The sequence below is a fragment of the Durio zibethinus genome, chromosome 1, assembly GCF_047325235.1.
Source record: "Durio zibethinus cultivar Kanyao isolate XHJ-2024 chromosome 1, ASM4732523v1, whole genome shotgun sequence".
In the NCBI taxonomy this organism is placed as follows: Eukaryota; Viridiplantae; Streptophyta; class Magnoliopsida; order Malvales; family Malvaceae; genus Durio; species Durio zibethinus.
The window spans coordinates 2886902-3030823 of record NC_143162.1 but is presented as its reverse complement, the minus strand read 5'-3'; the positions used below and the strand labels follow the sequence as shown (position 1 = coordinate 3030823).

General features: G+C 30.8%; 15 protein-coding genes across 23 annotated transcripts; 6 read left to right on the top strand and 9 right to left on the bottom strand.

The window, feature by feature from the left end:
* Window positions 1–10255: 10255 nt before the first annotated feature.
* LOC111310946 (exocyst complex component EXO70A1-like) lies at window positions 10256–14790 on the bottom strand. Its single transcript, XM_022910321.2, has 11 exons — window positions 14469–14790; window positions 14250–14345; window positions 13708–13913; window positions 13369–13611; window positions 12586–12724; window positions 12295–12507; window positions 11691–11896; window positions 11112–11315; window positions 10933–11032; window positions 10605–10858; window positions 10256–10485 (listed from the first exon to the last, which is right to left on the bottom strand). Exons 1-11 carry the CDS (start codon window positions 14625–14627, stop codon window positions 10368–10370), a joined length of 1938 nt encoding a protein of 645 aa, XP_022766056.2. The 5' UTR covers window positions 14628–14790; the 3' UTR covers window positions 10256–10367.
* A 1989-nt stretch (window positions 14791–16779) lies between these two features.
* On the bottom strand, window positions 16780–19050 carry LOC111310945 (uncharacterized). The gene is made up of 4 exons (XM_022910317.2): window positions 18612–19050; window positions 18382–18522; window positions 18026–18245; window positions 16780–17284 (listed from the first exon to the last, which is right to left on the bottom strand). Exons 1-4 carry the CDS (start codon window positions 18828–18830, stop codon window positions 17145–17147), a joined length of 720 nt encoding a protein of 239 aa, XP_022766052.1. The 5' UTR covers window positions 18831–19050; the 3' UTR covers window positions 16780–17144.
* Window positions 19051–22565: 3515 nt separating this feature from the next.
* LOC149520271 (uncharacterized) lies at window positions 22566–23704 on the bottom strand. The gene has a single exon (XM_089758812.1). The coding sequence runs from the start codon at window positions 23702–23704 to the stop codon at window positions 23030–23032; it is 675 nt and encodes a 224-aa protein (XP_089614938.1). The 3' UTR covers window positions 22566–23029.
* Window positions 23705–23910: 206 nt separating this feature from the next.
* On the top strand, window positions 23911–26722 carry LOC111311662 (nudix hydrolase 27, chloroplastic-like). Its single transcript, XM_022911238.2, has 6 exons — window positions 23911–24267; window positions 24356–24406; window positions 25206–25298; window positions 25412–25506; window positions 26090–26204; window positions 26296–26722. Exons 1-6 carry the CDS (start codon window positions 23920–23922, stop codon window positions 26425–26427), a joined length of 834 nt encoding a protein of 277 aa, XP_022766973.1. The 5' UTR covers window positions 23911–23919; the 3' UTR covers window positions 26428–26722.
* On the bottom strand, window positions 26690–30041 carry CTF7 (protein). The gene is made up of 6 exons (XM_022911237.2): window positions 29745–30041; window positions 29389–29653; window positions 29088–29183; window positions 28900–28968; window positions 28259–28596; window positions 26690–26950 (listed from the first exon to the last, which is right to left on the bottom strand). The coding sequence occupies exons 1-6, from the start codon at window positions 29909–29911 to the stop codon at window positions 26803–26805; spliced, it is 1083 nt and encodes a 360-aa protein (XP_022766972.1). The 5' UTR covers window positions 29912–30041; the 3' UTR covers window positions 26690–26802.
* A 438-nt stretch (window positions 30042–30479) lies between these two features.
* LOC111311659 (ARM repeat superfamily protein) lies at window positions 30480–40325 on the bottom strand. 2 transcript variants are annotated; one of them, XM_022911231.2, is made up of 22 exons: window positions 40169–40319; window positions 40010–40070; window positions 39849–39921; window positions 39521–39643; window positions 39138–39307; window positions 38361–38510; window positions 37833–37967; window positions 37554–37614; window positions 36775–37073; window positions 36015–36146; window positions 35133–35252; window positions 34882–34968; window positions 34620–34742; window positions 34340–34457; window positions 34127–34252; window positions 33529–33663; window positions 32987–33138; window positions 32671–32811; window positions 32228–32385; window positions 32086–32128; window positions 31331–31448; window positions 30480–30946 (listed from the first exon to the last, which is right to left on the bottom strand). In XM_022911231.2, exons 2-21 carry the CDS (start codon window positions 40064–40066, stop codon window positions 31353–31355), a joined length of 2499 nt encoding a protein of 832 aa, XP_022766966.2. In that variant the 5' UTR covers window positions 40067–40070; window positions 40169–40319; the 3' UTR covers window positions 30480–30946; window positions 31331–31352. The 2 variants fall into 2 exon arrangements, with proteins under 2 accessions (XP_022766966.2, XP_022766965.2); XM_022911230.2 differs by having other exon boundaries at window positions 32086–32385; window positions 40169–40325.
* A 234-nt stretch (window positions 40326–40559) lies between these two features.
* On the top strand, window positions 40560–44252 carry LOC111311660 (mediator of RNA polymerase II transcription subunit). The gene is made up of 7 exons (XM_022911236.2): window positions 40560–40955; window positions 41051–41216; window positions 42034–42496; window positions 43361–43420; window positions 43531–43599; window positions 43688–43731; window positions 43819–44252. Exons 1-7 carry the CDS (start codon window positions 40643–40645, stop codon window positions 43997–43999), a joined length of 1296 nt encoding a protein of 431 aa, XP_022766971.1. The 5' UTR covers window positions 40560–40642; the 3' UTR covers window positions 44000–44252.
* A 2347-nt stretch (window positions 44253–46599) lies between these two features.
* LOC111311657 (receptor protein kinase TMK1-like) lies at window positions 46600–50750 on the bottom strand. Its single transcript, XM_022911229.2, has 3 exons — window positions 50684–50750; window positions 48006–50450; window positions 46600–47357 (listed from the first exon to the last, which is right to left on the bottom strand). The coding sequence occupies exons 2-3, from the start codon at window positions 50347–50349 to the stop codon at window positions 46849–46851; spliced, it is 2853 nt and encodes a 950-aa protein (XP_022766964.2). The 5' UTR covers window positions 50350–50450; window positions 50684–50750; the 3' UTR covers window positions 46600–46848.
* Window positions 50751–63026: 12276 nt separating this feature from the next.
* Window positions 63027–65465, top strand: LOC111311655 (uncharacterized). Its single transcript, XM_022911227.2, is given in 10 exon segments — window positions 63027–63124; window positions 63229–63348; window positions 63449–63516; window positions 64261–64369; window positions 64442–64510; window positions 64641–64698; window positions 64852–65087; window positions 65172–65186; window positions 65188–65223; window positions 65336–65465. Coding segments are annotated over 10 exon segments (732 nt in total). The 5' UTR covers window positions 63027–63121; the 3' UTR covers window positions 65354–65465.
* A 350-nt stretch (window positions 65466–65815) lies between these two features.
* On the bottom strand, window positions 65816–68197 carry LOC111311656 (NC domain-containing protein-like protein). Its single transcript, XM_022911228.2, has 3 exons — window positions 67921–68197; window positions 67704–67777; window positions 65816–66758 (listed from the first exon to the last, which is right to left on the bottom strand). Exons 1-3 carry the CDS (start codon window positions 67938–67940, stop codon window positions 66082–66084), a joined length of 771 nt encoding a protein of 256 aa, XP_022766963.1. The 5' UTR covers window positions 67941–68197; the 3' UTR covers window positions 65816–66081.
* Window positions 68198–76951: 8754 nt separating this feature from the next.
* LOC111311654 (digalactosyldiacylglycerol synthase 1, chloroplastic-like) lies at window positions 76952–83968 on the top strand. 2 transcript variants are annotated; one of them, XM_022911225.2, is made up of 7 exons: window positions 76952–77654; window positions 79283–79315; window positions 80655–80742; window positions 81600–82084; window positions 82172–82438; window positions 82592–82941; window positions 83135–83968. In XM_022911225.2, exons 1-7 carry the CDS (start codon window positions 77046–77048, stop codon window positions 83664–83666), a joined length of 2364 nt encoding a protein of 787 aa, XP_022766960.1. In that variant the 5' UTR covers window positions 76952–77045; the 3' UTR covers window positions 83667–83968. The 2 variants fall into 2 exon arrangements, with proteins under 2 accessions (XP_022766960.1, XP_089614905.1); XM_089758779.1 differs by lacking the exon at window positions 80655–80742 and having other exon boundaries at window positions 79283–79385.
* Window positions 83969–87365: 3397 nt separating this feature from the next.
* LOC111310944 (aluminum-activated malate transporter 8-like) lies at window positions 87366–92131 on the bottom strand. The gene is given in 7 exon segments (XM_022910316.2): window positions 87366–89467; window positions 89470–89578; window positions 89738–89881; window positions 90038–90162; window positions 90458–90730; window positions 90845–90985; window positions 91084–92131. Coding segments are annotated over 7 exon segments (1476 nt in total). The 5' UTR covers window positions 91370–92131; the 3' UTR covers window positions 87366–89069.
* A 26718-nt stretch (window positions 92132–118849) lies between these two features.
* On the top strand, window positions 118850–123479 carry LOC111311652 (BEL1-like homeodomain protein 1). 6 transcript variants are annotated; one of them, XM_022911217.2, is made up of 8 exons: window positions 118850–119152; window positions 119371–119489; window positions 119649–119696; window positions 120018–120201; window positions 120314–121133; window positions 121701–122074; window positions 122189–122249; window positions 122345–123479. In XM_022911217.2, the coding sequence occupies exons 5-8, from the start codon at window positions 120378–120380 to the stop codon at window positions 123155–123157; spliced, it is 2004 nt and encodes a 667-aa protein (XP_022766952.1). In that variant the 5' UTR covers window positions 118850–119152; window positions 119371–119489; window positions 119649–119696; window positions 120018–120201; window positions 120314–120377; the 3' UTR covers window positions 123158–123479. The 6 variants fall into 6 exon arrangements, with proteins under 6 accessions (XP_022766952.1, XP_089614889.1, XP_022766950.1 ...); XM_089758763.1 differs by lacking the exon at window positions 120018–120201; XM_022911215.2 differs by lacking the exon at window positions 118850–119152 and having other exon boundaries at window positions 119334–119489.
* Window positions 123480–124348: 869 nt separating this feature from the next.
* LOC111311653 (BTB/POZ domain-containing protein) lies at window positions 124349–127426 on the bottom strand. 2 transcript variants are annotated; one of them, XM_022911222.2, is made up of 3 exons: window positions 127315–127426; window positions 126341–126416; window positions 124349–125951 (listed from the first exon to the last, which is right to left on the bottom strand). In XM_022911222.2, exon 3 carries the CDS (start codon window positions 125940–125942, stop codon window positions 124644–124646), a length of 1299 nt encoding a protein of 432 aa, XP_022766957.2. In that variant the 5' UTR covers window positions 125943–125951; window positions 126341–126416; window positions 127315–127426; the 3' UTR covers window positions 124349–124643. The 2 variants fall into 2 exon arrangements, with proteins under 2 accessions (XP_022766957.2, XP_022766958.2); XM_022911223.2 differs by having other exon boundaries at window positions 126341–126396; window positions 127315–127421.
* Window positions 127427–136353: 8927 nt separating this feature from the next.
* On the top strand, window positions 136354–138044 carry LOC111310943 (E3 ubiquitin-protein ligase PUB24-like). Its single transcript, XM_022910315.2, has one exon. It carries the CDS (start codon window positions 136789–136791, stop codon window positions 138013–138015), a length of 1227 nt encoding a protein of 408 aa, XP_022766050.2. The 5' UTR covers window positions 136354–136788; the 3' UTR covers window positions 138016–138044.
* The last annotated feature ends 5878 nt before the right edge of the window (window positions 138045–143922 follow it).

Here is a 143922-nt window from a genome sequence, read left to right as displayed (position 1 = left end):
TTTTAATTTTTATATATTATTATTTTTATTATTTTTGGTATTTTATTTATTTATTTATGCATGATAAATTTTTAAATTTATTAGAATAATTATTTGATTATTTTTTATTGATAATAAAATGAAATAAAATAGGATAATAACTAAATAAAAATAAAAAAATTTTAAAATGCTAAATAATAATAATAATAATAATAAGACTCTAAATGGATAATAATAAGAATAGATTTTTTTTATTTTTTCTGCCTAAATGCTGGAGGGAATAAAAATATACCCCAAAAAATATAATTTCACTTTGGGAATTATATTATCAAAATATAATAATAATAAGATGAATAAATAAATAATAATAGATAATAATAATAATAATAATAAATCTTCATTAAAATATATATAAAGTATAATATTCTTAAAATTCATAAAAATTGAACTTGCTCCGAAAGTCTGTCTAGATGTTAAAAATTTTTAGATATGTTCGCGTTTTAAGATTTCAAACCTTAACACCCTAAACCCTAAAACCGAAATCTCAAATCTTAAAATAAAAAACCACTAACCCTAAACCCTAAAATCGAAATCCTAAATCTGAAACTCAAAAACCTAACCCTAAAATCCAAAATGTCAAACCTTAAAATTCAAAAACCTCAAAATTCAAATCCAAAAATCCCAAATTTGGTACACAAGTCCGAATCATCGCCAAAAAAAATCGTTCAAACTTCAAAACCCCTAAAACCCCAAAACTATTTTGAAAATCCTAAGGACACATGTGAAAATCTCATGTGAAGTAATTTGTTCTTGAATGTCGCCTAAATGATGGGGTATTTAGAAAACTTTATTTCATTAAGTTTTTTCACACAAGCTCTTAATTCGCATTAATAACGAGATTATTAAATAAAAAGTATTAATAAAATGGGATCTTAAATATGAATAGTTACACATAAGCTCTGCCTAAATGTTGGAGAGTCGGGGTGATCTTATTATACTTAAAAATCCAACTTTACAATTGCATTTCATCTTACATAATATTCATTGACATACATACATCATTATGTTATTCGTGTTGTATCTCTCTGTCCTTAACATTTATTTGCTAATTGACAATAACGTTATTTATTTTTTCATATAGAACTTTTTTTTTACAAAAAAAAAAACATATTTTAAAATTTTGATATTATAAAATAAAAAAATAATAATCCGAAGGAAATAATTTTTGGTACTCTGCCTAAATGTTAGAGAGTCACTAACAATTATCTTCTATAAAAATTATTATTTCATTTTAAGGATTGTTGTATTAAACCTTATGTGAAAAGAGTTATTTTAAATTTTACCTGGATGTTAGAGGATTTTAAGATAATTCTTTAACTTAAAGATTTTCTCAATATTTATAAATAAAAAAAATTTTAAAAAAATATTTTTTTAAATGAAGGGGAATTAGTATTAAGTTTCCAGTCAAAACCATTTTATCCAACATCGAAAATAGCTCATGATTAAATGATACCAATTTATGGGTTTTATGGAGGTGTTAATCCTTCTCTATACGTAACCAACTTCCAAACCCAACGTGATTTTCATATATCGAAATTTATCTTTTTGACAAACTTTAAACTCGTTTTTAGAGTTTTATTAAAAATATAAACTTTTGGGTGGCCAATCACACCCTAAAAAAAATTGGTGGCGAGTTCTCCCATTTATTTCAATTTTTAAATTCCTTTATGTCCGACGATCTCAAAACTGTTACGACACTTTAAACTTATTAGTGTAGTATTATCTCATATATAATGAATATCTAATTTTTTATAATTTTATACTCAAATCAGATCTTTTCATTTACTACTAATTGATTTTAAATTAAATATTTAATATGATATCAGAGTCATAATTTTTTTTTATTATAATTTTAAAATCTATTAATAGACTTTTTTTTTTATATGTTATGAAACTTATTAATATAATATTGTTTCATATTTAATAAATATTTAAATTTTTATAATTTTATATTTAAATTAAATTTTTTATTTATTATCAATTAATTGTAAATTAAATCTTTGACGAAACCCCTATTTTTAATTAAACTATCATTCTTGAAGAATGGGCTTGATTCAGCACCTCAAAACAAAGCTAATGAAATGACGGCAGAAATTGGGTAAAGAGAGCTAAATAGTATTTCTAAATGAGAACGGGAGCTCAAAGAAATATTTTAGTGAGTTTGAGTAGTGTAGCATAAGACGTGAAAATTTTGAACGTTGTCCCAATCTGCTTTCCCCTTCTTATCGGTTCTTTGGATATTCAAATTTAAAAAATTTTGTTATTCTGCATTGATTATCCGGACAGATCATCATTCATCACGAACCTTACATTCTACAATCATGACAATTTTATTTTAACAAAAAAATTAAAACAATTTTAACGAAAGTGAAACCTTGTATTGCTAAAACTCGTACATCTTAACTCTCCCATGTGAGGGAGCCTGCCCCAGGAATGAGATGTGCATGTGCCTCATTATATTAGTTGGATAGGGACAAATATTGAACCAAAATACAAATAAATGAATATAACAAAAGTAGATTTTTTAATATGTTTAATATTCATAATTAGACATTTGCGTGGACAAACTACTAACTTACTTCATCCATATTATTCCACTTAGATAATAGTAATAGGAAAAAAAAACCATATATTTATTATTATGCATTGATTAATGATTACTGAAGGTCGCAATCCCTCGAAGGGCCCAAGGTCGACCCAGTCCTGTTATGACTCCTAGGCTCAAACCTTATTGGGTCACAATAGAGCTTCAATTTGCGCTATCTATAGCTATTCTCATCTTTCTCAAACTCATTCCGGGCATTGACCTGAGCCCCAAATTTTACGTACCCACAAGCCCGTGTCGCTTATTATGCCCCTCACCCACCTCTTCGCCAATGTACGCATTCGCCAACTCAAACTGGAACAGTATGATCGTCTCCTCTAGTCCCCGTAGGAGAAATGGTGGTACTTGAGCCACGTCGAGTGGCGGTTTTGACCCACCACCGTACAGTACTGCGGCATGGAATTGGTCGTAAGAGACGGAGTGTTTGGCGTTACGGTTAATAACACGAAGACAAATGAGGCAGGTGGCGGTTCGGGTGGAGCTTGTGAAAATGAGTTTGGAGAAGGAAGCTGAGTCGATTAGGAAACGAAGTACATTAGGTTCCCATTTAAACCAAAACGAAATTGAGAGGAACATAAATATGATGAACAAGATTATAACTGTAGCCAAAACGATCAGCTCCCCGAGTTACACGTGTGATGATTGTACAAATTCAGATTCAGAATCAGAACCAAAGCCCAGGCATTTTCTGACAGCGGCTCTGAAAGAGTCGCAGGTGATTGTTTTGTTTTGGAACTGAATTGAAGTAACTCCCATGTTTGTGTTTTTCTTAGCGTACAATTGAAGTAGACGCGAGTCAAAGAGCAATAAAAATTGAAGCTGAAGGAAATGGTGAGTTTTAGTACACGTGGCAGATGTACGTTGCTTTTTTCCAAAGACATTATGGTACTTATCATAGTTCTGATTATATTAACCAAAAAATATTATACCATGGATGAAATTTACATGGATATCTTCACCAGTTTTTTTTTTTTTTTGGTTATTATTATTAGTATTGTTTTGTAAATGTCTATTTTCTATGAATTATCCCATTCTTCTTTGTTAATTTTTTGGTAAAAAAATTTGCACAAAAATTTTCATTGATTTATTTACATGAGAATTGTTAATTTCTAGGGTTTATTGAGAGACGGCAAATTTAAATTAAGTCTTTTTTTTTGTTTTTTTTTACAGATTCTAAGTTTAAGAATTGAATTCAACTATGCCGATAATTATGTTTCTTTTGTTAAATATTTTTTACTTTTTTATTGCAAAAAGATCATTAATAGAGTAGAAAAGTAAAATAAAAGATGAATAGAAAATCAAATGAAAAATAAAAATAAATATAGTCTACTCGTTTCAAAATATTTGTCATTTTTTAATTTTTATAGAGTTAAAAAAAAAGTTTTGATTTTAATGTATTTAATGTTAAATTTTAAATTTTTTATAAAATTAAAATTTTATTATTTTTAATATCAAAAAGTTAACATAATTTTAAAATATAAAAAAGAATTTTAAATATTCAAAAAAAGAAATATGATATAATTTTGAGATATTCCAAAAAAAAAAAAAAAGATGGATAAAAAAAATGGAATAGAGGGAATATATAAAAAAAAAAGTGATACCATACGAAATATTTTAAATTTTAGAAAACCAATTCAATTTTACTATTTGAATGACTTAGATTTAAATTCAAGTTTGAATATGAAAATATGAAAAATGAAAATCAATTTTCTAAAATTTGGCAAATCAATTGAATATTTTTCAGGTACAAATTCAAATCTTTTAGATTTAAACTATATGCTATTATATAATAGATATTAATTAATTAGAATTTAAGTTTGAAAATTCAGATTGAAATCATTTCCCTTCAATTCATGAACAAAAATGAATTATTGGATTGTTTTGGTTAATAAATAATAATTTTTTTTTTTTTTACCAAAGGTATATATGATAGTTGATAACAGATATTGAATTCTAAATCATAAACTTCCACTATAGAAATGTAATTAACAATTACAATTCGGTCTTAGGAAAATATAAAATGACTTTATTTTAAAAACATATATAGAGAAATTAACTCTAGAAAATACTTTTCATAGAAATTATATATACTATATAAAAATTACTCTCATACATTAAATTATTTCAATCATACTACAAAATTTTAAATACTACTTAAAATACAAAAAGGTAATGTCATATATCGGGATGATTAGTACTCATATTGAATACATAAGAAATTAAGCATATTGTTGCACCCATAATTATCATATATAATCAGATTGGACCGACCGATCAGACTCGTTTATTCAATGATTTGATGATTTTTTTTAATTAATTTTTATTGTATTTATACTTTCATGCGCAACAAAAGATTATTTTTTTCATTCATAAACATAAATTTCACCATACAATAAATTCATGCAAAATTATTTCAAGAAGATCAAATTAATATCATTGACTATTCTAAATAAAAGGATATGTAAGTAAATGTCTATTGCTACTGATTAAAAATTTTTTTGCCACGGGAACTGATTAGTTAATTAATTAATTAAGGTGATATTATAGGAAAAGAATTTGTAATTAGTTTATTTTCTTTTTGAATTACCCAATAATGTATTAAATGAAAAACTTTTCAAACAATAATATTCTTTTTTTAAATGAATAATATTCTAAATATCCTTAACCAATGCATGTTGAGTGTTAACATTGTTAAGCCTACCTATAACAAAATACTTATAATTTAACCAAACAAAATGCTAATTAAACATAACAAAAAATTCTGATTATGTCAAAGTTTTCATGACATAAATAATTTGTCTATATAAGTTTCAAATGCAATTTCTGTACTTCTCTAGACCCCCTCCCAATCAACCCCTATTTTGCATTTCTTTTCCTACATATATTTCTAGTTTTTCCACAACAACCAAACAAAAACATTATTTGAGGGGGGAAATGGTAGTATGTTACTATATCTAAAAATTTAAATGAAATTTAAGATTTAATCTAATTAATTCATATAAAAATATTTTATCTGTATTTTAAAAATAATATATAATAAGTTTAAGTTCAAAGAACAAAAGTTCAAATAATAATAAAAAAAAAATCTACGAGAACAAATTCCAGAATTTCTAATTTGAATTCCACCTCAAGATTATGATCAATTCATTTTTTGTAATCCCCAAAAAAAATCAACCAATTAAGCATGAAAATATATATAAAAGAGAATGAACAGATTTAATTAGGCATAAACCTCGCAATCGTCGCGTTTTTCAGGTGCCAAAGCTCCATTCCCTGAAACACCCACGAAATTAACCTTCAAATCATCGCATAAAACTTTGAGCACCAAACTCCGCGTCCACCACGACCCACTTTTAAACGTCGCCCACACCCGAAATCTCAAGGCAAAAGTCACCGACCCCGTGGCTCGATCTTTGCCCATTTCTTGTGCAACCCAAATCGGCACAGCGTTTTGAGCTGAACCATTTGCGGAGATGACAGCATGTATTGTCATATTGGTCTGGGTCTGCATGAAAGCTGGGTTAAGCCAAGAAGAACCAAGGGAATCTTCTTCGTTGTAAAAGATGGCACCCACGATTTTATCGAAGTAAAGTCTTAACTTATGGTTGGGGTTTTCGACTGTAAGATTTGTATCCCATGTTGCCGTGAAAGGATTGGATGATGTACTGAAATTGGAAACAGACATGTTATCTACCTGGAAAACTGGGACTTGTGGACGTAAAATTGCCCAAGTGATTAGGCTTGAGATGCAGGAAAGGAGAATCAAAAGAATCACAGCTGCAACAATTCCACGAACAAACCCTGAACAAGGATCATGTGGGCCCGATGCATAAACCTGATTGTAATAAGGGGCTGCCTGGTGTTGTGCGTAAGGGTATTGGTTATAACCATGAGGAGGTGGAGGACAGCCGCCAGGATATGGGGCATTGGGATACATCATATGTGGAGGGTATCCCATCGCAGGCAGATAACCTTGTGCAGGCGATTGGTGGTTGTTAGGTGGTTGTGATGGCGGTTGTGGTGGTGCTGGTGGTGTTGATTGGTGATTGTTATATGTATCTGACGACGGAGATGAATGATAATCTGATTGATCTCGTTGGTTTTGATGATCATCAGATTGCGAAGCCATTTTTTTTCTCTCTCAAGATTTTTTTAAGGGAGAAAGAGAGAGAAGATTGAGGTGGAATCAAGGAAATGAAAAAAATATTTTGTTAATAATAAGAGAGGGAGAGGGGGTGTGGTAAAACGCATGGGGAAGGGATATATGATATGATCAGTCCATTGTTTTAGGTTTTGAGCAAAAATAGACAAAAATGGAAATTGGATGGATTTGTCTATATCCATGGTTTTGGCATTCATTTTTCATTACTTGTTAAAAACAGCATTTTTGCCATGCAATTTTCTAAGAAAAAATAATAATAAAAAAAAACAGCATTTTTACCAAGCACTTGTATGTGAAAAATTGAAAATCGGTATTGTCCTTGTAGCGAACATGAAAAAAAATGACAATATATAAATTACTCAATATCATCTGTTAATAAAATATTAACATTGAATTTTTAATTTAAATTATTAAAATTTAATTTGATATAATAAAAAAAAAACCTTATTTTAAGAAAATTTTCAAAATTATAAGGATTTATAAATATGTGTCTTGAATTCTCGTCTAATGTATTAACAAGGATGCATGTAGACACATTCCATTTTCCAAAAAGAAAATAATTTCTTTCCAACTTTGTACATCAACAATAAATCAAACAATGAAAAGCTAAAAACAAAATGAAAAGGGCATATTTAATGGAAAACAGGGTGAAATTGTATATCACTATAATATTTTCTTGCAGGTTCCATCAAATATTCTTCCAGACCCCCATTTTATTCGCAAACTTAGGTTTAGACCCTCACATATCATAGTCAAAATGGAATTCCAGAAAATTGCCCTGATTGATACTTTGAAATGATTCTTTTTTTCACGGAACACCGAGCAACCCCATTTTTCAAATCCTTTAAACTATGTTTAAGAACTTTGTTATGACATATAAATCCTTCGATCTACCGTTAGACATGAATTAAAAGAGTTATTATTAATTTTTTTTGTTAAGGTATAATTAATCATATGATCGAATCTAATTCATGAGATCAATTTAAATTCGAGAGTATGGTTACACATGAAAAATGATATAACACCCTCACAGTATCCATCTCAAATATGTTACTAATTTGATATCAAATTATCCAAGCTTTAAACATATTTATATTTTACCAAAATATTTAATATTAAAAATTAGTCTTAAAATTGTTTCAATAGTTTGATAGTAATTTAAGATAACTTTATCACATCAAGAGTATCCATGAAAATTAGAGTCCTACTCTAAAGAGATTCTGTTGTCAGATTTATTAGAGTATTTTATTAGTAAAGTCTTCCAATAATTTTGTAGAACTTATTTTAAAGCAGATCTCCCAACATTTTGATAAAATTTTTTTGTAAAAAGCTTTATAAAAAATTTTGATAATTTTATTAGGTCTTTCAATAGTTTGATAAGACTTAATTTATAAAGCAATCATCCAATAATTTAAAGGATAAGAATTATTTTTTATTTTTATACTTTTATTTATTTTTTAAAAAATTGATTTATAAAATTTCTCAATAGTTTAGTGAATTTCATAACCTATTTGAAAAGATTTTTTTTTTTGTTTCTTTGTTTTTCAAACTTATTTGAAAAGACTTTTTTAATTCTTTTTTTTTTATCGTTTTCAAGAAAAAAAACTTTTTTGTTTTTTTATTGAGTAAATAAATAAATAACCAATAAAAAATTAAAAATTAAAAATAAAACAAAACTTAAAATATGAAAATAAATAAAAACAAAAAAATAATATAAAAATAAAATAGAAAAACTTTGCGATTGAATGGAGTCAGAGTACGGGGTTGGTGCGCGGATCATCGTAAAGATCTTGGCTTGTCCAAAACAACACATTTTTGGGTCACTATATAAATCATTTTTTAGCATTTTATCTCAAAAGCACCTCGCTCTCTCTCTTTCTAGACTGAAAAATTCTAACTTCCCTTTAAAAATACCCGAAGAATATATAGAAAACTTCAATCGAAATTTGAAAAGCCCACTGATTTTTGAAAAAGTCGTCAAAAAATTCAACCAAAAATTGAAAAACCTACTGATTTTTGAAAAAGTTACTGGAATCCCATAGTAAAATTCAAACCTTACAAAAAAATTCAATCTAAAAATTCATCCCAAACCCAAAATTTTTCAAAAAAATCTAGAATTTTCAAATTCTTTCAAAATTTGTCCAGATTTCTCCAAAAATTCTCCAAAATCCTAATTCTAACCCTAAAAACCTAAATCAAAGCTCAAAGACTTCAAATCAAACCCCGAAAATCCATATCCAAAAGTTTCAGAACAAAAAATCTCCAATAACCAAAATTCACCCTTAAAAAATTTTCAAAGTTTTCCTTTTACCCTCCAGGTAATTGTGTTTGTTCTTTTGATTCTTGGTTTAATTTATAGGTATTCTTAGGAGAATTTTTAAAAAACGAATAAAATCAATCAAGTTAAAATCTTGAGATTGGATTTTGCCCTAACTAGATTTTAGGTCTAGGTTCTTTTATGGATTAAATCCCAAAATCCTGTGACTTGGTTTTGTATTAAAACCGTTGTAGATTGAATTTCATTGATTTAGTCAATTCAAATTTTTAATTTTTTTGATCAATCACCGGTTATTAAAGAAAGAAGAAAAATAATAATAATATAAATATAATGTACTGTAGTACACTATATAATAATAATAATAGTAATGTAATATAGTAATATAATATAATATAATATAATAACAAAATAATAACAATCATACAAATTTTGATTCACTCTAAACACGTATGGATGTCTACAAACTTTATGTCTTGTTACAGCAGGCTCACCTTCCAATCCGATGCTTGGAAAATCCATCCTGGCAAGTTGGTGATGCAATTATATTATGCAAATAAAACCGACAATCAAAGCAAACATTGGAGAGATGACATCGAGTATGATTATGTAGGTTCATCATGAATGTTGATGAGCCTTGAAAAGATAAGAAAAAAATTGCAATTACACCAAAAATCTCGAAATTTTAGATTGATCTGGTTCTGAATAATAATAACAATAATAATAAAATACTGATGAGTTTCGAGTAAAATATTTAGGTGGGACTTCAACTCAGATCCGTAGTGCAATGACTAATTAAGGTTTTATTGGAATCGGTGATGAGTTAAAAAGACAAAACGATAAATTCTTAATGGTGGAAATTTCTTCAACCATCTATCAAAATGAAGCTTAAGTAATATTAAAATTTGGCCATCCACTATATTTTGATTATAAGAAAAAGAGTAATATTTTTTAAGAAGTGGATATTGTTTTTGAATTTTTTTTTTACAAAATAAAAAAAAATACAAATACCCTTAATTTTATTTTGATTTGTAAGTATCAAATTCAGTTATTCGCTTTATAAATAGTATAAATTACTTTCGAAAAATTGGAAAAGAGTTAGAAAAAGTATCATGTTTCACTCGGGAGGAAAGCCACAACTGATGACATTGAGAATAAAGCAAGCCATATGCTGATAAAAATGCATAACCTGGCCTATTATTTTACCTCATCATCGTACAGTGAATAGTTGAAAACTCCGTATCTAAATTTTTGAGCCACAAATAATTACAGTTCCTCACAAACATCTACAACTTTTGTTCGTTCCATGTCTTACCCTCAAAGAATTCACTTAGCATTCGCTCAAGGTCCTCTGGCTTGTATCTAATGTACTTCCCAGGGTTTTTCCCATTGTCGATCATCGGCCTGTTCATTGGGGAAAGCAAAAGAAACCCAAAAAAAAAACAGAATTATGTTAGATGAGATGGAGGACATGAATGAGGACAAAGAGAAGAAGAGAAGGCCAAAAGCATAAGAGAACATGCCCAAAACGTTTAATGAAAGATCTATAGGCGGGCAAGAGAACTTCAGCAACAGCTAGCCGCAAGGACTCGCGTAATTCACTGTCTGGAACGTTCCATTGGGATTGCCTCATATGAAGATCCTCAAACTGGACATTGAAAGTCTTGTACCTGTCTTTCACCATTGCTCTTGAAACTCCACTGCCTGTGTCACCTCCCAGTAGACCACCTCCACCACCTGTTGGAGAAGCACCCTGAATGGTGAGACACTGAAGGATCTGCAGAACTAAAACAGAGCCACTTAGCATGTTATGTTAGCCTTATGACTGCACAGTTAGTCAGGAAACAGAACCTTTGCCCAAGAAATCCTCTTATACTGATTTGCATGCTGCTGAACAATCCGTCGGTGAATTTGAACCCAATCATCTCCCAACAAATCTGTGGCTTCTGACCTGTAAATAAATATTAAAAAGACATAAAAGCGTGTATCGTGAATCATCACCAACAAAACAAGGTAAACATAAAACACACCTTCGCACGGATCTCACTATGTAGTGAATGTTGTTCATCAGAAATAGTTGTGTCAATGCAGGGTCCTTATATTGCTTGGATTTCCCATCAAGGTTAGTCTGTAAAGCTTGCATGATCCTTGTAGTTACAGTAGTCAACTGAACATCAGCATCGACCGCACCATCATCAAACTCTTGAAAAAGTTGCTTCAGTGTTGATTGGTAGCTGCACAATTCAACAGCCATAATCAGATGCATAACGTTCAAACAGTGTCCTTTTTTTTTATGTTGATGGAGAGAGGTCATTCCCAACACATGCCAAGGAAATTTGAAAAGAAAGCGAAGGCAACGACAGGACATGGAAGGAAACCACTGATACATGGTGAACTCGAGATCACGAACAATTTGGTACGACTATCAATATAAGATATTAGATATGCCACATTAAACGTAGCAAGTGCATTGCAATCAGTGAATCAAAGTGATTGGCTATCCAAAAATTACTTGGGACAATTTGAAGTGGCATAATATAATAAGGCTACAACAATACTAACTAAAAACTAGTTGCAGATAAAAGTGGAAATATACAAGTACAACTTACTCAAATAGAAACTTCACATAATTTATCACATAGCTAGTCAAAGGATGGACGGTTCCATCTAGAACAGCGGTTTTTGTGGCATCTTTCTCAACTGCTTCCTCAAAATCGACAAAGGTCTCTTGTGCTGTCTGGGCTAGCCGCTTTGTCAAGCTCTGAGCAGATTCCCGCATTTCAATGCAAGATTTACTTCCAAACAGAAATTCAATCTGTTAACATGCCCCCAGAGGGAGATTTAGAAGGGAAGAAAAAAAATTTTAACGTAGAAGTCATGTAAATCAATTTGCATTTGTCCGTATAATGCATGTTGCAATTTTATGAAGGTGCACAGCTAAGTGAGCCAATTACAGCAATGCTAGTTAATCACTACAAAAATATTTTGTTTTGCACAGTGATTTTATGTCATCTTAATGGATATTGATACTGGCCTTTAATTACATAAATGCAAGTTCATCCCAATGTTTTAAATCATTTTAATGCAGAACTAATCCAACCCTTTTTCAAACTCATGAGTTCCAATTTATGCGTGACTTGATAACAACCCATTAGAATATACAGCATCTATGAAAAGAAGTAACGGTTACACTACTAGAAAAATTAGTGATACCTCTGACTGTAGTTCTCTCATTATATCATACATATCCAACAGAACAAATAATTTTTCAGGTGATCTCTTGCTTTTGGCAATAGCCTCTCCAAAACTAAGGAGTACGGCTACACTGTTTGCAGTGACTTCAGCAAAACATTGATCCCTAAGAGAATCAATACCGTCAAGTATTTGATCACAGATTTTCTTTTCCCCAGCGAAGAGCAACTTGACCTGTGTCAAGTATTATGATAAGGTTAGAAAAAGACCTAGAACATTATCAATGAAGCTGAATTTCACACAAATCCTTACAGCAATACGCATGTAATGTATCCAATTCCCAATCTTAGCCTCCAAAACCTCCCACTGCATCTTTTGGACATCATCTTTACTAAGTCTCTCTACCCCCAATTTCCAGAGGCTCTGTTCCAAGACCGAAGCACGAGTATCCCTGGCATTTTGAAATATTATACCATTGGCATCAATTATTCAAGATTCTAGAGCTCCAAAAGTGATATCCAAACAAAGATCAAAGTTTTTTTCAACCAAAAAAGAATTTCCATCTATGCAGTAGTCTAATAAGTAATTTATGTCAAAAGGTAATTTGTGATGCCAAGTTCTGCACTGAAATTTTACATAAATTTGTGCAAAGTTAAACCGGTGGAGATATCTGTTACTCAGATGTCTTGAAAAATCCCACCATCTGTGTTTGAAACAGATCTATAAGACTACCCGGACTATATTTGAGATCTGCACCAAATGATCAGAAAAATATGAGTTATGCTGAGCAACAAAATGTTATCTTTTCAACTTCATTGCTTTCGTGATGTATCATTACTTAGCCAGTTGTCAGAATGAAAAGGTCCATGGACTGTATTAAATACACAAATCTGAGATTTTACACTTTGCCTACTTCAAGACTGTGCTTTTCCAAGGATAGATAGGAAAAGCAGCGAAAAGTTAATTAGATAATTCTTCAGAGATTCCTCATTACACATGAATTACAAAACCAAACACTCATGAAGTTCAAAAGTTATGATCACTAAGAAGAGAAAAATAAACATCTTAGTATCTGATCAAGGAAAAAGGTGTCACCTGTAGAGCCTGAACAGCTGTTGCTGGTGGCCAGCTTGAACCATTTGTTGGGCTAAATCATGCAGCAAAGGTAGAACCCTGGGGGGAATAAGAGTTGGAGGTGTGAAAACAGCAATTTCTAAGTTCTTTTGGTTCTCAGAATGATTCTTGCTACCAAGTTCACCTTGCCTCCCAGGTGAAGTTGCTGATGGTCGTAGGGAGTTTGGTAAGCCATCAAAAAGGCGATCAGGTTCCACCGGCTTGCTGAAATTCAAACAACATGTAGAACTTTTTTAACATTTGCAATTCTAAAAGAATCATCCAGCAAATTATCATAATTCAGAAACTTTTAAAACCAACCTGTAATTTGCTAATAGCTTTCTAAACTCATCTTCTAATTTCGATAAAGCTTTTGCGAGTAAGTTATTGGCATGGTTAAGTATACCATCACTACTCTTAAAACTTTTATGGTTGGTGAAAAACTGAATATTGCTTCTCAGCTGATCAATTGCTTCTAGATAGCTCTCAAGGTCCTCATGTGGCTCTCTCAGAATCTTTGCTTCCGCCTAAATAATACATACATCAGTAGAAACATTAGCACTAACAATCCAAATGGCATCAAATTTCCACATTCATATGATATTATTGAGAGAATAGTAACAAAAGTTCCAAATCAGCTTATGTTTGGCTGATGGAAAGTACAAAATTAGAGATCACATTTTTAAATTTAATCATAATTTCGATTAATTAAGTAATGAAGTATCTTCCTTTATCAAATAAAACATTATCTCTGTTGGAAGCACCAAATGGATAGAATAAACAAATAATTAGGCTTTACTTATTCAAATACATTTTAATTAAACTATCGTAAATGAGCGACAAAAACAGAGAAAAAGAAAAACCTTGCGCATCAGATCAAATTGTGCCAAAATGGTTTCAGCTGCTTTCAATGTCTTATCAATATTCTCATGCGCTATCCTGATCGAATGCGTTCGCATCTTAGGAAAGCCAAAAAATATAACCAAAAAAAAAATAAATATTCAAAGCCAAAACCATAACAATTCTCTCAATCAAACAAAAAGAAAGAAATTCATGACATTGACAAAAAATTAAGAAGAGACCTGAGTAGGGCGCATGGCGGTCTCCAGAGCGGAGAGTCGGTGATCGAAGGAACCAAGAATGGAGACCATGCTTTCCGTTATGGTTTGGCTCTTCTGCAACGACTCTCTTACAAGCGCTGCTCTGTCCCTCAGTGCCTCCAATGCCTGCGGCACCTCCATTTTCCTCTCACTATGGCGAACTAGAGTGCTTCTCTGGTGGAGCCTCACTTGAATTCAGACGTAATCCTTAATTTTGAAACGATTTTTTTAAAATCTTTTTAATCGAAATATTTGATTTGAGCGGGAGTTGCCTTGTTGCTTTTTTTCGGTTTTTCTGTCTCTCGTTAGTTCGACGACAAAAAATGGAGTGGTTATGAAGGAAAGTGGGGTCAGATGGTGGGTCCGGTCCGGATTTTTTTAATTATATTTTTCAATACTTTTATGCCACATCACCAAAATTTTGCCCAAAACTGAAATGAAGGGTTAGTCTATTTGCCGAGGAAAAAAGAATGGTAATTATATTGTAGGTGGAGGGCGTGATGAAACTAATTAATTTACTTCCATTAAGGTTTTCAAGGGGATTTAGGTGCGGTTGTTAAGAAATGTTTTTTAAGTTTGTTTTTCACAAGAAAGAACCTTCTTCTTTTATTCTTTTTATTTTTATTTTTTTGCAATATGATATTCACTTTAATAATCTAATCAGTGCATTTATGATTTTATTTTTTAAATATTTAACACAAAAATCGAATCTTAATAAAATAATAAAATCTCTGGACAACGAATCTCCTTTATACGTATTTTCATTAACACTGTATAACAATTTCTTTCCATTCCTTTAATCGAATGTGTATAAAAAACCTTTTTAGAAGATCGGTTTTCTAAATCAATTTCTTAAATTTAAATAATTTAGGAAATTTTTTTTTAAAAAAAAGGGAAAAAAACACTTGCATAAGGGTCAAAAGATATTAAAATTTGATGAAAAAAAATAAGGATAATGTCATCAATCCTTGAACTATAAATACGATATTTAAATTTTAAAAATTTTTAATATAATTTTTAAATTATAAATTTATTAATTAATATGATATTTTAAAAGAAATTTGTCAGTTACTTATCATCATTTGAAATTAATTACACTAAAAATGAGTGATAACATATTTTTAATTCAACTAATATATTAAATATTTTTAATATTCAAATATTATATTAAATATTTTATTATAATAAAAAATTATTGATGACATTAATTCAAAAAGTATCGATAATATGGATGTATAGAATGATAATACCATCAAAGATATAGTCAATTTTCAAATTATTTTCATAACATTCATTGAAACAAATAGTTTTACAAGCACAATTAACTAATTATCAATGTATTTTTATAATTTAAGAAAAATTAGAATTCAAATTTTTAAATAAAAAATATATTTACATATCACTGAGTCAGGTGTTGGGAGAATTATCCATGGATTTTAGCAACTCATGAACATGGATCAAATTATCCATGGATTTACTGAGATTACGTTTCAGCAAAGTTCTATTAAAAAAATTATTGTTTTTGGGTGGGAAATGGAAAATGAAATCTAGTATATTTTTCTTTAATTCGGTTTGTTTGGAATCTTTGGATAGGGCGAAGGAGATGGTCTGATAGAGTGAAACCAGCAGGGCCAGAGCCGAAGACCCAGAAGCCTAAAAAGGATAAGAGCTTTGGTTTATAGGCCCTACTACTCCTAGGTCTGCAGTGGGCCTTGCTATTTGTTGCTGACAAAAGAAGGAATGTTTGGGACCATCGGATAGTTGCATGCTTAGCTTAGCTCCTTGGCAAGGTTTGAATGTCGATGCCAATCTAAAAACAGAAACCTGCAATGTTTCTTTTAGAATGTCTCAGTCTGCATTTTCGTACAGACACTAAGCCTCCATCGACCCCACTCATTCATATAGAACTTACCATTAATAATTTGACAATTTCATTCATAATGATCTTACAACTCAAACTATACAATTAAACCTTTTTGATTCATGGTAGAAATCTGGAAATGTTTCTCTAATATAAATTCAGCAAAAGTTGGTTTCAGCAGTCGGGAGTAACGGGTTGATGGCCCAAATAAAACCCTTTTCAACCACAAGTCCACAACCCTTTGACCAAAACAATTTGAAAATGCTTGAAATAGTAATTTAAAGAATTTAACTGAGATGCCTAAAACAATCAAGAAAAGATGGAGCCATGGCTCTGCAAAAGGAAGCCATTAATGCTTACTGCTTTGTCTTCATCAAACAATGGAAAGCCCAAAGCACAAAGGGCAAAAGTGCTTTTGAGATATTCTGGCAGAACAAAGGCAATAAATACCAATAGAAAAAAAAAATGCAAACAAATAAAATTGTCTTTTTCAGGGAGCTTTAATTATTCTGCTAGTACTACTACTGTTATTAATAGGGCATAAAATACAAAATGATGGCAAAATGCAAGTCAATTCACCATACAGACTTCAAAACACATTATTTATCTCTCTACAAAGCTAAAAAGGGGCTAGACCTAGTATTTTCTACGAAGCTTGTTATCTTTTCTTCCTACACTACACAAAACCCATAAGTTTATTTCACTTTATATCTTCTCCTCCAATCTCCTAGAGCTTTATTATTCTACCATTATCATATTGTCATGGCAAACCACTAGCACGCATGAGTGAAGAGAGGTCAGTAAGTCCAGTCCCTAGGCAACCCCATCTCTGGAGGAAGATGATAGTAGCAATCCTCCTGCTTCCCAACACCAACCCCTTTCATGGAATTCATCTGTCTACTGACTTGAATTTCCTGTGCTTGTCTACTTCTCAGACCTGCCAAAAGAGAAAAAAACAAACATGTGATCTTCTTTGATTGCCAAGTAAATCAAAATAAACTACCGCTTAGAAATGTTATAGCAAAAGAAAGCTTTCTCTTAGCAGCTACATCTAGCAAGGAGATTAATAAAGTTATAATGTAGTACTAAACTCTTGGGAGTTTCTCTCACCAAACAATAATAAATGTTTGTGCCCAATGGAATTCATTTTTTTGCATGAAAACTAAAGATAGATTCATTCTGTTTTCTTCATTTCATATAAACATTTCTATCAAAGTACAGAAATGATCTATTGTATCGCATCACCCTTTCCCTTGGTTTTGAACAGTCTAATTTGTCCAAACTGTAACAAAAATGAAACACAGACCACATTTCTTCAACAATAATCCTTTCTTTCATGCTAAAATATCTCATACAAGCAAGAAGATGAGATAAACCTTGACTAGCAAAGAAATGGCACAAATCATAAACATCAAAACCCAATTTTAGCCCAAATTCATTTTTTTTATCTGTCAAAAAAAATTATGCAACAATGAACAAACACTGCACCAGCTGTCCAGCAAACACTGCAGAAAGCCCCATGCCTCAATGCCGAAAAAAATAAGAAAACATTAATACAGAAACGTGAAAACCAAGTAACACTATTCAACTACAATGCCAAAATCACTAATTCATTAACACTAAAAAGACCCAGAAAATCATTTTTTCAGCATGATAAAAGGAAAAAATAGAAACATACTTCGTTTCCTTTTGGAATCAGAAGTAGTGGTATTCTGGCTATTGTTAACAATGCGGGGATGAAAAACTCCAGTGCCTCCAGATTCTCTCACCAAACCACCACCTAACCCAAACTTACTAGCATTAAAACCATTTGCTTCAAATTGCAAAACCCGGTTTTGAACAAGCCGATTCTGTTGCCTTTGCAGAACCCTAGCCCTTGCTTCAGCGTAGCTCTCAACCTACAAAAATAAATAATAAACGACAACCCATTATTTAGTCTTAATAACATCCCATCATCACTGTAAAAAATGTCAAAAGCACTGAAAAGACCGTTCATGACTGATAAAAACACCAAACCTAAAGCCTTTTTCGTACCTGGGCTTGAGTTGGTTTCAACAGCTCATAAACCCGTTTAGTATCGCCAAGAAATGCACGGGTTCTGAAACCGTATAAGCTTTGCCCCACTTCAAAACCAGTGCCATTCATCGAACCGTAACGAACCGGTTCTTTAAGCCGCTGCAAAGTGGGAGTAATAAAGAACACAACATGGTTACCGCGCACAAAGCCATGCAAACCAAGAAGAAGTAAAGGATAAAGCAAAGAACCTCAAAGTTAGTAGCTTTGGGAAGTTTCTGCTGATATGTAGGAAGAGAAAGAGCCGCATAACGAGGAGCCAAGTCGTCCATGGAAGAGAAAGGAAGATGGTGATTTTGGTGAAGGTGGGGTTTGAGTTTGGCAGGGACTTCGTTGAGGAAAATATCAGAAGGGAGCCAAAGTTCACCATCATCTAAATTTGGAGGGAAGTTAGAAAACTCGTTCGCCATTGTTTTGGCTTTGGTTCTGCGATCACAAGAAGAAGAAGAAGGAAGGAAGGAAGGAAGGAAGGGAAGGGAAGGGATTTCAAGGGTCTGGGATTTTCTTTTGCCTTTTGGGTTTCTAGGAAGAAGAGAAGAATATTGGGAGGTCGGAGGGGGGAAGGCTCTGCTTTCAAAATGGCGTTACAGGTTCTCCATTCTCTTCTTTAAAAAGGAGAGAGAAAGGTTGGTGGAGAAAGGGCATGTTTGTTAGGCCTTGTTTGGTTCCTTTGAAGTAAAAAATATTGCACTTATCATCCTAAATTTTTACTATTTAATTAATTTTGACTTTTTTTTAAATAATTTAAATATGACTTCCGTCACTATAATTTTAAACGACACATTTTCTTTTAATTTCAAAATTTTTAGTTTCATTAAAAGATTATTTCGTTTAATCCATCGGCAATTATACTTAAATAGTATCTAAGTGTCTTAAATTAGATTAATGGACTTTTTTTGTATACAAATTGAAATTTTGATGAACAATGTGATTTTTTAAATTATGAAAATCAACTAAGATGTTTGGATTAAATTTTAAGACAATAAATGCAATTTACTCAAAAATAAAATTAAGCAAAAATTAATAAGAAAGCAAAGTTTTTTAGCATGAAGTGAGTGGAAGAAGCAAAATGTTCATTTCTTTCTTTTATGAGATCGTACATGAAATTATACAACTAATATTATCAATAACTTTTTAATTGCATGATTAAAAGAGAAATTATATTATATTATAAAGTATGAATTTGAGTTCAAACAATATAAATCCACTCCTAATTAAAAACAAAATAGTCTTTCTATTCTTTCGTCTTTTACTTAAACAAACATTAAATGAGTCATTCAAGTCTATCACTTTATTTGGCTTGGCTTAGTTGGCTACTACAACAAATGTATTTATCATTTTATCTTATGGTATAAAATTGGGTTTTTTCTATTTGAATTGTTTTGAAAACTCACAAGGCATAACATCAAACATTATATAACCTAAGCAATAAATATATAAATAATTACAAATTAATTAACTAACTTGAATTGTTAAAGGTGAAGTTTTAATTTAAAACAATGATTAAATAAATAAGTAAAATTCAAAATCAAATAATAAATAAATCTATTAAAAAGAGCCAAACAGGGAATTAAGTTGCTATTTGGTTAAATCAACCGAACAGAGGTCACGTGAGTCACGTGACCAGTCGGCACACGCCTATATACCCTACAGAGAGTCAGGGCCGTGTTGATCGGCTCGCCCTCTCCAATCACTTCTCTGTCCTTTTTATCTATATCTTACCCCACTCCCTCTCCCAACAAACGTGTTTCACTCCCCCACTGTTAACGAAAGATAGGTCCATACTAACACGTGGTTTACTTAGCAAAGCGAGTACGGGATTCATTATACTCAGAGGCATGCGAGCGAAAATCGTGGAAAGGCTGAACCAACGGATGCTGATCTGCATTACACTTTATACATATAATATCAGTCCGTCATTTTCAGTTACATGTTCGATCCACTGTTCACTGGGGACAGGTGTGAGTTACGGTGCGAGTGATTCCATTTCTGCTAGCAGTGAAAGGTGGGGCCTTTTCACGGAAATGGAAATTACATGGCTCAAACTTGAGAAACGTAAGCTTCAGGCTTCAGAGGCTTTTGGGCTTTTCGGCCATTCTTTTGGGCTTGAGTTTCACGCTGGATTTCAAGAAATTTTCAAATATATATATATATATATAAATTAATAAGTTCTCGTGTAGAAAAAGATATTTTTCACATTGGAAATAATAAAAAGAAATAGCTACAAAAAATTTATTATGAATTACAAATGCATTTTTATCCATTTAAAGATAAGTAAAAGTATAATTATAATCAATGAAAATTTTAAACTTAATATTTAACTTAATTAATTTATATATTATCAAATAATATCAAACAAATCAAAATTTAAATTTCAATATCTATAATCATTTTATTTTTTAAATTACGATATTTTTTATACCAAAAATAAATTTTACCTACCTAAGTACTAAGTATCGCCAAATTCACATTTATATTATATAATTAATAAGAAATTTTAAAAATTTAAAACTAAAATATAAATAATAACAGTGAGCTTTGATTTATTTTAAAAAAATTTCAACTTTTAAATTTATTTATTGATTATATAACAATTTATAAATGATAATATTGTATAAATTTTACATACTATTCGAATATAATTTTTTTAATATAATAATGAATACTTTATGGAAGTATATATGAAAAGAAAATTGATTATTTGACTTTGGAGTTGGCAAAAGACCCTAAAATTATTGGTTACTAAAGGTTTAGGTTATATTTAATTCACTTATATGTTACCGATCTAAATCTTATTAAACACAAAATTTTAAAAATTTAATCAATATACATATTATTTGAATTAATATTCAATTGATTATAAATATGATTGCTTTTTACTAACTAAAATCTACTTTTTTGGGATAATTTAAATTATACTTCAAATATCAATATTGATATCAATGTATTAATGGTAAATTAATAATAATAGTATAATTTCTGTACATCAAGCCAATCTTGCGCCTAAAATTTTATGCAACTTGACTCTTAAAAACTTATAAAAATAACTAGAAAAAAATTACAAATATATAAGAAGAAAATTTTAAAATTTAACTAAATGATTAAAGTATCGTACAAAATAACTCTTTGTGATTTTTTTTTGGTTATATAAAAAAAGTAAAATTTTAATAAAAGTAAGGAGAAAAAAAAGAAATTTGACTCGAAATTAGGCTTTTAATGTCTTATCAAATGCCTTTAATCACTATACCAAATGCTTAGAGACATTGTTGGGGATATTTTGATGTTGAAAATTTTTTAGTGTAAGATGGATATGAATCTTGGGGAACTTAGAAAAGGCAATACTAGGGAATTCAAACTTTTGTCTTGTATCATTGATGTAAGAAGAAATGTTAATGATATAATAAAAAGTTTAATATGATATATAAATTTAAAAAAATTTTAATTTAATATTTTATGTATAAATTTAGTAATTAATTTAATACTTGAAAAATTATTTATACATTATTTGTCATATTTGATACTAATTATATTAAAAGTAATTATTATAATAATTAAAAAAAAATCATAATTTAAATATTATATTAAAAAATATTAAATTTAAATATTATATTAATGATTTTGTTATAATTCATGAATCATTTATAATGAGAATAAAAGATTGTTATGAAAAATGTTTTTTTCATTTTGTTTTTATAATGATTGGATATAGAAACAATCAAGTTTGCACTCTGCATAATCAAACGCTGATGGAAATGCTATAAATTTTTCTTTTTACTATTAAGCACTTTGTTTCATAAATTCTATCATAGTTTGATTTTTGATGATCATATATTTTCAATTTTGACTATTTTATTTTAATACACTACTAATTAAAATGTAAAAAAAAAATTCTTACAAAAAAATTCCCGTTAACCGAATATTTATAAATACCAATTAAGGTTTCTAACTATATAGAATATATGTTTTTATTCCGGTTACAGATAACTAGAGGAACCCATTATGGTTTATAATTAAATAGAATATAATCTTATTATGTTTAGACGTAAGTAAATAAATAACGAATAATTTAATAAATTATTAAGATAAAAAATACACAAAATTAGAATGATTAGAAAAATATGATAGAATAAAAAAAAGAATCAAAATGATATAAAATAAAATCAGACATTATTTTATGAAACAGATGAAGTATTAAATACTATTTCCACGGGAACACAAACTTTTTAACTTTCCAATTTTCCATCCCTAAAACAAAAATTAATACAATAATAATAGAAAAGGATAAGACCAAGAAATCAGCGGTTCTCATCCTGATCAAGAAAAAATCCAAGCTCTTTTAAGCCTTCCAATTTATATTCCTTTCTCATTTAACTCCAACATCTTTCACAAATGTTCATTTCCACCCTTCAATTCAAAGAAAAAACCCTGAACATAATAATTTTCACGTCATGGCAAGTACAGTCCACCCAACTGTGGACCAAAAAAATTTCTTCATCTTTCAATTGAACCCCTCTATTCACCAGGGCCTAAAACAAAAAAAAAAAAAGAAAAGAAATTGTACTACAACCTATGTAGTTTCTTAATTTTTCCACCAAGATTTATTTTTTTATTAACCGTGGCCTTTTCCGGGTCGAGCAACCGGTCCGGCGTTAGACCGGAACCCGAAAGTAATAGCGTCGTTAACGCACCAGTGAAACCCGACATCTCTTCCGACAACCTTAGCGGCCTCACACTCTTCACAAACCAAACTTTTCGATTCCCTTTCAATTCTCAAATTTGCTCTTCCCAAATTCGCCAAATACCTCTCTTTCTCCATCTGCAAATCCCTTACCCTTCTCTCAAATTCATCCAATCCCGTAAGTACCCTCGTGTCCATCCAATTATTACCTACATCACCTTCTCGCCTCAACAACATAACGTTTGCCGGCGGTTCCTTCTTTATCGCGGTGACCAGAGCAGACGATTCCTTGTTCTTTCCTTTTCTTGTCCCTGACCGCCGGGATCTTTTCAATACGACGAGGAAGAACCAGTCCTTTTCGCGAGAAACTGCTGTGAAATTGACTTTCCCGGTGATTGGGACACGGTTGCGCGGGTTGTTACTGTCAGCGATGTAGACGGAGAACTGGTGAGGCGAGATTCCGATCTTACGGCTGAGAATCGATTGGAAAGCCTGGAAATCCATCGCTGGATAAATAACGACGTTCCCTATAGCAGTTTCGCACTCTCCGTCGAAGAAAACAACCGCAAATGAAACTCCTCCTCCACCACCGTCGGACTCCACCATGTTGATGATGTCGGCTTTGAGGAGAAGAAATTTATGTGAGAGAAAATGAAAAGAAAATTGAAAACAAAGTGCTGATACAAAGAGAAAGGGTTTTATATAGAAAAGCTGCGGGGTTTATCGGGGCAGGTACAAAAGGGTAAATTAAGCAAAGGCGGTGAGGGTAGTTTTGGAAAAGAAAAAAGTTGAAGATACGTAAGGGGACATGGGTAGGCGTGATGGGGACTCTTTTCATTCGAACGTTTTCTTTAAAGAAAGTGAGAGAAAAGCTTGGGGCTGAAGGAAAAGAGAGTTGGGTTGGATTTTTCGGGGGACAGGACAGAGTCAGAGACTCGTCAAAACGACGCAGTAAAATGGCAGGGTGTCAACTGGTGGGAAATTCAGTTTTTAATGGGATTGAGAGACGAAATTGCACTTGTCAATTGAGTAAATTTTCCACGGTGCCACTGTGTTATCGTCTGCCCAAATTACCATTGACAGATAACTGGGCTTTCTTGACCATTGAAGGTCCCCCTGATGGGTATAGGAAAAATGTCGGAATTTGCCTTGCAAATCCTTCTAAAAAGGTCTCCCTTTTCTCCAATTTTCTCGTTAGTTAATTTCAATTTGATGTTTATGATTTTTTTTATAGTAATTTTTTATTTGGATTTTTAGATATTTATGGCGTCGAGGATATATATTCCAAACGGCTGGCAAATGCCTCAGGTATTTTGCTTCCTTTTCAAAATTTCTGGGTTTTAGGGTTTAGATTGGATTTTATTGGTTGGATTTTATTCGGGTTTTTTTTTTTTTTTTAATTTTTGTTCATCAGTTTCCTATTGGATTCTGCAGGGCAAAGTTGAGCATAGTTCCTGGAATGTTCATTTGTTTTTAAGTTTAGTATCGGTAGAATTGAAATTGTTAAAATCCTCTTTAGTTCCTGCATTGTCTACATGTAAGTTGGCACTTGCAACTTCCCTGTCATTAAATGCGAAATCCTCGAACTTTTGTGCAGTGAAACAAGAACTTAGTCTATTGGTCTTGGTGCAGTCATGTCCATTACTAACAAGGAACGCTTTGTATGAAAGAGTTCGGGGTATCAATAATGGATTCCTCTTTGGAGCTGAATGCAAATGCTTCTTGTTTCTGTGACTGTATCCCTTAAACCAACTGTAAGTTTGAGGGTGGAGTATCTAAAGCATGGGTTTAGGCCCTTCAATGAAAGTGTCCAGAGGCACACTGTTGACCCTAATCATCATAAGATTTGTGAAAAGTTGTTTAATGGAGTTATTTTTAGGTGGAAATGGAATCTTTGATGAAACTAGTGGAATAAGATAATATTGTAGGTCATCTTAAGAATTGTTTAGGGATATGATGCATGTTGATATTAGTAATGTACTCTTCACTTTGGGCTGTTAGGGTTAACTAGTATGAGCTTTTTAAAGTGTCTCTTGGCTTCTAAATCTTTGAATCTCATAGATTTATCATGTGCGTATGCCAATTGTCTCGAGTTTGTATTGTGTAGGGTGGTGCTAATAATGGTGAAGATCTAAGAAAAGCAGCCGTGAGGGAACTGAGAGAAGAAACTGGCGTTACATCAGCTGAATTTCTTGCAGAGGCATGTTTCCAGATTATTTCCATTAAAATAAATCTCTGTTATATCACATCTCAAATGATGAAACTATTATCTGTTGAAAGTTATTGAACTGATTTCTGACATTCGATGTACAGGCACCTTATTGGCTGACTTATGATTTCCCAATCAAAGTGAAAAATAAGGTTAATCGTAGATGGGGGACAAATTATAAAGGCCAAGCACAGAAATGGTAAGGAGACGTCTGTACTATAAACATCTAAATGCATCTGATATATTGAAGATCAGTGGTGTACTTGCATCAACTACAATCGTGTGGTTCAGCTCACTTGAAAGTCTGATTGCTTATGTTGAGTTCTGCCTAATGTTTTTCTTCCATCATAATTTGTGAATTATTGCTATGAACTGTGTGATAATTGGTTGCTTTGTGTCATGCACTGTTTATAGTTAGAATCAACTCTTAGTCAAATTGCATTCTTGTGTATTTTTCATTAATTTTGGGGTGCTATGTGCGATAGTTTGGTTATAATAGCCTGTCTTTTACCTTCCATCTGGCTTTTTTCGCATATTGATTACCTTCAATCAAAATTTGCGTTTCTTATGCATATGACATGACACATTAAAGGAACAACTCACTTTTATGATTCCCACTAAGCATGGTTCAGTTTTTACTTTGAATAATTTAATGTGGAGTTGCTTAGCCATTCTCATCAAAATCCAATCTTTCTCTAAATTTGTCTAGTAAGCTTCCCGTTTTTGGATTCTGATTAAAATGCATGCTTCTTATTTGACTTTCTCTGATGCTCTCGAGATAGGTTTCTTTTCAAGTTCACCGGAAATGATGAAGAAATCAATCTTTTAGGCGATGGTTCCGAGAAGCCAGAGTTTAAAGAGTGGTCATGGAGGTTACCAGAGCAAGTTGTAGAGCTTGTAAGTAGCTCTAGTGACCTGATCCTTTATTTAGTGGTCATGGAAATCTGGTATTATCTTCGGCTAATGCTTCGAAACTATTTTTGAGCAGGCCGTCAATTTCAAGAAGCCAGTCTATGAACAAGTTCTCAAGGTATTCAGCCCCTACTTTTCATTGGATGCAGATGAAGGGCATTCAACCAAAAATGAACCTAATGGAGGAAAGGTACATAAAGCAAACTAGAAAGAGTCATCTTTTCTGCAGGCCCAAGCATCATGATTTTGCATTGTTGGGGGGCGTGGGTTGAGTATGTCAAAATAATATTGGAAAATTTTGTGATCAAGCTGATGCATATGGAATGAAACTTTTGCATGAATAGGTTCCATGGTTTTTTTTTTTGACTGTTGAGGATATTCAAGATTCATGAACATTGTCTTTTGCCGTTGCATCGACTCTTGGAAATACGATTTGAGTTGGTACCTTACCCTTTCTTGTGAACAGTATATGAAATAATAAAAGTCATTCAAGTGGCATGCTACAGACCATGTATATACATGTTTCTGAACATCTTCCAACAGATAAGAAATAAAGAAAGAAAACAATGAATTTGGCTATTAATTATCTAGCACAGCACCAATTGGTTGTTTTATACACCAAGAAAGATCCGGTGCCTATGTAGTGGGATGCCAATGCCTGTCCATCTGAACTTGGCTGAGAAAATGCCAACTGAGATTTTTCAATAACAAAGCCCATACAGAAACTTTTCCTGCATTTTAGAAACAAGCAGCACGGTTATTACAAATTGAATTGGAATTGGATCAAGGAAACACCATATTAGACCTTCAATTCAATGACCAAAATCCAGGATGAAATTTCATGTAACGGTTCCCAAAAGCATAAAACAAAATAGCCCGTGGAGATTGGCTCTGAAAGGGCAGATATTTTCAATCCCCGCCTCCAATTTTTTTTCTGGTCAAGGGTCAAGTCCTAATTTAATTTGCTTATTTGATCTTAAAGGATAATCACATTAAACATCAAAATTTGCACATAAATGAAATATTATTCTTCTTATTACACATACATTGACAGGGATAAAAACAGATTTTACAACCCATGAATCTGTGACTGATGCTGATGACTCAGGAAAAACCTTGCTGGATCTGAGGAAGTGCCCTACTTTGTAACATTGAAAGAAGGCAATATAAGCCTACCTTTTCCGTTCTTTTCTCTTAGCAAAACAGCCCACTTGTACATAAAAAGGACACCAAAATGCTACTGCCCCCACCTCTTATGCCTTTAATCACTTGAATGTTAATCTAATTACTAAGGTTAGCTATGCATAGATAGTATCTATGGGATTCAAGAAAGCAAAAGGGAATTAAGGATTGAATTAAAAAGGCAAAGAGAGAATAACAATACAAGAATTGTTGAATTTTTATTGTGTAGACTATGAGAAAGACCAAAGCAGATCCGCCAAAACCATCTACAATTAAGTTGCGGGATCAATTGGAAGTAAAAATCAAATGAAAAACAATAATATTTATCATTAACTTCACAACATTGGTTCTGACAAGATACAAATGACATGACAGCAAAAGAATCACATATAAATCTACAAACTTGCTAAGTCTCGTAATATTAATTAAAACATAACAGAATGGTATTTGGTCTTGTTAGAGAAAAGGCAGAGCAAGGTATATAACAGAAGGCTATTTATTTGTGCCCTATGAGCAGCATATAAAAAACAGCTAACAGGAAGATTCCAATGATTCCAAAGTAGAGCGCCAGTATGCATATTAATCAATTAATATCTTAGGCTATGCTTCAACTGATTCCTCATTATGATATAAACCTACTTAATTAGTTTGCTATAAGTGGCAAGGTCGATTTATTACAACTTCAAATTTCCACATAGCTTTTAAGTATTAAAGCATCGTCAGACTAAGTACAAGACAAAGTGAGTAGGCATCCAACAATGAGTTAGTTTACTATGTGGAAGACAATCAAACACTAAAAAGAACTCAACCCATTATTGAAGAACAGTTGGAATTAACTGCAAAGCTCAAGGATTTACCTCACTGCTTCCAATAATTGAGTAGCAATGCCTTTTCTCCTGTTGGAAGGAGCGACCCAGATTGCTCTAATGCCACAAACAGCAGGTATTGCTTCTTCTCCACAGACAATTGCTCCATTGTGATTTTCATTTAACACCTCAGAAGGAGCTCTTTTAATGACTTCCCTCTGTAAAACAATTTCCCCAAACTGAAGTTTGCTTGAGTTCAACCTTTTTTGCTTTGCTGGGGCACCACCATGCTTTTCACCTACGGAGCATGAGAGAACTCTGAATGCTTCCTTTATTGGTTCTGCAACTAGGCATCCAGAAATTCGTTGAGAGGAAACAAACAGGTATAACTGCAAACAGTAGAGTGAAAAAATCCAGTTAACTTCTCAATCCAACCATTGATACAAGATTGGAGCTTACGAATTGTCTCTGCACCTGTTTGGAGCTAAAATACAGCGACATAGAAATAGGATTAAAATTTAAGCAACAAAGTGATTAATGCTACTACAAAAATCAAACACACTAGAGTATAAGCTGATGTTTGGGAATAATGAAAAATCATTTGCTAACACAATTCGGACAGTTGAAATGGATATTTCTAAATTATGCGTAATGTACCAATATTGCTGATGTGTAAAGTGGAACCAGGTCACCTTACAAAGCTTGTGAAAAATCCAGCCTCCACCAAGCTCAATCTCCATCATCTTCACAACCTCTTGCACCTGCTAATACAACAGTATCCCAATGAAGAACCCCACAATTATCCATTACATCATTAAGTTACAATAAATTATAAAAGCTAAACCATGTAACCACTATCTCAAAAACCCAAAATCGTAACCTTATTCCTTTGAGCTACAGGATCAGAATCCAACACCAAAATGACACGACCTCCTTCAACTTTGGGCATATGAACAACTCTCTCATTTCTCCATCCCTGTAAAAATTAAGCTAACAGTTAAAAGCTTCAATAAAATTACAAAATTTTTTATGCTTTCCATCAAAAAACATATTTTACTTTTCTACTTCAGTAAATAACAAAAGCGACAAGCAGACGATTCCTGAATTACATAAAGCATTTTAAATTGAACAAAATGAAAACATAAAGAAGATTTTTAATAGTTTTGAGGAAACATATGTACCTTGAATTGAATACCAAGAGTGAAGTTCTTGTGAAAAATGGAATGGTTCTTTTCATCAGCTTCATCTCCAGGAGAATACTTGACCCCACAAGTCGAACACCCATGGAGAAGAAAATCAGATTGACCTAACTCCAAATGAAACTGTGCATAACTTCTCTTCTTATTTAGATTTCTGGCATTGGAACCGCATTTTTTCTTTGAAAAGCCGTTCTCTGAAATGGGGTTTTCGAACTTTTCATTGCTTGATTCTTTTTTCGACTCATTCCTTCAAACAAAAAGCCAAGAAAAAAAAAACGAAAATAAATTCCAAAACCCAGAAAAATTCCATAACTATTTTCATAGAAAGAAAAACGTACCCTTGAATTTTTGAAGGTCTGCGCGTATAGGTGTTAACAATGGTGTGCTGACTCTTTTCCCAGGTGGCTAATTCATCGTTTTCGTCATCGCTGAAAACTGGAGGTGAATTTGAGGGCTCAATTGAAATAGAAGAAGGCTTGAAGAAGGAATTTATTTTGGATTGCATCTTTGATTTTTTTGGTTTTTTTGGATGATAGATAAATTGGTGAGAAAAGAATTTTTTTTATTTCTTTTATGGAGTTTTTGTTGCTTTGGCTCTGTTTAGATTTTAAAAGAGCACTAAAAATTGATCAGTATTCCCGCTTAAACTTAACCGGAATATCTCGTTTATAAATCTTCTTTCCCTCGACTTTCCAATTGGATTTTTTTTAAAAAATAGTTTAAACTTTTAAAAGCTTTTTTTTCTTAAATTCTACTTCCCATATCATTTTTTTTTTGTTTTCCTTTTCTTTTCTTTTTAAATGTCCTAATTTTTTTTAATATATAAGACTTATACTTTTTATATTTTAAAATTATTTTTATTTTTTGACATTAAAATTCATAAAATTTTAATTTTATAAAAAATATTTAAAATTTAATATTAAATACATTAAAATCAAATTTTTTTTTTTAAATTTCGTGAAAATCAACAACCCTCAAACAATTTAAGACGAAAAGAGTATAATTAACTACCCCTTTTGGTCATGGCAAAAAAGATAAATTCAAAGCATCAGATAATACCATAAGCAAATGGATTCAGTATAAATCAAATGTCGTTTTGATAATTGATTTGCTTTATATCAATAAGTATTTGGTATACATTTCAGAGACAGCCACTTCAATGTAGTATTGATTTGCTTCACAAATATCTGAGAAAATTGAGAAAAAAAAAAAAAAAAAAAAAAGCAAGCTTTTTCCAAAATCTTTTGTGGAGTTAAATATTGAACCGGTAGGATCATCGAAAGAACCTGCCATCAGTCTCCTCATCGATCCCTTGTGCCTCTCAGACACCAAACACCCCATTAGATAAACGGAGCAAAGTAATCAGCTACAATTGCCAAATCAGATTAGCTGAATCAGCATTTCAGCTATATCCCATCGGAAAATTTGACCTGATTTACAGCCATAAATGGCTCTCATGGTTGACAGCTTGTAAATATGTGGTTCCCCCATTTTACTCCAGATCCCCTCCCTCCATCCTCAAAGTGGAGACCGTCTTTTGCTGCAAAGAGAAGGAATGTGAAATATAGATAGAGCAAATATGCAATGTTTATAGATAGAACAGTGGACAAACATCTTCATAATTCATAAATCGATGGTTAAAAAGGGACTTTGACACTTGAAAAAACAAGCGCAAATGAAGAAAAAAAGAAACACTCAAAAGGCAAGGAGTGTATGACGGAAGCATAATCTGCATAAACTTCAATAAATGGAGTTCAGACACCAAGTGCATTCAATTAAAAGTGAACATAGAATGTTGGATCACCCAATTAGTTTTTGCTAGAATGACTAGGATAATAAACGGCAACATGTTAAAATCAAGGATGCTCAATTAAGAAACTCAATGTTGAACCAAAAAATAAATGAATAAAATAACAAAACCCACCATGTACAAGTTCATAGGATCATTAGCCCACTGGTGATGTACTACTAACCATCTTTAATTGTTCAAATGAACATTGAAATCTGTGCCTTTCTTCGAGTGTCATCTTGAGTTCTGAAGACTGCAGGAACAATAAAATTGATAAAAAGAACATATAAATTAGTCACACAACCTGAAGACCATGCAGATATATAAAGTAAGCTAATTTGCTGTGGCCTGGTCCAAATAATAATTTAAACATGTTCATAAATTTCAAAATCATATGCTGTCAAAAGGTATTATATATAATCTACCAAGAATCAACCGGAAGGATCTGATAGGACTCAGAACCAGCAAGGAAAAGAAATTGTATCATCTTACTTACATAGCCAAATCAGGGGGAAAAGGGCATATTGCCCAAGGTAGAAGTTGCTATACTTTCACCTTTTAACAAAATTTGCAAGTCCACAGGACTAGACGTGCATTGCAGACCAAATAATGCAAACCAAAAGCCTTCTAAAATAAATGTGATTTTGGCCAATCATATGCATGTACAGACAGACTTAGCAATGGGTTTGGCACGTTAACACTGGAAGTTACTGAGCACAAGAATAAGTAACAGACACATACAAGAAGACATAAATGTTTAAAGGATGAGTAAAAGATACTTGTGAAATGTGAATCGTGATTAACACGCAAAAAGGAGTCAAATATTTTTGGATATGCTTATAAACATAAAAAATATTTTTAGAAGAATAATGCATGTTGCAAAATCATACCTGCAAAGAAGATATTCTTTGCAAAATAGAGCCAACCTCTGTTCTGAATAAAGAGAGAATTTTCTGAACTTTAATGTCCTTATACATTAATAGAAGAAGAGAAACAGTTGCATTTATCCGACTTAAACTGTGAGTGGCATACTTGGTAGAAGTATGAGATGCAATTGACAAATTACTTGCAGTTAAAAATGAGCCAATCACATTCAAGACAAGCCCCAGAAGCTTGTTACTCCTATCAAACAAGAAAAAGCATGGTAGAAGGTGATATCGCCATGTACGAACATCATCTTTTGAAATACACTGCAAAAATCAAAAGACATTTGGCAATTAGAATCAACACAAAAATGTTGTCCTTAGAGCGAACATGATAAACAAAATTTCATTTGTTGGTTTTTCTACTGGTAGAAGTTAGCACATTTACAGCATATACACAGGCAGTAAGAAGTAAGAACAATTTATTAGAACCATCAAGGGAACCAAAAGATCACCACCAGCAACACTACTAAAAAGGAGAAAGATAACAGGAGAACTGATATGAAACATTTATAATAGCAAAAAAGTCAAGGGCAAATGCTAACAACTTACAAGCACAACATCCATAAGATATCCTGGAAGGAAATTGCTAAGAGCAGTTATACTCTGTTCGGAAAGCCTAGTAGGTTTAGAATCCAACACGATGAGCACTCTCAACATTGCACATGCATTATCAAGAGGAGGCTCCAACAACTGCAAAAAGTTTAACACCACCATCAAGCATTGCTTGCAAATACTTTTTCAAGGAAGGGGCCAAATTGAATGAAAAAAAAAAAAAAAACTTATCCAACCAAGTCCAAACTTTCATTCAGCATAGGCTACGGGTGAAATAACTAAAAAGAAGATGCAAGAAGTTCAGTCAACTTACTATGAGGTCAAGTATTGCTTTCTCTATTATTCGAAAAACAACAGAACTATCACCCATCTGTGACAAGCATGAGCAAACAATGCTGGTGATAGACTTTAAAGTTCCACAATTTGAAACTTTTACATCACTTTCTATAACAGGATATATATTTTCTGCAAATAGCAAATCCCCATTGAGATAGATATTAATTAATCGAGTACAAACACAAGTAAAAAATTAAAGTATCAAAAAAGAGAACAGAGTAGTTATTTATTCTCATATAAACACATGCACCATGAAGCTCCTTCTTCCCTACCATAAAAGGGGGAGTATCAGGGCCAACCAAAACAATAGAATCTAAAAGACCAACCTCTTTGTTATTAAGAAGTAAAAAATTTACAAACAATCACATTATGGAGCACTCAAATATGCGATTATGGATCTATAACCAAATGCACCTAAAGGGTTACCCGGAATATTTAGAAATGTTAAAAAAAAAAAAAAGGAGAGGACGAAATCCTGTAATCAACAAAAATGGAAAGGTGAATGTAATTCTGAAATACCAGGGAAAACTTTGAAACAAGATAGTAAAGTCATGAAGAAGCTGATGTGGTCAGCAATTTGGATGTGTCCAGCTTTGTAGGTGGCATGCAGAACCTCTATAATACGGAAGAATACAAAGGGCTCCAGTTCAGGACCTGCAATATGCAGAGGCGACAGACATTAAAAAAAAGACATGTTCTATGACAATCAGAGGACATGCAACTTTTCTATTTTAAAAATCTTCACACCAAATTTAAGTTAAGATCATCCATTAAAGGGAAAAAGAAGATGCTGGTAATAGCAAGCACCACAGATGTCCAAACACATATTTCACTTCTTTTATAGGGATGAATTTTGGAAATATAAGACAATTTGTCTTTCACTAAAGTAAAATAATACTGCCTCCTTCCTAACTTAGATGTCCACCTTTCCATTTTGGGATGTCTAAAACTTGGTCTCTTTTCTTTTTTAAACACCTCAAACCTTTTTTTTTTTTTCATATTGATTCTCAAGATTAATTTTATTTAAATGTTTTGGCATTTAACAAATTAAAAGTTTAATAAAAGAACCTAAGTCAAAGGTTTTTCCTAAAACCAACAAATGGTAAGTTTCACTTACAAAAGCAACAAGAAGCTATTGATTTCAGCAAAGGTGTACTCAAGTTGGAGAAATAATAAAGGCAACAGATAGACAACTCTTGAGAATCCCTAGGAAGTTTCATGAAAGGACCATAGTATATGTTTCCTGCAACAAAAGGAAATGGAAGACAAGTCAAATCTTAAGAGTAGACTTTTCTCATCAACTAAAGTTTCTGTATGAATTAACTTATACCTTCTTGACATGTGCTGTAAAACTCACTGAGTGCAAATTGAGTATTTTCGTATTCCCAAAGAAGGAAAGAGCTTGAAGATGCAAATTGTCCCAGCCGAAGTAGAAGGCGCAACACAACCTGAGGAGCAAGGGAAATAGTTACTGTTGTTTACAAGATTAACAAATTGGATCATCAGAAGACAATTATCTCATTTAAGGGGCCCTACCCTTTTCAACTTCAATAATTTTGTCCAAAGTCTAAATATGTTGGTGAAGCTCATAAGGTAAAACAGATTAATACCTGGGAAGAGGATGGCTGTTTATCACCAATAAGGATTAGCAATAAGGGCAGCTCTCTTATCCAAATGGTCTGATAGTCTAATACCACAGTATTACTTGCTTCAGTATAGTTCATATCTCCTCTCTGTAATTTGAAAAGGATTATTAGATTAATTTTCAGGTGGTGTGAAGGAGGAGGGCCAAAAAGAGAGAAGATTGCACGGGCATACGATCACTTTTTAGAGAGAAAATTTCTCTCTCAAAAAGTATCAAATTTAGCTTACAGGAATTAGCATTTCTTCAATCACGGACAGGCAAGCCAATTTAAGTGAAGACTCTGGATTGCAATCCTTGAATGTCTGTGTAAATGCCTGCAATAAAGTTCTGATTGGTTATTCAGCATTTCTCAAGATCTATGAAACAAAATCTACATCCGCATGGCCTCCTAAACGCAAGAAAAGCAGAGTCAAGGAAACAGAGAAAAACCAATCAATATAATTTGCTTAAATGATGCTCTTTTAAAATAAAACTCAACCTCAAGAAGACACGACTGCCAACCAGTTGTGACTTCTGATACCAGTTTAGGAATGAAAGGAAGCAATGAAGGCACATGCTTTTCCCATGTCGCTTTACCAGATCGTGTGCTACTACAAATCTGCAAAATGTAAGTTATGAGAAACCAACTCTAACTGCACAGTCTGCACTCAATGATATAAAATGAGTCCTACAGTTGAGAACATCAAATTACTTTAAAAACACTAAACTAATATAGATAAGTTTCATCAATAGAAGTATAATTACAAAAAAAAAAAATCAAAATTCTCTTCAGCAATTAAAAATGCAAACCTCATAAGCAGAGGAAAATTACTCTGAGGTAGACAACTGATTCATCAACCAAGCCTCAAAAGGAAAAAAAAAAAAAATGCAACATGTATAAATACTTCCTTCTACACTAAATTTTCTTTGACTTTAACCATGTTAAACCCTATTCCAATTTTCCTTGGTTCTTACCCTTTCAATAACTGTCCCCTACTATATAACCAACAATCGAACTCTCTGAATTGCTGAAATTTGAAAGATTGTGTACAGGTAAACATCCATCTTCCAAAAATTGCAATGACTGTCGGCCATGTTCAATGTAAGGAACATAACCAACATCATTATGGTGTGGTCTCATAAAACATAGACACCCACTCTGGCCAACCTAATTGTTTTCTGAATTCCCAATAGAAGACTAGAATGGGTACAAAACATAACCTATTGAATCTTAAGAATTTATAAGTTGGATCAGAATTTAAAAAAAAAGAAAAAATCATGATTGCATGATCTTTAAATTGAAAGCTGCAGGTTGTTACTTCAATAAGCTAGCTCTGAAAGAAAACAGATAAAGGAGCCAAGAGGGTTTCAAGAAGCAGACCTTGCCAAGCAGTGCATTTTCTATAAACTCCAGAAATTTCTCAAACACATCTGCAGAAGGGCAGATCCATTCGTGGAAATGCAAAAATATCTCCGTTATCACAATGTTCAAGATAAAATATCTATCATCCTCCTGAAAGGCAAAATAGAAAAGGTCATGCACTAAAATTAAGGAAAACACAAGAACAGTTAATAGAGTAATCATCTAATAGTTAGGAGAAAGGATTATGACACACACTAACACATAAGACAAAGGAAGAGAAAGGGGGGGGGCAGTATACATATTTCTCAATTCGACTGCACAACAGATGGGGCTGATCAATACACATATTAATCAATGAGTTACGTGTTTCTACAGAAGCAATTCTTTTCCAAAGTTCTCTGGATATCAACATGACAATCATGTTGTTTCATGTAAAGAGGAGCAAAAGACTGCCACAGGAGAAGGTTCCAATTTCTATGCACTTACATCAAGTCCCAAATGCTTAGTATAAAGTATAAGTCAATAAAAATGAAAAGTAGCAACAACTGAAGCATTAGTCTATAGAATGCAAGATAGCACTGCATCCAATAGTGACTCAAACTCTCCATCAATTTTGTTTTATTACTGCTAGACTATGAAAAAGGTCAACTGAACGTTTTTACAGAATCAGATGCACATGAATGGTAAGAAATTAAGAGGAAGTTTTAAGAAACAAAAGATAAGAAAGATCACTTAGAGAGTAGAAATGGTGATACGGAAAGTTATGGTAAGGAGGTACCTTTACAGAAAGGTGATGTTTTGGATAGAGGGGAAATACCCCCAGTAACTTCTTCAACAAGCCTAATGAGAGAGTTTGATCCACTCTTCCTAGGAGAGACTTTGATTCTGGTGTTTCCTCATGGGCAACATAAATAAAAAACCTTAATGCAATGTCTATGCTTTGAAGTATGGACAATATACAATCAAATGATGGTGTATCCAGTTGCGGCATAGAATTAAGCAATGGAATAAAGTCTTGAAAACAGTTGATTAAAACTAACACAAGCTCCTTTAATTTCTTGATGATGACAGAGAACCCTACAAAAACAAAAACATAGATGTTAAAACCAGAGGATACCAGTACACTTTTTTACCTGCCAAATGAGAAAACTGAAAGAAAGAATAAAGTTGAGAAATTCTGAAGCAGATTAGTTTGCAAGGAAAGAGGGAAAGAAGGCAAGGGTTAAGAAACTTTGCAATTTAGATCACTTGTTATCATTGTAACTATAGAATTCAATGTCGATTGCCAGATATGGAACTTCACCTACTCCATTAGTAAGAGATGACAGAAAATGCACGAGTTGAATACTTTAAAGAACAACAAACAGAAAATGGTGCAAAAAAAGAAGACTAATAACTAAAGATTTTGTGAGAAAAACTCGTACAAGGCATAAATGCATCAGAAACAGGACTCTGCACCTTCAGTATAATGGTAAGTAACATGTTGCCATGCTGTGCATAAGCATGTTAACATGAAGCAGAAACATAAAAGACAAGGTGCATTAAGCTTTCACATACCAGCATTCTCTGTTGGTGCATCAGGCTCAAAAGCATGAATTATCCTGTCTCCTGAAATATTCTACGAAATTAAATGGAAATAAATAGAAACATTAGAAGTCGGGAAGTTCCTAAAGACAAAATGCTTAACTAACAAAACACAGGTATTATAAATAGTAACTAAAAGTCTAAAATTATCCTATTAAACTAAAAAGATGAAGATTCATAACCTCGTATTTTTCTGCAAAAATCAGATAACCAAGAAAAGTGGTACACACCTGATTGACAATAAGAACATACCTTTTCAGGTTCAGGCTTTTTACTTGGCAACAGTGACAAGCAGCGGACTAACCCAGAAAGAGTACTTTTGAGCTTTCCCTTGTCTTCCAAATAAAACTGGTTCTTCCTTAAAATATCTTCATAGCTCTGAAGAATCTGCTCATCAAACAACCAATGAAAAACAGACAAACTAAAAAATAAAAGATAGAAAAAGATAACAATAAGAAATAGTTACCTAAATTAATTCGAATGGGAGTACCATCATTGTAAACAAAAAAGTTTTGAAGAAAAAAAAAATAGAAAATACGACGACATAGAATAAGGACTATGACTATACTACAAATTTTTACAAAGATCCATCACCTAATTTTATCTTGAGAACTCAACAATACCCATTTCCAAGGAAATCAAAAGATGCTTTAACATCTAATATGAAAGCAACTCTTTTCTTGCATATATGAATTTCTTCACAAGTTTCTTATTTTAACAATGCCAATAAACAAATGTAATAATTGCAAATGACTAATAAAAATGATTGAATGCATGTACCTTTTCAGCATATAAGGAAAAGCAAGGAGGATAGAATTGCACAACAAGATCAAAAAATTTGAAAGCCATCAAGCGGATGTCAATTGCTAAATTTGTCATTGCATTGAAAATATAAGTCATCATCAAGGAAATGTAAGGCCCTTGATTATCCTGGACAAGAAAAGCCAAAAACCTATTGTTAGTTAAATGGATAAGAACGATCACAATAAAAAATAATAAATGGAAGAAATTAGGTACAATAATATCTGAATTCACAGGACAACAAAAGAAGTGGAACACGTAGAAAAGATGAATAACTAGAAAGAAACTCTAAAGCATGATTATTTTTCTTAAAGATATATATGAAGCCAATTCTTATTCCTGAGAACAATAATCTGTAGTAAACGCACACCAACAAATGATACTGATTCATTCCCCTAAGCAGCACTCCACCCTGGGTTGCATTTGAACTATGAGCAATTTAATATCTTAAGAACCGCATCAACATATAAAAAATTCCGAACTTATATACAAACAACACATAACAAACCCACTCAGAATTTCTCCTGCTTATTTGAGCAAATATGCAATGAAACAATATAAACTAGTTCAAACATACCCTGTGAACATCTAATAAATAACACTAAAAGCCAAAGCATAAAGATCTCATCATCACTTAAGTCTCTACCCAATATAATCAGGTGGTAATACAGAAAGATATCATGGCAAATTTAAGCTTTGAAAGTAGACACCGGCTTTGAGTTAGAGTAAACAAGCAAAAGGGGGAAGAAAAATCACCTCAGCACAACCAGGGATAATTTCAGACTTAAACAGTTGGTATAATGCTTCTCTAACTACTTTATCATCATCACTTATGCGCTCCCGCAGTTTTTCTATAACTGCATATCTATGCAACCTCAACTCTGTTGGATGCTTAAGGACTAGATCCTTGATGCCCATTAGTGCATCTTCAAAGAGAACAAAACTTATGTCAAGATCAATTTATGGCACTCAAATACAAAGAGTCATTTAAAAAAGAAAAGAAAAACCAACAAGAACAACAGTTTATAATTCCAAAATTTAAAAAAATAATAATAATAATGCACTTGAACAATAAAAGTTTATAATTCTTTGAAATCTTAAAAGAATTCTACTGAGAACAAGGGAAAAAAAAGAGTAACCTCTTCGAACTTTGGCATTGTGATGAGATGTTTGCTGAAGAAGTTCTTTCAAAGTCAATCCCTTCTTGCTCACAGCTAAACCTTCCTTGTTTGTTGCCACACTCTGCTCAGGAAGTACAATTGCTGCTCTCGCAACACACACACGAAAAGTGGATTTCCATCAGTAAGAATACTTCTAATAAATCTAACAAGAACGCACTTAAAATTTCAAGATCAAAACTAAGAATTTTTGTGGCAAATAACCGTTTTAAATTCAATTTTCAGTTCTAAACAAAAAGCATACTAATTCAAGTAAATTTGACACATAAATGAACTTCTCATTTGTCACCTTTGGATTTAATTTCAGTATTGGTGGCATTCTTGGGCGGAGGCAATTTCCTGCCAAGCTTTCTCTTAATTTTCTGCAAATAAATTCAAATAAAAAATATTTAAAAAAAAGTAACCAGAAATAAAGGAAAAAAGAATCTAAACATTAGTAACAGAAATTACTTTGAAATCTATGCCTTTCTTTTGCTGCTTCTTCGAAGGAGCCTTGGAACGCACCATTTTACTATACAATAAGCCAAAAATTACAAATTCTACTTGGACATAAATTAAAAAAAATCAAAGTAAAAAAGAAAAAAATCACGAAATTCATCTTAATCTTACCTACAAATATTTGCTTTGGCTTCGAAAAAAAAAAAAAAACAGCGGAAAAAGGAGGTTTTTCTTTGCAAAGAAGCTTAATGCAGTGAAAAAGAACCGGTTCCGCTCGAGTACAAGGGTTTTAGTGAGTCGGCTACTCGGCTCACACCCACCGGCCTCCATTTAATAAAAGTATTTCCTTTTATGAAATGGTAGTTGCCACGTAAGTCGGCAAAGGGTCCAAAGTCCAAACAATTCGTCCAATTAGGGTTAGGCAAGCGGGCTTGGGTCCAAATAGGACCTTTCTTTTTGGGCTAAATTGATAACTGGGTTTTGAGTTGGGCTGAGCATTAGAGCATTTGCACGACTGGACAAGACTCGGTTTATTAACTTTATGTCTCTCTCCTTACTGGATGACCGCCGAGAAGTGGAATTTTTTACTTCTAACCCGTTCAGAGCTTCCCGTTTCTCGAATCTTCAGACAATTAACAAAACCTAATGCTGCAACAGCACCATCAACAGCATCAACACCACCTTCAGACCGCGGTCACCGCGGCACCGCCTCCGCCGGCAGCGTCGTCAACACCTTCGTCATCAACCACCGGGGAGGCGCCGCCGAAGCAGGTGGCTCTAGCGATGGATAGACTAGGACACGCTGCAAGACTCATCGCCGATATTCGTCTAGGTGCCGATCGACTTCTGGAAGCCCTATTTGTCGCCGCGCAGCCGCATCAAAGCTCCAAACCTCTTCACTTGTTTCGCCAAGAAGACGAATCCATGCGCCAACACCTCCAAGACCTACGCACCGTCGGTAAACAAGAAATGAAAAGTTTTTGTCTTAATATTTGAAATGATGTTGCTATGGAGGCTTAGGTTTTTGAAAATTGTATTTGATTTTCTCGTTAGGAAGGCAGCTGGAGGAATCTGGAGTGTTAAACGAGTCACTTAGGTCAAGGAGTAATTCTTGGGGTTTGCATATGCCGTTAGTGTGTCCTGACGGCGCCGTGGTGGCTTATGCTTGGAAACGACAGCTTGCTGGCCAGGCTGGTGCATCTGCTGTTGACAGGACGAGGTTCGTAGTCATAGACATGGCAGCTGTTTGATAACATTGATTTGTACTTAATCTTTGATGCAATGCCTTTATGAGTTGATATTGTTAGTTGTAAAATCATATATGGGAATTTTAGTTGCCTATTAAGTTTAGGGTTTAGGAATTGTTACAGGGAAGTAAGGGATCCAGCACTAGCACTTTCTGATACCATTATGCTAAATTGCATGTGTCGGCTTGAATAAAGAATATTTTGAGGTTCAGATTGAAATGGATGTGAATAGTGATGAGGATGCAAATTTGTTAGTAAAATTTTAAGTCTTATTCATTTTAGTAGATTGTGAGATGGTGTAACATGATATATGAATTGCTTGATGTTGTTTTAAATGGTTCACTGGCTTCTGCTCTTATAAAGTAGATTTTGTTAACTACTTGTTTCATAGGTGTTGCTAGCTTGCATTGCTCTAATACTGAATGAATAAAGGTTGGAATGCTCATGAACAAGGATTGAAACTAAGCTCCTAACTCAGTGGCTAGCCTTAGTCTCGGGACACAGATAGAATTGCAAAGGAGTTGCTTTGAATACAGAACGAAATGATTTTTTGACACTAACTCTGTGTTATCATTTGCTAACTTAATGTGCATTGCTTATGGCAAACTGTTTTGTTGTGCTGTTTTTCTTGCATTTCAATTTTCCATTCAATATCATCATTTTACATTGCAGCATAATACTACTATACAGTTTGTTCTTTTTAACTAGTATGCTTTTGTTGGCTCACAATTGTTTGTGCTGAAATTTGAGATTGTCTAATTGATTATCTAATGCTTCTAAATTTCACAGGCTTGCTCTCAAAGCCTTCACAGACCAGAAAAGGCGATTTTTTCCTCACCTTGATGATGAAGAGGATGGTCAGGGTACTGACTCTGTGTCAAAGAAACGCCGCAATTTGCAAGCTCTGGCTGAAGATAATCAAGATAATCTTAGCAATTGCAAAACACTATCTGATGTTTTGACTAGTTTGGAGAAAGACATGCCAAATCTGAAAGTTTTGACCTATGAGCGACTGGATTGGTTGAAAAGAGCTTCTTCATTGCCTGCTTCAGCAATTGATAATACCATGGAAGCACCAAAACATAATTTTCACAGCTCAAGTATTCTTAGACCAGCACCCCAGAATGTTGTTGCTATGGATAAGATTGCTGTAATCGAGCTGTTTTTTCCTTCTGTCTTCAGAGCTGTAGTCTCATTACATCCTGCTGGTTCAACTGATCCTGATTCAGTGGCATTCTTTTCTCCGGATGAGGTAATCTTTTAAGAAGATGCAAATGCTTCTTGTTCTCTTTTTTGATATTCATTATTAAACCTTTGATCTGCATATGACCATCGAAGAGGCAAATGGTGGTTATCTTTTGTGATTCGTAAAGCTTGTCCTATTAGCCATGTGGTAGAGGAGTTGAGTAGTTTTACATAGTAAAGATGTTTCTTTGTTAGTATCTTTTGAAGCTTCTATATATGCATCCCTGAATAGAAGCAGAGGCAAATGAAGCACGTAATATAATCACGGATTCACAATTTTGTTGAAATTGATTGAGCCTATTCAAGGTTCAAATTCTTCTCAAAGCTAATTAGTCTAGTTCAAGCTTGGTTTCACCTTTAACTGAGCTTCGGCTTGAGCTTGTTCATGAGTCTGTATAACAGACTATTGGCTTATTGGTTGTTTCTGTTGGACTTGGCTGGTGCCTTGGTAAGTTTTGATGCCATTTGAAAGTGAAGATGCAATGGGAACTCGTTTTTTTTTTTGTTGGCCAAACAATGGGAACTCAATTTGCTGGCAGAAAGTTGACCGGGAATCATGTTCCAATTTCCAAACCCTGAGTTTATTTCCTTCAATAGTTTACAGTTCAAAGCTGCAATTTTGGGGCTGGACCATAGCTTATTTTGTGATTTCACTAGAAAGGGAGAGTGCAAACCACCATTCTGCTCGTAATAATACCTTTGTTAGCATTATCATATTCAGTTTGGTACCATATATGCTCGTTACATGGGGAAATTAATTTTGACCATCATATTATAGCTTGGTTAGCTTTTGAAGCTTTTGATTGCTTGTTGCCTCTCCATAAAGCATTTCAATTGCAATTCTGTATTTACCTTTTACATTTTTGCACAGGGCGGCAGCTACATACATGCTAGAGGCTATTCGGTCTACCATGTATTTAGACAGATTACGGTAACAATCTTTGTAGCTAGTTTTATGTTTTCCGTTCTCTCCAGTTCAGGTTAAATATATCCTCTAAACTAAAGCTTTCTTTTATACTTCTAATTATTGCCCTATTGCAGGAGCATGCTACTGTCGCCCTCCAGTATTTCCTTGGAATCAGAAGTGAAACAGCATTGCATTTTCTTTTGGTAGGGTGTCTGTAACAATTTGTGAATTATTATTCAATTTTTAGCAACCATTTCATGCTAATGATGTACTTATTCTTTTGTTTTGTAGCACTGGATTTGCAGCTATCAGACTTTATTTACCAAAGTCTGCAGGTATGATTTCTTTCCCGTTCATTTTTATAATGATCTCCATAGCTTGTAGTATTTTGTAGTAATAAAATGATGAACCTACTGGTACAGCAAATGTGGACGGCTACTGGCAATGGACAGGCAATCAGCTTTGCTCTTACCACCTGTCCATCGTCCTTATCAAACCTTTTCTGCTTCAAAAATATCAACTCAATCCATTTCCTCAACAGGAGACCAAAGTTGTAATGCCCCTGCTGCTTATCATATTGGTTGCTTCACAGAGGACTTATAGTTCATTCTAGTTTCTGTTAGCCAAGTTGTTGTAGCTGAGCTAGGAAATAGAAAAATTGAAATTGATACTAGTGACGAAACAGGTTGTCAAAGTTACCTATTGTAGGGCAATAGTTCTTTTTTCGTTCTTCCTTTCCTCCTCCCCCCTTCATCTATCTATCTTCAGCTAGTGAACTCCAGAAAGTGTGTTCTTTGTATCATCCAGTCTTGGTGGTTGTGGTAATATTTTTAACAAACGACTGTTCTTGCTTAAATCCTTCATTTGCAGTCATATACTGTAATATTCTGATGGAAAAGGGAAAAGTTGTTGCACCATGAAAATTACCCCTCAAATAAATGGTTAAAAAAGCTTGATTTAAATGGGTTGTAACTTTCAGAAGTTTTCATCATCATCATCATCATGATCATCATCGTAATGTTGTGCTGTTACCTTACTTGACTAATTCCAGCATCATCGTAATGCATGCACGACCTTCATCACACATCTTAGATAGTCATTATCTCGTTGATAACAGGCAATAAAAAAAAGGGACAATTGTACTTGTCGATGCCTAACACCATTATTAGGGGTATGATCGAAACTCAACGCATTTTCTTACATCATTTACCACTTCCCTTTATCCAAAGAAAAGTAGTAGTACTATTAAAATCTCAATAAATCAACCGAATAATAACCAATTGGCAAAGCCATCCAAAAATTACAGGAAATTAAAGGGCCAAGCATGTGTGGAGCTGTGCAACTCTATCATTGGAAGTTAACCAGGTAACCCACACGTCATGTTGGTGTTGGTTGTTTCATAGTAATAATTGAGTCAGGATGCATCTAAGTTTGCAAATGACAAAGCTACCTTTCTATTGGGCTACACGATGCAGTGAACTCCCCCACCTTCTTCCTTCTGTCTTGGCAGCTTATAGTTTATTCCCCCAACTGAATTAATTTGATCCATGGATGGTGGTGCCATAGGCAAGAGCCAAAACATGATTGCCTGTCACACTATATTTTGTTGAATTGAGCCAAACTTCCATAATGTTTATGCCTTTATGGGTAAATTTGCTTGTGGAGGTGCCGGATCTGGTGTTGGCTCGAGACGGTGTTAAAGGATGACTTTCACGGAAATAAAATATCAATGATGTCCCATCATATACTTGATAATAGACAAAAAAGATGAAACAGAGGAACTGGACTCACAAATATAAAATGCCAACGGTGTCCGACCATGTAGGCATGTGTTTATGGGAAATGTGTTGCTGTACTGCAAAACTAAGATGGCTTCAGTTTTACAATATTTCAGACCTTTAGTACGTTATCAGAACTCATTGTCAGGTTTCAAAGCCTTCTTGATATTGGTTTCCTAACATCATGGAAGTTATATCTGGTCTCAATGTTACCAAAGAACATAGTAACATTGGTCATCTCGTAAAAGGGTTCTTGATCCAATATTTGAATCTTACACGGTGACACTTGAATCTTATAGGTTTATCATTCATGTCTTGTTGTATAACTATAAACCAACAATAGCTCACCACATAAATTGAGACAAAACTGTTACATTATACAGAATTACTTAGAAGGAAGAGACCAGAGAGAGCTTAGATGGGTCAGATTTTGGAAGTGCAGGAGTTTTTATCTTTTTTGGGAAGTAGAAGGGATGCAAATAGAGAGCTGCATTGTAGGTTGGGAAAATAAATGGACTTTATTATAGAGCACCTAAACCCTGAATTTTCACATTCAGAGACAAAAACTTCTCACTTGTTTTCTTAGAATCGGTCAGAATTGCAATTTTTAGCAGATAAATCCAAGGGTGGTAAGGGTCATATTCATCTTATAGTGAAACAGTCAATAATTGTTTCATGCTTTGGGTTTTCCCCTGAACTCCAGAAACAAATAAATGGATAGAGTAAGAGGAGCAATCAAAGATAACCCTTTTGTTCATACAAGAGTAAAAAAGTTAAAGCATCAATGCTAATGACCTCTGATCAAGGCAAACAAAAAGGAAAAGTAAAAAAGAAGGGAACTAGAATTAAAGTGTTGGTTAGTGTAGGTGCTACAGGTATAATTAAATCCAACCAATCTAAATAAATGGAGCTGATTTCATGTACTTGATTTGTAGTTCTGAATACCATTATATGGTCAGTTTTGGTTCATTTTCAGGCATTGATTGTTCTGAATCAGAATTATTGTGGCTACCAAGAAGCCTCTGCCCGGCAAACTAGTCAAAGCAACCTACACCAATGCAATTTTTCCCTCTTCAAACGTTAACATATCAGCCAAAATTGCCATGGAACATTTCACATTGGTTCACAACATGCTCTGTTCTTATCAAGATATGAATCGAGGACCAAGAGGTTTGGGGCCAAATTGATTCCGCTTCAGGGGAGTCTTTAGTGACATACATACATACATACATACATACATATACATATGTATGTATGTATGTATGTATGTATGTATGTATGTATGCATGCCAGCCATATGTCCAGAGACTTAACATGTATTCTGGAGAAACAATTGGTATCAAAAAAGTAATTTGAATGTAGGCATTTCCCTACATACTCTAAAGAATGACTTTCATCTGATGTTGGCTGCGTACTCTATCAAGGTAATAATAAATAGTTCTCATTCGCCATTGCTCTCTATCTACATCATCATAAGCAAGAAAATATTACAACTCAAAACAAAACACCTAGACTAGAGACTATAATTTAAATATCCAGAAATCCACCAATAACGCAATCCAGTAAGAAAACATTATATATTGACATTGAATTTTCAGACAGATAGAACACAAACAGCTATCTACAACTACCAAATGAACAAGGAATTCAAAGAAATGCAACAAAGTACCTCTTTTATCGACCATCGGCAGAAGTGAATGACTCTGCAAAACCAGTAGGCCTAGCTGGGATACTACCTTTGCTGTCTTCTAGGTCCATATAACTAAAATCCTTTCCTTCTGCTTCCTGCCAACCCTTCACCATTTGGTTAAGTGGAAGGCTGTAATCAATCCCACAATAGTCATCACTATCATCATCCAGTGGTTTCCATTTTTCAACAAGTGGAGCCAATACATTCACAGCATGGCCCATGTCTGGCCGTTGGCTGGGTTCCCTTGCAGTGCAATGTCCAGCAAGTTCAGCAATGATGGAGATACTCTCAAACGTTTCATCTTTTACGTCAAGAGCTGGGTCAATAGCAGCCCTCAGTTTCTCCTTGTCTGATTTGATATGCCAGAACCATGCAGCTAAGTACTGGGTCTCTTCAGGTCTATCCTCATCAAGTGCCATTAATCCAGTCAGAAGTTCCATCAGCACAACACCGAAGCTAAAGACATCTGCTTTGGTTGTGATTTTTCCTGTCACTGAATTGATTGGCACGTGAAATTAGAGTCAATACAAAAAACAAAAGGACATCAAGAGCAACAACTATGGTTCTACAGGATGCCATTCAACTGCTTAAACATAAATAAAATTTCTTGTTGCTAGTAAGTCCAGATGCTTTATTTTCATGTGCTGAGTTTCTTCCGTTGAGATTATACATCACAATTTGAGCATATGTATTTTCCAAATGTCAATTGAAGGGCAACACCAAAGATTTGAACTTTCTTTTTTATTTTGATCTAACAACAAAAAATTTCACAACATGCAAACTTGGGTCAATGTGAAAGGTTTTAACTCAAACTGCAATGTGGAGCTTAGTTCAAAGATCTGATTTGTTTTGGCCAGCCAAAAATCAGATTCAAAAGTGAATATATATGATAGATATGCTTCAAAAAGTCTATAAACTTGACCAAACCAACTTAAAATCCTCTAGAGCAGCTTACTACTAACATATGCTACATGCAAGAAGTCCTTGTAACTCCAAGGAGGCAACTCAAGCTACATATAGAAAGAAAGTTAGAACAGTAAAAATTTTAAACATATTAACTCTTTCTTTGAGAAAATTTATCATGTCTATTTACTCTTAATCTCATTGCAAATGATTGGAAAACCTTAGACGGGTTGCTTACCAGCATATTCTGGTGCTAAGTAACCAAAAGTCCCTGCAAGCCTGGTCACAACAGATTTCTCCCCATCAGGAGCAAGTTTGACCAAACCAAAATCTGAAACTTTTGCTCTGAAATCATCACCAAGTAAAATATTTGAAGACTTAAGATCTCTATGTATGAAGCTTTGGTGAGCCAGACTGTGAAGATACTCCATTCCTCTGGCTACATCCAAGGCAATATTCAGCCGCCTCTTCCAAGATAGAGGCTCCAATTTTAGGCTCTTCCAACGGAAAAGATGCTTGCTAAGAGCTCCTTGAGACATATATTCATAAACAAGAATTCTCTCATTGCCTTCAATGGAATAACCCAAAAGAGAAACCAAATGACGGTGCCGTACCTTTGAAAGAACTGCAATTTCAGCCTGGAATTCATCCAAAGCCTTACTTGTAATCACACCAGCCTCCATTCTTTTAACTGCAATTTGTGTTCCATCATCTAGTTCCCCTTTATAAACTACACCAAAGCCACCACGGCCAAGCTCATTTTCTGGTGCGAAGTTTTTTGTCACATTTCTAAGAACTTGAACTGATATGATCAAATTTCCAGCTTCAATGACATGAGATTCCCCAATGTTGCTACTGTTTCTGCTTGCAGAACCACTCCCAGTTAGTGTAGAAGTGCTTCCATTGGTGTTATTGGCAACAACAACCTTAACTACATTATCTGAATCAGATGGATCCCTTGGGTGGATTACCAGGGAAGTTGAAGCCAACTTACTGTCCTTTCTCTTTTTATAACAGTAGATGGATAGAGGCATGACCAGAAAAGCAAGAACCGCAAAACTTGCAACAGGAGCAAGTATTGAAACAAATGTGTTTCTTTTCAAACCTTTTGTTTTGGTTGATTCCACAGAAGAATAAGTGGGACTAGCACCTGTACCTTTCGATGAGGTAGATGGGCTATTTGGTGGAGAATCTGAACTCTCAGATGGTGTATTGTTCCCAGCGGAAGGGGCTGTCTTATCACCACCCAATAAAGGATTACCAGCTGTTACAAGCTTCACAGTGCTACTAAACTTTGGTAATGGACCAGATATGTTATTGCCACTGAGATCCAAAGTTTCTAGTGATTTCAAGCTAGTCCAGTTACTAGGAATCGGACCACTTAGATTGTTAGATTGAAGCCTAATTTGAGATAGGGAGTCCAACTTTGCAACTGAAGAACTCAAAGTACCAGAGAGATTATAATGTGGCAAGTTTATGATTGAAACCTTCCCACTATTGCATCTAATTCCCACCCAATTGCAAGGCTCATTATCAGACCAGGAAGAAACAAGCCTGGGAGGGTAATTCACCCCACCGAGAAACCCTAAAAGCGCCATAACTTCTGGGGAGCAAAGAAGCCCCTGAGTGGCTTGACATAACTTATTTGAAGCATAAGTCACATTTGACGCTTTAAATATTGGAATTGGACCCATCAACTGATTATTGTTTAAATCTAAGTTATCCAAACTCATATCTGCTAAACTACCTGGAATCAGGCCAACAAGGTTGTTACGATTAAGATTGAGATCCTTCAAGAGAGTTAAGTTACCAATGTTCTCTGGAATTGGTCCTGTGAACTGATTCCCATGCAGCCATAGTACTGTGAGGTTCTTCATCGTTGCCGCAACATCAATTGGACCTGTCATCCCCCCACCAAGCTGATCATTCAGCCAAAGCATCTGCAGAGCACTGTCATTGAAAGTCCTCGGAATTTCACCAGACAAATTATTACCAGAAAGCTTCAAGTTTGTCAAGGAAAACATGGAACCAAGAAAATCTGGCAATGGACCAATCAAATTACAACTCATACAAGAAAGATTGGTCAATTGAGCAGAATTTTGCAAAGCCTTGGGTAATGACCAGCCAGTACTAGCATTAAAATTGTTGTGATCCAATGCCAAGACCTCCAAAATATCTAAACCATCAAAGAAATCAGATGGAATAGAATAAAAATTGTTGTAATCTAAATAAGCATACATCAAATTTGATAAGCCATTAAAAGATGGCAACTTTCCACTCAATTTGTTTCTTTGGAGACCGATGTTCTCGAGCATGGAGAGTTTGTTCAAGTTTTGAGGCAAAGTACCCTTCAAGCCCACACCTTGAGCCTGAATCTGAGTAACCCTGGACTTTTCACAAAATACGTGATTCCAGCTTGGAGGACCACAAGGGTCACCACCATTTTCAGGCCACTTCAAGAGCTCAGGATTCTCAAGTCCATCTCTGAATTGCATTAAAATATCAAGGTCACCAGGGTCAGTGGTGCAAAAAACCACTGTAACAAGAGATAAAAGAAGCACTGAAGGAAACTTCTTTCTCATTGCAGATTTTTGGTGCTGCACTGGACTGGATTACCCCAACTACAATCAAAGAAGCTTCATTTGAACACCAATGGTGGTTTCTTCAAATACCGAGTTCAAATCTTGCATCAAACAATAAAAAAAGAATAGACTTTAATTCCAGTAATACTGAGAGCACTGAAGAAAGACAAGAATTCTTGAAAACAAGCAAAAGAACATAGAAAAAAAAATCAAGCTTTAGGAGCTATAGAGCAACAAGGCCAGATCTTTGACATGAAAAGTAATACAAAATATTGGACCAAAGTTGAACAACAAGAGCCAAACTGAAAAGAAAAATATGAAACTTGGACCATACCTTAAACATATATCGTCATCGAGATTCTGCAAAAGCAGTTTTTCATTTGCGCCACACCATACCGGACATTTCCTTTTCACTCTTCCTTGCTTCATCAGTAACTGCAAAATGACGAGGGCAGTACCGTCTTTTGAACATGTTGAAACATGCAGGTGTCATAATTTCTAACACAACTTTTTTGTTCATAGAAACACTACTACTCCTAAATTTTGTGGTTTGTTTAATTAATTAATTAATAATCGTACTGACAGACAGGTTTAACAGATTGATTTTATAGTAATTAAGCTGGTGGGTCATTTTTTGTTGAGTGGAGACTGAGCCATTTCTCTGCTGCTTTGATTTCCGTGACTTGCTGGCTTGTTTCAGGTTGAAGCTACTATTCAAATTCTTTTGTGAATAATAAAATAATGTAAATTATATAAAATTAAAAATTAGGGATAAGAAAATTTTTCTCTGTCAGGGTTTGTTTTTTTTTCTTTGACTAAATTTATTAGGGTTGAAACAATAATTGTGAATTCGTGATCCGTGTTTTCTTTTCAGATTTTCATTGAAAAGCTCCTGGAATAACTTGATGTCTAATGTATTTTAGTATGATTTGTAAACGAGTCCTACAAATTGTGTCTAATGAAAATTCCATTTTAAAAATTTTAAATTAAATTAAATTTATTTAAATTATTTTTTTTAATGATATTCAATTGATTTAAAATTTAAACTTTAATATAATTGTAAATTATAATTTTTTAAAAAAATAAAAAACTTAAAATTTTACTTTAAAAATTTCAAGTTTAAATCATAAATGGAATGAATGTATGTAATAAAAAATTAATTATATCTTATCTAATCCAATAACACTAAATTTATGTGTACAAAAAAAAAAATTAGTAGTTGAACATTGTAACACGTAAAATGTATGGATAAGAGTTGCGTAGCTTCCAAAATTTTTTAATAGTGCAAACAGATATAAATAAATATTCTTTCAGAGCCATAATTTAAAACATCACACATGCACAACAGTGGAGTGATATGATAGTGGCCAAAATGGCATCTGAGTCCAACTCATTAGCATCATGTGATCGTCCCAGAGTTAATTCAATCCTATCAAATCTAATTCTTATCACTTTTTTTTTAAGAGGAATTCTTATCACTTAAATTGTCTTTTTAACTGTTCTTTTAATCCTATCTTACATGAATTTATCAGTCATTACATAAACTCTCTTGAAGCAAGCCAAGTTCCTTAATTATGGGTTATTAATTACAACATTATCAGTTAATTTGTATAAATATTGTTGATTTCTTGGTCCAAAAAAAGGAAGATATCAGATAGTAAGATTAATTTTTTATATTTAAAATCATTTATATTGAATTTGATTAATTATTAAATTTAAAATTTTAAAATTCTATTTATATAAATCACATTGTTGTTGGTATGTAAGGTCGAATTTTGATATAAATATGATTTTTTTGTGTGATTGAAAATCTGAAATAAATAGATTGTTCAATCTTTCAGATCATGATAAAATACATCATATCTGACAGTTTAAAATAAATAATTACAGATAATACATTCGAAATACCATATCAAACAGTGATCAACAGAACTCAAACTCAATACTTTTACGTTAAAAATGACGAATCTTAATCAATTAAATCGATTACTTGTTAGTATATAAATATGATTTTATTCCTTAACATTGGGATCAAAGACTGTTAATCTGTTGACTTTCCCTGGTGAATAATACAGAAATAATTCTGCATGAAATCAGATACCAATATAAAATAACAGTAGTTTATCATTGTGATAATGTCCAACTACGCAGAATGAAATGTAGGGTTATAAGAGAGAAGACTGGAAGTTGAGATTGGATTGTGACTATGAAAAAAAAAATAGTGCCCAAATCACAAGCCTATTATTAAATAATTGGATTTCTCAAAAAAAAAAAAAAAAGCTATTAAATTATTGGAAACTTCAATCTAGAAAGATTTGATTTGATTAAGAAAGAATACTTTAAAATTTTGCTGTGATTGACTAAGGGTGACCTTTCACATGCCCTAATTTTGCTATTCCCTCTATACTCACATGGAGTTAGCATAATCATAACACCCACCTAAGCTGTGGAATATAAATGCATATTAGGGATGTAATTTTTATATAATTTTTAGATTTTTTATCAAAATTAAATTCATAACGTATTTAAATCAAAATAATATTTTTAAATTTCATAATTTTGATCTAAAAATCCAAAAAATATAAAAATTATATTAGTGTAAGTGAATCCTTCCTCTCTCTCTCTCTCTCTCTCTCTCTCTCTCTCTCTCTCTCTATATATATATATATATATATATTACAAAAGTTTATTTTTGCAAAACTTTTTTTACGAAAATCTCAATAAATATTTAGGTTAAAATTTTAGAAAAAAATCTTTATTTTTATTCAAATTTCTCAAATAAGCCATTTATCTTATAATTGTACTTAATTAAGCATTTAAAGTATTATTTTTATTTAATTAAATATTTATTTTATATAAAAATACTAAAATTTATAAAAAAAAAGTTCCATTAAATAAAAATAATATTTTTAGAGTTTAATTAGATAAAAATAGAATTTTAAGAGTTTAATTAAATAAAATAACAATTTAATGAGTTAATTGGGTACAATAAAAAGATAGAAATTTATTTAAAAATTGAAGAAAAAACAGTTCTTTTATATTATAGCCTATACATATAGTACAAAGGAGGCATGAATGCAGGTTAGTTCAGCCAAAAAAAGTTAATAATCGGAAATCACAGCTGGGATCATTACTAAAATTTGTGGTCTGACATGAATTGATGATGAGCCACGCATATGTCTATATCTAAAGAAGATGATAATTGTCGACCGGAACATGATTTAGTGGTAAAGAAGAGATTTGAAAATCTTAATATTTTAGGTTTAAATTCATTATGTGTGGATTTAATTATTTATTTATATTATAGTTTGTTAATTGATAATTTAGTGATTAAATTTGATTATGATGTAAATTAATTATATAAATGTAATATTTGATTATTAATTATAACTTTAAAAGAAGGAAAATAACTATTGGACAATCAACTTAATTTTTAATGGATATTAATTAATGATGCAACAACCACTTACCAAACTTTTATTTGTGTATGGAATACATAGTATGATTAAAAGACTAGCAAATGAATGATACTAATTAAGGGCAAGAAATATATTTAAGCCAAAATGATCATAGTATGATAAACATGATTCAGATATAAGGGGTCTCTCTTATTAAGATCAATCTATTTTGAAATTTTAATTTAAGAATTATTATCCTATAATGGTGAAATCTTTTAATTTTATAAACGAGTTTAAAGAGTTCATTTATAATAAATTTATTTTTATATATAAAGTTTCGAAAATTTCATTAGAAGTATTTGTGTGTTGGATCGGATTAGGTTCGTTGACCTTCGAAAACCTTTGTCCAAGGTCAAAGGTCTAATTTGGCTTAATCAGTCAAGTTCAATTAAGATAAAATGATTTTTTTAAAAATTTAAAATAATAATATTTTAAAATTAAAATTAAATAAAAAATATTTTATTTATTAAATAATATCTTACTCTTAACCATAATTTTAAAAATATTATCCCAAAATCAGTTCGAGCTAAGTTTAAATGTTTAACCCACTCAATTGTGAAAATAACTCGAACTAGGGTAAAATTTAAATTTCATCACCTAAATATTAATAATTCATAATTTAAAATCAATTTATTATATGAATGATGTGATATGAAATCATGAAAGACAAAAGAAAATATTTGTAATAAATTTAGAGATTTTTTTATTATTATTACAAAGAAGGTTAAAGTAAAGAAATGTGGTTGGGTTGGAAGCACTAATAAGCAAAAACAAGTTGAAGGTCCAAAATTAATTTGATATAAATATTAGCTAACTTTTCTTGGTTGGTAAATAGTAATTAGCTTCTAAATGGTTAAAGTTTATTTTATTTGTCGGTGGATACATTTGATTTAACATCCTTAGCTCATTTCTTATCTCTTTCTTGTAGATATCCTTTATGTCATTTCATATGCACCAAACTTTAATTAATTTCTTTAATATAATTTAAATTGTGGTTCAAGATTTGTGATGGAGCAGGTTGAGTTCTACTCCCGGTTGTCTTATTCTATTTGGCATCAATTTCTAAAGCATAAATAGAGTAGTCAATTTTCAAGAATTTTTTGGCAAAAAAAAGTTGAAATTATATTTATTTCGTCTTAAAATGTTTGTTAGATATTCACTTCTACAAAATTAAAAAAATTAATTTTAATGTATTTAATTTTTTATAAAATTAAAATTTTATAATTTTTAATGTCGATATAAAAAAGTAAAATATAATTTGGAACATTTAAAAAAAAAAATTTAAAATAAGGATAAAGGGAATACATGATAGTCATTCCTTTTGTATCAAAAGAAAACGACCCTATAGAAAAAATAGTCAAAAGCCAAAATGTACATCTTGACTTGAAAATCATAACTCACATTATTCAATGCACCTTTGAAAAATTGCCCCCAAAATAAGGTTTCAAGGGTTTTGTGTCTGATTTTTATTAGTGAATGTGATATTTTTCTAAAATTTAATACACGTGTTTTATTGTTATCACTTTCATCTTCGTTTAGATTGTTTATTATGGGATGGTACCAAGTTAGGTCGGATAGATTTTTGTTCATATTGAACCTAATTCTATTCAAATAATTTTTTATTTTTTTCACATCAGAATTCAATTTAATATTATATAAATAGTATTTGATTTGATCTGAAATTAATAAAATATTATTTTTAAATATAAAATATTAATTTTTAATTATATAAGATAAATTTTTAATATAAATAAAAAATTAAATATATATAAATAAATAATAAAAAATAATTTTTATATATTTGGTTAAGTCGAATTGAATTTGTCTAAAATTTAATTTAATTTTTTTCTATTATTAACTGACCTGATCCAATCCAAAACTTAATTTAAAAAAAAAAATTGATCTTATTAGATTAAATCGAGTTGAAACCCGTCAGAGGTGAGTTAAGCTGTCAATCTTATGTATATTTTCTTATTTAAATGAATTGTTCATGAAATAAAAATATAATTCTATAATTTAAAAACATTCAAGTAACATATTTTTTTAAATATAAATTTTTTAATGAATAAATATAAAAATCCAGCATTCCATAATTTGATGAAATTATGAATCATATATTACAAAAATATATCATTTTCTTTCGTATCATAAATCTTTTTTCTTGTTTTAAATCAAAATAATATATACTAACTATAGACTAATTATGAATTATTTTTTATGTAAGCTTTTAATTCATCCACGCAAATTAACCCTAACTTATTCCTGGAAAATCATTTTCCCACCACAAAGTTAGATCAATCATTCAAGGAGCCCTAGAGAAAGGGACAAATTAATTTTTTAGCTGTCACAAAATCATTATATATGATTTGGGCTTATTGGGCCAATCATAAACTTTCATCAAATCTACCAACAAAAGTGGGACAAACATATCCATTCTCACCATTTTTTATTTTCTTTTTCTTTCTACCTTTATTTTATAAAGGTTATAATAATTAATTAAAAAATAAAATATTCTTAGCTGATCAATGATTCTTTTATTCCGGTGATGAGTCCTGGCGGTGCAAAGGTGGGTTTGACAGAACCACCATGGCACAGACAAAATTGGGGTCCATCTCAAATCCCAAGCATTTTGTTTGTAGTGGGAGAGTGAGGAACTTGAGTGCAAAGAGTCAAAAAGTTCCCTCCGTCAATCAATTTCAGCTATTTTTTTTCCTTATTAATATACTTTTATTTTATTATTATATCAGCCATCAGGATTTGCTTTATTATCAAAATCCTAATTATAATTATAATAATATTAAGCTAAACATAGAATCCAGCCATAGAAATTGAGTTACTGAAGATGATATATTTTTATTCGTAAGATCCCGATTCGATTCTCGTTGATAATAATATGTTTTATGAATGATTTATAAATTATATTTAAATTTATAATATATCTTGATTTTGAAATAAAATAATTTCTCTTCATATATTTATTTATATATATATATATATATATAATCTAAGTTGTTGATTACCAACTTGCAAATTTTTGGATGGTGTGTGTTCAAAGTGCCCTCTCTTTTTAAGCTTTATTTTCCTTTAGATATTTTTCAGCTTTTTATGGCATGATAAGGACATTTAATCTAAGATTTAGATCAGGAGATTGATTTCATTAAAAAAAAAAAGAAATTTAGAGGGAACTGTTTTTCCTCCCTCTATTCTTTTTTCTTTGGTTGGGAGACAATGATCTTGTGAAAATGAAACATCACAAGAAATGGTCTTATGGATGTTCCCAAACCCCCCAAAGACCTCACAATTGTTTCCTTAGAAAATAGAGACTTTTAATTTTATTTTTTATTTTCATATTAGTTGAAATTAGACCTTGGAATGATGAAAGTTTCCATTTTTCTTTGGTAGGAAAACTTAGTAGATTAACCGACATAGATTTCCTTATCTCAGCTTGTCTGTTTGGTCACATTTTGTTTTTAATCATTGTCTGAAATTCAGTCAAAATTTTGAAATACTAAATTGAAAAGTGAGGAGGATTTTTACTTTTACCCGCTGATCACGGGCACATATCAATGCTGTCAAAAGAAAGAAAATTACCGGTTTTATTATATGCATTTTTTACTTTTTACTTAAAATTATTAAAATTTAAATTTTAATCATTTAATTAAAAATTCATCACTCTAATTAATAGCACACACAATTATTAACATTATATATAAAGATGTCAATATTAACCATATTCAATGAAAATTTTGACTTTTTATTTTAATAAAAATGATGATATGTATTATATTATAGGTATAAGAATGTGTATAATTTTATATTTTTATTAAATAAGATGATAAAAATGAATAATATAGCATTCACCCCGTATTTGTATTTGAAATATTTATTTTTTTTAGTAAATAAATTTTTTTATTAAATAATATAAATCATTATTTTAGATTAATTAGAATTAAAATAATTTTATAGAAAAATAAATATTAATATATATATTTATAAAAAAATCTAAATATATAATTTAAAATTTTAAAAAAAACTAAAAAATAATTTTTTTATTTTTTAAAAAGTTATTGGTATATAAATTATTTATACCCATTAAAAATATACAAAAATAAAAATGATGATATATTTAAAATATATATTAGATATATATATATATATATATAAAATTTCGAATATGAGAATATGAGAATGGAAAATACTCTACTCAACTCATATTCTATCCATTAACATCCTAATTATATGCATCATCATTTCTCTTTTAATTTTTTTTTAATTTAAAAATTCCAAAAAAATGAAGTGGGGTCATGGAGACGATTCCTTTTCCTTTTTTTCTACCATACAATAGGAATTGAATTTATCTTTAAATTGATTTCAAAATCCAAACAAACAATTTTCTCTTGGAACTGATTAGGTGTGCATATGGTTATGGTGTAACGTTACTTTCAAAATATTCCAATTGTGGAAAAAATAAAAGATTCATGCCTCTTTCCATGTCACTATTGTCATAACATATAGATAAAAAAATCTATAACTAGATTTAACAAAATAAGTCACCACAAAATTTTGTTATCTAAGTGTGATTAGTCATTTAAGGAATCTATCATTTTAAGAAGCTCCTAAGCTTGACGGGTCTCTAAAAGAATAAGTTTGAGTCTACAAACTATAACAGGGTTCGAGAGTTTAATTACATATGAAAAAAATTATAGCATCCCCACATGTCAATCCAAATGATGGTATCATTTTATTTTAAATTTATTATACGGTATTGAGTCTAATGATTTCAAACTTTTTATATTAAATATTAAAAATAATTTATAAGATTATCTAATCAATATAATTGAATTCTTAAAAATATTTTATTACCTAAAAAATATTCAAAAATCTCATTTAATTTCTTAAATAGGCTCCGTTGTCAAAAATATTTTTTTTAATTGTTTGGTTTTTTGTTAAAAATATATATAATTATTCCACCATTTTGACCAAATTATAAATATTTTATCTTTCAGAATTTTTAAAATTTTCACCATTTGCCCCTATTTAAAAATTCATTTTATTTCTCTTTTTTTAAATAAAATAATATGATAATTATTTTTATTGAATTTTCATTTAATTCTTCCATCATTCGGGACAAATTCAAATAAATTTATCACATAGAGATTTCTTATAAAATTTACCATTCAAATTTTCTAAGAATCTTATCATTGGATAATTATCAAATATTTTCAACCAAAACTTTATTTGAAAAATAATACAATTACTTTTATTGAAATTTCATCTAAATTATTTCACTATTTGGGATAAATTTAAAGAAAATTTATCACCTCAAAATTTTTTAGAAATTTATCATTTGAAATTTTTAAGAATCTCATTATTGGGTAATTTGTATTTAATCCAAAATTTAATTTTTTAATTTTTTAATTTTTTTGGTTTGAAAATAAATATTAATTATTGTTATTAAAATTTCATTTAAATCATTCCACAATTTGGGATAAATTTAGATAAAATTCATCATCTAAGAATTTTATAGAAATTTATCATTTGAAATCTTTATAAATTCCATCATTTGATAATTAATATTTATTCTAAAAAAATATTTGATTTTTTATTCTTTTTCTAATTTTTTATTTAATTATGCAAAAAATACTAAAAAAAATAAACATGTAAAAAATAAATACAAAAATACAAAAAAAAAATGAAACGGCTCGGCTTAGCTGTTGAAATTCAGCTCGACTTAAGACAAAAACAATGGCTCGAAAACGCGACTAAGCTCAGCTTAGCTGGAACAGATAAACTAAAATGCGGGTTGACGTAGCGGTCGCGATTCAGTCGGGTTAATCCGAATAGAAACATATAGATCTTGGGGTTTCTTAACATTAAAACGATGTGGTTTTACAGTGGTATAAAAGGCTAAAATTTGATATTTTCTTTAGATTTCTTCTTTTTTCATTATTTTTCTTATTTTTCTCTCTTTAAAAACTTAGAATTTCGGTTGAAGCTTCACCGAAAACTGAGAAAAACACATCAAAAATTGAAAAATGTCGTTGAAAAATTTATCGAAATCTGAAATTTTTCTAAAATGTTTCAAAAAAAAAAACTGCAAAAATTTCAAAAAAAATTCCTAAAACTTTAGGATTGCCATAGCTTTTCTAAACACTTCTCATTGCTTTTGCTTTCTGTTTTTTTGTGTATCCTCTCAAGCTTGGCCGCAGTCTGTATATAAGACAGAATCCAATGACGAATAAAAATCTTAATTTCTTCCAGACTTTTAATCTCATTCAACCTCTTCCAATCTATCATAAACTCTTCAACTCAGTTTTTCACAAATTCAACCACTTTTTTTTATTTTTTTATTTTTTTAATTAATAAAATTAATTTTGTAAACCTCCAGACAAATTAAGGTGTCTATTAATTAATGTCTTAAAACTTAGTCAAGAATTAAGCAGAAATCATAAGATTTTTCTTTTTTTTTCTTATTAGTAAGGATGATATTTTTTCATAAATTATTTATTTAAATCCTTTGAAAGTGAAATTTTTTTTGAAGATTTTATAAGATCACATAATTTTATCTTATTGGAACTTAATATACATTCAATTTCATATATTCGTTTTAATATATCTTATGGTTAAATAACTTTTAATACAAAATTCCTACACCGATATTAATCAATCAACCAACAAAAAATATAAAAAAAAATCCAAAACCTTAATAATAATAATAATAATAATAAAACAGAATTGATAAAAAATCGAAAGCAAAAAAAAAGCAACAGAAAAAACCTAATTACCAAAATAAAAAGAGGAATCGACAAAATTTTTGAACAAATTATAACTTTTTCTTGGATGATAATATTACGAATTAAACTAACAATGTAATTAGTAAAATAAAAACAAAATTCATCATTACCATTAAAAAATATAATTTCATAAGGAGTTAAATTGTAAAAAATGTTAATACATACAATGTTTTATAATAGTGATGATGATATTAAGTTTATAGATTGATTATAGACTAATTTATTTCAATTAATTGATAATGTAATTTCACAAAATTTATTGGTTCATCACTCACATCATATCAGTGATTTTGTGGGTTCAATTTCAATATTAGAACTTCGAAAGTTTTAAATATTCTGACTTTAAACGATAATTATTGCTGGAATAATTGCCACTTGTAAAAGAAAAAAAAAAGATATAATAGATGTCGATGCTGCCTCATATTGATTTCTAAGAATAAACGAAATCTTAAAAACTAACGCCAAAACTAGAAAAATTATGCTTTCTTTCTCCTTTTTTCAAAACCTAAGACATAAATTGGAGCAAGGGGGAAGAAAGATAAAGGCTGGCTAAGAATGAATGATTCTGATCATATTGGCACCAGCAGTCATTTATTAGTTTGACAAAGTGAGTTTGATTATTCCCCCTAGACAAGGCCACCAGAATCTGGTCCATTCCATTGGTGAAGAGGATAAGTTTTGTCATCCATATAACGTTGTTGAGAGTATCAACCATGCTTGTAACAGGCTGGTAAAACTGCAGAACCATTGGATTGGGTGATGAATGAACTTTGTTTTAGTATATCCAAAGTTGCAGTTCGGAGATTTGAAAATGAATTATAAGTGTTTGGATTTAAATTTTAAATTTATTATTTATTTAAATTATTTTATGAATCAATTAAATTAAATTTAACTTAAATCGTCATCACATTCATTAACTTAAATATCTAAATAAATTTTGTTTTTTAATTTGAGAAAGCAAGATTCAAACACTTATTTAAATAAAAAAAATACATCTAATAAATATGTAATTTATTGATAGAGCATTAAATTTTTAATTTTAATAATTAAATTTAAATTTTAATAACTACAAGTAAAAATAAATGCATGTATCCATGATTAAACCAAATTCTTGAGTGATTAATTTATTCGATATTGGAAGAAGAATGCTGACTGCAATTTATGGTAGTGGCCTATGGCTTATGGCCCAATGGTCCCAATATATGTGCCATATGGGGTGGCCTTTACAAAATTGATTTCTATAGCCTTCATTAGGCAGGCCATGTGTGTGGCTAGAGAAGATAAAAAAATTCGAAATCGATAGGTTTCGATTCGATTTGATTTTTTATAATTGGTTTTTCTTTTTTAAATTGAATATCGAGTTGGGTGGCATGAAAAAAAAATTAAAGTTGAGTCGAGGTCAGGTTTTAGACAAATTCGACCCTACTCGACCAAATATATCAATATAAATAATTATTTATTTATTTATATATATTTATACATATATATATTTAATTTTATACTTCTATTAAAAAAATATTTTATTAATTTCGGGTCGGATTAGATATGATTTTATATAATGTCGAATCGAGTCAGGTTCGGATATAAAAATAATAAAAAATTATCAAATCTGATCGGATTCGAGTTTTGCATGTTTAAAGTTGGGTCGGGTTCGGGACGAGTAAAAACTTGCCCTGACCTTACTCGTTGCCATCCCTATGTGTGGTTGGATAATTGAAAAAAAAAATGAAAATTCAATATTTTTACCTAAAATCAAATTAGTTGCACTTAATTTTACTTATTAACTATACCAACTTATATAATGCTTCTTATGTTTATTTTCGATTTTCAGCGTTTTCATCAATGATAATAAACTAGGCTTTTTACTTGCTAATTCAATAATAAAAAAAATGGGTAAAGAAGGAATTTTATTATATTTATAATTTTTTCGTTTAATTTATAAATTTTAAAATATTATTCCTAATCCTTTATTAAATATAATAAATAAATAGAATCAAAATATATTTATGACCTATTCGTTAAATGATTTATTTGTTATAATACAAGAGTAAATAAATAAAATATAAACAAACTTTGCTATGTTCATAAATTTTTGTAATTAATAAGTTTTAAAATATTATTTATAATTATTTATTAAACTTAATAAATAAATAAAAACTAAATATATTCATCAACTGTCCATAAAATATTTTATTAATTCACACCTTAATTTCCATGAATAAAAAGAACTTAATTTATGATATTGGCCGATAGAGAAAAGAAGAAAAAAAAAAGCCTAATGGTATTTATGGTAAATTAAAAAAACTAGGTCATTAGCCCAAGACTTCTCCTTGAATTGAGCCCAAGCTTTTTGGTTCAAGCCCAAGCCTCCACGACCCAATAATTATACAACCAAACATCGACCCGCATTTTTTATACCCATCATCTTCGCCGCCCAACGGATTTTGTTTTGGTTCACAAAATTATAAAACCCTAGGGTTTCTCTCTCTTCCCCAAAGTAAAGATCGAAGTTTTGTCACCATGGTTGGTTCAATTTGAATTCTCTCTTTTGATCCTTTTGAAGAACTCATTTCAACAGTTATTTTTTTTTCTCTTTTTGCTAATTTTTTGTTTAATTCTCTGTTTAGCCGCAAGGAGATTACATAGAGCTACACAGAAAGAGGCATGGTTATCGCCCTGACTTCTTCGAGAGGAAGCGCAAGAAGGAAGCTCGTCAAGTTCACGAGCATTCCGCTAAGGCTCAAAAGGTCTTTATTTTTTTATTTTTCCCTTTCATTTTGGTAATTTCTCTATTTTTTGTGGGGTTTTGTGAGCTATTAATTTGTTTTTGTTAAATTGTTATAATAGGCCCTTGGTATTAAGGGTAAGATGATTGCCAAGAAAAATTATGCTGAGAAGGCCCTCATGAAAAAAACGTGAGTTTCTTTTTTTTTTTTTAATTTATTTTTCTAATTTGGATATTTTCCATTATAATATATTTTTTTAACTATTTGATTTAATCCAATTATGATATCATAGAATTTCTGTTCCATTTTGCACTGTAAAGGGTGATGATAATTTTTTTAATATTTTATTAGCTGACAGTTAGATTCTGTAAATTTCAAATGAAAGCGTGAATCTTGTCATAGTTTATTGAATAGATTAGTTTGATTCATAGTGATAATGCCTATTGTGATCATCTATCGTCTTTCATTAAATCAATGTCTTATTCATGCCACTTATTCCTGGGATGTTAACATGACTGTTTCCCATTTTCATGTTTTTCAGAGTTGTAGTTTTTATATAGTCAGTTGGTACTCAGTGGTCAATGCGTTGGGATAGTTAAGTTGCATTTATGGACAGTGATATTAGAGAAGAGATCAAATGGTATTAACTGCCGTCTTTTGCTCTTCATTGAGAAATTTTTTCTGGGATTAATTCAAACATGCAAAATGAAGTGGAAAACGTATGCATGATTTACAAGGTCTTACCTCCCTGAAAGGATTATGGAGTCATGAAATGAAACTTCCTTTTGAGACATGGATTTCTTGTTTTGAGATGTGTGCATCTTAAAGCTTTTGCTTTGGGTTTATACCTTGTTTTAGAGAGCAGTTATGGCTTCATCATTTCTGTTCTCTTCTTTGTTGATTATGTAATAACTAGGAATTATGTGTCAACAGATTGGCTATGCATGAAGAATCATCAACTAGGCGCAAGGTTGATGATGAAGTTCAAGATGGAGCTATTCCTGCCTATCTTATGGATCGTGAAAACACCACACGTGCAAAGGTATGCTCTGTTTTATGTCATCGACAGATATAATTCATGTCATCAACAGATATAATGTTATGCTCTGTTTAGGTTCTCAGCAACACCATAAAGCAAAAGAGGAAAGAGAAAGCTGGGAAATGGGAGGTCCCTATACCAAAGGTAATAAGATTTTAAACTTTTCTGTTTGTTTTATCTGATTATATGCTTTCTCAATTTTTTTTCCTATAACTTGCGCTTAATTTTTCATTTAACTACAGTTGTTTGACTTTCAACTTTTGTCCTTCTTCAGGTCAGGCCTGTTGCAGAAGATGAGATGTTTAAGGTGATCAGATCTGGTAAAAGAAAAAGTAAGTATATATAAATAGCTTATTTTCCTTTTTTTTTTAATGCAAACCATGGAAGAAATGCAGTCTTTTGTATATGGAGTTTGTTTGCCCTAGTTAAGAGGATAAATGCTGGTTCCTTTCTGTTAGTTTCTTCTTTGTTTTGTCCTCTTGCAGCAAAGCAATGGAAGAGAATGGTTACAAAGTGCACATTTGTAGGACCTGGTTTTACAAGAAAACCTCCAAAATATGAGCGTTTCATCCGTCCATCGGGATTGCGATTTACCAAAGCTCATGTTACACACCCTGAACTCAAGTGCACCTTCAATCTTGACATTATTGGGGTGAAGAAAAATCCCAATGGTCCAATGTATACCTCTCTTGGTGTTATGACCAAAGGAACTATCATTGAGGTATTGTTTTTCTTTGAAAACTATTCATTATGACTTCTGTTTGCTTGGCATCGGTGATACTCATTTGTTTTATGTTGAATTCAGGTGAATGTAAGTGAATTGGGTCTGGTCACACCAGCTGGGAAAGTTGTTTGGGGTAAAGATCCTCCTTTTGTTTTATTCTGCATGAGCAACCCATGTTTTGGTTTTACTATATTATTATTATTATTATTATTATTATTATTATTATTTGATTTTGGTGAATGCAGGAAAATATGCTCAAGTGACAAATAACCCAGAGAATGATGGTTGTATAAATGCGGTTTTGCTTGTGTAAGAGGTTTACTGAAGACATGGCAAATGTGATCATTCAATAAAACATCAAGAGTTCTACCCCCATTTATTTGAGTCGCATCATCTGGAACATTATATTTTCATCTTTATGCTATGTTAAATCTGCTAACTTTCCCTTTTCTTTTTTCTTCAATTTCAGTGTTAAATGTATCTTAGATATTCAAATGTTTAAGACCCAAAATTTTGGTTTCTATATTTATTAATCTGGGTGCTAAAAGTTATGCCTTTCTTTTGCTTGCTTCCAAGTTCTTTCTATGTTTTTATAGCGTTTGTTGCCAATTAAAAATACTATGATAATGTACCAAATCCAAGGGTACCATGGTTATCTGACAAGGCAATAACAGATTCAATATTGAACTTAAGGAAATGAATCTACAAGATCTCAAGATATCAAATAAATCACAAACACCTGATTTGAGCTCCATAGATTGAGAAAAATCTTGTTAGTTTTACATATAAACCCTAACGGTCGGCTTCATTTCAAGGACATAACAAACCAAGTTTATTGTGCAAATAAGCGTCTTAATAGCAGATACGCATCCTCACAACACAAGCGAAAAATGCATTTTCCAACACACATCCGAAAGACCTTGACAGATAATTTGACCAGACTGGAAAGAAATAGAGCTGCAGTAAAACTTCTAGCAACCAATATGAAATGCTAACTGCCAGGGGCAGCCCTAAGTTGGGGTTCAATCACCTGAAGCAAGCCTGTTGCCAGTCTTCTGGTTAGATCCTCCACTGAAACCTTCACAGCATCCCTCCTCATGCCAATATCAGCAGCATATCGACTTACACAGTACACTCCAACTGCTGTAGCTGCCATTCCATAAATGTTTGTAGTAACAAGACGTAACGGAGTTGACAACACAGCTGCAAGAGGGCCACCTATAATCGATATTGCTTGACCACTTTGCCCAATGGTTGCTTGATCTAATACAAGCAGCCCAGTTTTGCAGTAGATCGCAAAATCTTCACAGTTGTTCTTGAAAACATTATAGCAACCAAATCCATTTTCAAGCAAGTATTTTGCTCGATGGACCACTAAATCATTTGGATCTGAGACTGCAAGAGTGCAAGTTCCACCTCGTGCTTTGGCAATAAAGAGAGCAGGGCTAACTGCATACTCAAAACGGTACAAAATGCCACCAGCAAGGAAGCAGCTCAAGCACGAGGAAACAACACCACTACCTTCTTCTGGTGGAGTACAGGTAGGGCAATGCACTTGAGTTCGAGCTGGCCCTGAGCTTACCAAGATGAGATCCAGAACAGTTCCTGTACCAACTTCTTGGCCACGTCTTGTAAAATGAATGACTCTGTCATTTCCAACATAGATGCCTGTTCTCATACAGAAGCAAAAAAATATAATTAGTAGAACAATCCCAGGAAAATATAACTGGCAAATGAAACCCAAAAAAATAAGCAAATAACTCTTCAACAGATCAACTCAAAACATCTAAAATTGAAAAAGACCAACTTTAACTAAATCTAATTCGGAGAAAAGGTAATCTCAATAGCAGCAAAATATATACAATTTCAGAATACATTCTTATCATTTCAAACCAGTGATACAAATTAGCCTTAGGCATTTCATTACTCCCCAGCTCAAATGAAATAAATTATTTAACTTGGCCACCCTTATTTATAAGAAACCTTCTTACTAAGGGCAGTAGTCCCTTAGAGAAACTCGTGGTAAAGGTGCAAGTGATCATAGAAGGCAAAACTATTTATAGAAGTTAGTAAGCTAACCAACAGCATTCATTTGGAATAGCATTCTAATTGGAACTAATCGCGGATAATCAATTTTCAATTAGACTTCTCTCTTGCTTTCAAATCATACAGTTTGCTAGTCGCGGTATATAATCTAGGCTAGGTAACAGAGTAATGCCTAATGAAATCATCATACCACATTATAGATAAGTAACAGTCTTTATGCTTAACCAATTAAAATTTTCAAAATAAGGCACTTGAAAAACAAAATCTAATCCGCCAATTTAAAAACAAAAGAAGCAAGGACACTGGTCTAGACCCTTTCATCAACAATTCAATGTTTTAACTTTTACTTTCTTAGATCATCAAATGCACTCGGAAAAAAATGGGTTTTTCCCATGATTTAATGTTTATAAATCAAATATAAGCTAAAATTCAACTATACCCATATTTTGGGGTACGTTATTCGGATACTGATAGTTAAACAGTGGCAAAAACATCAAACCCACAACCATAAACTACAAGAAATCAACAGAAAATGTAAAAATAAAGGAAAGGGTGGAAGTAAAGAACCGTGATGGGCATAAATATAAGCAGTCCTCCATGAATAAATATGATCCCCTGGTTTAAGGCTCTTCTTGTCAATTCTGCTTTATCCATTCGTTCATTCAACAAAATTTGACCAAAGAAAAAAAAAATGATGTTAAATCAAAATATCAATCTAAAAGAAACCCAAATAGATTACAAAAGATTTGGGAAAACTAAAAAAAAAAAAATTAAAAATAAAAACCTGTTGGAAAGCAGCCCCATGTTTATTCCTCCTTTGTAAGAACGGGAGAGCTTGGCTCGTAATTCTGGGAATCTGGACTATCTGGTTCTATTTCGTGATTTCCTTTTTAAGTTTCGAATATTAAAAAAAAAAAAAAAAGATTGCTTTTAAATTTGTAATAAGGTTGTAACGGAAATCATCTCCATTGGTCGCGAATTCCCGTACAGACGGTTCGAGGTGTGTTTGGTCAATTGACTGTTATGTCCCTCTGCGTGGAAAGACAAAGTCCTTCGTCGTTAAGGAAAACCAGAGCGACGGTTGTTGTTAATTAGTTGGAGTGAGATTTGGTTACGTGGCACTAACACTGGTTTTTAACTTAGGGCAGATTTAGATTCCAAATACTGATTAAGGTGACAATTAAAAAATAATAATTAATATATTATTTTTTAATTTAATAAAAATATTGTATTAAATAAAAATTTTAAAATTATAACAATTTAATTATATTTACATTTTAAGTCTAAAATGAGATATATTAATTAACAGACCCGTGCTATGCTGCGAACTTATTTTAATTATGAAAATATTACAATCTGTAACTTGTTTTAACTATAAAAAATTAAGTAAATAGTTAGACAATATTGTTGTTAGCTGTATATAGATCAAAGTGGAAGGAAGCCCACAAATAGATCAAAGTGAAAAGAACTCACTAAAATTTGTGATGATCACCTTGATCATTGCATCTTTCAAGCTATATACAATGATGATCAAACTAAAGAACACATTTACAATGCTTTGCTCGTGGAAACTATAATTGTACCAAAAAAATATAACAATTACATACCATATAAGGTACTGATAGCACTTAAAGTAACATCTAAAAAATAGTTGGATAATTAGAACTAATTCTTTGCATAGTTTTTGCAATGAACATCCAAAGATAGTTATCACATTTCATGAGTACATGGATCTCCATGCTCGTTGACAAAGCCATTAAAATTCATACATGCATTTTTTTAATGTTATACATTATACAAAGCTAAGAATGAAAGAAGTAACACAACATAAATAGAGGTAATGAAGAGATCTTCATTTACGGAAAGTGGAAGGATTATTGATAGTTATCGCTTGTAGTTCATTGGAGCCTTTCCTTGTTAAAAGAAATGTGAAGGCACCTTCTTTGCTATCTGTTTCAAAATTTTCTTTTTGTCTAGCTCCTCAAAGGGTGAGATCCTAAACCTAGGCATTTGGCGTGGTTTCAGTTGATTTTACAAATTCTATAAGCATATTTTTAGTTCTTATGTTGATAGTTTGATTAAACTATGACATATTAGCTGATTCAAAATATCATGATAGTTTGATAAAATATGACAATTTGATTAAACATGATTTATCAAATAAAATGATTAGATTCGCATCAAAACTCAAATTCATAATTTCAGCATAAAAATATCATCAACATAATCACTCATCCTTCTTGATTCATTCTCACATCTCTTATCTTGATGTTTCCTACAATCTTTGATACCATCCAAAATCTCAAAACCCGTAAAACTTTTCTATTGCCTTTGTTTATTTGATCTAAGAATATTAGATTTCCTAAGCCTATTTAATCTCAACTCATTTAGAAGAAAAAACAACAGGTTAATTATACTTTATTAAGATATTTAACTTTAACCTATTTGAACAAACAAATACCATAAAACAAAAAACTAGCCCTCAAACCAACAATCCAAAAAACCTCTGAACAGAACAAAGTTTAAGAGATAATATCCTTTAAAGTGAGCAAAAAAGATTTGTTATATAACTCCAACATATATATAAAGATTGATAAATTCAAATGGAATTCAATAATCAAGATGTCTCAATACCTCTTAAAGCAGACATCCCAATAAAAAGATTGAAATTATCCTCATGAATGAGCTTTCAATCTCTAAAAGCCCCAAAAAACTACATATGAGGTATTTTATTATAGGAAGAAAATCGATTATAAAATGCCACGAACAAAATAACTAAACACTGATAAATAATAATAAATAAAAATTTCAAATAATTACGAATAATGCAACTGATTAAAATCACTTAAATTAAAATCGATGAAACAAATCTTTATGACTCATCATCTAACTTGATGTCAAAACCTTTAAAAAACAACAAATAGTAAAACCTAGCCTAAAACCTTGCAAAATTAAAAAAAAAACAAATTATACAAAACTTAATGAAAATACATAGCATAAATAGATCTTTTTTAACAACAAAATGATAATTTATAAAGTAGAGACAAATATCTCACTTGGATAATACAAATTACTTTATCATGATATAAGGTTTTTTAATAAAGATGGAAGTAAGAATTGACAGAACTTTCCCTGGCAACAACTGAAAAATCTTTCAATTTGCTCTAATCGTTGAATGCTATTCCATCCAACATGACATTGGCATACATGAAAGATAAAGGGTAGTCATAATTACAGTGCTGCATACTTAAAGTAAAATGATGCTACAGTCGAGCAGATTCTATCATGGAGACAATCATATTTGCAACATAATGTTTAGATGTCTAGATTACTTATTTTATTGCTTGTCTTATTGTACAAAGCACAAATGTCTATTATAACTTGTAAAATCATACTGTCTTCAGATCATAAAATCATGATTATGTTGGCACATATGGTTGACAATAAATGAACATAATCAATTTTTTGGAATTTTAAAGAAGGTTACATTCATTGTTAACAGTTGCAGGTATTTAATCTTGGGATGCCAATTAAACTTGTAATGTAATGTATATCTTTTTTCATTTTTTCCTTAGAGTTCAAAAGAAGGTTGCATTTGTAGCTATATTTAACTCTGGGAGATTAAATGCATAATGCTAATATATGTTTCTATCTTTTCATAATTTATTCTTGCACTCTTAGTTTTGGCCATGATTAAAGAATTTTTTTTCTTTAATAACAGACATTAATAACCTAAATTCTGCAATTTTTTTTATGAAACTCCAACTCCAAATCATGTATTTCATCGAATTGTCATTTAAAAAATAAAAAAAGTTTTTAATTACATTTAGACTTTCAAATTAAATCACAATTCTCATAAAAGTATTGAAGTATAATCAGATTGATAGTCAAAATCCTCCTTTCAAACAATAAAACATATGTAAAGAACTTTACTTCCTTCCAAAAAGAAATGCTTGTAATAGCTATGTGACCAACAATTAATTACATTAAAAGTAGAAATAATCACACCCTTTTGTAAAAGAACTCTCTAATTTTTACAACCTAAGATCAATTATTCTGATTTTTTTATACAAGACATTGTAGATCTAGAAACAGTATAACATGTAGATCTTTTCAACACTTTTTTCGTATTGAAAAAAAATGAAAGATATATATATACACACACATACGCACATACACACTTAGGCTTGGCTCTTCCTAAATTTGTTCTATATAAAAAAGTATCTCTCTTAAACTTGTTATGATGATCCCAAAAGCATAAACCAAATCAAATAAAGAATAAATACAACATCAATAGCTTAATACAATAAAGACAAAGCGACAATAAAATTACCTCAAAAGCCAAAATAAAATTAAAAAAAAAATGATCAAACTTTAACTTTAATGTTCATCCTAAAAGTTCCAAAATGATTTCAAGATCAATAAATTTTTACAAACTACAAAAAAATATGAATAAAATTAGAACAAAATTGTAATTACAAAGTTAAATACCAAATACATTGCATCATAAAAAAGGCCCAAAATCCACAAAACAATATGCATGAACAAAAAAAAAATCAAATATAAGCTATTATAACATTGACAACCACAATATTAATTTAAAACCCACAAAATAACATGCATGAAAAAAAAAATCAAATATAAAACTAATAGCTTTCAATCAAAAACTCAAAGCCTAAAGGCCTAAAGTGACCTTTCATTCTTTCAAGATAAAAATAACTATGATAAATCTTAGCTTCATACCAGAAAACACTTAAAAATCCACAAGGCATGTCATGCTGGTCCACAAATTTATCGACATAAAAAAGATAATGTGTTGCATTCTTACATTAAAGTAACTTGCAACTTCTCTAAAAGTAAGCCATCAATTTAATAAATTTCTTAATAGTAAATTCAACAAGTAGTAAGGAAGAGTTTAATAGTTTTCCCAAGGAAACAGCTGCATCAAATCAAGATTACTCCATTATATATCATCTTGCTTTGGACACAAACTCTCACATAACGCACCATTAAAGGATTAGTCTAAAATCCCTAAAAGAACAAGTGATGAATGATAGGTTTATAGGACGAAGATAGCTAGGCAAAAACAATTCACTTCATATGTCAAACAAACCAACACACAATTTTCTCTCATATGAATCAAAGAATTTAACTTACTGCTCTCTTATAGCACTAACTCATTTCTATAGTAATATTGTAATTCAACATAATCTGAAGGTTTTCAATACATGACCACCCATTGTTTCTTTCAACTCCTCTCTCTTTCTTTTGGGCAGAGATAAAGAAGACATAGTTTTAGTTGGCAAAACCCTCCCCACAAATAGCTTCCACTTTGCATCATCACCCATTTTTTTTGTTGAGCTTTAAATTTGAATTGTCTATCACATTTACAAAGCAAACAATATTAATGTTCTTGATAAAAAAAATAGAGAAGTAATCATGCTTGCAGGCCAACAATGCTTGTAGTAATTGGAAAAAATAAATAAATTGACCCAATTGCTTTAGAAAAAGATACATAGATGGGACTTTTAAGACCAACCAGACTTGATACACTAATAACAGATAATGATGGATTTCATTTTACTTGCAAAGTGAAACTCTGCAAGAATCAAGCTGATTACAAATGGAGGAATGGAGTCTAAAAAGCTACCACATCCGCTTGCACCGAGAGCACCTTCCTCCGTTAGCCTTTCTCTTGCATGAAGCAACAATTTTTTTTAATGAATATATATAATCTATCTTAGCTTTAATTTTATTATTAAAATAATAAGTGGATAAAAATATGATTGTTGGATAAATTTAATATAAATAATAAAACATTATCAAAATGGTAATTTAAAAATATGATGAACAATCGTACTCATTTTTGTCCGTTCAAAAGATTTTTACATTCATAATATTGTTATATAAATTTAGTTATTATTTTATTTTAATGTATATATATTTAATTATCTTAGCTTTAATTCTACCATAAAAAATTATTCTTGGATAAAAATGTGATTATTGGGTAAATTTGATACAAATAATATATTATTAAAATGGCAAATACGAAAAATACATAAACAATTATACTCATTTTTGTTAATTCAAAAGACTTTTCATATCTGTGCTTTATATATATATATATAGATTATAAATAATAATAATTTTAAATTTAACTTTTAAAGCCGGGATTGTTTCTTGTTTATTATTTATTTGAATAAGAGAAAATTAAAAAAGAAATGTGTTCTAGTGGGCTTTGAGCCTGATCAAAAAGGCCTCAGATGGTGCTATTGATTGAAGAGAAGCCCAGTCAATGGGCCACCAAAATTTTTGTTCTCTTAACTCTATTTAAAAGAAGCATTGGCATAAAATTAAGATTCGATCTTCAAAATTAATTATTTCTTTTGTTGTATCCTTTAGATTTTGATTTCTTTTTATTTAAAAATTTTTTGTTTTTACTACCCATAGTAGCGTTGATAACTTTAAATATATAAAAAAAATTATTTGTGATACTAAAGTTGATAAAATAACTCATAAATACAATATTTAAATTGAATTCATTATATTTTTATTATATTTTCTATATAATAAAAATATAATATCTAAATATACAATCACAATATACATCAAGTAATTGTGAACCATTCTAGGCAAATATTAAAATTTTGATTCAATTTGATAGTGGAGTTTCATTTGAAGGTCACAAAAACCAAACAAAGTCATGTAAAATAACAAGTGAGTAATTTGATAAGTGGAATGTTTTAAAATCGTTTAAAAACAAATGGATGATGACATGCACGGTGAAGCACAAAACGGACGAAAACAAAGTGGGTTCACATTTCCAGCAGCCCACAAAAGCCATTGGGAATCGGAAAGCCACTCATCCCTCGTGGGAATTGAGCGAGTAGCTCAACCACTGAGCTAGCTTCCGAATTGATCTCTAAAATTTTGTCTACCAGGCAAAGTCTAATCTTCAAAAGATGTGATTGATATATCTATCAAAATTAATCGAATCTCAAAAAAAAATTAAAATTGATTCAAAATCAACCTTACTTTATCGGAATTGATTAAAAATATAAAAAAAATTCATATCTAAAATGTCAAAATCAAAAGCGATTCAAATTCAAATTCAAAATAACATATTTTGAACTATTCAAATTAGAGAAAGATTCAAAATCAATGAAAACCCAATTTTTAACTAAAAAAGATTCAAATATAATTATTTTGAATTGCTTAAAATTAAAAATAAATTAAATTTGAAGTTAATTTAAATAATAAAATTGATTAAAACTTGAGATGGTTCGAGTTCAAAATAATCCCAACGTGAATCTAAAAACCCAATTATCTGCACAATGCAAAAAATCGTTGAAATTATCCTAAATATAAGTACACATTTGCAAAGGACTAATGTCATTGGCACAATTGTTTCTTTGTTGTTGACGTTTGTGTCAAAGTCTCCATGACATATGGCATTTTGGTTATTCAAAAAGAGACTGCTTCTGTTATGTCGTTTTACATGAAAGATTCCTTACGGGAAAGATGATTCTAGAAGGAGAATTTAGTATGTTATGCACTTATTGGAAAAAGTTTGGCCACAATGGTTTTAAAGTGTCTGAAAATGAGAAAAAAAATTTAAAGTTGCATTATTAAAAACTCAAAACAAATTTCATTCAAATCATAAATAAAAAATAGCTACTTTAAAATATATCTTTAGGATTAAAGGTAACCATTAAATAAACTTATTATTTAAAATATGTTATAATAATATAACACAAAAATAATATTAAAAAATATAAAATAATATAATTTAAAATTAAAAAAATATATATAAATTTGATAAAAATAAAAAAATATATTTTATATCTGACATTTCAATATGAATTTGACATAATAATTTTTATATTTTATACATATTTAACATAAAAAAATGCTATGCATACATAAATAGTCAAATCTATCACTAAAAAAAGTAAAACTTTTTATTTATTTTATAAATGGAATATAATGTTTATATTTTTTAATGAGATAATAGGAGTTAAATTATTCAACTTTTATGATTGATATCTTGTGTCCTTTTTTATTTTTTAATTTCAACCTTCATGCATGACAAAGTAATCTTGAATATATCTTGAGTTGACGAAAACATCAATAAACTATCAAAAGAATCCAACATATATACAAAAGTAAATGAAACACACAAATGGCCATTACCAACACAAGTCCTCATTGGCACGATTGAAATATGTATATAAGTTTTCTTGTACGTATAAGAAATTTAGTGAATTTAAGCAACACGATACCAAACAATCACTCTCACCCCTATGATTCTTGTTTTTTGTTCTTTCGAGCAAATTAAAAATTTGAGTTTTAATTAGTGTCGTATCTTTTTTATCACATATTAAATTATACTTAATTTTGTTAAGTAAATACTTTAAAGACACTCTTTAAGATTATACATAATGTATTGAAAATTATCAATAAAATTATTAATAAAGATGGTTATGAATTAAATCAAATTAATTTTTTAAAATTCTTATTTAAACCTCGACCTATCAAACTTGAGGGATCCAAAATTTTTTAAAAAATTATTAATACTTTAATATGTTTAATATATTTTCAGTAGTGATTTTAATAATATTTTAAATATATATTTAAATTTAAATTATATAAAAAATATTTTTATTAATAATTTAATATCTTGATTGAATCTAAAGATAATAACATGTCAAGGCAAGATGAATTTTTATTTGTTTTGAACTTGATTCGATTCAGTATTAAAATATTATTTTTTATACCTAATTCGACCATATATATATAAAATCGTAACCCATTTGATTTTATTCGAAATTAATTTAATATAATATTCATAAAATAATTTTTTTAATATAAATTATATCTTAATTAAATGTAAATATAATATTTTTATTAAGTTAATATCTTAAATTAAAGTATTGCATAATAATTTTATTAATATAATATATATTTATAAATATAAAATTAAAAATAATATATATTTATATATTAAAACAAATTTATCTAAAATTTGACTCTATTTCATTTTTAAAAAATTCGATTCAATATGACCAAAATCCAATTAAAAAAAATCTTATAAAGTCATGTCGAATAAAAAATCAACGAATTCGAATATTATTGTTAACCTTAATCAAACCAAGTTAAAAAATTTATTGCAAAAGTTTAACTCGAATTAATTTAAATCTCCAAGCTAAATGACTAGTTTGGCCCAGGAATAAATCAATTATAAATTAGGTAAATAATTTGGTTTGAAAGTAAATTTAATTGTTATTCATTTTATTTAATACATAATTATTATTATAAATAAATTTTAAATTTTAAAATATAAAAATTAAAAGACAAAAAAAATTAAAATTTTGACGTTAACATCAAAATGGAGCCGGCCAAATTGGGCAAGAAAATAAATCAAGCGCGCTTCACGCGAGAGAAAAATGGAAAAGTCACACTATAAAATGGACGAGGCAAAAAAGTTAGGCAGAAAAGAAAGGCAAAGTCTTTGCGTCTTGGCCAATTAACATCCACCACCTGTATAAAATCACAGTCAATTCCAAGCAAATCCCCTCACGGAATCCCAACCTTCTCCTCTAGCATATTCCTTCCGCCGAATATCCGCACTGTTGAATCTAAACACACCACCTCATCTTCTAACGCGGCATCCACCAGGATAGCCAGGCAATCTCCGTACGTCACCCATTGATCCTACGTGCCATCCTACGTGTCACTCTCCACTTCCAGAATTGTTTAGAGGACCAAAATCCTAACCGTTAAATTCTCAGTTCCCCCTCCCTCTTCCCTTTCTCACATCTGCAAATCCCAAAAAAATTAAAAGGGCCCAAAAATAATTAAAATTCTCTGTTAACGGAAAACTGAGAACGCTAGCTGGGTTTTCACGCCATGGACAACGAGACTCAAACTACGGCGGCGGCGACCTCGAATTCTAGTGCTTTCTCGTTCATCTCGAAGGGGTGGAGAGAGGTCCGTAACTCGGCCGACGCGGATTTGCAACTCATGAAAGACCGGGCCAATTCGTTCAAGAATCTCGCGGCGAGTGTTGACAGGGAAATCGAGAACTTAATCCAGTCGGCGGCTCCGACTTTTTCGGTACCAGTGATCCGGCAATCCTCGGAAATCGACTTCATGAAGAAGCTGCAGCCTAAGATATCGGAGTTTCGGAGGGTTTATTCGGCGCCGGAGATTAGCCGTAGAGTGATGGAGAAATGGGGGCCTAGGGCGAAGTTAGGGATAGACTTGTCAAGGATAAGGAGCGCAATGGTGGCGGAGGTGGATGAGAACGAGGCGGAGGATATGGACGGTATTATCGATGTTACTAAGGTTAGGAAAGGTAGGAGGGCCTGGTTTAGAGAGGAAGGGCAATTTGGGGATTGGGAACCAATTCGGGCCTTGAAGACAAGGTTAAGCGAGTTTGAGAAGAAAAATTCTTCTGTTGAAATTTTTGGTGGGTTTAAGAATAGTGAATTTGTGGAGAAAGTTAAATCCAGTTTGGTAAGCTCTTTTTTCTGATTTTTTGTTGGTTGAGACTTGAGACTGCCTTTTTTTTTTCCTGTTATTTGGCGTGATTTTCTTTTCAATATATATAATTGATGTGTCAAGTAGTTAGGAATTAATGTTAAGTTTTTATAAGGGTATAAAATTGATGGTTGTAGTCTCATGGATGTCAGACAATTGCCATCAGGTTCAATTATTTGTTTTGGGTTTATGCCTCATATTAGTTTCAGAATTCTGTAATTAGTCTTTGTTTGGACGGGAAGTAGGGAATTTGATGAATATAGAGTGGCCGATGTAGTTAGAAACTTGAAGTGTTTAGGATACTGAATTTTCTAAATTATACCCAAATATTTTCACAGGTTCATTCAAGATTTTAAGACGCTTGAATTCTTATGGTAGAAGAGAAAAAAAAATTAAAGGGGCTTGGAACTTGGAAGATCATTATCTTACTAATGAGTATTGCACCTCAGACCATGGCTGTGAAGTGGGAATTTTTATTGTTTAACATGCTTGGTGATGTTGTCCTATTCATCATAACAAGAGCTACTAACTGATTACTGATTATTGGTACATATATGGTTTTTGTTTCATTTTTTTTTTATTTTGGTTTCTTGGATGTTGTACGTTAAATCAGAATTTACATGTTGGTGGTTTGAATGAAGATGTAATTTTTATGATTTAAAAGCAAAAGATGAAAGTTGTGGTAACTTTTAGATACTAAGGCCTCCTATAACTACTAAACTTGCCACTAAGGTAGACTTGGTGGTTATGGCTTTTAAAGGCTGAATCCAATGGCACACCTATTACTGTTTTGTAACAGGAAGATTAAACAATGGCTGCTGTAGAATTCATGTTAATCAATTGGTTCATAACCTTTAGCTATGGATGCAGGAAGTACTACTGGAAAGAGAATGCATTCATATCTGAAGGCTAGTAAAATTGGCTTCCCTGCTTCAGTTCTACTGCTTCCTTGTACAATACCCTTTGATTGACCTGTAACAGTGAGTAGTATCTTGGCTTAATTAGCTATTTGGTCCTTTTAATCTGGATACACTTGGTACTTTCAAACCAATTAGAAGTATCTTAACAGATCTGATTTCCCTATTAGGAAGCCCTATACTCTTCTCTTACTGATTAGGATTTAGGCATTGTCGAGAAGAGAAATTATGTCAAAGTATTTGTGGAAAGTTCAGATATTGTGATGTTCATGAGGCTAAGAGGTAGTGTATTCCTTTCCCTTTGACCAACCAATTATGCCGAGGTAATTAAAACAAAATATTTCTTCATCAATTGTCACTCTTAGTAGCCTGAAACAAACATTCATGTAAAGTATTTTTTTCTTGAACATAAAGTTCTTGTGATAGCTAAACTGGTATAACTTGATGTGTAAGCATTTTAGTTTGCTCACCCTATAATATTCCATAAAAGGAGGATTTGTTATAAATATGTTGTTCTAAATATCCAGCTCTAGATGGATGGTATTTAGTTGGATCTTGAACATTTTAGCTTGTAAAAATGTTGTTTGTATACTGTAGATGTTTATGTTGTGATTTTTTTATGTTGATTATTGTAAATTAAAAATCCTTTAAGCGCACAATTGTTTGATAAGATTATTTATTTTGCAGAAAGCAATATACACGGAGCCTCAGGAGTCAAAGGTTCTCTTCTCAACCTTTGGACTTTCACTTTTTCCTAGTGTTATTTCATATTTCCAATTCTTTGATGCGGGTATGTCATTTATGTGTTTCAGGCAAACAATTTTTCATTCATTGTCAAGGTCCTGTTGAAGTTTTGTTTTTTCTTTTGTGACGGGTATATCAGTGTGTATAGCATAATTGATGGCTTACAGATTTGCCAAGTCCGTAATAATGGCATGCATGTTAGGTAATAAGCATGAAAGCCATTCATACAGTCTTATAAAAGCTAGTTCTGCATTAAAGAATCTAAGACTGAAACTCCTTTGTGATGATAGGCTGTGATTCTACATGAATTTAGGGTCTATTAGCTACTGGCATGCTTGTATTTATTTGGCTAGTTGGTTATTTTGTTGGGATTAGTACAACATGTTATAATTATATTTATATTCCTATGTGTGGCCACATTGGAGTTAAACCATAATTTCTCAAATTGTCTTTTGAGTTGACCTGAATTAAAATTTCTACCTTATCCTCTGCATGGCATCTTGGACATTCCTCTATATTTTAAGGCGAGTTCTACTTTTCATCATTTAATAGCCAATTCTTTGGGTTGATTATGGTTGACAGGACCTTGCAAGGGGATTTAATGCCTCTTGACATCAGGAATTTAAGCATGGGCTTATCTAGCTGGAGAACCACCAAAAATGTGCATGCATTTAAATACTTCAACTAGAAGAAAGTTTTTGGTTGCTGACTGATGTCTTTTTTGCTTTGAATGATAATAAATCTTTTTATCACCTCAACTTTTCTGGCCATTTTTTAAAATAGATATTTAATATTAGTTGAATTTGTGGAAACATTTTCTCATCGCTGGAGTTTTTAACCTTATACTTTCTGTCCATCTGCTTTGTATTTTTGTCTATTTGATCAATAATGTGGTTCCAAGCCATAATATGTCAATAGACTATACAAGTATAGTGAACCAAATTGATGTAGTATTGTTGAACATTCTATTCCTAACCTTTTGGATTGGGCCTTTCTTGTTTTCTTCACGGGCATATTCTCTACTAAACTGCAGTCTGCTATGCTTGTTCTGAAATTATTAGAGATAACTCAGGCTTCACCAGTTATTTCTAATTTCTAACACCTAGCATTAGCGATGCTTCCGTCCTGATCATCTCATTACAAATATCTCTATCGGAGGATGGGGCCAATTGTATAGAGATAATGAAAACAAACATGGCTGTAGCTTTTAATGGATATTGCATGCGTATGAAAACATGATCAGAGTTTAAGATGCTTGGTAAAATATCTGTTGCATTGTGCTGAATGCTTTTCGTTTTTTTCCTGTCTGATATAGGAAGTACCCCCACTAGATGTACCAGAACTGTTAGCCTATTTGGTAAGGCAGTCTGGGGCTTTTTTGGACCAACTTGGTGTTAGAAGAGGTAAGTTGCTGTATCTCTCATATATGCATTTTTTCGTTTAAAATGTTCTGTCATGAGTAGCTTTTTGTTCGTTGAGTTTGAAATTTTGTTTTCCTTATCACCTTTCTGTTTTATCTATTTTTTTACTGTGTCTTCTGTACATTTGAAGGGTTCTGTTCTCTCGTTTCTGCTTTCCATTATGATTCCCTTTGTAGGGCCACTGTAATTTCTATTTCAGTTAATTTCCTGTCTATTTGGAATCTGTAAAATGTTCTATAAAAACTTCATCTGACCAACTAAAGCAGCTGTTTTACACGTGGATAAAATTGGGGCAACCACCTTGAATGACCATTGTGATGGAACAATCATCAACTTTTAATGTTTGAAATACTCTCGAATGTTGTTTCTCTGCTGGGAGTAGTTAAGCTGAATAATTAATAGTCTGTCGTTCACCTTTCTGTGGCAGTTGATTGTTGGGGAAGTAGTGAGCTGCTGGATGCTGGTTTTAACTTCTAAACATCCTATAATGTGACAGTGAAATAAAGATTTCATTTCATTTTTCATATATGGTCATGCCACCTTTCAAATATTTCAAGAACTTAAGATAGACAGAAATGAAAACTTCCAGTTCCTTTTCTTCCCTTTCCTCATCAGTTTCTTTATTTTGAGGTCATTTATGCAGTCAGAACTGATGTCATTAGCTTGCTGCCTAGCCATTTCACATCTTAGGAAAAGAATTATTTAACGTCCTTGAAAGTATGAGGCAATTTATATACTATATGCTTCCCCTTTTGTTGCTTATTTATCCATGAATAATGTATTAGAGTATGGAATCTAACTGCAAGTAGTTTTTACAAGTTTCATTAATGTGATTTCAGATATATGTGACAAGATAGTTGAAAGCTTGTGTAGCAAACGGAAAAACCAACTTGTTTGGCGTTCCCTTGCCGCTGGAGAACCGCCTACTGTCGACAATGATAAGATAAATGATGAACTGGATTTAAGGGTTGCCAGCGTTCTTCAAAGTACAGGGCATTGTTATGAGGGTGGTTTTTGGACAGACTTTGTGAAGCATGATGTCTCAGATGGGAAAAGGCATGTTGCCATTGTGACAACTGCCAGCCTCCCATGGATGACAGGAACTGCAGTAAATCCACTTTTTCGGGCAGCATACTTGGCAAAATCGGCAAAACAAAAAGTCACGCTCTTGGTTCCCTGGCTTTGCAGATCCGATCAAGAACTTGTTTATCCCAACAATCTCACTTTCAGTTCACCAGAGGAGCAGGAGAATTATATACATAACTGGCTTGAAGAAAGGGTTGGTTTTAAGGCTGATTTTAAAATCTCCTTTTATCCGGGAAAGGTAACCTTTGATGTATTGCATCATGTTCAGTCTTCTCAATCATTAAACATATTACTAAATGACAATCTTTTGCTAATTGTTTTTTAGTTTTCGAAAGAAAGGCGAAGCATAATACCTGCTGGAGATACTTCTCAATTTATCCCATCAAAAGATGCTGACATTGCTATTCTGGAAGAACCTGAACATCTGAACTGGTATCATCATGGTAAACGCTGGACCGACAAATTCAACCATGTTGTTGGTATTGTCCACACAAATTACTTGGAATATATTAAGAGAGAGAAGAATGGTGCTCTACAAGCCTTCCTTGTGAAACACATCAACAATTTGGTCATTAGAGCATATTGTCACAAGGTGTGTGTCAATTTTGTTTTATGCTTGTGTGGCATCTCTGAATATCATTTTTTCATTTCTAAATTGTATAATAGGTTAGGTCTCTGCTCATTTTATCAGTCATTTAAAAGTCTTATTGGTAAACTTCAAGAGTCATTCTTTGTATTGCATCAGGTTCTTCGTCTTTCTGCTGCAACTCAGGATCTACCAAAGTCTGTGATTTGCAATGTTCATGGTGTAAATCCAAAGTTTTTAAAAATTGGGGAGAGAGTTGCTGAAGAAAGGGAACTCGGGCAGCAAGCCTTCTCTAAAGGAGCATACTTCTTAGGCAAGATGGTCTGGGCAAAGGGATACAAAGAGTTGATAGATTTGCTGGCAAAGCACAAGAATGATCTTGATGGTTTCAACTTGGATGTGTATGGAAATGGTGAGGATGCACATGAAGTTCAGAGTACTGCTAAGAGGTTGGATTTGAATCTTAATTTTCTGAAAGGAAGAGACCATGCAGATGATTCTCTTCATGGGTAAGGATCTTCTAGGCACTTCTTTTTTATGGATGCATTCGTTCTCTGATCATTTGCTGAGATGATGATTGTATTTTAAAAAATATATTGACGAGGAATCTTCATCAAGCTTCTGCAAAAATAATAATTTAATCAGTATAGCACTATAGTTACTCCATTTCTAACTTTCTAACATTCTCTTCTTTTCCTGAAGGTACAAAGTCTTCATAAACCCCAGTGTCAGTGATGTGCTCTGCACAGCTACTGCAGAAGCACTTGCGATGGGAAAATTTGTAGTATGTGCAGACCATCCCTCAAATGAGTTCTTCAGGTCATTTCCCAACTGTCTGACTTACAAGACATCTGATGACTTTGTTGCTAAAGTAAAGGAAGCATTGGCAAATGAGCCTCAACCCCTTACCCCTGAGCAAAGATACAACCTGTCATGGGAGGCTGCTACCCGAAGATTTATAGAATATTCAGAGCTTGACAGGGTTTTGAATAATGAAGATAAATCTGCAAAATTCAGATCAAATGAAAAAATAATTGCAAAATCAGTTTCAATGCCAAGCTTTTCGGAGATGGTTGATGGTGGTCTAGCATTTAGCCACTACTGTTTCACAGGGAATGAGTTCCTTAGACTTTGCACTGGAGCAATACCTGGTACACGGGATTATGACAAGCAACATTCTAAGGACCTTCATCTCTTACCTCCACAGGTGGAAAATCCTATTTATGGCTGGTAAGTAGATGTAAAGCCTGTATTGACAATTAGTCACACACTGCCGGTAGAAGCTGCTAACCATGGTTGTTAGTCTAAAGGTTTCTTTTGCTTCAGTTAGCTGTATATTTGTTTCTGAAGACAGATATCTAGACAGTTTAGAATGAGTTTTGTTCTGTTTTCTGCCTTTCCTGCCGTTTCTGTTAATAGATCAAAATAGATACCAAAATATTTTAAATATAGGGAAACCGAGTGATCATATGTTGTAAGTAATTATGTTTTAGATGTCAGCTCAAGCTGTAATAAAGTGATGGCAATTTTCCTTCCTCTTCTGTTTTCTAGGTTTTATCTTTTCTGGGATTCCATTTTGCTTTTAGTCTTGTGTATACATAAATTGTTCTCCCTCGAGTACATTTAGCTTGGTTTCTTGAGAAGAGATGCTTTACAGATGAAAATCCGTGTGCAATCAAACTGAATGACGCATTCTTGTAACTAATCATATTTGAACGTCAAAACAAGCTATAATAAAACTGTTAGGACTTTCTTAATCTTTGTTTTCTAGGATTCGATTTAGCTTATGATCTCAGTGCTTAATAATTTTTTAACTGTCTCTTATGTATTGAGAGAAGATATTTGAAACTACTTTCTTGATGAAAATCTCCCTGCATATGCTTTTAAGTACGTTTGTAGATGCATCTTGCGAGAAACTACTCTTCTATCAATAAATTGTTCTTAGAATTGACATGGATTCAGTTAGTCAACTGGATTCAATACAAGCTTGAAGCTGAAGTTTGATTGAATTTCAATTTTTAAAATTGAATTTGACTCAATTTATTTGAGCAGCTTGAGTTCAATTTGATAAATTAGATTACGCTTGATAAAATTATAAATATAAATATTAAATTTTTATACTTTTTGTAATTTGCTTGTATTTTTAAAGTATATTTATATAAATGTTCAATAAGGTTTGCAAATTTTTCAAATCGAGCATTAAAATTTTTTAACTTAATTTAATTTTTTATTTGAGAAGTTCGGACTCAAGTTTCGGTTCAATAATTAACGAGTCAAATACAAATTTTTAATTACTCAAATTTCAGTAGCTTATAAATAGTTTTGAGTCTTTTAATGTAGAGACTAAAACCGTACGTTTTTTCTTGTCATCCTGATGATGATATTGATATAGCTTCTACAACTTACGTTAGTCAATGTGTGCTCATATAGAAAGCTATGGCACTGCCTCAGTGGTAGTGATAGCTAGCCAGTTATTTATGGGTATAGAGATTTTTACATGATAGGGTTCCTTATGATTATCATTTTGTTTTTTGGTCATTTGGATTTATGGATAGCCATTTAGAGTAGTGGTATTTGGAATTTGGAAATTGCAATTTCTACATTAATGTTAAGACAAAAGTGCTATGAATATAACAGATGTTAAATTATATATAGGAGTACATATTTCCCCCATGTTTCTACTCTCTAGGGCTAGAATTTTTGATTGATGATATAAATGCCTTTATCATTACTGTCCAAAAAAAAAAAAGCCTCTATCATTATTCTTTTGGACTAACTTATGAGCTGATGGGACTTTATGAGCTACTTTTTCCCTGCAATTTCTCTAATTTGTCTTGAGTTTTTTTTTATAAAAATGTTTGCTTGATATTAAAAAAAGAAAATGTGGTCTGGACATTGGATTCCGTCATTGAAATTAAACAGGTTAGTCTGGAATTCATGGCATATCATCACCAAAAAGCTGAAAACCAAATAAAAAGGGAAAAGAAAATCGATAAATTCATGAAGACAAAGAAACCGCTAGCTGGCAATAAACTCTTTTGGGCGTGCGGTTCACGTGTGAATCCAACTTATTCTGTATTTGTGGTACACCTACAGGTTAGGAAAATGGTGTTGAGTTCACAATCACTCAAGTAGACTGGTTTGAATCACCATGCATGTGATTCCCATTTACCACCACAAACTTGATCATTACTCCTAACTTATTACGAAAATAATATAAGTTGCCTTCTTCAGAATTAAACGAGGAAAGGGTCTTCAATGAGCAATTTCATATCTAGAATCATCCTAGAAAACTTGTGTTATTATCAAGTCATTCGTGAATCTCATCTAATTTTTTGAACTTTCTACTGATTCTACGAGTGTAAAACATTAATTTATCTGTGATTGGTTCCTTTGATATTTACTTAATCCGGTGACAGCAAAATTTACAGTTTTCTATGCCTCATTATTAAGCTATGGGATTGCAGCCTATTGTTCAGACTGTTAAAGTAGTGAGACCTAAAAAAACATTTTACTGACATCTATTCAGAAAGAAAAATTATGTTTCCCACGTTCAGTTCTTGCCTGAATTTAACTTTGACAAGCCATAATCTAATGCTGTAGAATATTCTTATGAATCATAAATTTTTTATGCTGTAATCTGTAATGGGTTTTTTTTTTTTTTTTGGTATAATTCTTAATCAGGGGTACTTCACTAAAGAATTTGGGTGCGTGTATTTTTTTCTAATGAAAGATTAAAGTGTGGGAAATGAGTGGTGGAGCTGTGCTTTTAAACAAAACCCCTTTTTCCTCATTTAATATCTATAACAAATTGGACCAACTTGCTTCCTTTTGCTCCTTAGAATAAGAAAAGAAAATTAAGAGGAAACAAATAAATTGAAGATATATGGAGGGGATCGTTTATGCTAAGTGGAATCTCGTTTCAGAAAGCAATGACCTAACTTCTAACAATTAAAAAAGGAATTTATTGGGTGGGAATTCCCTCAGAATCCAAGAGTTACTTTTGCATGAAAAAAATTGATTACAACAGCAGAAATTATTCCTTGGTAAATTTTATTCATAGAAAAGTGTTGTGTTCACCACTTCTTTTTCTCAGAGACTCGCTTGGCTTATGTCCATTTCACATCTTTAACACTTTCTTTGAGTTTGATATTGGATGGCACTAAAAAACACAAGTTGCAGCAATAAACTTTCATTTGAAAGTGGGTTTTCTTTAGAGCAAGTCAAATTGGTGACACCAATGGAAAAATCCTGAAACTTAAAACAAAGTCAATGGGCACACTATATACACCCCTAGACACTGGTTTAATTTATATTTTTAACCATCATAGTTATTTATTTATTTTAAAGGAGTTCCATACATGAGAAGTTTAACCCTGCCTAGCAAACAAGTTCTGTTGGCACCCCAAGTTAAAATTCTCACCAAACTCCTTGGATCTATTGGCTTACTGTTGGGGGATTAATAAACAATGCCCACTTGCATGGAATTTCAACTAGTGGTGAGCAACTCAAAGTTCAGAAGAAAATCTGAAGTTCCATTGTCCAATTCTGTACTGTAATCTCTAGCTATGTGGTAAATTAGTGGGTGGGGGGGCTGTCACATTGTTAATGCTTGTTCATGGTTTATGTTAATCCCTAGAGTCTTAAATATATCTTTAATTATAATTAGTGAACTTTTTTATTATAAAAGGAAACTGCAGCACCGCAAAAAAAAAAAGAATTAGGTTACAACAAGTATAAAGATTTAAATTGTAGACTTACTTAATATTATTTTTTAAAAGTAATTATATAAAGTTTGGGATTCAATTAGTGCATTTTAATTTGCTATATAATATAATATACGACTTGCTGGTTTCAGAGTATGATGTTTGGGACCTTTGGAAGTACCTTGCCTGGAGCTAATCTACTTGGTAAGTGCTTAGATTTGCTGTTTCATTAATTTAATTAGTCTTAAATTTTAGATTCAATAAGCATATATTAGATTATTTTTTCTTTTAAACAGAAAAGAGAACATACAAAGGCAAAGTCAAACACCCAAATCAGGTTTAAGTATAATTAGAAAAAAATTTACTTATATAAATTAGGTTTACATTGTCTTGGACATTATAGATGTTGGCCTTTGACGTTATGTGTCAGATTTATCTTTTGTAGGAGATTCTTGCGGGTGATGTTCATTTTCCCATCTTGTTTGGATAATTTCTTGTATTTATCTCCCATGGAATTGTCTCATTTTTTTAAAGAAAAAAATAAATTCTTGCATATAAAAATAAAATATTATAGAATTTTGAAAAATTATATAATAAAATATTATAGACCCTCTCAAGAGAGCATGGTTTTTGTCAAAATTTTTGTATTAAAACTAATTAAATCCTAACATTTTCTTTTGAAATAGTATTAGAATTTAGAACTCATTTGTCAAATTTAGGAGGGTGAGTGAAGGCACACAATCTGTGGGATCTTAGAGATATACTCTTTCAATAATTTATTACTGGATTGTTACAATATATGAAGTTAATTTTAGTGGGTTAAAAATTATAAGTCCAGTTTTCTAATTTTTGAGGTGGATATTATTGATGGTAATTCGTAGCATCGGGCCATTATTTTATTGGTTTAAGGATAGGAATTAATTAGAAAAGATTAAATTCTGTTATGTCCATAAATTATTTTACGGGTATTTTAATAATTTTGATACTTTGTACATTTTATATATTAGAGTGAGAAGTGAGACGTTATCGTTAACAATTATACAGTCTATTAGGGAAGTGCTAAATTTTTAATTTAATAATTAAAATTCAAATGCTGATAACTTCAAAAATATTAAAAAAAATCAATTATTTACTTTTGCCCCTTTATCTTCTGTTGAATGTCATCATATGATCATGACAAATTTAAACATCAACGTATTTTATGATTTACTCAGTCTTATTGCTCTTAGTTTTTTCATAAATGAACATTTGGAGCAACAATGGAGTTGGAAAGTTGAATTCTAGTGGCTAGCTTCCTTATCATCCAATTTAGAAATCAATTCAGGAAGCTTTGTACCTAAAACCATCCAACTACTAAGCAAAACTGCCAGAAGCACTTGGCTATTATTATTATTTATTTATTTATTTATTTATTTTTTTGAAGAAAGAAGCACTTGGCTACTGTAACTGTCTCTTTGCATTGGAAAATGATCGAATTAATCACTTTTCCTGCACTGTTGCTGATGCTGCACCTTGTTCTTGTTTCTCTCCTTATTTTAAATTGGTTTTCAACCTTGTTTTTAAATTTAATTATACTTCATTGACTTTGGATTTAATTAATTATACTTAAATTTAAATTTAACTCCAAAATTAGTTGAGAAACTCGTATTTGCTTCAACTTCTCTTTGGAATTTTTTTTCTTTTTTTGTTGTTGACTTTGCTGAAAATTACAAAAGTTAAAGAAACAAAAAGCAGCCACATAGCTCAAATTAGTACATGAAAACAACAAGAGAAAGGGCTAGCAATTAAGAAGGAGATTGAATTAATAAAACAGGGAAGGATTTATTAATAATTTCTTCCCTCTTCAAATGCCCCATATTAAAAAACTAGACCTTAGATTAGCAACAAAAGGGAAAAAAAGAGAGCTGTAGTCGCATGTTAGCAACGCATATTTACACTTCCATTAATCTTTGGCCAGTTTTTGGCACCTTTTGGTCAGGCTTCCCATTCTCTGGTGAATCGGTGGAGATTTCATGTATTGTGATAACAACATTATCATTGCCATCACCACCTGAAACAGGTTGGATTATCCCCCTGTGAAGCAGCTGTTGTGGTTTCTCTGGTGAAACAGTTGGTTCCAGAGTCTTGGTGAAATGAGCTAGTTGGGAAAGTTCATGGACTGCTTCTGATATTTTTTCCACACATTTGACTATCTCAACTAGGACTGAAGCGACCGTGGCAGCTGGTACTATTGCAAGGAAGTCCGCATTCTGTAAAGAGGCAGCTTTGAGAGCAAATTTCAGGTCTCTCATGGCAGCTTTGGCGTTCTCCACATGGGGATTGGCCGAGATGGATCTGTCATTGTTTTCATTGCTGTGGCTAATGCTTTTACTGCCTTAGCACATTCTGCACTCATTCTTGTGCACGATCCTTCAATTTTACTTTTGAATTCTTGTGATGCCTGAAACATCGATGAAAGCCAAGTGAGTAAGAATTGAAGAATACAATATGCAAAATTTGTTGCATCATATGATCACTTCAATCATAAGTCATATGCTTTTCCAAATATGCATCTGATCATAGTGTTCTGTTTAATGATTGTAGAGTGAAGTAGTAGTACTTGGATATCAGAGCCAATGCAGCCATTAATAGCTTCAATCTGATAGGCACATTGTCGAGCAAGAGCTCCAATCTTCAAGTAATGTTTCCATGGGTGACGGAGTGGGAAGCGGCCATGTCCAGGTTCCCATCTTGCAAAATTTGCCTGTTATTTTATTGCATAATTACATCAATAACAATGATATTAAACATGGATATTATAAGTTTATTTTTTATTTTTTAAAGTGCTCAACTATCCAAAGTACAAATGTTAGTGGCATGCATGCGAAGGCAAAGTGTAGTGGAGAGAAGCTAAACTCACCAGAGATTCGTCACTGTTCTTTGAGTTGAGAATACTTTTATATCCCTGAAGAAATGACTTGCCATCCTTTGAACCCACAGCTTTCCCCAAATCTTCACAAGATTGAAAGTATTCACCTCCAAATCCTGCATGTAATTTTGTTATTAATTACTATACTTAATTATAGAAAATAAGTAATAAAAATAAATATCACGTAATTTTTTGTATTAATACGAAGAAAAATCCCACTTGCATGAATATATAAATCTTGAATGTCTTAGCTGTTTTTGATTCAAGTATCAGACGAGTTCAAGAATGTCGAGTTTAGAAGTTTATATTAAGTCAAATAATTAATTTTTGAAGTATGTCATATGTCAACTTGGGTAATTAATTAATTAATTATGTGGTAAAGTAAGCTAGCATGCAGCACTACTAGTGTACCTTCTAGGTAACTAGCAAGCTTTTCCAGGTTGGAAGCAACTGCCTTGTGAAGATCTTCACCAGCCCATACTGGACAAATAAAAATGGATATGAGCATGCAGGTTGCTCCTCCCATTATAATTGTTGATAGTCTTTGATAAGCTACCACTACCAGTTCGTCCACCCGGTACCCCGAAACAGCTACCAAACTGAAGGTCAGTATAAATACCAGGACTCCATAATCATATCTTGCCTTGATCCTTGGAAAAAATCTTGAAAATGTTGCCGCTGCAGCTGAAAAAATAACAAACCAATCAACTTGCATGAACACGAGTTTATTACCTGTTTAACTTTGATGCAGAAGATAAGGATGATTTATGGAAGAATATGTTGTATCTTTAGGCATACCTAGCAGAAAAACAAGGATTCCCAGGACAATGGGTTCTCCTTTCTTTCCAAAGAGCCTTGCAAAGTAATCTGCTCCAAGTCCAAGAAAACCTGCTAGAAGTGTTGCGAAGCCTCTATTTAAACTCTTGCTTAGAGTTCCACCTGGGTAGATAAAGATATGAGTTATGAGTTCACTATTTTAACACATTACTACAAAATTTTGTGAACTTAATTTGGCATTCTCGTAAATTATAACTTACCTACTGTGAATTCAAATAAAACCACTACTGTTAGCACTGCCCACATTCCGGACACCCCAAAACCATCATAGAGAGGCCTGGCATAGTATAATAATGACACCAATGTGAGAGCAAGTCCCACTTTCATGGAGTGAGTCAGCCTTCTTGGGTCATCTTGCCCAAGCTTTTTGATGCTCTTAGAAATTGATATAACCCTGACCTTCAAGTTACCAGGCAAGGACTTAACCTGGCCCCAAGCACCCGCAAAAAATCTGGATTTTTCTTGAGCTGTTGACTCAATATCCATGGGAAAAGGCAGGGGATAGGAAAAGGACACCAAGTTAAAAGAGCCCAAGGCAAAAACCTTTCGAGATGCTTTTTGTTTTCAGTAAGAAGAGGGAAGGAAATGTGTATGACGGTCGTCCTTCACTGACCTCAAATTTATATGTTGAAAAGTTTGGTATGAAGAATATTTTAATGGGAGATGAGAACAAAGGTTTTCTTCGAGTTTCTACTTTCTAGTGCTGACTAGACCTAACATATTGTTTATTAACACAAGCTGCAGCCCACTCTTCATTGCAAGAATGGAGGGTTTAGCCCACACTCTCACATCAGAAGTCAGAACCAAAGGTTTTGAATCCTTTGCTTTTAAGTGGTATCTGCTGTTCTTTCCATAAGAATATTGACATCAATTTGGCATTGGCATCCCAAACTTTTTTTTCCATTTTGGACCTCGCTTAGTGTATCTCTTTCGCTTACATTTCTGATATATGCCAATTCCCTTAACCCAGATGGGTAATAAGACTTGATCAGCTGACTCAATTGACCACATTTATCTCTGCTTTAAGACCTGATATTGAATTATCCAATCCCAAATTTAATATTTATGTTTCATAATTCTTTTTTGCTTCTTTTAACTAAGAAAGTGGAAGGATGATGAGGCTACAGCTTTAAACCATTGTCAAAAAAATCTAGTCAAAGAATCTGTTTTGTTAATGACATCGGACAACAAGCAGTCTTGACCCCTTTTTTTTGTCCCGAAAGCCAAAATATTTGAGAAAAAAGAAGGAAATTTCAAACCTGGTGGGACTCCTTGCTTGGAAGAGTAACTCCATGGAATATGTTAATTTCAGAGGAAGTAGTTCACTTGAACACAGCAAGCCATGCTTATACTGAGTTTTTACCATAAAAATGTTGTCTGGTACTAGGTCAAAGGTTCAAACACAATAACAATTTTGGTGGAATATGAGTTGGGAATCAATTAAGAAAGGTTCACAATAACAATTTTGGTGGAATATGAGTTGGGAATCAATTAAGAAAGGTTATGTCATTAATTGTTGCTAAATTATAATAAAAATTTAATGTAATAACTGAATTTTAAAATTTTTTAACGTAATCCTAAATTATAAATTTGTAATTAATTTTAAATAATGATATGTGATTAACAAATAATTCTTCAAATATCGCTTTAATTGATAAATTCATATTTCATATATTACATTAAATATTTTATAGATTCATAATTCATGACATTAATCCATTAAGAAATTAAAAATGCCCATGCAAAAAAAGTCCAACAAAACATAGTGTATGCCTATAGCTCCTAACAGAGCAGAAAGTTACGAACCAAGTCACCATTATTCCCTGAACCAAAGTTATTAAGATTGAATATGGCAGATCAGAGCATTGAATCATGGTGACAACAGGATGACTTTGCAAGAAAAAAGAAAGGATAAAAAAGTAACAAAAAAAGGAAAAGATAGCTAATGAACAACAGGCAGATATGACTCTCCATACCATCTTTTCCAGCTTTAATAATAATCAATGAAAAACATAAATCCATATTCAACTCACGGACTGATGTAAACGCTGATAATCCCCTGATTTAAACATTTCATATTATAATTATTTTTTTTATCTGGACCTAACTTAAAATATTCTCTTGGTTCATTTACTTTTATGTTATCATCTATCAAAGATGATCATCCCTCAGCAATACTGATCAGTGGGATATGACACAATCATATTTCTTTTCTTTTTTTTTTTCAGTTTAAATATTTCCCTTCACTTACAGGAAAAATGATGTATCAAATTCGACATTATGAATTCTTCTTATGTACATGAAAAAAAAAAAAAACTGAAGGATATGATTATATTTTCCTTTTTTGAGCTTCATTTTTTTTCAATTATTCTACTTCTTATGTGTAAGGAGAATTTCATAAATGGGATTCGATCATTTTTGTCTTTTATATCAGTTGCATACTATCAAAGAAACTGGAAAGATATATATGTGGATGAAATATGAAACAATGACATGGAAAAAGGACATTCAAAGAGGGAAAAAGCAAAGCAATTAGTACTTGAATTCTATATATTGACCGCCCACATTCTCTCATCTCAAACATTATTCAATTTCCAATTCTTTTCTGCATTGCCTACTGTACTTAGTTTTAGAAATCATTGAATGGCCTGAAATCCTTACAAGAACTGAAAAAAAAAAAAGGAAAAAAAAATAAAACAAAGGTAGCACCTAGCAGTGCTTCTTTGATTGAGAAACTTTGATTTGATTTGGTTTGATTTATGGAGGGATGAGAACTCTTCGTACTGCTGGACAGTCAGAATATGTGCAATTTCCTTTTAATCATTCCCTTCTTTGTTAGACCTTTCAAATTATCAAATTGCATGAGTTTGCTTTATTCTTTTAAAGCTAACGTACCACGCATTTGATTAATAAAGATTTCGCCATTATAATACCATGTCAGCAAACATAAAATTTATTTATTTTTAAATTATAATTCTATATCAGGAATATTACCTGACAAGTCAAACAATACGACAATATCATTTTACATGTAAGGTGATACAAAAAATACCACATATCAATCATCAAATGAGGTGATAATGTCATTTCAATAAGCTGTTAACTTTTAATAATTGAATGATAAAAATTTAAAATTAATATTAATGATTAAATCATTATTTTTTTAATCCTTTCTTATTTAATACGAAAACAAATCTATCCCTATCTATCTATTGTACTTATTGTTTTTTGGTTTTGTTGCATCACATTTTATTGTGAAATATTAAGATAAACTATCTGACATGGAAATAAATAAATAAAATTCTTGAATGAATTAAGATAAGTCGAGATTTTTTATTAACATCTGTTGAAGTTTCTTTGTCATTCTTTTGGATAATATGGTAGTAAAACCAAAAACAAACAACCAAAAACATTATGAAATAATGCTATGAATTTGCTTGATAAGTGACACCATTGAGATCAATCCACATGGAACAGGTAGGTATATATTTAGGTTTGTGCAAACATTCAAGTCAAAAGTATAATTAACCAAGAAAATTCAAATTAATTTAGGAATTTAGCATGATTAGTTGATTGTTGGAGTGATAACATCAAATGGAAAGATGAGGTTATGACCCAAGTAATTTCCAACTAATGGGGTTCATTAATATAATATATAGACTTACCAAGCCTAAATGACATGAAATATTTATGTTTAACTATATCAATCAATATAATATATATATTTATATATATACATCAACTAATTCTAAAATGAATTATATTTTTACTATATATCAAGAAAAAATAAACATAATTGACAATTATATGATTGGTTAATAAAATATTAAAATTTTAATTTCAATTAAAGTTCAATTTTTGATCATTTTAAATAAAAGAGTTGAATGTTATATAATTAGATAACATTGTTAATTAACACGCATCCATAGCAAGGATGAATATTTTTTAAGTTCATTTTTAATATTTAATAGTGTAACTTTTTAATTTTACAAATAAAATTAAGAGGCTATCGTATATTTTATTTTTTATTATACCTTAAGTGGTATATATGATGATTTTTTATATTCTTTTATTTAATCTCTAAAATTGTTTTGAACAAGCAATATAAATATTTTATGACCATACCACTACAACTTTGTCCCTACAATAAATTCCAATTCTCATTAGATCTGAAAATCAGTACGTTCTAGCAAGAAAATATAAAGTAAAGTATATATAAAAAGGAAAAAAAAAAAAAAAAACAGAACATACTATATTACAGAAAAAAGGGATAAGATTTTTTTTTCCCAGCAATCAAATATAAACAGATTATTACACCAAACCCCAAACGATGAATCGTGGGCAACTCTTGACAGCTATTTCTTCTGTTTCTTTTGCTTTTTTGGGGATACCCGACCACTTCTTTATTCATGAGAGATAAAGGCTTGCTTGTTTCTTGTCTTTAAGTACACGTTTACAGGCTAAATTTCAAATTTCAATATAATATCAAAACTATTGGCATAATTTGCTTTATCTTATTCATACCAAAATCTAAAGACAATAATAATAAGCTAGAAAAGCGACACAATTATGCATTGTTGAAAACAAAACAAAAAAAAAAAAAGGTGAGAAAAGCCACAAATTTAAGCATTGTTAGTGGATTTAAAATTTTGATCAAAGTATCTATGATATTTTGATTTGGTAGTAAGAAGGAGATTTTAAATTTAAATTTTATTGTGTAAGAATTTGATTATTTAATTATATTTTAATTATTTAATTAATTATTCAATTGATTGTAATTTGATTATGATTGAATTTATTATTATAATTTTAAAAATATCAAATTATACTAATAATCTTTGTAATTTATCAAAAATTAAAATTTAATTTTTTTATTATAATTTATAAAAATTTAATTCTCATATTATTTTAAACTAATAATTTTCATTTACTCATTAACGTTATCAAAATTTTACCATTAGAAAACAAAGTATTTTAATTTATTTATATTTTTGTTTATGATGACATGAATTAAATGATATGCCAAGTTGCATAACTTTTTAATCCATGTCATCTTAAACCCTTTTTTTTTAAATAGTAATTAAACTTTAAATTTCTTAAATACTAATTAACTGGAAAAAAAAAACTAAATAACTCTTAAATTCGGAAAAAAAAAAAAAACGAAAAATCACCCAAGCCTTAATCGAAAAATCCCAAATCCTAAATCGCCAGCACTCAATCCCCCAATAAAAAATCTTTACCACTGAGCTTTAATAGTACATGTCTAAGTGTCCGATTCTTGCACGAAACCATCGCTTGCGATGGAAAGGGAGATGGTCAAAGAATTTGGATTTGGGTGTTGACAGATGTTCGACGACCTGAAGAGGAAATGGGCCTCAGTTTTCATAATTTTGGGTAATGTAAATGAAGATGGTGGGAAGGGATTGAAGGGAGCGAGCAAAGTAGCGAAAAAAGCATATAAATTGATCAAATATTTTGCTGTGCCGAGGAGCTGTGATGACGGTAAGACAACCCAAAAGAGTGATAGGGAATCCAGCAGAGAAAGGCTTAATTTGGGATGTTATAACATAAATAAGATTAAGATCAATGGAGGAGGAAAGGTACACCTCAAATCAATCACTGCTTTGTTGTTCATTTTTTTTTAGATTTCAGTGTTCTTTAATTGTTTTAGTTAATAAGTACTTAGAAAATTGTAAAGTTTAATTATTATGGTTTTTTGGAAAAAAAAAAAAAAAGAATTAAAAAGGTTTAAGATGCCATGGATTAAAAAGTCATGCCATGTTCGTACGTCATTTAATTTACATCATCACATGCAATTAAATAAACCAATTAAATTGTTATGTCATAAAAAAGTAAACGTTTATATCATTAAATTAATGATTACGTCAATATTTTTAATCATAATAATTTAACACAATTAATGATTAGATAAAGATTATAAAATAAAATTATATGAAAAATAAAATTTTATGAATTATAATACATAAATTAAATTTTAAATTTTGATGGAGTATTGCTGACATAATTTTACCTAAATTTTTATTGGGTGGAAGAGTAGACATTTCTGGTTCAAACCCATCTCTTGTTTAAGATACTTCTTAAATATGTTTTACCTACTAATATGCCGGGTTAAGACAAGCATTAGTGGAAGAACCTTATTTGCTTTAGTCTTTGTTTTGTCTTACTTTTGGCATCCAATGACATGGTTTTGCTTTATTGGGTGGAAGAGTAGACATTTCTGGTTCAAACCCATCTCTTGTTTAAGATACTTCTTAAATATGTTTTACCTACTAATATGCCGGGTTAAGACAAGCATTAGTGGAAGAACCTTATTTGCTTTAGTCTTTGTTTTGTCTTACTTTTGGCATCCAATGACATGGTTTTGTCTTTGCAATTTTGAAGTTGAAAAAGGCTATGGTTATCAGCTTAATATCCTTTTCAAGGCCAATGAGAAAATTTCTTTGACACAAGTTATCTTCATTGGGAAGGGTTAATATAAACCATCGGGAGGGCTGAATAATGAGGAGGCCCAGTTTTGGGATCAAATTGATCCAAAGATGGCCATATTTACGCCCATAAATGACTTCCTTTGCCTCCCTTCTTGGTTCATTTACTAAACCAAGCGCAAAACCTAGCTATCCTTAAAAACAATCTTGCTTCATCAATCTCCAATTATTCATAATTTATTGAGCTACCAATAATCAATGCATCAATTATTATAGTTTTTTTTTTTTTTCAAAGCATCGATTATTATACTTCACATTTGTTAAACTCATCATTTAAAAAATTGATTTTATGAATATTTTTGAAATTTTAATTTCCACATAAAATTTAAATCTATTGACTCATATATTTATATATTTAGTTGAGAAAGAAAATTCCAACCTTATTTGTTAAGTAAAAAATCATATATCAATTATCAAGTCAAAATGCTCGAGCACTATTGATTCACATTTTTAATTTAATAATTTGAGAACGAGTTACATCACATAAAGATAATTACTTAATTAGTACCATAGGCATACCTTTTTTAATATAGGAATTGCAATAGAGATGTATATGTAGTGTGAAAACTAAGTAGTCATAATGATGTAATGTAATGAGCTTTGGGGAAAAAGTAATAATTAATATACAAAACATGTAGGATACCACAAATGCCAATTTGTAAATGGGAATCTTATGATTGAAACAACAAGAAGAAGAAAACACACTATGGGAAAAAGGAAAACCTAGGGTCCATATCTCTCTCTATCATTGTTTCTCAAACTTATCAAGTTGACTAATGGGCCAACCAAAATGGGTATTTTTTTTCCTTTGCCTACTTGAGTTTTTGCGTCATATCCTTTCAAATTATATCTAAGCAATCCTATTGTTTCATTGAAGGAATGGACTTGTGAAACTTGTTAAGGGCAATCATAACCCATACAATTTTTTAATTTTAATAAATTATTACGATTCGTATTTAAGATCTTTATTCAAATATCATCTGTATGATATTATCTTTATTACTTGAGCTAAGTTTGAATTTGTAATATTTAATTATTTGTGCTTTAAAATTTTATAAAATGTAATTGGGTTTTGGCTTTTGAACTGATAAATTGATATTTTGATTTATTTATGAAAACTGTGGAATCTATGTATGTAAGAATCTAGACATACAAATGAGTCATGATAGATTTGCATATTTAAAATACAGATCTTGTATACAATGCAAAGGAACATAATGGGATACTGACTGAAAGATACATGGCATGATCTTGATAGTGAACTGAATTTCATGGGACATAGGATTGTCTACACTTTCTGAGGCACTAAAGCTTCCAAAAAATCATTGTATTATTTCCAGATCAGAGAAGCTCCCCATGAATCAATATGATAATATATATTTAACAAGTTTAGAAACATTAAAAACAAAAAGCAAAAGAAGTTGGAATTTTTTTATGAAAACAAACCATAAAGTTATTATAAATCTAGTACACTATTCAAGCCATCTTCTCAAATTTGTGAGTGTGCCATCTTCCAATCAATCAGCATTGATGAATTTTTAAAAGTGTAAATGTTAGTGCCTTCTATCTCATTGACTGTATAATTATTTTTCATCCTTAGTTTTGGTTTTGTATTTGATGAGATTACATGTATAAATAAAAATTAAAATTACGATAAAATAAAATAATTCTTAACATATATGATAGTTATTTATGGAGTGTTACTGTGCACAAGGACGGAGACTTACGGGGTTCAGAGAGCGCTCAAGCTTCTGCTGAAATAAAAAATATTTTGAAATTATCTGTTTTAAATAAAGTTTAAAGAGTTTTTATTTATTTAATTTATTTATTATTAAGATTATCGTTGATTTTATTAATTGTCATCGTCGAGAGAGTGTTTACAATAATAAACATTTTGAATACTTGTTTGCATAATTAAATAAAAATTCAATAATTGAATGATAATTTAATTGTGCATTGAAAAATATGTTTAAAAGTATCAATAACAAAATTATTATACAATGTTCAAAATATGAATCGCGTCAAAAACAATTATAATTAAATATAAAAGTTATCATTTTTTAGTACTATAATGTTATTATTTTTTTATAATTTAATATATTTAAACTAAGCTTCCACTAAGTAAATTTTTTTATTTCACCACTAGCTGCGAAATCAATTAAAATTAGATCAAAATCAACATAAAATAAAATTCAAACTTATAATAATATAAAGATTTCAAAACCCTCCTACCATCATTATCATTTAGAGAAAGCTCGAGCTATCCTTATATTTAATGTCACAATCCCATTTCAATCTCATATAGCTTAATCAGGGTATTTCATAGGTTCAATGTTGAAGGGAAAATGAGAACAGAAAAAGTAGTTTGGAATCCAACGAGAATAATTAGGCCTCAATTCATTATTGATGGGTCGTTTGTGTCTTTGAACAGTGTTCTCCAGAACATGGCATTGCTTATAAAGCAAAGGGTCAAAGGGTAAGTGTGGATATTGATGCTTGCTATTACCAGCTAGCGCCAGTGCCTGCCTAATCCGCCAGTTGTTCATAGTCTTTTGGATGTAGAGAAGCCACGTTCCCTACAAAGAATAAAGCTTTGAAACTCAAGATAATCCGAATATATTTTTTTTGCTACTTTCATTATTGTATGAATTGGAATTCCATATGCAGACAATTCTCGAGGGATTCGTGGATCAAGTTAGGTTTAATTTGGATCAGATTTATTTTTAATATTAATAATATATACTTATTAAGATTTAATTTGATTTGAAATTTGAAATTTTAAAATTTTTTATATTCAATTTAAATTAAAAAAATAAATCTTTAATTCAATCATTAAATTTAATATATATATATATAATAAAAAATTTTAAAAAATAATTAAATTAGGTTTAATGAAATTATATTTAATTCATATATAATAAAAAATAAAATTTAAATTTAATAAAATATATTATTTTTATTTTTATTTTTATATATATTTAAATTAATTTATATATAATTCACATATATAAAAAAATAAAAAAAATTATATATATGTGAATTTGGGCCAATTAAGTTTTTAAATCTTTTATTTAAGATTTAATTTAAAATTTAAATAAATTTAAAAATTGTGTAAAAATTCGTTCAATAGACTTTTAATTTTTTATTCAAGCTTTTTTAAAATTTAGACAAATTCATGGATTTGAATAAGTAACCTGACTTTTGAATTGGTCTAGACAATTCTATAATTTTTTTCTTTTAAAAATAAACTTTAATAAAAACCCATTAAGTGTTAGATTGAAACATATCAACAATTAAAAGAATCAATATTTCCAAAAACAATATGTTTACACGTATAATATATCTCTTTTGAGAGATCTTAAATTGATTACCATCACATATATTGAAATAATAAATTTTTTTATATATTTAAAATCGAAAGTTAATGCATTCACCGATAATCTAAATGAAATCTTGATCAATAATTTCAAGAAAAAAAAAAAAACTGTTTTAAAAGGTTGTAATCACGTGACTTTTGCACCTTAGAGAAATGGGTTATATGGTAATTGTGATAGAGATTTGTCTACTTTGATATAATCTCAACAAGTTTACGACACGATTTAAAAGCAAAACTGCCAAGGCCTCACCAACTTTTGTTGGATTTTATTAATTTGGGGGTGGGGTGAGGGGCAAAAGAAACCTAACTATGCACAGTATCTTTTCCTTTGAATGGCTGGAGGGATTGGCCGGAAGCACCATTTCTTGCATTGTGGTCCATGCTTTTGTTGGCGACAAGAGCATGAATCACGTGGCTTTATTGTGGCATTAGGGACATCGGGTGCGGTGTTTTGAAAATTTGGTGTGAAATTTTGAATATTGTTTATTGGCCTTAACCTTATTATCCCTATTTCATACAAGTAGGCCAACCTATGGTTAGAAGGTCTTGACCTAGATTAACCTTAGCAATGTTCAAGTTCAACTAACATGGTCCACAGGAGAAATTACGTGCTTTAAACTTTAAATTGATCAATCTGGAGGGGCTTTTGACCACATTGAAAAGCTCAGGTATGTACATGTTTTACTAGCTACGTTTAGGAAAAAGGATTGTTATTTTGTATATATATAATTTAGATTTCACAATAGGAATTAGATGATTAACATATGTCAATTTAATAATTATTTAACTATTATTTATATAGTTCATTTTTTGTACAGTCCTATAAAATTTTTTAATTTAACAAATAAAATTAAAGGCCAACACATATCTAACTTTTTTAATTAATTTCTTTTAATATATCTTAAAAGATATGTGCTTTCGTATTAATTTCATTTATGAAATTTAAAAATTTCACTAGTGATGGATGAAATAATTTATTTTATAAATATATCCTATAATAAAACACATTAACATAATTTAAAGTCAACAACCGTGTGATCTATCAATAAATTTTATTAAACTTTTATAATTTTGATTATCAGAATTTAATCTTAATAATCTCAAATATTGGTAAAATGTATCATGTCATCATGTGATTAAACGACAATCACATCATCTACCTCATCTAATTGTTTTAACCCTCAATACCACATTAATAAATGAAATGATAGTACTAATAACGCATTATACATTTTAAAAATAAAAGTATCACATTGAATATTTTTTATATAATACTTTAGCCAAATATGATATTAACCTATCCTACAAATTAGTACGTAAAAGTAACATTCTATTTTAGTTTTCCTACTTTGGTCTACATGTCAAGGAAGAGGAGTTGAGCCTTTAACTGGTTTTGAATTATTTGGCCAAACTCAAATGTTTAAATTTTTTTCATTTTCTTTTTATACCAAAAAAGCTCTTTTATAAAAGAAATTTATATTTTATCCTCATTGAGTTTAATTATAAATGGATGGGATTTGCTTATTGCCAGAAAAAAAGAGAGAACCAGGTTGACCACTGTTAAGGGTAAAAAAACAATTGTAATAAGAAAATAACACAAGACATGAGAGTGCTATTTGAAAGAAAAAGTTTTGTTAACGAATGTTTTAAAAATATCCTTTATGGTTAGTTAATATATATATTTTTATAATAATAATTTTGTATAAATGATTGATAACTTTATTCATGATTTTTAATGTATTAGGTGAGAATATTACTTTATACACTAACCTTAAAAAATGTCTTTAAAACATTTGTTACTCAAAAGCTTTAAAAAAAGTATACTAATATATTTTTTACTTTATTAATTTAGTTGAAAATATTGTTAAAAATAATTAGCATTTATTAATTTATAATGTTGATAAAAACTTATGGTTGTTAGCTAACAATAACAACAACAATAATAATAACAATAATAATAATATAATAATAATATTATTATTATTTTGAAATAATAATATTTATTTATCATAATTAGTTAGTAATTCTTAAAAAAAAAAAAATACTAAAATGACATTATGTTGGAGTAATAAAAAGAAAAATGATTATTCTCTCAATAAATAAATAAAAAATAAAAAATAATTATATGCGCCAATAAATATTTATCAATTAAATTATATAATCACTATTTAAAAATAATGTCATTTAGTAAATTTAAAATTTAAATATTAATATTTATAATTTTTTTAATGTTTAGATTACTCGTTGTATTTTACCAAAAATAAATATCTACTAATTTAAGAACTTTTTTTGACAGAGAAAAATGTTACTTTGAAGTGGCAAAATATTAGTGGCAGCATAGAGCCGTCAACCTAAACCCTTTCCCAAAGACAAGCTGCCGTGACTCAAGTGGCTAAATGCTGCAGTCACGTTTATGACTAAAAAATATCTTCAGTGCACAACCCATCCACTTTCTCTACTCCACAACACCATTTCACCGCACCTGTCATTTGTCCTTGATGTATACGCGCTAATTCCGTTACTGCGGAAAGTTTGCAACTCACCATCAAAAAAACAATTAACAGAATCAGTGTCACAGTCGGTTTTCGTCGTTTCTGAAAGATGTGAATACTACGTAGAACTTACGTCACTATCGAATCCCATCCTTACACGCCGGCTCACAAAAAATACATTTATTTATTTATTTCCTATTCCTATGTAAATCCAAACTCACCCTTCGTCCTCCGCCCTTTGGGCCGGTTCTCATCAAAACCAAAACGTAGGATTGAAAACGACTTAAAATATTGAAAAAATAAATCGATTATTTTTTTATCAATTAAGGTATTATTAAAATTTATATTTAAAAATTATGAATTCAAAAGAGTTTAAATGTATAATTTTTTTAATTAAATATATAATAAAGTAAAAAATTTAAAGATAGATTAAAATTTTAAAAAATAAAAAAGTACTTAAAATATGTGTTAAGAAAGGTTTAAATGAATTTAAAAATAATAGTGATAATAAAATTAATTATTATAATAAAAAATTAAAATTTATAATGATAATATTAAAATAATAATAAAATATGTATTTGAATTTAAATATAACGATGATAATAAAATTAATATGACAATCAACTGTTTTATAAAAGATAATCAAATTTTTTTTTATATTTTAATTTTATACTACAATAATCAATTAAAATAATGTTATGACAATTTTGTGATTGTTAAAACGTTTAAAATTTTAATTTAAAAAAAAGAGTCGTTATTAATATTTTTTAAGATGTAATTAGTCACCTAAAAGTTTATATTTTTAATAAAACAATAAAAATGGGTTTAAAGTTTGGTAAAAAGATAATCTTTGATCTACGAAAATATATTTGAGTTTAGAAGTCGGTTACGTGTGAGAAAATATTAGCATTTTCACAGTGTTTATAAATTGATATCAATTAATTATGTGTTATTTTTAGTGTTGGACAAAATAGTGTTGATTTAAAATTTAATAATAATTTTCTTTATTTTTTTTGAAAAATAAATAATTTTATTGAACTCCTTTATTTAGGAATATCAAGAAAAATTTTAAGTTAAAAAATTATTTCAAAATTTTTTAACATCTAGATAGAATTAAAATTTTTTTTTCCTTAAGATTTATCAAAACATTCTTTTAAAATGAAAATAATATTCTTTTTAGAAGATAATTGTTTGTGACTTTTCAATATCTAGGCAAAATACAAAGAATTATTTTCATCGAAATTTTATTTTTGTTTTATTTTATAATTTCATATTTTTAAAGTATGTATTATTTTTTTAAAAAAAAGTTTATGTGAGAAAGTAAATGATGGTACTATCAAGTAGCAAACAATAATTAAATGCATAAATATGCGAAACGAGTGTAAACAATTACAAATAAGTGTATGTAAGCTAATATATGTTATACATGATGATAAAATGTAATTTTAAAATTAGGTTCTTAGATATAATAAGATTACCCTGACTATCCAACATATAGGCATAGTTTAGGTGCAACTATTTATGTTTAAAATCTTATTTTATTTATTTTTTTCTAAATTCAATCCTATTATTACAGTATGTTAAGGACTTGTACGAAAAACTTAATGAAATAAAATTTTCTAAATATTCCATATTTTAAGTGGCATTTGAAAATAAATTACTTCACATGATATTTTCACACTATACATAAAATTTTAAAATAGTTTTGGGTAAAGCTTAGGTCGAAGTTTTAAAGTTTGAATGATTTTTAGGTGATGATTTGAGGTTGCATGTTGAATTTGGGATTTAGGTTAGATTTAGGGTTTTGATGGATGTTTTAAGATTTAGGGCATCGTTTTAAGATTTCAGGGTTTTAGGCTTTTAGGTTTTAGAGTTTTGGTTCTAAAGTTTCAAGGCTTATGGTTTTAAGGTTTTGAGTTTTGAAGGCTTAGGGTTTGAGATTTTAGGGTTTCAAAATTTAGGATTTTAAAATTTTAAGGTTTCGAAGGTTTAAGATTTGGAGGGTTTAAAGGTTTGAATATTTTGGGGTAATGATTTGAGGTTACGAGTCGAAATTAGGATTTGGGCTAGATTTAGTGTCTTGATGGATTTTTGAGATTCAAGGCCCCATTTAAAGGATTTGAGATTTTAGGATTTTGGTTTTAGGATTTCGATTTTGGGATTTTGATGTTTTAGGGTTTATAGTTGTATAGTTCCGAGTTTTGAATGTTTAAAATGTTTAGAATTTTGGATTTTAAGGTTTCGTGGGTTTATGTTTTAGGGTTTTAAGTTTTGAGGGTTTAGGGTTTCGAAGTTTAAGGTTTTAAATTTAGGATTTCAAGTTTTGAAGTTTTGTATTTTAAGGTTCAGAGGGTTTTAGGGTTTGGATATATGAGTTCCAATTTTAGGATTTAAGGTTTCAATTTTAGGGTTAAGATTTGAAAGATTTAAGGTTTTGAGTTTTTTAAAAATATAAATATATTTAAAAATCTCCAACATTTAAGTGAACTTTTGAAATAAATTTGATTTTTATGATTTTTAAAAATTAGCTAAATTTTTTTCTAATATTTATTTTCCATAAAAAATTATTATTTTTATTATTATCATCTTTAGTTATTTTTTACTATATTATTATGTAGTAATTCTTCAACATTTAGGTAAAATTATTTATTATTATTATTTTAAAAAAAGATTTTTATCCCCTTAATCATTTAGGTAGAAAAAAATCTTTTTTTATTATTCTATTTTTATTATCATTTTATATAAATTTTTAATTTTTTGGTTATTATTCTTCTTTATTTTTTAAATTTAAAATATAAAAAATTTTCAAATCATTTTCATTTTTATTATTATTATTATTATTATTATTATTATTATAAAGTTAATTTTAATTTTTTTAATGAAATTTAAGATTTTTAAGAATTTAAACTTTATTATTATTATTATTATTATTATTATTATTAAAAGGCAACCAATATTTATTTTAGAAAATTTAAAAATTTAAACATGCATAAGTAATAATAATAATAAAACTTAAAATGATAAAAATAAAAATAAAATCAAAAAATAAAAAAAATAAATACTTGAACTGATCGATTTAAAACAATTTGGCTGGATCTGGTTCGGTTTAAATGAATCGATGTTAATTTGAATAGAAAGAGAACGGTTCAGTTATGGTCCGGTTCGAAGGAGCGGTTTGAAAGCGATTTAACTAAATTGGTCAAGGGATAATAAAACTTAAAATGACAAAAATAAAAATAAAATAAAAAAATAAATACTTGAATTGATCGATTTAAAACAATTTGGCTGGATATAGTTCGGTTTAAATGAATCAATGTTAATTTGAATAGAAAGAGAACGGTTCAGTTATGGTTCGGTTCGAATGAACGGTTTAAAAGCGATTTAATTGAATTGGTCAGGGGATGATGAGGGAAGTAGGTTGCCTAGTTAGGCATGCAAACCTCGGGCGATGTCGCGGGCTAATGCACGAACTCTAGGCTCCCAAACGGCATCATTTTTAGACCGTTTAGCCTATATATAAACTTTTTTTTTCAGTTCATTTTTTTTTCTGTTTAAAAAAAAAACTTATTTTTTTCTTTCAAACCAAAAAGTTAGGGGGGCCGATCATCTCTAAAAATCGACCATCGCCTACTGTGCTAGCGATCATGTTGGTGGTCGCTATCAGTAGTCATCAGTGATTGAAAACCCAAAAAACACCCAAAAACACTGACGACCACCGATACCACAGATCACCGACATGATAATCGATAGTGATCATCGATCACCGTTGCCTCCCTCTTTCCCTTTTCAACCTTCTTTTCACCTAAAAACACTCAAAATGACCTAGATCCACTTTGAAACCTTTTTGATTCCGAAAAAAATATTTTTTTGTTGATCATTTTTAAATCTAGCACTAAGTTCCCTGTTCTCAAGGGACTGTGATATTTTTTTGTGTTGGTTTCTTCCTTTTTTTTTTTTTTTTAGTAGTAAGGTTTTTTGTTTTTTTGTATTTCTAGTATAACTTTTTTTTTTTGGTTATTTTTGTAAGGTTTTTTTTTTTTGGAGTTTTTGCCTTTATTTTTTTACAAAGTTTTCTGATAGGTTTTTTGGCAGGGTTTTTCTGGGCAGGTTTCCTTTCCCTTATCTCTTCCCACAAGGTCTCCTGTGAGGCTTCATTTATAAATCATAACCGAGGGACCAACCTCCACGTTCCCTGGCTGTGATTCACGCTGCTAGGGATAGCGATAGGTGCAGCTAGGGCTTGCAGGGTATAGGTTTCAAGAGTAGTTGGGATAGGGTTGGCAGGGTAATTAGGGATTGGGGTTTCAGGGGGTGGGTGGCTAGTGTCTTAGGGTGGTTGGGGTAGGCTAGTACTGTGTACAGCACCATGCCTTTCCCTGTCTCCCTTTTTTTTGTTATTTTAATTTTTATTATTATTTTATTTAATATTTAATTACTATTATATAAATGATAAAAACAACAATAAAAGTAAAATGAAAATAAGAAGATGGGCTTAAGCCTGAGAAAGCAAAATTGGGCCTCGACCCGAGAATTTGATGAAAACGCAATGATTTTAAAATCAGGATTTAATTTGAAGAATTCAAATAAAATTCAATGTTTACAAATAGGATAATAGATTGATCAAGGATCCAATAAACAACTTAACCTTTTCCCTTTCATATTTGATAAGGCAATATAATTATGGTTATAATTCTTTTGGATTCAATATGATGTAATTCAAATGAGCCTTTAAAATAAAGTTGGCATATGTGTACAATTTCAATAGATTAAGTTTAAAATAAAAATATTAATAATTTATGTTTATTTATATTGAATTATCGTAACGGTTTTGGGATCGTCAGATGTAAAAATGAGATGTTTTTAAATTAAAAAAAAAATAAAAAAGAGTCACCACTAATCTTTGTTAGGGTGTGATTGATCACCCAAAAGTTTATCTTTTTAATAAAACTATAAAAAACGGGTTTAAAGTTTATCAAAAAGATAGATTTCGATCTACGAAAAATTAGATTGGGTTCGGGAGTCGGTTAGGCGTGAGGAAGGATTAGCACCCCCACAACGCCCATAAATTGGTACCATTCAATTATGTGCTATTTTTTGTATTGGATAAAAATGATTTTGATTTGAAATTTAACACTAATTTCCTTCATTAAAAAAATATTTATTGCTAAAATTTTTATTTATGAATATTGAGAAAATCTTTAAGTTAAAGAATTATCCTGAAATTCTTCAACATCTAGGCAGAATTTGAAATAACTCTTTTCGCTTAAGATTTAACACAACAATCCTTAAAATGAAATAACACTCTTTATAAAAAGTTATTGGTGACTCTCCAACATTTAGGCAGAGTACCAAGAATTATTTCTCTCCGAATGTTATTTTTTGTTTTATTTATTAATATCACAAAATGATTTTTTTTCTTAAGTATTATTCTTTGTTTATTATAAAATATTTTATCATTGAACAGTAAATTAAAGAGAGAATAATGCAATCAATTATCGATGATAACATGCTAACGTATGTATGCTAATAAATATAATGTAAAATACAATTTAAGAGTTTGGTTCTTAAGTATAATGAGACCACCCTAACTCTCCAACATCTAGGCAGAATTTAGGTGCGACTGTTTATATTTAAGATCCCGATTTTTATTATACTTTTTATTTATTAACCTTATTATTAATGTGAATTAAGAACTCAATGTGAAAAAATTAATGAAATGGAGTTTCCTAAGTACCCCATCATTTAGATAGCATTCGGAAACAAACCATCTCATGCGAGACTTTCACACGTGTCCTTAAAGTTTTGAAATAGATTTAGGGTAAAATTTTAGGGTTTAAGTTTAGGGTTTGGGGTTTAATTAAAACGCGAACATCTCTAAAAATTTCCATCATCTAGGCGGACTTTCGGAGCAAGTTTAATTTTTTTATAATTTTTGAAAACTAGTTAAAAATTTTATATATATATTTTATGAAAATTTATTAATAATAATTCCTCAACATCTAGGCGGAATTATTTTTTTTAAAAAAAATATTTTTATTCCCTCCAACATCTAGGCAGGGAAAATAATAATAAATATTTTTTGAACATTTTTAATATATTTTAATTATTATTTGTTTTCAATTTTATTATTATTAAAACAATTAAACATTTATTCTAATAAATTCAAAAATTTATCATGCATAAATATAAAAATATACTTAAAATAATAACAATAATAATATAAAAAATTTAAAAATTTTTTTTTTTACCTGAACAAAATCGATCAACGATTCGGTCAACGTTGGTCCGGGCGGTTTGATCAGTTCGATGGTTGGATCTGCGGTTCGGGTGATTCGATCGGTTCGACGGTCGGATCGGCGGTTCGGGCCGATTTGATTGAACCGACGGAGCTGTTGGAGAAACGGGTCAACGGGTCGTTACGCGGATCGCGGGTCGAGTCACGGGCGCGCGCGGATCTCCCTGGTTGAAACGGCGTCGTTTTGGCCCTATGCCCAAAACGACGTCGTTTTGCTTTTAATGTTTTCTATAAATAACTTGAAATTTTTTTTTTGTTCATTTGGTTTTGTTTCCAAAAAAAAAAATGAGAGCGAAAGAGAGAGGGCTCTAGGGGAGGGGTTCGGCCGGTCGTCGGACCACCGCGCCGGCCGCCTCCTGGGTTGCCGCCGGCAGTTGTCACCGGTGATCGAAAATTTCAAAAAATGATCGGAAAGCTACTTGCGATGCGATCTTTTCAAATCCGGGATCGATTTTACCAGAAACAGCCCCGATTGACGTAGATCGGGGCTTGAAGCTTTCGGTTTCTTTTTTTTCTCTTTTTTTTTGGCGAAACTGATGATTTCTTTGCTTTTGCAGGGAGCTTGGCGCCGAGGTTCCTCGCCTACGACGAGGACTGTGTTTATTTTTTCGTTTTTATTTTTCTTCTTGTTTTTTTTTTTTTTTTCGGTTGGTGTGGTTTCTGTTTGGGTATTTTGGGTGTTTGGGAGTGTTTTGAGGGAGGTTTCGAAAAGGTTGAGGGGGATTTTTTGAAGGAGATTGAAGGGAATTCCTAGAGGGAGATTGAAGGGGATTCCGAGAGAGCTTCCTTTTTTTTGTTAGAGAGCCTAGAGACCTTTTAATGAGGAAGATGGTTGGGGATTTTAAAGGGTTTCAATTTAGAGGGATCTAGGTGGCTGTAGAATAGTTGGTTGGTGGCTGTAGGGTGGTTGGTCGGGAGGCTGGTTGGGAGGCTGGTCGGATAGTTGGTTGGACCAGTTCGGCGCCATACCGATCCCTTGACTTTTGTCTTATTTTCGTTTCTTTTGTTTGTTTATTTTTTTGTTTTGTTAAATATTATTATTATTAAAATAAAACAGTAGACCCGGACAAAATTGATGTCTACATGAATAAATAAATTATTATTTTAAATATTATTGGTGAAAATTTTAAATTTTATAAACAATTAGAATATTATTATATATGTTTTTATTTGTTATATTAGTTTATTAATTATTTTAAATATATTTTAATAAGATATATATAAGATAAAATTTTAATACAATAATATTTATAAAAATTATAATTAATATATATTTTAAAATAAATAATGAAATAATTTATTATTTTTTAAAAAATTTATTATAATAATGCATTAAATGAAAAATATATGGGTGGATTATGGGCACATACTTATTTATATGTATTACTATAAGATGTGTAATTTAAACATTTTACATTTGATGTATTCTATAAATAAATTTTTTCTTCATAAAATCGTATTTAATTATCTTTAGTCATTGAATATAAACACTAGGACTCTAAAATAAATACTTAGTATTTTAGGAAATTTCAAATTTATTTTTATAAGTTTTCAAACATCATGCTTGAACTTTTAATCATAAAAAGTTAATTCATTCATTACTTTTTTATTGACATTTATGCTTAAAAGGTATTCATATGTATCGACTTATTTTTATGTAAAAATTGAAAATTAAAGCACAAAAATAGAAATATAACCTTTTCCAATTATAAGAAATTAAAAATGAATGTGGTATTTTAATTAGGTTTTATAAACATCAAGTGCAATTTTAGTAATATTACTTTAAATTTTTTTATAAAAAATCTAAATATAAAAAATATAAATATAAATTTTAAATTTAAAAAGTTGCTATATATCATTTTTTTTTAAATGAAAATGTGTCAAATTATTTAAATAAAAGCTTTTTTTTTTTTTACCTGTAAGATAATGGGGTCAATTTAGCGGAAAATGACTAAGCTGGGGCCATGGCCATGGGAAGGGGGGCAGTTTGGTCACGTGACAGCAGTCCGACACGTGTCTAATCAAGAAACCGATAACGACAAGTTTGAAGATAACAAATAAATACATGGGGGGCTCCAAGCATTAAAGAAAAAGGCGGTTGCCGAGAGACTCAACTCTCTTCTCATTGGCTGCTTTCTTGACCTTCCTGAACACGTGGGACCCGTCTATTCGTGGAATTACACGCCCCCTAAAATAAAATAAAATAAAGAGGAGGGAGAACGGGATTTTGATTGGGTGGTGGGAGCCACACGGGAAGAAAACGGTGGGGCGAATCTTCTTTAAAGCAAAAGCAAATTTTGGAAATATTTATAGCCTGTTGAGTTGACGCGTGTATAGTAAGTTAGGGGAGGGCATTGGTGGGGTCCATTTTCCTGATCGCCAAAGTCCAATTTTCAAATCAGACATTAAATATAATTATTACTTTATATTTTAAATATTTTAATTAATTAATATATTTAAATAATACAAATGAAAAAAGAGGGGAAATTTTTGAAAAAAAAGAAAAGGCCAACTTAAAGTGGTTTTACGTTACAGGGAATGGCACGTGGGATAGACGCGATGGGACCCGCTTGCTTGCCCAACTTTAGCAACTTGTGCTCTTACCTTGACGTGGCTTTCCTTTGTCCCTTCACTTCAATTAAGGATTTTTTTTTTTTGCTTTTATTGTATTTTATTTTTTTTTTAATGCAAAAAATAAATTTTCGTTGGTTATTAGGAAAAAAACTACTATTAATATCAAATAAATTCTAGAGCTATTAATACTTAAATCATTCATATGAGTTGTCACTTTAATTTTGGTGATGTAACAAATTAATACTGTTAATATAAAATCGTTTTTATTCATTTTAAAACTCGAATTAATTTATAAAAAGATTTAGAATTACAAACAATGAGTTTTATTATTTTATATCACCATTTCCATATAAGCAATTGAAATGAAAATCAAAGTTCTTCATAAAAATCAATAATCAATGATGGATGTCTTAGGTTAGCTAGTAACTCTTTCATGGTTACTTTCTTTATATTTTTGGTATTGAAACTAGTAAAAATAAAACCTGTTTCATGGTTAACTAGCTCATAAGTTTATAACTCAATCAAGATGTGATTCAAAAAATTTGAAATTTGAAATTTAAATTTTAATATTTATAATTTTATTTTTTTATTTTTTATTATAGATTGCAGTTCCTTTTATATTCAGTGTGTATCTTATTTTAGTTAAATTTTCATATCAATAAGTTAAAAAACAAGACAATTGATTCTTAATTAATGTTGAAGATTGAATTCATGTTATTTTAACACACTAGGGTTATGATTAATTTCTTTATATTTAGCGTCTACGAGTTATACATTTTACATAATTTTAACATCTACGATTTCAATTCTATATTATTTATTGCAAGTCACATTAACTTGGTTGAAATTATTGGAAAATCAGAATATATAGATTTGTGTATAAAATCATGTTTGAGCTTTGCATAATAACACTAGGATAGAAAATTAACCCAATTAAAGCGGCAAAATTAAATTTACTCAGAAAAAAAATGATTATTAATTTTTTTTTTTAGTAAAATACAAAGTGACTCCAATATTTTTGTTTGGACGTTTCACTAACCTTCGATATCCGATTAACTCACTGCGGGAAACTGCTACGAAGGTTGAGCAGCATCCACACTGATCATAGTGCAAAAAGCTTTTGTCTTGGCAATGGAGGAAAAAGAAAATTTTTCCTAGTGAAAATGGAGGCCTTTTTCTTTTGAAATTAAGTAATTAACAAAACTAATATCTATCACAAAACAGTTAAGTAGAATTATCTCTAATAATTAATAACACAGCTCTCACTAACTTTTTAGTTGGGATGCAACAATGAGCTTCATCAGTAACAATATGTTTGGATGAATCATGCAAGATGGTTCATAGTTGAAAAGTTATTTAATTAACATTTTCGCCTATTAATCTGTCAAATAGTTAGCGATTATAAATCGAGCTAGCCATGAATTTTGAGACATAGCTAAGTTTTTCCTTTAATTAAATATACTATATAGTTGGATAATAAGGTTGTTGCAAAAACATCACAGTTATTACAGTAAAATTAACTAATTATAATTCAGTGTGGGATTCACAAAAAAATTATGTGGAGCTTACATTTTTAAGTGGTGAATTATTATATAGTTTTTTGTTGTGATTGGTTAATTACAGGATTGTAATAAAGAAAATTTTGCTTGATTAGTAATAAAGGAGTGGGGAGGTGCTATTCTTCTAGCTCTAGCAATTCCCTCAAAAATTTATTTGAAGTGAAACTTAGGCGAGGAATACACAATTCCCATGTTGTCGGCTAACTCCTTAGTCCCAAAATGATTTATCATTAAGTAAAAAGAAAGAAAATGGTTCTTTCACCCATGTTAAAAAGCAGAACAAGAAACATAGACAATGATGGAAGTGCCTATGGTTAGTTCAATGAATTTGATTTGGTTTGTGAAATGTAGCAATAAAAAGGAAAAAGTGTCAAGCCTACTACATTTCAATACTTACTAGTGAAAAGAAAAGAAAGGAAAGGAAGAAACTTCTATCAAATTAAATTTTTTTTTTTAAATTATGATATATACATTTTATTTTTTTAATTTAATTATGATAAGATTACGTAAATATTATGAATTTATATACGTATGTATGTGCACACACTTTATTCTGAGCGCGTGAATTATTTTTTTTCCTCTAATGTGAAGGTATTTACTCTTTTGAGAAAATACCCAATAATGGTGGCGTCTTGGGACGGGCATTCCAGCGAAGAAAAGAATAATATGGTAGGGCTCAAAAGCAGCCTCATTTTTGTAGTTAATTGAAATGGGTCCATATGTGGCCAAAAACAAAATGGGTCTATAAATGAAAGCAACCTCTCTGTGTCTCTCTGTCTGCGTAGTCAATAAGCTTGAATTAATCAGCTTAATGTTCTTCACAAAAATTTTTGAAGGATTATCTCTTTAAATTAGGCTTGGCGCTGATGTTCTTTTTTTTTTTTTTTTCCTTTTTTGATAAATACATCAATCACTATAGAACTTACTAAGATGTAGATATATATATATATATATGTATATATATATAGGGAAATGCTAGATCCACAACTGTGTATATATATATAATTTGCATTTTGCAACATATTTATCAAAAAAAATATTGATACTTGGGATTATTAAAAAATGAATATTGATTACTGAAATTAAAAATTTAATATTTTACTGATATTTATTGACAGAAATTTTTATTATCATAGAAATTAATATTGTAAAATATAAGATATGTAAATTAAGAGATATGCTCGTATGTTCATGTTAGAAATTATGTAATTCTTTTGTAATCTATGGGTGGGTGGGGATGGAATGGAGACTAAAACAAGTAGAAATTAGATAAACAAACAAACAAACTATATGCATATATCATGTAATTGATATAATGTGAAAGGATTATTATTGTTATCAATATATATCATCCAATATAAATAGATATTCATTTATGAATGCCAATTTAAATGCACGTGAAAAACCATGCAAACTAACTAATATTTTTGGCACATTTTAGTTGAGATTCATTACAGCGCATATATATCATAGGGAGTCCACCACCTGTTGTAGTTATTACTAGTTTATTCTACACGTGCCTTATACATTAATGATATAATACGGTAATATTATTATTTAAAACGAAATTTATTTTTTAATAATAATAAATAATTTTAATGTAAAGCATAGTATAGATCAATAATTATTATATATATCAAATAATTAAATTAAATTAATTTTATTTAACATTAATAAATGATTCATAGATGGTTTAATGTTAAATTGAAATTATACATTTTATTCATTTATATAATATGCTCTTTTTTGTGTGTGTGTGTGAGTGTTTTGTTTAGTTACAAATCAAATATGCAAAATGAAAGAATTATGTAGGTTTAGGTTTATATATTTTTGCGCGCAATGGTGTGGCTAGGAAACAGTTGACCAACCCAACCTAAAGATTCAAAAGTTGGTGCGCTATTTTCCTTCTGTAACACCAATTTTCCCACATTGGAACCTATAAATTAAATATTTTACTTCATAATTCAACCATGGTGTTGATGATGGGGATGAAACTATAGCCATATAGTCTTCTAGAGTTATATCTATTTATTGGTACACATGTATTTCTTTTTTCTGCTTGAAATTTTCCATATGCCGACTTTCACCTTTCTTTATCTTAATTTTCCTTTTAATTTTCCCCTTTTTTGACACGCAAACAATTTTTTTCAAGCATGAAATCTTCCAGCTTTTTCAATGCTTTTCTTTATCTTCTAGTCTTTTTCTTTCCCAAAAGAAATTGGAATTTTGGGCAAGAAGAGACAAGCAGCAACAAAGAGTTCCATCATAATAAAATTGGAGTAAATGCAGAAAAAAAGAACACAAAAAAGGGGCAGCCATTCCAACTCCATACCCACTTCTTTCAATACAATCTTCTCACCATCATCATAGAAAAATATTAATAAAAAATATTCACCTAAGAGAGAGAAGAAAAAAAATGAGATAGAATATTCAATTAAGAAAGGCATAAATTTTGATGGGTTTTAGTTTGATGTGATGTGCACCATTTTCATTGTATGTTTGTAAATCCCATAGATTCCATTAAGGGAACATATCATTGCCACAATGTACTAGGATAAACAAAACTATGCTTAATGATTTAATTAAGTAAGTATATTGAGCTGATAGCAATTTTTTTGGAGGAGAAAAAGGTTAAAAGAAAAAAAATACTATGAAAAAAATTTAATTAGGGTCAGTGTCAAGGCAATGGTGGGAAGCTTCGCTTGAGATTCTCATATAAACTTTTTTTTAATCTAACCAATGTTTCCTTAATCAAATCATTACAAGAAGTCTGAAGCATTAATTAACTGTGGATGTTAATAATATTATAAAATATTAAGGCGTACGGCAAAACACATGACAAAAAGATCATGACTCAAGACTATCCAGGAAACCAGGTATTTTGCATGGCAAGAAAAGGACGTCTACGCTTTTTTGATGGCACCATGCAAAAATTCACTCTAAAAGGAGTTTCATTTACAAGTACTAATTAATTAGGCCTTACTTAAAACCAGTTCAAAATGAAAGGGTAGGTGTCTAAACTTTCAATTATCAAGCTAAAATTTTCCTTTTGGTAGACAAAATTTGAAGCCATTGATTGTACTAATCTCATTGTCTGTATTTGAAATTAACTTTAACAAAAGATCAGAAGCGAAACTTGAACCCGAATATTTTATAGCGACGAGAACAGGCTTAGCCAATTGGTTGTTGGTCACGTGCATTAACTTTTCATACTCTTTTCATCTCAAAATATTTTTTATATATTGATTTTTATGAAATTTAAAGAAAAAATTTTGATTTTAATATTAAAATTTAAAATTATTTATAAAATTAAATTTTCATAATTTTTTATGTCAAAAAGTTTAAAAAAATTTTAAAAATTTTAAAATATAAAAAATTTAAATTTTTTTATGTTAAAAAAATATGACATAATTTTGAAACATCTAAAAAGTATAAGACAAATGGAGTATATTATTATAAAGGCCATGAACATGAATTTAATAATTTGTTTTTCCTATTAAAAAATATTGTACTGCATCGGATCAGTTTTCAGCTAAACAGGACATCGGTGCAGTCAATCCATGAATTTTATACTAAAGCTTTTAATAAAGGGCGAAAGTTACAACTCTTTTTTGCCGATGTGAAAACTGAAGATAGAACAGAAGAATCCTTTATAACTCAAGAAGAGACTGACCACGTGGGTACTCTTTCAGGTGAGTTTCGAGCTTACTTTTTATGGCATTGGGGGTGGGGGGGGGGGGGGAGGGGAGGTTGTCCAGCAGTGGAACTCAAAGTTAATGATCTCCGCCTGACAAACAAAAGTGAAAAGTTTCCTGTCACTACATCAAGATTTTATGGCAGAATCCTAGCAGTAAGCAGTCTGTATGCTACTACTAGTAGATTTTAGTAGATGACTTCGGTAATAAATTAGACTTGTGATGATTTTGATTTGATCAGAGAATGACAGTTCTTTTAAATCCCCTTAAATATATATTTGTAGTGCCCATAACCAATAAAAAAATTGGTTTACTTGATGAAGACGAAATAAAACATAAATAAATGTGTCAATGAAGTTAGGAAAACCATTACTCCTATTAACATCACAACCTCAAAAGCCTGTCACTGCTAACTCTTGTACTACTATAATTGTTACTGATGGTGATAGCAGTGTTTCTTGAAAGTGTGGCTGATCAGATAGAGAAAAAACTGGTAGATTTTGTTGTTCAGAGAGTTAATTAATTGAATATATAGCTGCTCTCCCCTACAGTATATCTTCTTGAATCTAATTCTTTTTATTCCTACGCCCCATAAAGGTCAACTTCTCTTATCTTTTTAATAAATCAGTTTCTTTGGTTTTTAGGAACCCTTTGGAGCCCTGCAAAGGTTGAATTGGGAAGATGACAACAGATGATATAACAAAATTAAAAGTTGGGAGAGAAATAAAGAACTTTAATCTCAAAAAGTAGCTAATGGACACTTATATCAGAGGATTTTTCTTTTTTTTTTTTAAATTTAATTTTCTACTAAATTTTGGTAAAGGGTTTGATGCATGAGAGAAATTCAGGTAGGTCCTACACAGTTGGGAGCAATTGATTCAAATTCACACATTCATGCATTTGATTAGGACCCCACTCTTTTTGTTTTGATTCATTATCAGACTATTTACTTGTCGGTAAATTTCAAGTTTTTATATTCAAATTCAAAATTCCAAAAAATGGGTTTTCTTTAAATTTTTAAATATATATAGAAGATAAATTTTTTTATTATATATTTGTACTATTACTAGTTTTTATTTCATTTTGTATTTAACATTTTTCAAGCACTAAAGTAGGTGTCATGGTGGTTGGTCTGTGTTCCTTAGCAATTTAATTGCGTTATCCTCAAAATCTGTCATCCAACCACAAAAATATTAGCCCAAAAAATTAGGAAAAAAAGGCAAAAGGACAAAGAGATATTAAATGTAGAATTGAGGAGTAGGACCCTCCACCCTCTCTGTTCATCATCATTATCATTATCATCATCTTTTTTTTTTCTTTTTATTTTTATTATAATTTTCTTTTCTTGATTAAGCTTTGGTGTGGAAGGAGACGTTTCCTCGTTTTTCAGCTGTTTGTAATCTTCTGACACACAGAAATATTTCATAATTTTTTTATATAAAATCCTTATATATAATATATCAGAAAACGTCTCTCTTCTCTTTCTCTTTCTTTCACGGAAAAAAGAAACGAAAAGTTGGTTTTCCTGTGGTGATCAATGTTGCTAGGCTGCATCAAATGATTTGAAAAGGGAGGGTCAAATCAGAGAAGCTCTCTTGTTTTGCTCTGTTCAATGTTACCCTAACAGCCATAAAAGAGAAAGATAGAGAAGGGGAAGGGGAGGGGTTAATGATCTGCGTAGGATAACAACCTTTTACAGTTGCAGCACTGATACAACTCCTAGCAATCTGTCTAAAGCAAAAACCAAAAATATAAAAAAAAGAATAAAAATGGTACAATTCGTTGAATTCAATTTACAACTCCTACATATCTTCCTAGTTTCTTTGAAAGAGAAATATTTTTTCTCTAAAAAGGAAAAAAAAGAAATGAGAATTATAAAGATTAAAGAAAAATTATCATAAATCTGTGGATAATGAAGTGTATAAAGATGGGTATCTTTTTCTCAGCCTTTCTAACCCCATCTCTCTCTTTCTTTTTTTGCCCTTTTCAGTGGGGGGAGTTGCAGAGATTTTGAGTCTGACAAAGGACCTGCTTTCCTCTCTATATTCTGAAGCTAGGAATTGATAGAAAAAAAATCATAAATTCCATAGATAGATTATATTCAGACAGGTGGGTATAGAGTAGTGAATGGTGGTATCCCCTATCTCTCTTCTCTTTCCCTTTGTCTCAAGTTATGATGTTTCAGCTGTAACTATATGAGTTCTTCTTTCTCAAAATTTGGTGTGGTTTTTTGGCATGCTAAAAAAATATCCTTCTTTCCCATTGCAGAGAAGATGATCATGAAGCACGTGTACACTTAGATTGCCATCACAGCAGGTACCAATATTATTTACTAGTATTACTATAATCAATTATTTTCAATTCTCTCTCTCTCTCTTCCTCTCCCTTTCAATCTCTGTACCTGATCCTTCTCTCTCATATTCTCTATCTGTTATATAAACACCATAGCTTTCTTTCCCATACTCCCTTCGCTCTTTTTCATCTTCCTTCAACTCCCATGTCTTCAAGCTATAGAATATGAAGAACTAGAGGCACGACAAGTAACATGACTTGTTGTCAAACCTTGAACCAATCACAGTTATTTGTATTTGAACTTTGTGGGGTCATCACTCCTTTTCTTTCCATTGGTTTTTCCAGGATCCACTTGATCATCCGAAGACCATCAATCTCCCATTTATCACCGCTGCTGCTACTCTAAAAAGTACCTCTCTCTCTCTCTCTCTCTCTCTCTCTCTCCCCGATTTTCTCCCGCTATTCATCAACCTAGCAAAGCCCTCAAATGGGTTGATTCAAAGACTCAGGAGTCATTGTGAAGAATAAGGTAAAGCATGTCTAAGCTTTGGTGTTGTATATTTTGATTGATGTTATATAGATGGATTTTGTGACTATGCAAGTAGTTAGTAGTAATTCTTGGTCTTTGTTTTTCTTTTCAGTGAAGTGAAAGCACAGAAAATAACATTAGATTTTTGAAAACTCCTAGAAACAAAACAGCATCCGATGGCGACGTACTTTCATGGGAACCCCGAAATCCAAGCAGCTGATGGGCTCCAAACCCTCGTACTTATGAACCCTGCTTATGTTCAGTACTCGGATACCCCTCCTCCCCAGCCAAACAACTTTGTTTTCCTCAACTCCAACGCTCTGTCTCCTCACGCTCCATCTCCCCACACTCAGCAATTCGTCGGCATCCCCCTCCCTGTTACCTCAGGCGCCAACCAAGACCCTATTTCCAACGATATCTCCCCCTTGCATGGCCTCGTCCAGCGCGTTCATTACAACTTGTACAACCCTATTGACCCTTCTGGAGCAGCGCGTGACACGCCACGCGCTCAGCAGGGACTCTCTTTGAGCCTTTCTTCCCAACAGCAGTCCGGTTATGGGTCACAGGCTCAAGCAGTTTCAGGTGAGGACATGCGGGTTTCAGGCGGGTCAGCTTCTTCTGGTTCAGGGATTACCAATGGGGTGTCGGGTATACAACGTGTGTTGTTGGGCTCTAAATACCTAAAGGCTGCTCAAGAGCTTCTTGATGAGGTTGTTAATGTAAACAACACTGCGATTACGAAGAATGAATTGACTAAGAAGGGTAGTGGAAATAATAGCAATAGCAGTAAGGCTATCGGAGAATCGTCGGCTGTGGCCGGAGATGTCTCTGGTGGTGAGGAGGCAGGTGGGAAGCGCGGTGCCGAGCTGACTACTTCAGAGAGACAGGAAATTCAGATGAAGAAAGCAAAGTTAATTAGCATGCTTGATGAGGTATGGAAATTATATAGATATTTATCATACATATATAGAGTTGTCTATTGGATATGGTTTGGTTGGGTTTGGTTTGATTCTTTGAAAGTGAAAGTGTATAAGAAAATAAGTTTGTTTTCTTGGGAAAGTTGTGTTTTTCAAGAAAAATATTGTTCTAATACGGGGGAAACTGAGTTGAGTCTTTACCAATTGAGCCGGATGATATAAAGTAATAGATAATAATGAAGAGAATCATGGAAAACACTGGGATAAAAGTTACATCCATTGAGTCATCAATTGGGATTTTAATAATTTTGGGGCCTTATGATCCGTTTAGATGTCGATCTTTGAAGAAGAAGATAAAGTTTGTCGATTTTTGTTGAAATTAAAAGCAGTAGTTTGATTTTAGACCTTAAATCAATGAAATTTACCGACTAGAGCTAAAAATTTGTATGCCAGGTTCTTGCAATTTGGTTACCAACATTGAATTTCAATGTTCTTTTAGATGTTCGAAGTCCATGTTTAAGCGTACAATATTGAATTATTGATATTTAGTTGTTGAGTCTTTTTTTCATAATTTTTTTCCAGGTGGATCAAAAGTACAGGCAATACCATCACCAGATGCAGATTGTAATTTCCTCATTTGAGCAAGCAGCTGGAATTAACTCTGCTAAAACATATACATCTCTTGCATTAAAGACCATCTCCAAGCAGTTTCGGTGTTTGAAAGATGCAATAACAGGCCAAATTCGAGCTGCAAACACGAGTTTGGGTGAAGAGGATTGCCTAGGAGTGAAAATTGAGGGCTCGAGACTTAAGTTTGTGGATCATCACCTTCGACAACAAAGAACACTTCAGCAGTTGGGAATGATGCAGCACAATGCTTGGAGACCGCAAAGAGGATTACCAGAAAGATCAGTTTCTGTTCTTCGAGCTTGGCTCTTTGAACACTTTCTCCATCCGTAAGTATTTTAAATAATTCTCAATGCCACACTTGATATATTCTTTAAAGCTTCTAAATTTGAAAGGTCCTTTTGATTTTACAATAGCATCTGATTTCTTTGTTTGCATTTCAGCTATCCTAAAGACTCAGACAAGCACATGCTTGCAAAACAAACAGGGCTTACTAGGAGCCAGGTACTGGCTAAATTCTATGTTTTTTTAGCATTTTCTTGCAACTATTGTCCCAATATTGTCATGTCTGATTCTAGGATGTTCTTGTGATAATTCAGGTGTCTAATTGGTTCATAAATGCTCGAGTCCGGCTTTGGAAACCAATGGTGGAAGAGATGTACATGGAGGAAATCAAGGAGCAAGAACAGAATGGTTCAGAGGACAAAACAAGCAAGAACCAGAATAATGAAGATTCAACATCCAAATCCACTGCTCCAGAGAAAAGTCCTGCAGAGAACCAGGCTAAAAGTTTCAATTCCAAACAGGACAATGTCACAAACCATAATGCTTCCTCAATGTCCATTACTACAGCTTCAACGTCCCCCCTTGCAGGAAATGTCCGCAACCAGTCAGGATTCTCCCTCATTGGCTCATCCGAATTGGAAGGGATAACCCGAGGAAGTCCAAAGAAACCTAGGAGCATTGAACTGTTGCAGTCCCCGACTAGTCTCCCATCAATAAACATGGATATCAAGCAAAGTGAGGCAAACGATGAGGTTTCTATGAAGTTTGGCAAAGATGGCTACTCATTCATGGGAACCAATACAAATTTCATGGGAGGTTTTGGGCAATATCCAATTGGAGAAATTGGAAGGTTTGATGCAGAACAGTTTGCTCCAAGGTTTTCAGGTAATGGCGTTTCCCTCACTCTTGGTCTTCCCCACTGTGAAAACCTCTCCTTATCTGGAACTCATCAAACATTTCTCCCAAACCAAAGCATGCAAATGGGGAGAAGGTTAGACATTGGTGAACAAAATGAATTTGGTGCTATAAACCCTTCAACACCTCACTCTTCAGCTGCATATGAGAACATCAACATTCAGAACAGAAAAAGGTTTGCGGCGCAATTGTTACCAGACTATGTTGCCTGATGACTATGATTTGAGCTAGACATTTCGGATTCAACAAACTTACAGGGAATGGTTTCAAGGGTCCTCTTTCACCATTTCCTGATGTTCTCATCATTTTCCCTCCTTTAGGGAACGAGGAAAATGCATGGTAATGTAAAGAATGAAATTTCACCTAGTATAGGTTTATACTTTGCATACCACAATTTGAGTCCTTAGACAGCTTAGGTTCTCAGCTTATATTTGAGGATTGTATATTAATTTTGTAAGTTTTGGGGATTGGATAGATGGATTGATATCATAAAATTAGTTACTCGGGTATACTAATATCTCAATTTTTAGTCAATTTCGGTGTGAATAGTATTTCATCAAATGGATGTGGAAAGTTTAAAGCAGAGTTTGCTGCAACTGAATTCTTTGGAGCAAAACTGTTACCATGAACATTCTTGATGAAAGTGCTCAAGCTTTGATGTGAGTTTATCAATGCTTGCAGATTGAAACATTTTGAATCATGAATGCAGCACGAAGCGTTAAGGCTTGAGATAAGGGACCCTATTGCTTCTGTACATGAAAACCTTACAAAAAAAAAAAAAAAAGGGAAAGAGAGGATTAAGGCTGAATAAAAAGTCATCTAGTGTTAGACAAAAGTGCAGCAATAGTCTATTAATGCTCAATCTTCTGTACCCGAACTCATTATGGTTCAAATTCAATCTTCTCTTCTCTGTTTGGATATTTATTTATATTTTTTCAAAATTGCTTGTTCAGCAAGTATAATTGGAATAATCAACTATAACTACTAGTAGAAAATGACTAAAAGGTATAAATCAAAGGGCCAACAAATTATATTTTCTATCCCATAATACATTATCTTACCATTCATTCTGACAATAACAGTTCAAATGGAATGCCATTTTTATTTTGGGGTACATATAAAATCTTGTTTGGACCCAAAACACATAAAAACCATTTTATATGTTGATCCTTGACGTTTGAAGCTTGCCCATCCATGTAAGCACCACCTTGTGATTTCAGCTTTATGCTGATGCTTGGGAAGTTTGTTTTTTATTTGTACGAAGCTAATTTTATGCAATAAAAGTGTTTTTGCGAGCAGAGAAAACCCCCCATGCCCACCAATACTTTCTCAAAAGTTTGGGTTCAACTAGGTTTTTTGTATTTAAAATCAAAGTTGGCCAGCAAAAAACTGATAACCTGGCTGCGTGAGTCCAGAAGGGGCATTTTCTATGAGACTAATCACCTCCTGGTTTATACATTTACAGAGGATCTAGCATCACATGATTTACAAAAACTAAAATTTCAATTTCAAATCAAACAAAAAGCAGAGGGGGTCGCTAACTTAGACATCTCTTCATTTTAATGACATTTCCCCCTTTAAATTGCAACTGTAACCTGATCTATAGAAAGAAACAAAAATGAAAAACCTTGAATGCTCAATGCTTGACTGAGCAAATGGTTACAGAATCAGAAGCGTAAACAATATGGAAGAAAAGGTTCAGAGTGTGTTAGACGTACAATGGCTGCTCCCGAACAATGCCAGTCTCCGCTTAGCAACCTTGGACCTGTAACACCACACCTCAAAAGCCTCAGTTAGATCTGGATACTGTACATGTTCATTTCCTAACCATTCAGTCAAAATCTCAGCTTGGTCTGCAGATGGCAACGCAAGAATTATGGAAACAAATGTTGATTCCAATGACTGCCAAAGTTCACCATCTATCTTAAATGCCAAAGAATCCTCCTCATTAGTCATGGCAGAATCAATCAGAGGTTTCGTAACCTGCACAAACGGAAGCCAGACTTTCACCATGTGAAGCCGTTTAGCAGTTGGCAAAATAACAGTGCCATAACCTATTGACTCCAAAACTTTTGCCACAACCTCAACAACCTTCATCTTTGTCTCAATTATTTCAACTGTTGAACTTGATTGCATGACCTTAACCATTTTATCAGATGCATCCACCCAACTGTTAACGAACTCCCTCATTATTTCCAATTTTGTCAACAGCTGACAAGCCCATGAAAAGTCCACTAAATAGGACTGAAATGATGTCATCTTTCCTGCCTCACCAACCGATTCTGTGGTCTCACATAAAAAAGCTTCTAACAGACTGTTAAATCTAGAAAATAGTCTCCCTATACAATCTTTTACCTCAGATTTGATATCATCACTGGCAAGTAATAGAGGGGAATCGTCATCTTCAGTTACCATGTACTCAAGTTGCTCTTGAGCAGAAGATTTAAGATCATTCATCAGAGAAGGTGGCGATGACGTGGCAAATCGAAGAGTTGAGATAAAAATTCCATGTATAGCTGATGGATTGACTGGTTGGAGACGGGCAAGAATTGGCTCCACTTCAGAACCCATGCCTGGTATGATTCTTAGAATCTCTTCCTCCTCGGACTCTTCCCAAGGGACAGCTTCTAAGTAGTTCACACAAGCAGTTACAATTTGTGGGCACCCAAGTTCAACAGCGACTTGGAGAATGCCGATGGCATTTTTTACACCATTCCATAAGTCATCAACTGAGCCATCTATAACAACATAGAGAAGGCGTATAACATTGACATGGTGATCAAATTCTGACTCCTGGCAGTAAACCTCAACACAGTTGCGTGAGTCAAGGATCTGACAAGTTGGCCAATTCTCAGAGAGACGGTCAGCAAAATATTTGCTCTTCTCTACAAGGATGTTGGAGTGACAATACATCCACTCATCACGCCCTTCTTGAGTTCGTAGCCTCACAACAACATCACTGGTTGATCGGTCACCTATTCTTCTTGGAGCATCCATTTTATGTTCCTTAAAGCAAGAGGAAACAGCATACATGAAAAACTAGAAACAGCTTATAACTATTGTTGAAGGATAAATGCAAAAAAAAGAAGAAAAAGTTCAACTACAAATGCATAGTATTAACTTGTGAATTTCAATTCCAGGCAGTTGTATTACAACGAAACTAATTAAAGTTGTTCATTCGAAGAAACATACAATTGGATTCTATACAAGAAGAGATCAACATACCAACCGACATTTTGGTTGAAGTGCCACACTTTATATTCAATAAGTATATAAAACAATTGAATGAACAGAAGAGTATTTTCAGTTGAACCAGGCTCAATTTAATTGAAAAAAAATCACATTGCAGCCAAAAATTAATAAAATATCAAGAATGAGTCTGTAAGAATACTTACAAGTGCCTCCTTTGAAGAATCGAGCACTAAGAACTGTGACTTGATGCATTATGCACCTACATAGATAAACAATAATCTAAAAGACAAATAAGTACTACAACAAAATTACAAACACAATTAAGAAATTTCCTAGCAACGGAGCCTCAGAACCTATTGTACATTATAGAGTTGTTCAAACAAGAATTAACACTTTCACATCACTATTGCAAAATTGGAGTAACGCGATTGAACCGCATAGAAGTATCTGATATCATCTAAATCCTCACTGATCACTAAAAGATTCATTACGTCATTCACCAGGTTTAATTACATACAGATTTGTTATAAATGCAACTACTTAGTTGAGCTTAAAGGTAAACTCTAAGCATTAAATAAAAGTTAATCTAAAACTTTATAAGTAACACAGGTTACTCCATTGAACAAAATGAATACAAATAAGACTAAAAAGGAAACAGAAATTTCAATTTACACAGAAATCGAGTATCTTCAAAAGGGACCAAAAAGCAAGGAAAGCTTCTTGGTTGCTCATTCATCAGCAAAAAGGAATGAAACAAAATTCAGAAAAAAATGGCTCTTCTTCATAAAACTGAAACAAGATACCCACTGAGCCAACATTAGTTAGGAAAATTATTTCCCCATATTTTGACAATCAATTAAAAAACCCAAAAATGCTTCATTTTTCCTTGTCCATAAAAAAAAATCACATTTTAACCAAAAAAAAATCCAAATCCATTTTTATGGAGTATAAGAGCAAAATTTCAACGTGAGATAAACCAGTTCGGTAATTAAGCAAATCGAAACTCAAACTAGGCCAAAAAAAATTTTAAAAAAAAGTTCAATTTGACCCAAGAATCTTGATTATAAAAACTAAATAGTGGCTTATCTAAAATGGGTAGATGTTTAAATAAATAAAGAATTAAAGGAAAACGTTAAAAACCCAGTGGAAAATGGATGCAAAGAAGTTGAAGTAATACCTTCTCTTTTACTTTGAAGTCGCATAAGCAGTAGACAAGAAGAAAAAAAAAGCTCTTTCTTTCTCTATCGGTCAGAGAGAAAGGTTGGAACTTTGAACTTTGAACATTGAACATTTAACATCGAACATTGAAGTGAGTTGAGAATTAAGATGAATGGGCAGATCTCTGGAGCCATTGGCCCAAAAGATGTTCTTGGACTCGAGAAAATTCTTGGGTTGGGTTTTGCTACGGCTTACCCGCCCCCCACTCCAAACCTACTCGCCAACTAGTTTTGTCTTTTTTTTTTTTCTTTAAATTAAATTTTGGGTTAGTAAACTGAATTAAAATTTCACTTGGTTCATGACAAATCGGAGCAACAAAAGGAAGAAGATATGCTAAGAAAAACTCAAAATTTTTGTTGCTTAATAAAAATTAAGTGTTTACACAATATGTTTATATTTCTTCTCAAAGAAAGTCATTTCCTTGTGCTTCATGAAATTGGAAGGTGCTAGATGTAGATTACTAATAGATATTGGAAAATAGATTCAATATTTTTCATGTCCAAACTCTAAAAAAGTTTACCTGTTAGTTTTTTTTTTTTTTTTTTTAATTTGAGTAATTGCTATTATTTTACTGAATCAATCATATAATTTGAAGTAATTTGACCATATAAAACAGCCTGCAGCAGAAATTGACTTGTTTCTGCTGGTTTGATAATTAGGTTAGCAAAACATGTGATGATGGTTAAGCTAATTAAGGCGAAAGTTGTAATTGCCACGCTTCAATGTTTTTCACATGAAAGCTGTCCTGCAACTACTACTATTTCGTTTTTTTTTTTTTGTTTAAACTCTTATTTCGCGAAAAATTATTTTTGTCTTTTTTTATATTTGTTTAACAAAAAATTAGTTGTTCAACGAAAATATAAGATTAATTTTTTTGAAAATTATTTTTTAAAGAAAAAAATAATTTTTTGAAAAAAAATTATTTATGGGTGAAATTACTTATTAAACTCGTAATTATAGTTATGTGTAAATCGAATATTGAACATAATTTTTTATATTTAAATTTAATTTGATTCGATTTAAAATATTATTATATTAATAAAAATATTTTTATTTAATTTTACTTAAAAATTTTAAAATATTAATATTAAAAGTATTTTAATATTTTAATTTTAAATAATTTTATAATTTTACTCTAAAGAGGCCTTAAATATGATATTTAAACTCAAGTTTTATTTGACCCGACTAAAATATTATTATATTAATAAAAATAATTTTATTTAATTTTAATTAAATTAAAATATTAATATTAAAAGTTTTTTGATATTTTAATTTTAAACATTTCTATTTTGTATATTATTAAACATAAATATTTTTAATATTCCAATAAGAAATAGTATTATATTATTATTTTAATAATAAATATTAATATAGTAAATAATATTTTATTATTTTTACAATTAATATGATTTAATATAATAATATTATTTTAATAATATGATTATTTTTAAACATTTTTTGTTTTTCAATTTAAAATATATTATTTTCATATGTTATAGACTAATGCATTATATTACTATTTTAATAATAAATATAAATAAATAATATTTTTGTTATGATTTATAATAGATATTTTCAATATAAAATATAACTATTTTTATAGTATAAATTTTTTTAATATTTTAATATTAAATATTACTATATTTAATATTATTATATTAATAAAAATAATATTTTAATAATATCAATACTATTGTAAATCTTTAAAATATTAATACAAATAACAAATAGTTTTGTTTTAAGTGTTTAATATTAATATATTTTTTGTATTTTTCAAAAAACAATCAAATAACTGAAAATATTTTTTTTTTATTGACTCAACCATATAAAGAAAAGCTTTACTTTTCCAAAAAACATAAATATTTTCTAAAAAATATTTTTTAGAACTAATTTTTATGAAACAAATAGTCTTAATGGGATTTGCAACGACCAAAATTATAATTTTCTTTTAATCATAAAAAAATACATCATTTATTAAAATCATTAGTACGGAATTTTATATAATTAATACTCGCACATTTTAATTCTTTTAAAAGCCTCGAATTATTAATGTTTTTTTTTATAAAAAAATCACAATCTACAAATAAAGAAAGAAATTTAAGTATTAAAATTTAAAATTTAGATCTATTAAATATCATCTTTAAAAAATAATTACATAAATCAATTTTGTTAAATTTTAAATTCTTGAAATTATGAGTATAATTATAATAACTGTTAGGTAGACGAGAATTGAGAAGCTTCATATTTTCCAGTGTTCAAAAGGACTGGAGTGTGGACTTAGGCAGTGGAATTAAACAAACAGAAAAAGAAGAAACAAACAAAATGGGTGGACTTGGAAGCTGGAAAATCAATCGTTGAAAATGGAAATTCAAAGTAATAATAAGCTAATGAAAGCAATGACCAGCCGACTTGTTGGGCCATGAAATGGACAAACCCTGTTATGGAAATGTGTTATTCAACAATTGATAAAACAATTTTCTAGACCGGCAGCTGGTTCAAGTCATCTCATAGCCAATCAAATTAATTAAATGGAAAAAGAACAAGGAAAAATAAAACAAAACAAAGAAGTCTTAACATCTAATTTTCTATATCATTTCATAATTATGACTCTAAAATAATAATTTTAAAAATAAAGTTTCGATAAAAAAATACATGCATTTATCATTAATTGATCAAATATTTATAAGACATTACATTTCACTTGTATAAAATGAATAAATATGGATAAAATTAAGATTATTTTATTTTTTTCAATTAAGACCAATTGTCTGCCATTTAGCAGCCAAATAAGGCCCATGTGATGTGAATTTTTTTTTTGGTTAGTATTAAAATTGTTTTATGAGAATTGTGTAATTAGCTTGTAATTTTATGAGAATTTGTTTTATGACAAATTAAACCTGAACAAGTTCTAGAATTTTCACTTTAAAATTAGGTATTTTTGCTATGTGATGCTCACAAGCAAGGGGCAAGAATCTAAGTAGAAGGCAGCCAAATGGCCCACATCTCATTACAAATGAAATATTATCCTAAAATTTATTGGTTTCCCCTTTTTTTTTTTTATTAAATTAAGTTATGATTATTAAAATTAAAAATTCAACATTTTATTATTAAACGACATAACTATTCGATTTCATTTACATGGGTTTGTTGCAAAGTAGAGGTTTTTTTTTTTTTTTTCCTTGTTGATCATTCATATAAAAAGTATTCTAACAAAGCATGAAATACCCATGATCATATTTAAAAAAAAAATCACTCATTATGTGAGAGATTTAATGTGAACTGCTAAGTGGGCGGCTAATTATGGGTAACTTGTTACATTCAACAGATATTCATATATGTCCATGCCATCAAGTTTTGGAGAAGAGTTGATAAGCCTATTTTTTACATGATTGTTTTTTTGTTCATCTCATTGAATGATTGTTGAATCATTCAAATGAGAAAGTGACATGCTGATTTCTAGTTATTTCGTTGGTCACAATCTTGAATCTGATGAAAACAAAATATTGACGAATGAGTGATTCTAACCTAACCCGAAATGTTATTTTCTTTCAATAAAACAAATTGTTGTATGGACTTCAACATAATATTTTTTATTTCCTTTTGTGTTCATTTAGATGCAGATTGTGTACAAAAATAACATTTATAAGAGGAAGGATCATTCTTTTGCTCTGGCGGTGGACTCATCATGTTTTGTTTTCAAGCTTCATAATTGATATATAGCTCTTGATTTTAAGCTTTGCGCATTTGCAGTATCTTGTGTATAAAAAAGGAGGTAATTCTCTTTTATTTCATAATTATCTCATTTTTATTAAGAATTGATATTTGAAAATTTCAAGTTAAGAAAATTTTCAAATTCAAGCTATTAATTGTTGAATTAAGGTTAAAATATATGAATTTAGAGTTTAGCTCAATAATTGATTTATGTAATCATTTTCAAAAAATAATATTCAGTAAATTTAAAATTTGAATTATAACGTTTGTAACTTTTTTTTTTAAATTTCAAATTGTGATATTTTTATTAAAAAAATCATATTATAAAATCTTCTCTACATATCTTTAGATTGCAGTCTCCTTAAAAAAATTGAAAATTTGACCGAAAAATGAAATAATCAAGGTCCATCATGACATAACATTGATGACTTGAATTGTCCACACGGTTTTTTTTTTTTTTTTTTTTTTTCATATGCTCTCTACCAACTTAAAAACTATCCAATAATATCTAAAAAATAAAAGAAATTCCATTAACAAAGCATGTAAAATATAGAGAAAAGATTAAAATCATATAACATAAGCATTCAAACATTATCAAGTTACAAGTGTTCAGCCATGATCAAATTGTAAGCTCACAAAAATATATCAATAACTTCACTTAAAACCAATGACTTACATGTTCTTACCTGTTTTTTTCATGTATTTTTACCCAACTTTTTGGATGGTATTCAGTCTTCTTTTCATTTTAAATTTCATTGACGAATGGAGAAAATTTTACAAGCGTGTAAGACTATTGATATTCATTTTTAATTATCATTCGATTTTGAAATTTTTTAATTACGAAACACGTTAGAATGATTTTGAAATTTTTAATTACGAAATGCGTTAGAAACATTAAATAAAACATCACCATTGTTAAAATTGCAAGTTGAGAAACAATTGAAGAATTATCTATTCCATTCAAACATCAAAGACTTGCAATATTGCCTTTTTTTTTTTTTTTTTTTGGGCTTAGATACTTTTAAAAACTTAAAATTTCATTACAAATGATAGAACATAAATAAAGTTATGTAAAATCAGATAAAAACTTTATATTACATACCAAGTCACCTCTTTCTTTACAACTATACAATATTGTCACCACAAATTATTTCAATTAATGTTATGAAGTTTTTTTTTTTTTTTTTCTTTTTTACAAAAGAGATTGCAGTTTGAAATAGATAAAAAAATTATAGATGTTTAGATTTAAATTTTAAAATTTAAATTTACTCAATATTATGTCTTAAGAATAATTGTATTAACTAACTAAATTTATAAGCTTTGAATTTATTTTTTTATCTTTTAATTTAGCTGCGGTAACTTTACAATTTTTTCTATCATGTACAATCTTTCCGTCGAGCCACTTCCCATCTTCACCAACTAATTGTTCCCTTCATATTCAAGTCCATAGCAACTCATCTCCACGACACCGGCGAAGTACTCACATCAAAATCTCATTTTGCATTAACAATAAGCATCCCAAATCTATGTCTCTCTCTCTCTCTTAACTTTTTCCTAAACCTTTAAAATCAAGACAAAACTTAGATGAAATTCTCTAAATAAAATTTATGAAATTCTTTAACAAAATCGATATAATTAAACTCTAATTAAAAATTAAAACAAATTAATTAATAGAATTGAACGAAAATATTAATAAAAATATATAATTTTTTTTTAAAATTTATACACTTGTTTATGTATAAAAAACTTTCAATCCATTAATTTTAATTATTACTTAATTATTTTTAATAAAAAATATCACGATATTCATCTAAAAAATCTCATATGAGTCCTTCCTTAAAATCAAGCCTGATCTGGTACTTTCTATGGCATAACCATATACATTTCATCAAAACTTTGCAGCCCCACGAAGAAAATGAGTTTTTATTTTTTTCCCTTTTTTAAAAGGAGCATTAAAGAAAACTTAGAACGTTTGAAACTTATGAAGGGTGCAGCCCATCGGATTGACCAGGGATTTTGAGAAGAAAAATCATACGCTTGAACAAGCGGGGGTGTCATATCACATTCATACCCAAGGCAAGTGTACGTGTCACGGATTTAAGAAAGAGTTTTGAATAATATATTAGACATAAAAAAAAATCATTGGAATATAAAAAAATTCACACCATCTTTTTTTTGTAAGAGTCATTTTGTAAGATAAAACTATAAGGTCAGAGGGGCCAGAGCAGATATATCTTATAAAAGTGTGAACCGTGATAGGTAAGTTGATCTGAAACGTCAGATGAGTACATGCTTGGGTCCTAGAGCCGCGCGGGTTGGAGCTTAAATCTCGACCCGTGACAAGTGGTATCAGAGACAGTCTTAAACCATTTGATCCACGCTAAGCGCCTCGAGTGAGGTAGGCAGGGTGGTCAGCTTCGGTGACAAGGGAGTCACGAGATTAGGTGGGAGAAAATGTCACGGACCTAAAAAAAAATCATGAATCCTACATCAAATATAAAAAGAGGGTCACTAGGGTATAAAAGGGTTTAACACCATCTCTTTCTTGTGAGACGCTTTTTGTAGGATAAAACCGTGAGGTCAGAGGGGTCAGAACGGATAATATCTTACAAGGGTGTGAATCGTGATAGGTACACTGATCTGGGATGTTGGATGAGTGGATGCCCAGATCTTGGAGTCGTACGGGCTTGGAGACTGAGTCTCAACCCGTGACAGTTGGTATCAGAGTCAACCTTAAACCGTTTGATCCACGTCAAGCGTCTCGAGGGAGGTAAACAAGGTGGCCAACCTCTGTGATGAGGGCGTCATGAAATTAAGTGAGGAAGAATGTCACGGATCTAAAGAAAAGTATTGAATCCCATATCGTACATAAAAAGAGGGTCACTGAAGTATAAAATGGTTCATACCACTTTTTCTTTGTAAAATATTTTTTATAAGATAAAATCGTAAAACTAGAGAGATCAAAGCGAATAATATCTTATAATGATATAAACTGTAACAAATATACTAATTTGAAATATCGAATGAATGTATATCAAAATCTTAAAATCACACAAATTAAAATTTAAGTCTTGACCCGACTCTCGATACATGCACCAATAAGCAATTATTAGTAGATGTATTATATGCCCTTGATCAGAGTAATAATTAAGTAAAGCCACCCGTTGACTTACTCTTTTTAGTCTGACGATGGGGACTCCCATTACAGTAGTCTTTAGAGAAAATTTTGACCCCAAATCCACATGATATGCGTGGGCTTACGTCCTTATCAGATTGATGGACCCAACTCTAGAATTTTCAGAGAGATTGTGGGTTGTGAGCTTTGGTGTTCTGAAGTTCTATACATGTAAAGTTTTAATTTTTTATGAAATTATTAGTACAAAAATTATAGTTATATTTAAATATTATATAAAATTAAAGATTTAAATTAAATAAATAAATCAATTAATAAACTAACATCGATTCTTGGAAGGTTTTAAGCAATATTTTTTAAGTTTGAGTTTAACTTGATATGACCTGAGATGTTATTTAATTAAATAAAAATTAAGTTTTATTTAATTTTAATTTTAAAATATATTTTATAATATTGATTTTTTAATATATATATTTTTTAAAAAATTAAATTTTGTTTGTGCATCAAATTTTGAGTTTTTTACTTTGTTGAAGTGGAATAAAATCTTGGTTTGATCCATGAATAGGTTTAGAATGACTTGACCAATTTCGTCCTATAGAATTTTAAACAAGTAGTTTTTTTTTTTTGCAAAGTAAAATTATTTTTATCGCTCATAATTGCAAAGTTATTTTTTATTTATTAACGGCTTCCACTTACTTAAACTAATTTATGAGTTTTAAAATGAAATTAATATCTATCACACATTAACCTATTCATGAGATAATAGCAAAAGTTAATTGTTATATATAACAATTAATATTGAAATAAAATCTCCATCATTAAAAAAAATTAATAGCAACCCAAAAATTAATATTTGAATCCATAGTAATGTAATCTATTGATCAAATATTATATTCTAGTTTTAATAATTAGAATTTAAACCATAATAATAAAAAAAAACTTAAATCATGATTTATATATCAAGAAACCGTGAATCTGGTTGTTAGTCAAGAACTGTGAATATAGTCCACGCGTATTTCCTTATCTACTTTTGTTTACTCGATGAGCATCTTTGACAAAGAAGAAAGGGAAATTAAAGACTTTGTTTGTTACATCTATGTCAGGTAATAGTTATTTAGAACGAAAAAGACATGAAAATTACCAACAATTATAATTTAAAATTTAATTTTAAATGAAATATTTCACATTTGAATCTTAGAAAGTAAAAAAAAAAAAAAAAGGGCTTCATGGAATGGAACTATGTATATTATCCATTTTGCACAGTTCAAAACTCGATGGTATTTTACTTGTGAAAAAATGTGAATTAGAATTTTTTTTTAAAAAGTGATATTAAATCTTTATTTATATATTTATATTCAATTATTAATTGTAACAATTTTCAAACTAATCAAACTTAATTAAGATAAAAATGATATTAATGTCTGATAATTATTCATAATTTAAAAAATGATCAATGGTTATAATGAAACCATATAGAATAATTATATATATATATATATTACTTTTTCCCATTTCTAGAAAAGTTTAATTGACCCAAATTCATGATCCTCCACGATATTTTGCTGGATTGTACCGTATCATGACATAATAAGTCTATACCATAAAAATAGATAGATTTTTAGCTATTTTCTTCTAATGTATACCATAAAATTTTTTATAGTTTTATCATAATGTAATTTATATCTTTATAGCTTTAAGAACATATGTATTAGTCATTCAATTATTCTAGTTAAGGTAAGTTTAATAAATAAGAATTTATATTTGATATATTGTCGGTAGATAGATTTTATACATTATTATAGTGAATCAAATAATATTACTTTATTAATGAATAAATATTAATATTTAAAATAAATATATAAAAAATAATTTTTTAAAAAATTATTTATTAATGAGATAATATGATTTGATTTATCTCATTAATAAAATGATTTTATTCAATTTATTGATAATATATAAAATTTATATTCTCATAATACATCAAATATAAATCCAATAAATAATACTCTAAAGCTTTTTATTTTTAATTTTTTTTTATATAATGGATTTAAGTTTTTTTTTTAAAAAAATTATGTATCAATTAATTAAATTTAATGTTTGATGGATAGATAATAGTACATTTTCTAGGTTATGAATAGCAACCACCAAAATTTTTACTTCAATTTTATAAATTATTATTAACTATCATATGAAGTTCCATTTGATTTAAAAACTAAAAAAAAAAAAAGGAAAGAAATATTAATGATGATTTTATTTCTTTAAGAAAGAAAAGACATCAGATATGCTGTTACGTGTTCCTTTAATATCTGCAAAAGCCTAAACTTTTCTCCCTTTGACCAACGAACTCCCACTTTGGAATGAATTTAATGGGGAGCGATGATTCATGAGAATTCACTGACTAGTAAGAGACGACCAATCCCTTATTTCTTCCCAATTTTGTCAATAAATTAAGCCGCATTCTCTTACCACTCAAACCTCTCCCCCCATTCCACACTTTTGTCTTAAAACAAAGCCCTGCAATTTCAGCTTCTTTCTTCTACTGCTTTTTTTAATCAATCTTTTTGTACCATTTTGTTTTCCAAATATACAATGGATGATGATGTTGAAGTACCCAAGTATTTCATTTGCCCAATATCCTTGCAAATCATGAAAGACCCAGTGACTGCTATAACCGGTATCACTTATGATCGAGACAGCATTGAGCAACGGCTACTTGTTGGCAAAAAAACCAGCTGTCCAGTCACCCAGCAGCCTTTGCCTAGAGACTCCGATTTAACCCCTAACCATACTCTGCGTCGGTTGATCCAAGCCTGGTGCACTGAGAATGCTTCGCTCGGCGTTGACCGGATTCCTACCCCTAAACCTGCCATTGATAAGTCCCATTTCCTTAAACTCATCAAAGACCTTCAACATCCTGATTCCAAGATGAAAACCCTGAGAGAACTGGATTTGTTGGCGGCCAAAAAAGGAAGAAACAGGAATTATATGGTGCAGGCCGGTGTGCCTAAAGCTATGTTATCGTTTATTGTAAATTGTTTCAAGGAAGTCTGTGTCAATGGCCTGGAAGAAGCCCTAAGCGTGCTTTTTTTAATTAGAATTTCACCAGCTGAAGCAAAGTTGCTTCCCAAAGAAAATGATCAGATTATCAAATCATTGATTTGGGTATTAGGACGTGAATTCAAAACCAACGTTATGGTAAAATCCCATGCGGTTTTATTATTGAAAACAATCGTTGAAACAACAAGTTCTATTGTACTTGAAAGATTAGAACCACAGTTCTTTGCGACGATTGTTGGAATTTTGAAATCAGGGACCAGGGTCACTCAACAGGGAATGAATTCAGCTTTGCATGTTCTATTAGATACTTGTCCTTGGGGAAGAAATAGGTTAATGATGGTTGAATCAGGAGCAATTTCTGCGCTTATCGAGCTTGAATTGGGATCACCTGAAAAGAGAACAACCGAACTTATTATTGGAATAATCTTCCATCTATGTTCTTGTGCAAATGGGAGAGCTGAGTTTCTTAGCCATAAAGGAGGCGTGGCCGTGGTGACAAAGAGGATTCTGAGAGTTTCTCCGACGGTGGACGATCGAGCCGTGCTGATCCTTTCACTGATAAGCAAATTCTCTGCCACGAATTTGGTTGTTCAAGAAATGTTGGATGTTGGAACCGTAACAAAGCTTTGCATGTTGCTGCAAGTTGACTGTGCAACATATTTGAAGGAAAAAGCTATGAAAATCCTTAAATCACATTCTGATGAGTGGCAAAAGTTCCCTTGCACTAATAAAACTCTCTTGACAAGGTATATTAGTTGAATTCAATATATATTAGTTACTATACTTATATTTACTTTTTAAAATATGTAATAATTCAGAATTACTTCTAAATTCACCACCAATGATCACAATTATTTCTATGCACATTTCATAAATATTGAATGTGTATAGACAATTTTGACTGTTGGTCGTGAATTTTGTTACTTTGGTTAATAATTTGTTTAAGAGAAAATTAAATGTTATTGGGATCTAAGATATACTTGAACTCATGAGTTTATATGGCTAATTGCTATTAAAGTTTGATAATAGTAAATATCATTACCATAATTTTGGTATGGATAGAGTAATATTCAATTTACATATCATAGATATGATTTTTGTTACTTGTTATTCCCCTTCCAATCATGCTATTTTTGTTTGATGAAAACCTTGAGGTGTGTTTGGATGAGGTGTTTGGAAGAGAAATTTAATTTCAATTAAGATTTTCAAAAGTTAAAAAATGAATTTATTTGTTTGGGTAAAAAGAAGAGAGAATTTCAAAATTTTTCTCTTGAAATTCCACCTAAATAGGTGGTTTTTTTTTTTTTTTTTTTAAATTCCTCCAAATCTTTTCTCTCTTTACTACACATGGTTCATTATAAAATAAAATTTAAAAAAAAAAATAAATATAATTTTATTTAACTGTAATATACATTTTTATTTTTTATATTAATAATAATATTTTTATATTTTTACAAATCTAATGATCCTCATATTGTATATTTTATTTATACATTTTATTTATCTTTAATATCATTAATTTTCTTTTATAATTATTTTTCCCTCATTATATTAACATTTTGAAATGATATGCATTTTAAAATGCCTTCATTTTGAATTTCTTCAGAATTTTAAAACTCATCATTCAAATGCGCTCTGCAGTAAATGGAAGAATCATGCAATAGATGCATAAAATCAAACATTAAATTATAATCATTATTTTTTTTTTTGTATTTAAAATTGTTAAGAATAGAATCTTGGTTAATAAAATTAAGAGTTCAACTCTCTATTAACCGATCATATAATTATTGCCGTGAACTTTCTTTACTAATTGATCATATCTATGTTGGCATGAACTTTCACCAATATCATTTTAATTTATTGTAATATACTTTATTTACTTTCACCCCAAACCCTTTGATGTTTTATGATAACTTTGGAGAAATTAGGGATTTACATTTAAGATCTTTAATTTTAGAAGAAAGATGTGAGTAGTTATTTAGTAATGTCGATGATTGACTGAGGAAAATGATGAATTCCCAAGTTTTTGGGAATGACATTTATTTATATATAAAGGCACAAGAACAGGGATGGTATTTTATCAAATAGGAAATCAGTCTCATTTTACTTTTTGATGGAAATTAAATGCCAGATCGTAACCTTTTGCAGGTCAAGGTTTTGAACAAACATCGCTTTAGAACAAATGTCTTGAACAAATGTTGGTAACTAATCACATACTCAATTTTGGTTTCTTCTATTATTTATTTTAATTGAGATCTATATATATTAATAATAATGCAATAAAAATATTCTTATCTAAGCTTAAACCTGTTTAAAGGTCAGGTTATATGTTCAGACCAGAAGATTTGGTTCATCAGACCTTGAACATGGATTTTTTAGCCCAAATCCAATCTCTAAATTTGATTGATCTCATTTGAAATATTATTTAATCAATAAAAATTTAATTTTTTGATTTAGTTTTAATTTAAAATATTATTTAAAAATATTAAAATATTAATGTATATATTTTTAAATTCAGCCTCTAGATTTGATTGATCAAACTTTGGACAAACCATTTAAAAGACCAATCGGATCTAATCAGTCTCGACCTATGAATAAGTATAAGCCTAATTTTTTCTCCAAGCAATTAATTCGTTAAATTTAATAGAGGTTTAATTTCACAATTGAGTAAGTTTGATATAAACTTGATGAGTTTTATTGCAAACTTCATAAACTGAATAAAATGGTAATATATATATGTGTGTGTATATATATATACATTTGAAATTTATGTAAAGCATTTGTTAACACTTCTGTTTTAGCACTCCTTTGTAAAATATCAAATTGATAACGCTATACATCAATATAAACTCAACACCTTCATAGCTGACTTGATTAATTTGACAACCGTATGTTATAGATACTTGCTGATTTCTTAAATAAGATGTATGCTTTGAATATATGTACATAATACAGTATACTTGATGTCTTTTATTTTGAAAAGTTCAAAATTTGTTTCAATTAAAAATTATAGTATTCAAAATATCATTTTGCACTAATTAAAATATTATGTGATGTCTTAATTTGTTTTGAAGCTTGAAGTACTCTTGCATTCTTGCTTTATAAGCAAGAAATATCCTATGGATTTATATTTCATGTACTACAATATATAAAATTTAATATTATCAGTAAATCACATAATAATTTTTTATAAAAAAATTAATTTTAAATATATTTTTAAAATTAGATTTATTTGTTTTTTAATATTTTAAAATAAAATTTTATAAGATGTTATTATGTGATTTATTTACTATATATAATATTTATATATTGATATTATAAAAATATAAACTTATATTATTAAAAAAAAGTAATTAAAATATTACTTACTAACGTTTTATTTGGAACAGAAGCCATCAGTTACCAGAGCCTGTGCTACCTATTATTGTGTATAGAAATGGTATCAGAGCTTAAAGCTTGCCAAGATAGTGAGAAGAAAAATATGTTTCTAAAGCCTTGATTATTGAAGTTGGAAAAAGAAAATCTAAAAGAGAGTCTTATTTTCATGGATCTATCAACTCTTAGCAACTCTAGTTCTCAACCTTCTTCTTCTATATCTTCTTTTAGTTTATCCTCTGCTCCTTCTGCTGTACTTAAAAAGTCTTCCAAACAAAAGCTCAAAGAAAGATATAAGAATGGAGACCCTGAAGTGGATCACCTTGGTGAACCCTCAAGAAAGTTTGACTACTATGTCATCTATCCTAAGAAAGAAAAACCACTATCTCAAACCTACTCAAATCAAATCACACAAAAATCAGATTCCACCCAACATTTACCAAAACCTTTACCACAAATTTCAATGATGCAACCAACCTTCCCAAGTTCAGATTTCCCTCTTTTTCAAGAGTTTCATAAAGACCAGTACAAACATATTCCAAAAATCCCCACTCTCACTAACAGAGATGAATATGAGAACCAAAAAAGTGTTTCTTATACTGAAGTAGTTTTAAACTGGCAAACTGAATTCATACCTGCACAGAATTGAACACAAGTTAGACCAAGTCAGTCATCATTTTGATCAAAGCTTTGTCAATCTTCAAATTATTATTCTTGAAATTTAGTCAAAGATAATAACACTTGATCAAGAACTCAGATATATAGTTGAAACCAACACTGAATTCACTTATGCTTTCATTGAACGAGAGAAAAAATGAAGAGCCTAAAGATTCAACTTTCAGATCTTTAAAATCAGTTTCGTCAGAAACAACAACAACAACAGGCAGCCTCTAGTTACAACATCTTCACACCATTTCACACTGGTATGCATGATACTCCTTACCAAGCCTATACTCCTATTCCATTTCAACCATACAATCCTTCAATCTCACCTCTAAAACCTTTTTTCACACCTTTTCAGTACAAACCTCCCTCAACATCCATCCTAACATCCTCGCAACCAACATAATACTTTACTCTTATCTCAGACTAACCAGAACAACCCCTTTTGGTACAACTGAAAAATGGATTCAGAGATTTAGAGAAAAACAACCAGTTGATCCAAAACTTAAAAGAGTCGTAGAACAACCACTTTCTCAACCTTCAAAACCAAAACCAAGCTCAAGTTCTACACCTCAAAACCCTACACCACAACCAGACCAAAAAACTGTACAACTTATGATTTCTCTTACACAAACTCTTTCAGAAATACTTCACCATATGGCACAAGATAATCTCCCTCAATTCTCCCTTGAAGATATTTTTTTTTTTACCTTTGAGACTGAATCCCACATGGACACTATCAACTCAAATGAATCAGTTGAAGTAGATGATACTGATGACTCAGATGAATTAATGCTCCCTCAAATTTTCATGACAGAACCAACAGTTGAAGTTCTAGATGATACTCAAGAAGTTCACAACCCTGATGCAATGGATGCTGAACAATATCCTCCTCCACAACAATCACATGTTCTTCTTTCGACATCAAAATTCTCAGTTTTTACCATTGATGATATTCCTCCTTCAAAATGACCCTTAAGATTCCAAGAGTTCTTAGCATGAGGACTCGTTGAATTAAACTCTCATCCCAATGTTACGATGAACATAGTATTGATTAGATTTATTTTCAGACTAGTTGAAACTCTGAAAAACTTTTGGGATAACATTTGTGAATACAGACAACTTCAGTTTCTTCAATGCCCAACAATCACAGAAGTTGTCTCTCAATTTGCAGTAATATTTTATGGACATGAAGCTCACAGATTGAAAAAGATTAGAGAATAATTTTTCAAACTAAAATGCTATTCTCTCCATCCAAAAGATCTTGACAAACACTATCAATAATTCTTTCAGTATTTTTACATATTTGGTGGATTCGATGATGTCAATTTAAAGTAAGCCTTTCTTAATTTTGTTTCAGAAGAACTTACACAGTAAATAAGAACCCAGTTAAACCTCAGATCTCTTGATGTTAAATCTATGACCCTTGAAGATATCTATAAGATGATGTTAAAAACACTTGATAAGATTTACAAAGAGCACAAATACATTAAAACCCTAGTGCACAACTCTAAAAAGCTAAAAAAACCATGTTCTTACTCCTCATCAGGACTTCAAATCAAATGTTCTTCCAAAGAACCCACATATTTTTATAGCAATAAGAAAAATAAGCATTTCAAAAGATTCAGACCTTTCAGACCTTTAATTTTCTCTAGACCTAGACATAAGAAGCTTTTCAGATATACTGATAAGCCCAGAAGATTTCAAAGATTCAAATTTACCAAAAAAAAAAAAGATCCAAAGATCAAAAGTTTAAAATGTTTTTTTTTATGGAAAATCAAGACATTTTTCAAAGAATTACCCAAAGTCAGACAAAAAATCAATCAAAATGATCCAAGACATTGCTAATATCTCTGGTATCAATCTCTCAAATGATAATCTTGAATCAATTTTCTCTCTTAATCATGAGCAGACTAAAAGATCCCTATTTATGATTAAACAGTTTGATGATGATGAGTTTACAGATTCAGACTACTCAGAATACTCAGATGACTTCACAGATGATCAATGTTATGAGTATATGTCAGTTTAAGAACTTTAACAAATTCAAACTCTCTAACCTTTAAAATTACCCTTAGCTCTAGTTCAGATCTTCCCTCATAAATATTTTCCTCCTATAACAGTTACAATTTTTTTTTACACTAGTGCAACCCAAACCATAGCAAACCTTCTTGTTTTACCCAAAAATCTTTGGACAAAATAGAAAACCTTTTTCAAAACCGCTTATAAAAATATATTTTTTACAGACTTTATTAACAATCCTGTTATCCTTCAGATCTTTCCAGGTTGTCAAATAACTCAAAAGATTTTAGAATCTTCACTTTCTCAGAAAGACCTTGTTATTGGTTTTGATATCATTACCAGTATACTAGGTTTAAAGCTTAGTGAAAAAGGTATCAAATTTAAAAGTTATTTTAAACCTTAAAAAAACCTTCCCAATCTCTTCATCCTAACCATTCAACCAGATGTTTTTCAAGAATTCAGACACAAGTTCATTCACTTTTCTTGTGCAAAAAATCATTCAGACTTTTTTTAAAAATGTGACCACCCACTTTGGAAAAACCCTGAATTTTTCATTTTTTTTCTCTTCAAAAGAGATCAAAATGCCAATCCCACAAAAGCTAGTCA

Bases quoted from the DNA above. Each gene is read 5' to 3' on its own strand.
- LOC111310946 (XM_022910321.2), bottom strand. From the start codon at position 14,627: ATGGAGGTGCCGCAGGCATTGGAGGCACTGAGGGACAGAGCAGCGCTT. The intron at 13,914-14,249 runs GTTTTTCTTTTT...TGTATTATTTAG, and splicing joins AATTTGATCTGATGCGCAAG to GCGGAAGCAAAGATTCTGAG. The intron at 10,486-10,604 runs GCATGTTCTCTT...CCCAATGAACAG, and splicing joins TCTTTCATTAAACGTTTTGG to GCCGATGATCGACAATGGGA.
- LOC111310945 (XM_022910317.2), bottom strand. From the start codon at position 18,830: ATGGCGAACGAGTTTTCTAACTTCCCTCCAAATTTAGATGATGGTGAA. The intron at 18,523-18,611 runs GTTCTTTGCTTT...CCCACTTTGCAG, and splicing joins CCAAAGCTACTAACTTTGAG to CGGCTTAAAGAACCGGTTCG. The intron at 17,285-18,025 runs GTATGTTTCTAT...CTCTTTTGGCAG, and splicing joins TGATTCCAAAAGGAAACGAA to GTCTGAGAAGTAGACAAGCA.
- LOC149520271 (XM_089758812.1), bottom strand. From the start codon at position 23,704: ATGGTGGAGTCCGACGGTGGTGGAGGAGGAGTTTCATTTGCGGTTGTT.
- LOC111311662 (XM_022911238.2), top strand. From the start codon at position 23,920: ATGGGGACTCTTTTCATTCGAACGTTTTCTTTAAAGAAAGTGAGAGAA. The intron at 24,268-24,355 runs GTCTCCCTTTTC...TTGGATTTTTAG, and splicing joins TTGCAAATCCTTCTAAAAAG to ATATTTATGGCGTCGAGGAT. The intron at 25,507-26,089 runs GTAAGGAGACGT...CTCTCGAGATAG, and splicing joins AAAGGCCAAGCACAGAAATG to GTTTCTTTTCAAGTTCACCG.
- CTF7 (XM_022911237.2), bottom strand. From the start codon at position 29,911: ATGCAATCCAAAATAAATTCCTTCTTCAAGCCTTCTTCTATTTCAATT. The intron at 28,969-29,087 runs GTTACGATTTTG...TTGTATTAGCAG, and splicing joins CTGTAGCTCAAAGGAATAAG to GTGCAAGAGGTTGTGAAGAT. The intron at 26,951-28,258 runs GTAAATCCTTGA...TCTAAAATGCAG, and splicing joins CAATTATTGGAAGCAGTGAG to GAAAAGTTTCTGTATGGGCT.
- LOC111311659 (XM_022911230.2), bottom strand. From the start codon at position 40,066: ATGGTGCGTTCCAAGGCTCCTTCGAAGAAGCAGCAAAAGAAAGGCATA. The intron at 33,664-34,126 runs GTAAGTGAAACT...TGCATATTGCAG, and splicing joins AATAGCTTCTTGTTGCTTTT to GTCCTGAACTGGAGCCCTTT. The intron at 31,449-32,085 runs GTATGATTTTGC...TTGTTCCTGCAG, and splicing joins AAAGAATATCTTCTTTGCAG to TCTTCAGAACTCAAGATGAC.
- LOC111311660 (XM_022911236.2), top strand. From the start codon at position 40,643: ATGCTGCAACAGCACCATCAACAGCATCAACACCACCTTCAGACCGCG. The intron at 41,217-42,033 runs GTTCGTAGTCAT...TAAATTTCACAG, and splicing joins TCTGCTGTTGACAGGACGAG to GCTTGCTCTCAAAGCCTTCA. The intron at 43,421-43,530 runs GTAACAATCTTT...GCCCTATTGCAG, and splicing joins ATGTATTTAGACAGATTACG to GAGCATGCTACTGTCGCCCT.
- LOC111311657 (XM_022911229.2), bottom strand. From the start codon at position 50,349: ATGAGAAAGAAGTTTCCTTCAGTGCTTCTTTTATCTCTTGTTACAGTG. The intron at 47,358-48,005 runs GTAAGCAACCCG...CAATCAATTCAG, and splicing joins CTTAGCACCAGAATATGCTG to TGACAGGAAAAATCACAACC.
- LOC111311656 (XM_022911228.2), bottom strand. From the start codon at position 67,940: ATGGGGCTGCTTTCCAACAG. The intron at 67,778-67,920 runs GTTTTTATTTTT...TGGATAAAGCAG, and splicing joins ATGGGGCTGCTTTCCAACAG to AATTGACAAGAAGAGCCTTA. The intron at 66,759-67,703 runs GTTCTTTACTTC...GTATGAGAACAG, and splicing joins TTATATTTATGCCCATCACG to GCATCTATGTTGGAAATGAC.
- LOC111311654 (XM_022911225.2), top strand. From the start codon at position 77,046: ATGGACAACGAGACTCAAACTACGGCGGCGGCGACCTCGAATTCTAGT. The intron at 77,655-79,282 runs GTAAGCTCTTTT...TTTATTTTGCAG, and splicing joins AGAAAGTTAAATCCAGTTTG to AAAGCAATATACACGGAGCC. The intron at 79,316-80,654 runs GTTCTCTTCTCA...TGTCTGATATAG, and splicing joins CGGAGCCTCAGGAGTCAAAG to GAAGTACCCCCACTAGATGT.
- LOC111311652 (XM_089758763.1), top strand. From the start codon at position 120,378: ATGGCGACGTACTTTCATGGGAACCCCGAAATCCAAGCAGCTGATGGG. The intron at 122,075-122,188 runs GTAAGTATTTTA...TTTGCATTTCAG, and splicing joins TTTGAACACTTTCTCCATCC to CTATCCTAAAGACTCAGACA. The intron at 122,250-122,344 runs GTACTGGCTAAA...GTGATAATTCAG, and splicing joins CAGGGCTTACTAGGAGCCAG to GTGTCTAATTGGTTCATAAA.
- LOC111311653 (XM_022911222.2), bottom strand. From the start codon at position 125,942: ATGGATGCTCCAAGAAGAATAGGTGACCGATCAACCAGTGATGTTGTT.
- LOC111310943 (XM_022910315.2), top strand. From the start codon at position 136,789: ATGGATGATGATGTTGAAGTACCCAAGTATTTCATTTGCCCAATATCC.